Source organism: Mercenaria mercenaria, chromosome 7 (genome assembly GCF_021730395.1).
Source record: "Mercenaria mercenaria strain notata chromosome 7, MADL_Memer_1, whole genome shotgun sequence".
Classification (NCBI taxonomy): Eukaryota; Metazoa; Mollusca; class Bivalvia; order Venerida; family Veneridae; genus Mercenaria; species Mercenaria mercenaria.
The window spans coordinates 63,040,363-63,162,623 of NC_069367.1; the positions used below are offsets into that span (position 1 = coordinate 63,040,363).

Here is a 122,261-nt window from a genome sequence, read left to right on the forward strand (position 1 = left end):
TGACCTTTGAGCTAGGGGTCCGGGATTTGCGCATGACACGTCGTCTCATCATGGGGAACACTTGTGCTAAGTGATATTAAAATCCCTTAATGAATGTCAGAGTTATTGACCGGACACGACACAGACCCTGTTCATGCTATGTTAACATTTGACTGCTTAGTGTGACCTTGACCTTTGAGCTAGGGGTCTGAAAGTTGTGCATGACACATCGTCTTATTATGAGGTACATTTCTGCCAAGTAATATTAAAATCCCTTCATAGATGGGAGAGTTATGGACCGGACAGGAAAAAAGCCTTGTTGACCTTTGACCTCCAATTGTGACCTTGACCTTTAAGCTAGGGGTCCAGGTTTTGCGCATGACACGTCGTCTCCTCATGGGAAACATTTGTGCCAAGTAATATTAAAATCTCTTCATGGATGGGAGAGTTATGGACCGGACAGGAAAAAAGCCCTGTTGACCTTTGACCTCCAATTGTGACATTGACCTTTGAGCTAGGGGTCCGGGATTTGCGCATGACACATCATCTCATCATGGGGAACACTTGTGCCAAGTAATACTAAAATCCCTTCAAGGATGGGAGAGTTGTGCACCGGACAGGAAAAAAGCCCTGTTGACCTTTGACCTCCAATTGTGACCTTGACCTTTGAGCTAGGGGTCCGGGTTTTGCGCATGACACGTCGTCTCATCATGGGGAACATTTGTGCCAAGTAATATTAAAATCCCTTCATGGATGACGGAGTTATGGACCGGACACGAAATTGCGGACGGACGGACGGACGGACGGACGGAATGACGGAAAAGTGCATTCCTATAGTCCCCGAAACTGGTTTTCAACCAGTAGGGGACTAATAAAGAGTTTAATGCCTTTAAGGAAGCATTGCTTAGCACGGAGGACCCATTTCATTGTTTCAAATAACGCAAATCCTCTTTGTACGTTTAAATGTGATAAAGTACAGTATGATTTTGACAGCGATCGTCCTCCATAGCAGCTGACCATACATATGTTTAATTCTGACGCGAGTTTTGCATAGCTTTTTCATGAAGAGCGCATGTTTCAAGCTTATAAGGTCATTTGAAAAGTTTAAAGGGCGTAGATGTCCAGTTAATGTAAAATCATCACAAAACTTAATGTAACCATATTAAAATCTTCATAACTTGACAAATTCTTTCCAAAGTTTTATCAAATATTGTTCCAAAAGTATGTTCATAAGCTATCCTAGATTATTATAAGGAACTTTGTAAATTCGCAATAGGGGACCAGTCCATTTCAATCCACCCTGGATACGCGGACCTCGAGAGCAGCAATCGACGCCTTTCGAATAAACGAACGCTTCGGGCTACACTGACCACACGAACTACAAGTAAACCTTTCAAATTTGTTCACATTCTGTTCTGGTCTGTTCTAAAAAAGAAATTTTGCGAAATAATTCTTACGGTATGTTTCTATCTTTACTGGTATTACTGCAAATTTTCAAATGTTTATCCGAATTTATATCACGTAAACATATGATCTGCCGTTTAGTCTATCGGCGTGCTCCGGATATATCCAGGTAGTTCCGGAAGCCAAACGAATGTCTAACCAGTTGTCATCGGCAAAACGGCATACAATACAAATGTTAAACAAGCAAATTCGATGAATTGGAATCCCCCGCCGAAAGGGTCAGAGTTGAGGAACGGCAAAAAAAATATATCCAGCAAAAAGTTAAGAATGTTACCAAGAAGCAAATAATTTCATTAGTCAAAATCAAATTAAAAGAAAATGAATGGTTTGTTTGGGTGGGGCTGGGGGGGGGGGGGGGGAGGATACAACAGTTTACATGTTGATTATAAATATTGATAGAAAATGAAAAATGAAAAAAAAAAAAAAAAATGGGGGATGGGGGGGGGGGGACCAAGGTAAGGTGGTGACCAGGTGTAGGTACACAACATCACATGTTTATAATAAATGTTCATGGAAAAGAATGAAAGAAGTTTAATGAAATTCTTCCAATTGGTTGGTTTGTTATTGATGAAATTCTACCTGCTAGTTACTGAGAAATGGCTGCAGACGGACATTTTTCATTAAATCAAGGGCAATAACTCTGACGGAAATTGACCTATCAAAAAAAAAACTTGACGGGCATCAGCACAGTATCTTGGTTCATGTCTATTTCAAATTTGATGAAATTCTACCTGTTAGTTACTGAGAAATGGCTGCAGACGGACATTTTTTATTAAATCAAGGGCAATAACTCTGAGGGAAATTGACCAATCAAAAAAAAAAACTTGACGGGCATCATCGCAGTATGTTGGTTCATGTTTATTTCAAGTTTCATGAAATTCTACCAAGTAGTTACTGAGAAATGGCTGCGGACGGACGGACGGACGGACGGACTGACTGACAGACTGACGGACGGACAACGCCATTTCAATACCCCCCTCCCGATTTCATCGGCGGGGGATAAAAAGTAGCCCTTGTCCATTTAATGATCTTAGATCGATTGCGATTTTCGTCGTAGTAAGACAAAACGGAGGGAAACACAAAGCATCTTCATTGCAAAGTACTAAATACGTCCCGTGGCTGAGTGGTAGCTGACAATTCGAAATTTTTATTGGGACGTAGAATTCTTTCATATTTTAGAGGCAATCCAACAGGCTTACGGAAGATCGGTGTTCTATCCGGGTACCTGCCCGTGCCTAGAATAATGCACGGATGGGCACATTGGATCTTCCTCTACCGTCAAAAGCTCGAAAATCGCCATAAGATATCACGTCATGATACGTCACCAAGGCCGAGTGATTAAGGTAGCTGAGTTCGAACCACTTGCACTTCGTCGCAGCGAGTTCGAAATTTCTTTTAGGGTGTAGAATTCTTTCATGTTAGGAAGCAATCCAGCAGGCTTACGGAAGGTCGGTGGGTCTACCCAGGTACCTGTCCGTGCCTAGAATAATGCACGGATGGGTACCTAGAGTCTTCCTCCACCTTTAAAAGCTTGAAAGTCGCCATATGACCTATAAATGTCTCCCAACAAAATTAATTCAGCCGAGTAGGCGGAGCTGATCAGTACCATTTTGAAATACCGTTTGCTTCTAAATGGTCATACAAAGAAAGAGAGCCAAAACTGCCATAGGTCGCTCACCTGAGTAAGATACCATGACAGTGTAAACATGTTTGCCTAGTGATTTCATGAAGACAAATATTCACACCAATTTTCATTAAGATTGGACCATAAATTTGGCTTCTTGAGTGTAAACAAGCATTTTCTTTTGATTTGACTTAGTGACCTAGCTTTTTACCCGACATGACCCAGATTAAAACTTGTGCAAGATTTCATGAAAACAAACATTCTGAAAAACTTTCGGGAGGATTGGAGCAAAAAAGTGGCGTCTATGTAAACAGGCTTTTTCTTTGATTTGACCTGGTTACCTAGTGTTTGATCCGACGTGACCCAGATAAAAATTCACCCGAGATTTCATGGAGACAAACACTCTGACCGAGTTTCTATTGAATACACAAGGTTTTTCTTTTATTTGACCAGATGAATCATTCTGATCAAATTTCACGACTATCCAGTCGAAAATGCAGCCCCCACCTCTACTCTATTGCACAAATGAAGTTTTTCTTTGATCGGTTGTCCTAGTTTTTAATCCCAGATGACCCATATTCAAACTTAACCAAGATTTCATCAAGACAAACATTTCTCATGAATTTCTAACTTAAAATGTGGTCGTTAGAGTGTTAACATGACTGTCCTTTGATCTGACCTACTGACCTAGTTTTTAATCCCACATGACCCAGATTCAAACTTGGCCTAAACATTTTCATGAAGACAGGTTCATAAATGTGGCCTCTGGAGTGTTACACGCCTTACTTTGATTTGAACAAGTGACTTCGTTTTGGACCCCCACATAACCGAGATTCAAACTTGACATACAGGACATCAAGACAAACACTCTTACAAATTTTCAAACTGTGGATTCTAGAGTGTTAACAAAACTTTCTACTGACCTAGGTTTTGACACCACATGACCCAGTTTCAACTTAACCTAAAGACTATCTAGACAAACATTCTCACCAAGTTTCATAAAGATTAGGTTACAACTGTGGCTTCTAGAGCGTTAACAAGACAAGGACGACGCAAGACGTACGTTCTACGACGGACGACGAACAATGACAGGTCACAATAGCTCTCCTTGAGCTTAAAACGAGCTATCAAACTGAATTGATTTATTACAGAATGTAACAAAATAATTAGCCTTTAATTTACCTTTTATATTTTATTAACGCATATTTCAGGATATGTGCAAATATTATGGAATTATTTTAATTATACTGAAACTACATTGTCTCACAAATATAATACATAAATAAATATTTGATATAATTATCTACAATTTCAGAACTATTTTAATGTTCATTTACTCTACAAGACAGACATATGAAAGCAAAAAATAACACAGTCTTGAGGTTTAATGTACACCTGGGCAAATTGTTTCATATTATATGTTTCTGCATCAGGCTACTGATCGTTCATTGAATTAGCTTTAGTTGTGTGTGCCAGGTTCAAAATGTATAGCGAATTTGACTGCTTAATTGATTTACAACATCGTAAAATCGTAGGAAGTCTATACTTGACACCTGATTATGATTTTCACCGTAAGGTACCAAATAGCAAAAGCTGTTTGTAAAGCACATATGTCCCCATGATAGCCTGCGGGGGTATTTGTATGATGTCCTTAAGGTTCTTGTCAAGTCCTTTAAAACCATCCCTCGGGTGAATTTTTGTTTTTAGTTTTTACGCCACATATACATAGGTTTATCATATACAATATACCAAACTATTTATAATAAGTAGAAGAAACTTTCAAGACAGGTAATATTTTATTGAATAACACATTTTGTCCTATATCACATGTACTTTGACTGTTCATGTTCTATTTTGTAGAAGATATCAAGCTTCCTTTTGAAAAGTATTTTGTCATTACTTTTATGATTATTGTGTGTCTAGCATATTTCTGCAGGTAGTCCGGGAGTTGAAAGTGTTACAAATAATGTACATTTTAAAAAATACAAAAGTTGCAAAATGAAAGTGAAAGCAGAGCTGTTGATATGACCAAAAACTGCAATATTTCAAAAATATATCTGTGATTTGTTTTGTTAATCAGTTTTCATTTCCCAGAATACCTAGGTGAATATGTTAGACACACGACAGAAACAAATTTAGAGAATAAAATACATGTATGTTTGAAAAAGAACTTTGATATTTTCTACAAATAGAATGTGGACAATCGAAGTACATGTGTTGTAAGACAAAATACATGTTTTCAAACAAGGTGACCTTTACAGAAAGTATTTTCTACCCATTCTGAACAATTCTGTATATACATGTTACGAATATTACAGTTCTGTCATGTATGATTTCCAAAATGAAAATTTACCCGAGGGGTGGTCTCAAAAGTGTTTACATTATCCTTAATCTTTAAGCAAATACTTCTGAATACAACACGGGTCATCTACTGAGTACAGGCATCCATGTTATGACGGACTTTGGGCATACTGAGCCCACAATTTTAGGTCGGAGACCACCAATTTCAACACGTATCGGTAACTTACTGGGAATAAGGTTAGTGTATACCTGTGAATAAGGTTATATTTGTCCGTTCTGAAAGGTTAGTAATGGAAACAAACCCAGAGTTTTGAAAAACTGAAATTTGTTAATGCATTTACAGTATTTTCTCTACACATTTTGAAAAAAAAAAATACTACATTTTATATGAATTGAAAAAAGTTTTATCAAACGAATTTCTCCAGCCGTGCCAATGATGCAAACAGGGTGTTATCTCATTCACCTGAAAATTACTTAAATAAAGTATCATTATTCATGTGTTTTCATCCGATATTTTGGTGGAACTAAGGTACTTCTTGAAAGAAATGTAATTAGATACACATGTTTCAATTAATGTTGTTATGTAAGTCTATGGGAAAATAATTGGTGGTATCTAACCTACATTGACCACAAGCAATCTTCCTGTGAAGATCGACTGTTGTGAAAATAAGCATTCTATAGTTACTGACAGAGACCCACCGACCAATAGACAATGAACTAAACAATATGCACCCTTTTCTTCGAAGAAGACCATTTCATGCATTTAATTAAAATATGCGCGCTTTAATGTATGTATTCTAAAATATATTACGTTTGAAAAGCGTGTAATTCAGTGTGTCTATTCAAACCTATCAGCAACAAAGAAGAGAAAAATATAATACACTAAGTGCAATTCATAAACAAACTGACAATACAAACTTCAATACATAAATCATTTGCACAAGAAAGATCTGAATAAAATTAACACAACCCTTTTTTGGTGGGGATCTCTCAAGCAGTTTAAAAGAACCCCTTTAAATATTAATCTATTATCATTCGGACTTATACGTATGAACAAAACTGTGAAACACATGTCAAAATTATAAACATGTAAAGTCTAGAAAATAATGATGAACAAGTATCACTTCAAATTGATATCAATATCCCAGAAAAAGAAAAAGTAATAAACGTTGTTAGTCTTTTTCCAACAATAGACTTAAACGAAACTTTGGTGTGCAACTCTTAGATGGCCATAGCAGTCACGGCTACTTGTAAAATGCTTCAGACATTTCCAACAGATATGTGCTCCACACTTGCATTTCATATGATCACAGCCATCTATCTTTTCGATTCCATATCCACATTTTGGACATAATTTCCGATTGTGCGGATCTTCGCTCAACCACTTCACAATAGATCCACCATCTTTTCTTGCGCTTTTATACATGGCACATGTAAGACGATCATGCGACTGTGAATGACAGCTGGTACAGATTTTAGTGCGACAGGCGGGGCAATAAAACAGCTCGCCATTAGTGGTCACTCGATAAACAACTTCACAATCGGGAGTGATGCAGTAGTGAAACTCCTCGCTGTTCTTGACAACTAACGATGCCACAGCGGCGTCTAGAAAAGCTTTTCTCTTAATGTTACATATTTTTATCTGTGTATTGATATCTCTTATGACTAGGGCCTTGTTGCAGTCTTCAACGGCGAATACAACAGGAAGTTGTCGATCGGACACAGCAGCCTGGATCTGTGACGCCAGACAAACTTTGCAGTAGGCATGGCCGCAGTTTTAAATAAGTGCATATTACTACACTAGCTCCAAAAACATGATTGTATAGTCATGAAAATAACTTAACAATAGTATAAGTTCAGATATAACAACCATTCCGAAAAGGAAGAAAACAGTATAAAGACCTGTTACAAGTTTGGGCCTTTTTCAAACAATGTACTTAAACGAAACTGTCATGAGCACGACTTAGATGACCATAGCAACCACCACTACTTGAAAAATACTCTAGACATTTCCAACATATGTGTGCTCCACATTTGCATTCCATATGGTCACATCCAGCTGACTTTTCGATTCCAATCCCACATTTTGGGCATAATTTCCGATTGGTCGGATCTACTCTCAGCCACTTCACGATAGATTCACCATCTCTTTTTGCGCTCTTATACATGGCACATGTAAGACCTTCATGCGACTGTGAATGACAGCTGGTACAGATTTTAGTGCGACAGGCGGGGCAATAAAACAGCTCGCCATTAGTGGTCACTCGATAAACAACTTCACAATCGGGAGTGATGCAGTAGTGAAACTCCTCGCTGTTCTTGACAACTAACGATGCCACAGCGGCGTCTAGAAGAGCTTTTCTCTTAATGTTACCTATCTTTATCTGTGTATTGATATCTCTTATGACTAGGGCCTTGTTGCAGTCTTCAACGGCGCATACAACAGGCAGTTGTCGATCGGACACAGCAGCCTGGATCTGTGACGCCAGACAAACTTTGCAGTACGCGTGGCCGCAGTATTCAAGTCGGCACATGTCTGACTCCTCAACGGGACATAAACATATTGGGCAGTCTGGTAATTCTGCTTCTTGAATTTGTACTTTTTCACGTGCAGTCAATTCTGCCCGTATTTCTTTAATCTTGTCTTGTGCTTTCTTAATATCTTCTTCTTTTCCAGTGAGAGTAATTTCATGGGAACGTAGGTTGAAAAATACTTTTGAAATGCCAGTGTCTTTCTTCAGGTCATCAAAACGCAACCCATATTTTACTAGCAGAGCTTTTAATAGTCCGGGTGGATTTTCTTCGCCTTTTAAACGGACTTCTGATTCCATGGCATTTGCATTTTTTGAAATATAATCGTCAATCATTTGTATGGCTTGAACTCTATCTAAAGCTAGCCCTTGAATAGATATCTTCATTTGCCTCTCGTCAACGAAGATGAGTGTCCGTGTTGCCTTCTCTATACGCTGGGCCTGCTGCCTTCCATCTTTAGTGAAAAAAGACTGCATGTTTTCCTTCTCTCCACATTCAAGCGTATCTCCGCCGACAACTGTCTCAACTTGAACTTTTACTTTTGCTAGTTTCTGTGGTGTTATGGCTTTAATATCCACTGAAAAGTTACCTGACTTTAGATCTCTTATTTTTAAAGTTGTTGACGAGTTCTTGTGGACATATCTGTCAACAAGGCGTTTTACATCCTGTCCGACTATGTTATACAGTTTTCTGTTTACATGTACCGTTGCTTTGCACTCTAAAGTGATATCAATAGGATGTCCATCTATGTCTGTACCATCATCAGTCATTGCATTCGCAGTGTCGTAGCATACCTGAGGGTCCGAAAACGATGCAAATGCTATGCACATGACGGTTTGTTGCTTATATTCTCTAACATGTACACGAAATGAATCTCGTTGTGTATACCTTGACATTATTGTTGCAAGTTCATCCTGAACGTGGAATCTTTGGTCGACACTCCAAGGTGCAATATGTCGAGCAATAATTACACGAAATCTATCTCGGCATTCGTCAAGAGAAAGTCCAATGACACGAGCCAGTCCATCTTTTACTTCATCCTCGGTCACATCTCGAGATAATCCTTTAATGAATAAATCTGACTGTTGTTTCGAAAGCGAAACTTGAACGTACGTTCCGTTTATCATTGGTGGTGTCAGTAAAAGTTGTGACATGTCTTCTGGTCGATCTAAATATACAAAACAATGACCTTTTCCCGGTCGTCTACACCATGTCAGCTTCATAGTGAAACCCTGTTGTGGTGCAGAGGTCTGAGATTCGTGCGAAATTGGTATCAATCTTATCTCACATTCGTCGTCCTTGTTTATATCTTCCACAGCGTCTTCAGCGTCGAGCTTATGTGTGAATGTCACTTTACCCCAGAATGGGCTCTGGCTTTGCTTTTTACCTGTCGTTTGCCATATCTGTTCCACTGGTCCATATTCTTCAAGCATTGTTCGAACGCTTTCTTCGTCAAGATCATACATAGAATTGTCTTTCTGTTTTATGTTCAAAACTCTATAATCATTCGGCATAAGTATATCAACTGCTGAGCCGCCTTCGCGTAGAACAGCACGTACACTACTTTTGTCATTACCGATGGGTTCTTCGCGTGACTCGTTGAGTAATTGTTGTGGCGCTGCCTCCAATATCGAGCGAAGCATAGCAGATGCCTGATCTTCATGTTCGACTGTGCAAAATACACTAATTTCTCCACGTTGTTTATCTGCTTCTACAATAATTAAGGAACCATCACATGCCATTCTAATGTCTTCCTCTACTTTTCGTCTGTTCTTATGCATCGGTCCAACAAATTTCCAAAACACATGCTTGCCTACTGGCATTTTTAGGACACGTTTAACTTTCAGACTCATAAGTAACTCCATGTCAATACAAACTTTCCCTTTCTGGATTGCATCTTCGACCACATCGTCTAGCACAGGTGTTACTTCAGTCATAAAATCTGCGGAAGTTTTCAAGACTCTGTTAAAAACGACCCAGCTTGGTTCGAAGCCTAGAGATAATACTGCTGAAGACGGGTGTAACTGGACTCTTTGAAGCCTATTCACAATAAGATATCCTGCGCTTTCGTGTCCAAGGTAGTAACCTAGTTTCGATGTCATGCATTCAAATATGAGATTTTGTACGCGACTATCTGCTTCTTGTGGATCTTTAAACTCATGTTTTATCTTTAATTCCAACTCCTTCTTCAGCACAGTGATCATCTCATTCATCATGTCCCTGACACCCTTCATTGCTTTTCCGTTTATACTATTCGTCTGACACCATTTTCCTTTTGCTCTCTCTTGTACCTTATCCCATTCTCTATATACATTCAACATTGTGAGTAAATCTCCACCTAGATGACAAAACTTCATCTTTCTTGCATCTGCTTCCTTTTTCTCTTCCTGTGTCCCAACTCGGAAAAATATTCCGCTTTGATTGCAACATGATGCCACTACAAGAGCTTCTGTAGTGATTTCCATCTCTACGCCCTTCTTTATAAAAGCTCCAAGTTTTGGTTCAACCGGCAATTTAGCAATCCATTTGCCAAGTTCAGATATACCGGCATCGTCGACTGCACCGATCTCTTTCAGTTCATCTAAAGCTGATATCATGGCCGCCTGAGATGGGGATTGAACGTAATCAAAACTTATTGGATCTACTCCAAGCTCCATTAATTTAAGCATGGCTTGTGAAACCTGTATCCGAAGAATTTCTGGGCTTGCCGCCCTATCCATTCTTTTGTAGTCTTCTAATGTATAAAGCCTGTAGCAAATTCCTGACGAAGTCCTCCCTGCACGTCCTTTGCGCTGATTAGCAGAGCTTTGGCTGACTGATACCACATCCAGAGAATTCATGTTTTTCTTCGGATCAAACCTCATTTCTTTTACAACACCAGTATCTACAACAAACTTAATACCTGGAATGGTAATTGACGTCTCAGCGCTATTGGTAGCAAAAACAATTTTTCGCTTCCCCCTCGGCGTTTTCTCAAAAACCAGCTGTTGTTCTTCCGTTTTAAGCCTACCGTGTAGCTGCAAGCATTGAACATCTGCTTCTCCAATCATTTTCTTAAGTTTTTCTGTGCACCTATCTGTCTCAACAGCAGCTGTTAAAAATACTAGTATGTCACCTTCGGTCTTCTCAGATTGGTGGATTTCAATTGCTTTGTTTAGCGCCTTTCTTTCATAATCTTCGGGAAATGGGGTATCAAAATAGTCATCTTGTTCCCAGAATACATCTACAGGAAATGTTCTCCCAGAAACCTTCAGTACAGGACAATGATCATAGCCGCCAAAATAATCCACAAAGATATCTGGGTCAATCGTTGCCGAAGTTATTACAACCCTAAGATCTGGTCTACTGTTTAAGGCTTCCTTCAGCATACCAAGAAGCAAGTCGGTATGAATACTTCGCTCATGTGCTTCGTCTATAAGAATGCATGAGTACTGTGTTAACATTCGATCCTTTAAACACTCATTTAGTAATATATGATCAGTCATAAACACTACTTTCGTTACCGCTGTCATCTTTGTCTGCATTCCAACTTTGTAACCAACGACCTGACCAACACTTGAGGCAAGTTCTGAGGATACATGTATCGCAAGACTGACAGCAGCAATCTTTCTGGGTTGAGTACACGCAATAAGTCCGTCAGCTTAAACAAAAACAGATAAAAAGAAAATAATTTGAACTTCTAACAACTTTTGAACATCGTTTTTAAACAGGAACTGTAGTATAAACTAGAGGATGCTTTTGTAGAAACTAGAGCTATCACTGAAGGTGATGAATGTACCCCAAGCATGCACTGACACAGTACATTGCAATTTGACGCAATTACGTGAACTTTCTATATATAGACTCTATGTATATAGTATAGTAACAAAAAACAAAGTCCCATAACTCTACAGAATATTTTTCTGAAAGAACCTAACATGCACCATGCACAAGTAAGGTTGGTACTGATCACTTGTGTGAAGTTTCATTAAAGTGTGTGCAAATGTTCGGGAGATTAGGCGCGCACAAGACTGCATATGCAGACTCTATGTATATAGTAAAGTAACAAAAAAACAAAGTCCCATAACACTGCAGAATATTTATCTAAAAGAACGCAACATGCACCATGCACAACTAGGGTTGGTACTGATCACTTGTGTGAAGTTTCATTAAATTGTGTGCAAGGGTTCGGGAGATTAGGCGTGCACAAGTTTGCATATGCAGACTGTATGCATAATTATAGTATATTAACAAAAAACAATGTCCCATAACTGTGCAGAATTGTTTTCTGAAAGAACCTAACTTGCACCATGCACAACTAGGGTTACTACTGATCACTTGTGTTAAATTTCATTCAATTATGTACATGCGAAGTCCCGTAACTCTGCAATTTGTTTTTCTGCAAGAACCTAACATGCACCATGCACAACTACTGTTGTTACTGATCACTTGTGTGAAGTTTCATTAAATTGTGTCAAGGGGATGAGGAGAGTTGGTGCGCACAAGATTGTGTCTACAGACAGACGGACAGACAGCAGACAGACAGACACCAGTATACCCCGCACCCCCCTTACAAGGAGAGGGTGGGGGTAAAACACGCGCATGTCTCCCCCAAAGCATAGTAGTAAAAGGCAAGACGTCAATAGGAGAGAGGAATGAAAATCAAAGAGACACTGATGGTTGGCTTAGAGACTGAAATGCAATAGGGATCAACATGAAACAGGAAGTTTCAACATTCTGGGTCAAGTGGTTCTCAAGTTATTGATCGGAAACGGTTTTCCATGCTCAGGCCCCTGTGACCTTGACCTTTGATGGAATGACCCAAAATCTATAAGGGTCATCTACTCTGCATGTTCAATCATCCTATGAAGATTCAACATTCTGAGTCAAGTGGTTCTCAAGTTATTGATCGTAAACTTTTTTTTCCATGTTCAGGCCCCTGTGACCTTGACCTTTGATCAAATGACCCCAAAACCAATAGAGGTCATCTGCTCTGCATGTCCAATCATCCTATGAAATTTCCCGTGTTCAGACCCTGTGTCCTTGATGGAATGACCCCAAAAACAAGAGTGCCAGAATGTCACAATATACGCCCGTCAAATTTCTTTACACTAGCACCTGTATTTGCAAATGGAATTTTGATTTTGTGGTTGTTTAGTAATTATTGTAATTCTTTTGTTTTTCTAAGTCCACAAAAAACTCCTTACCAGGTAGAGATACCTTAAAATACACCTAAAATTTGAAAGTAACATCTATGTTGTACCACAGAAAAGTGGTCTTGGTTTTTCTCTACGGTCAATTATAAATAAGTTACAATATAAGTTATTTATAGTAACAACTAAGGGAAGTTAATCTTAAAAAAGAAAACAATCCAAAAAAAATTGTAAGTCCACACAAAAATCCTTACCAGGTAGAGATAGGTCAAAATACACCTCAAAATTGGATGTAACATGCATGTTGTACTACAGAAAAGTGGTCTCGATTTTTCCCTGCGACTAGTAATGAAAAAGTTACAATATAAGTAATGTTACACATCAAAATGGTAGCAACGCATTTTTGGTAGTCGCTATCAAAATTCGGCCGAGTTTTGGTAGCGACAAAATGCGTTGCAAGGGTACATATGATGTGTTAAGGATCATGAAATGGAACGTATTTTGGTAGTTTTTTTCTACATCAGGGGCTGTGCTCATTTTTACATTACGCACAAAAGAGAGAGATAAAAGGTGAAAATTTCTCCTATACAAGAGGGCCATGATGGCCCTATATCGTTCACCTGAGTTTACTTGCTTGCTAGAACAAATTTCTTTGCTAAAGCTTCAAAAACAAAAAAAAACTAGGTGAGTAGGTCATGGTAAAGATTATTCAAGATAACAATTGAAATCTGTTAAAAAATTATACAAGTGGGCCAAATCTCTTTACTGTAGCTTCAAAAACAAGAAAGTAGGTCAGGGTTTAGAATATTGGAGAGGAATATTGAAATTTGTATCAAACATTATACACACGGTCCAAATTTCAATGCTGTAGCTTCAAAACAAGAAACCCGCCCGCTTAGCTCAGTAGGTAGAGCGTCGGTCTACGGATCGCGGGGTCGCGAGTTCGATCTTCGGGCGGGGCGTGTGTTCTCCGTGACTATTTGATAAACGACATTGTGTCTGAAATCATTAGTCCTCCACCTCTGATTCATGTGGGGAAGTTGGCAGTTACTTGCGGAGAACAGGTTTGTACTGGTACAGAATCCAGGAACACTGGTTAGGTTAACTGCCCGCCGTTACATGACTGAAATACATTTGAAAAAACGGCGTTAAACCCAAAACAAACAAACAAAAAATCAAAACAAGAAAGTATGTCAGTAGGTCAAGATTAAGACTATTCAAGATGAGTGTTGAAATCTGTATCAAAAATTATACATATGGTCCAAATTTCTATGCTGTTACTTCAAAAATGAAAAAGTAGGTCAGTAGGTCAGTGGTTCCCTGGGTCATGTTTGAACAAACTTGATAGCTGACCTCTAGAAAATACTAAATACCAAATATCTAAGGTCTAGGCCTAACGCTTCTGGACAAGAAGAGTTTTAAATATTTTTCCTTTATAAGTCAATGTAAAACAAGGGACCCCCTGGGCGTGGCATATATTGACTCCAGGGTCATGATTTGAACAATCTTGTTTAAGAACCACTAGAGCATGCCAAATACTAAATATCTAAGCTCTGAGCCTTATAGTTTAAGACAAGAACTTTTTTAAAGGGTTTTCCCTATGTAAGTGTATTTAAACCATGTGACCCCCGGGGCGGAGCCATTTTTTACCCCAGGGGGATAATTTGAATAATCTTGGTGAAGGACTTCTATATGATGCTACATACCAAATATCAAAGCCCTAGGCTATGTGGTTTTGTACAAGAAGAGTTTCAAAATTTTCCCTATATAAGTTTATTTAAACCATGTGACTCCCAGGGCGGGCGCATATTTAACCCTAGGGAGATAATTTGAACAATCTTGTTAGCGGACCACTAGATGATGCTACATATCAAATATCAAAGCCCTAGGCCCTGTTGTTTTGGACAAGAAGATTTCCCTATATAAGTCTATGTAAACCATGTGACCCCAGGGCGGGGCCATATTTGACCCTAGGGGGTTAATTTGAAAAGTCTTGGTAGAGGATCACTAGATGATGCTGCATACCAAATATCAAAGCCCTAGAACCTGTGGTTTTGGACAAGAAGATTTTTTAAGTTTTTCCTTTCGGTTGCCATGGCAACCAGAGTTCTGTATGGAATTCAATTCTTTGAATAAATTTTAAAGAGGACCATCCAAGGTACACCCCTGTGAAGTTTCATCAAAATTGGCCTGGTGGTTTAGGAGGAGATGTTGTTTAAAGGGAAGTGTGGACGGACGACGGACGCCGAACGACGGACGGACGGACGACGGACAGACACCGGACGGTGAGCGATCACAATAGCTTACCCTGAGCACTTTGTGCTCAGGTGAGCTAAACAATGGTGGGGTAGGAGGTTCGGAGTTCCCCTCCCGAGATATAGTTTTCGTATAAAAACCAAAATGTAGATTCCTGAGCGTGTGAAGGGACCTCAAACGACGCTTCCTATGCAATAACATTGTATTGTTTGTTGTTTTAATGTGCTAGTGTTGTCGGAGGGATAGTCCACAGAGATTTTTTAAAGCACGAAAATGTTGAATTCTGTTAAACGAAGTATAAGTGTGAGGATGGCACGTGGGTTCTCCACCTAGATATTTTTTAAAACATCCCACATGAACATAAATTGTGAATTCTGTACGTGTTTTAGGGGTCTTATATATCTGGCAAAAAAGCTCTTTAAGTATATCTTTAAAACACAACGTAAAAGAATGGTAAAATGTGGGCGTGGGCTTACTCGAATAATTTTCCAAAACGTTAGATTTAGATTTTTATTTTGGTGTATAAATGCGAGTCAGTGGTATTTTGGGGTCCTCCCCGGACAACGCATGGAAATGGTAGGTTCGTTCTGTGTGTTTCGATGGGTAAGAAATATATCATTTACTCAGAAATGAAGCTTCCTCCGCAATAAGGTATACAATGTCATGTATCTTATTATTTATCTACATATAAAAATGCGAATGATTTTCTCTAAATATTTATCGCAGATTTTGGCTTTTTTTTCATTTGTATATACGACGTATTATGATAACACCTGCGGCGGGCGGGCGGATCCAAAGTTGTTTGCTATCTAATTTTAGCAGTTCTTATCCAATGTTCACCAGTCTTGGTCAGAATGTTAACATCTCGGGCAAGTTCGATGATCAGCCGGATCGTCCCAGTAGTTCTGGAGGTACGCCCCTTTCAAGGTCAAAAGGTCATGGTCGGATGAGCGACTAAGTTCCATCATGACTCTCTTTGAAATAATATTGTCCATTCTTCACAAAATATTCTTTTTGTAAATCATGAGATTATTATTAATACCGTTTTGCGTTGGATGTGTACTTATCCGAGGAATTTGGCACTACATTTTTGTAAACTATCAAATTGCGATGAGAGTAACGCATTTTGGTAGTGACTATCAAAACTCGGCCGAATTTTGGTAGTGACTACCAAAATGCGTTGCTACCATTTTGAGGTGCAACATAAGCTATTCATAGTAACAACAAAGGGAAGTAAGTCTTAAGAAGGGACCTGCGCATGACACTCCGTTTCATGATGGTGTACAATTGTGCCAAGTTACATCAAAATCCCTCGATGCATGAAGAAGAAAATGCTCCGGACAAAGTCATTCTTGTATCTGACCTTTGGCCTCTAAGTGTGACCTTAACCTTAGACCCAGGGACCTGGTTCTTGCGCATGACACTCCGTCTCGTGGTGGTGAACACTTGTGCCAAGTTATATCAAAATCCCTCCATGCATGAAGAAGAAATGCTCGACAAAGTTTCCATTCTTGTATCCTTTGACCTCTAAGTGTGACCTTAACCTCAGACCCCCGTCTCATGATGGTGAATAACTGTGCCAAGTTTCATCAAAATCCCTCCATGCATGAAGAAGATATGCTCCGGACAAAGTCTGTGGACGCCGCCAGCCCGGCCGCCTGCCCACCAGGGGCGTTCCCATAATACGTCCCGTTTTTCAAACGGGCGTATAACAATATGGGTCATCTACTCCGTAAGCCCTATCATCCTATGAAGGTTGAAGGTTCTAGGTCAAATGGTTCTCCAGTTATTGATCGGAAATGACGTGTGACGGATTCTGGCCCCTGTGACCTTGGATGGGGTGACCCCAAATCAAGATGCATCGTCTACTACGCATGTTAAATCATCCTATGAAGTTTAAACATTCTTGATCAAGCGGTTCTCAAGTTATTGACCGGAAACGCCTTTCCATGTTTAGGCACCTGTGACCTTGGCCTTTAATGGAGTGACCCCAAAATAATAGGGGTCATCTATTTCATAAACCCTATTACCCTATGAAGTTTGAAAGTTCTAGGTCAAATGGTTTTACACTTATTATCGGAAATGAAGTGTGACCGACGGACGGAATGACGGGACGGGCGGACGGACAGGGCAAATAAAATATGTTTACCCCCTACTGGGGAAGACATAAGACTATTTCGTAGTTTGTGCAGTAATACTATACATGATTTCCAATTTAGTATTAGGAAACAAGTGTCTTATGTTTTGTAACAACAACAAATGAATAGATCCTATGCTAGTTTGTTTGGGATTTATTGCCGTTTTTCAACAGTATTTCAGTAAATATTTCAACATTATTTCAGTAACGTTAAACAGTTAACCTAATCAGTGTCCCTGGATTCAGTGCTCTCCACGTTAAATAACTTTCAACTTTTTCCCAAGAATAAGAGATGGCGGAGAAATAATTTCAGACACAATGTTTTTTATCGAATCATCACTGAGAATATACAATTCGCCCGGGGATCGATCGCATGACCCCTTGAGTAATTAATGTGCGCTTTGTGAAAAGTGGGCAGGCGGGACGATCAAAACATGAAATTCAATTCATTTATAAATTGGGTTATAGCATTATAAATATGATAAAGGAAGTAATTAAAAATCTAATACTATATGTCAGCTATAACCATATTAAACTGTTTTACACATAAAACATAAATTTGCTTAACAGGAACGATATTCAAGAAATTCAATCAGAGACAGAGAAGGTCGTAATTAATATCGTACGCAAGTATAACCTGGTTGGTTTAGAGCATGTGTTAAAGGCCATCTTTAGTTACTGATCGGAAACCGTTTTTAGCCTCAAGTTCACAGATACCTTGACCTTTGATCTACTGTTTCTAACCACAATAGGGGTCATCTGCTGACCACGGGCAACGGCCCTATGAAATTTGACGACTGTATGCTAAAGCGTCCTCCAGTTTTCTAGCGGAAACCGTTTCCAGAACACAGGTCACTGTGACCTTGACTTACCGACGCCCCCCTCCCACCCAAAAAAGGGGGATCATTTACTGATCTCAGGCAATCAGCCTATGAAGTTTGAAGACAATAGGACTGTAGGCCAAAGCCTTCTTTAATTATTTGGCAAAATCCATTTTCAGTCTCGGTATCATTGTGGCCTCGACCCTTGACCTACAAGTATGAATAATTTCTTGCATACAATAAAAAGAATTGCTAAGTATTCCGCTAAATGATATGAATGTGCCAACTTGTAATTCCTTTAAGAACACCAACTTTACTGAAATCGGCAGGTGATATCATATTACCATCTCTTGTGACCTGCTGATAAGCCTTATAAATTTTGTGTGCTCAAATTCTTTAAATCAAACTTACAAAACAATAAAGGCAATAAAACAGAAAAAAGCCTGTGTGTAGGGTTACATGAAGGACCCTAAACTTGAGCCCTGTCTCAATTTGCTTTTCATCTTGATTATAAACTATAGTGACGGTAACATTTGTTAAAACTTGTTAATAAAAAGTCCACTATTTATTGCTATATTCACTTTTTTGACTCTTTCTCCATTAAATAAAAATTAGAACAGAAATAAGAGCTGTCGCAGGACAGCAACGCTCGGCTTAAAGAATTTTGGCGGCTATGTAGGGATAAATAGATTCCGACCTTCCCTCTGCCGTTCAGTCCGTCCGTCTGTGCTGATAACTTCATACCACTTCATGCAATTAAGAAATAATATATCACAAACAGTGATGTGTCCTTGAATAAAATCATTGTTTGGAAGTAAGATGTGAAGGAATATAATAATACTAAATACAATAAGCTAAATCCTGATCAGCGTGTGGCCATAACAATATATTAACGAAGTTCTTCAATTTCAACCGGTTATAGCAGTTTTACGTCAACTTTTCCAGTTAGTGTTTGACTGTAACATAGTACCATCAATGTGAAGGAAAGCTATTATCTGCCCTACCCTAAAAGACTCAAACTCGGATAAACGTGTGCCTCTTCACTATAGAGGGATTAGCTTACTAGTATGCATTGATGGGAATGTAACTGATCAGTAAACTCTATTCATAACTTTATCATGACATCAGGGTTTCTAACTGACCAATCAGATAGCTTCATTTTCAAGTACCTGCAAGTTTATAGTGACTTTAGAAATAAATTTCACAATATTTCAGATATCAAATAGACTTTTTGACTGCACATGTCCCAAATGATGCTACGAACTACAAATCTTCGAAGTTTCATTGAAATATTATATGGATTTAATACTCTGATTTTAGTTTAAAATTTGAGATTTTACACAAGGAGTCTACGATAAAGTCCGAGTAAAATGTAATCATTAACCAAGTGAAATTAGTATCATTCCGCAATGTTTCGGACATGTTAAAATTATGAATAGCTCATTTTGTAAACAAGAGTGTCCACTTTTCTGGAAAGTTACGGTGTATTAACAGATGAACAAAACGGTTTTAGAGCAAACAGATCATGCGAGGATCACATATTTACTTCAAATAGTATTATCAGGAACAATTAATCGGTCTTTACATCATTTATAGACTTGAAGAAGTGACAGGGATATGTTACTATACAGTCTGTAACTGAACAAAATTGACGGCAAAATATATCAGTCTATCAAAAATATCTACGCACAGTCTAGTGCTTGCATTCGCATCAATGACTATGTTTCAGACTGGTTTTACTGTTCCATTGGCTTACAACAGAGCTGTAATTTGTCGCCAACATTATTCTCAGTTTTCGCCAATGACCTTGTACAAGTAATTAATGGCACTGACCTCGGAATAACCATGGATGATATAAACGTATCCATTTTGTTACACACAGACGATATCGTGCTCATATCCGACTCAGAGCTTCAATCAATGTTTGACATACTACATAGCTGGTGTAAAACATGGCGTGTTCTGATTAACGCAAACAAATTTAAATGTATACACTTTCTTCGAGGTCGTGCAAATCACAATGAATACACTTTTAAATTTGAAGACAATATTTTAGAAACTGTTGAGCATTATAAGTATCTCGGAGTAGTGTTCCAGGAAAAGAACGACTTTACTCTAATTTGCAAAGCTCTAACAAAAAGCACAGGACGTGCAGTTGGTAGCATCATGAACGATGCATTACCTTAAAGACTTTTGAAAAATTCTATACTACTTGCGTTATTACGGTGCGTCAACATGGGACTTTAAACCATTCCTGAATGTTGAAAATGTTCAGAACAGTGCACTTCGATACTTTCTCGGAGTAAATAGATTTGCTCCCATACTAGCGCTACAGGGAGATACCGGCTGGATCCCAAACTTAAACAGAAATCTTCTTGTAATACTTAGGTACTGCATGGAATCACCTAATTAATATGTAGGACAATAGACTAACAAAAAAGGTATTTCTCCATGATTATTACATCAAATCAAACAACTGGAGCAGTGACATAAATACAATTATGACATACATAGGGTTTGAGCAACACTTTCAGGCGAGGACCACTATTAATCTTAATGAAGCTGAAGTTTGTCAGTTTCGATGCGGTATACCGCCAATTAGTAAAGAGACAGGACGTTACGTTAAACGCCAGAGCAACAAAGAACGTACCAGAAATCAAAATGCATGTTTTATTAGAATGTGACTTATTTACTGAAATAAAAAGTTCTATACAGGGAGATATTTGTACAAATGATGAGTTTCAGGATCTGTCAGCGATAGAAAAGTTAAATATTCTTGTAAATATACACCCTAGAAAAACAGCTAAATATATCATGAGATCATATATACATAGAAGAAGTATACTTAATTCATAATGTTAACTGTTTTTAACTTGAATTGATTTTCATTTCTTGCTATTACAAAGACTGATATTGGTTTACATTTATGTCTGCCATTTCATTTCTTGAGCATAATCATGCTATAATTATCTTGTATTGTATTGTATTGTAAATAGTCATCACTTATTTAAGGTGACATATAGGTCCACTGGGCCGGGTGCTTTTATTGTGTAATTTAATTTGTTATAATTATGTCTTTGCACATGTCACTATAAACAATAGTTGTCACAAGAGACAGCTCGCTCGACTATTTCGATGCTGGATAGTGAAATTGCGCACATCTGAGGAAGCTGGAGCTGTCACTGGAGTATTTAATGACTCCATGTAGATGAAGATATTGGACTTTATATTGTTAATATTGCTGATATTGGCTTAAGTCTGTGTCAAAAGTATTAGGTAACTAGAAGATGCTTTTGTAGAAAATCTCCCCCAATGCATAGTAGTAATAGACAAGGTCAATAGGGGACAGGAGCAAAAGTCCAAGAGATACCGATGGTTGGCTGCAATTGGGATCATCTACTCGGCATGTCCAATCATCCCAGGAAGTTTCAACATTCTGGGCCTAGTGGTTCTCAAGTTATGGATTGGAAACGGTTTTCCATGCTCTGGCCCCTGTGACCTTGACCTTTGATCGAGTGACCCCAAAATCAATAGGGGTCATCTACTCTGCATGTCCAATCATCTTATGAAGTTTCAACATTCTGGGCCAAGTGGTTCTTAAGTTATTGATCGGAAAGTGTTTTCCATGTTCAGGCCCCTGTGACCTTGACCTTTGCTGAAGTGACTCCAAAATCAATAGGGTTCATTCAGTCTGTAAATCCTATCACCCTATGAAGTTTGAAGGTTCTAGGTCAAATGGTTCTAAAGTTATTGATCAGAAACGGTTTTCAAATTTCAGACCCTTGTGACCTTGAACTTTGATCAAGTGACCAAAAAATCAATAGGGGTCATCTACTCTACATTTCCAATCATCCTATGAAGTATCAACATTCTGGGTGAAGTTATCTCAAGTTATTGATCAGAAACGGTTGTCCATGTTCAGGCCCCTGTGACATTGACCTCTGATCGAGTAACCCCAAAAATATTAGGGGTCATCTACTTTGAACGCCCTATCACCCAATGAAGTTTAAAGGTTCTTGGTCAAACGGTTCTCCATTTATTGATCGAAAATGAAGTGTGACAGGCAGATGGCCACCGTGACCTTGACCTTTGATGGAGTGACCACAAAATCAATAGGGGTCATTTACTCTGCATGTCCAATCATCTTATGAAGTTTCAACATTCTGGGCCAAGTGGTCCTTAAGTTATTGATCGGAAAGTGTTTTCCATGTTCAAGCCCCTGTGACCTTGACCTTTGCTGAAGTGACTCCAAAATCAATAGGGGTCATTAAATCTGTAAGTCCTATCATCCGATGAAGTTTGAAGGTTCTAGGTCAAATGGTTCTAAATTTATTGATCAGAAACGGTTTTCAAATTTCTGGCCCCTTTGACCTTGAACTTTGATCAAGTGACCAACAATCAATAGGGGTCATCTACTCTACATTTCCAATCATCCTATGAAGTATCAGCATTCTGGGTGAAGTTATTTCAAGTAATTGATCAGAAACGGTTTTCCATGTTCAGGCCCCTGTGACATTGACCTTTGATCGAGTAACCCCAAAAACAATAGGGGTCATCTACTCTGCAAGTCCAATCATCTTATGAAGTTTCAACATTCTGGGTCAAGTGGTTCTTAAGTTATTGACCGGAAATTATTTTCCATGTTCAGGCCCCTGTGACCTTGACCTTTGATCAAATGACCCCAAAAGCAATCGGTGCCGTCTACTCCATAAGCCCTACCATCCTATGAAGTTTGAAGGTTCTAGGTCAAATGGTTCTCCAGTTATTGACCGGAAATGAAGTGTGACGGACAGACGGACAGGGCAAAAACAATATGTCTTCCCCAGTTGGTGGGGGATCAAAACATATAAATAAGTATAAAAGGGACATAATTCATGGAAACCTGCAAGAGTAATGCATCATGTGTCATATCATGTGCCTAATAATATGGAATAACTATTTTAAGTTTGAATTAAATCCGTTCAGTAATATCTGAGATAGACCAAAAGTGCATCACAACTTGAACCTGAAATTCTAAGTAAAAAGAGGGCATAACTCATAACATATTGGCGCCAGCACTGTGGACCTTGTGTCGTATGGTGTAGGTGATGATGTGGAACAACCATTTTAAGTTTAAACCAAATCCATTTAGTAACAACAGAGATATGGCGAATAATCATCAAAATTAAACTGAAATTCTAACCAAAAAGGGGGCATAATTCTTGAAATATTGGTCCAAGAGTTATGGCACTTGTGTCATATGATCCGAGTGATGATGTGGAACAAATATTTTAAGTTTGAATCAAATCCATTTGATAATGATAGAGTTAGAGTGACAGTGCATCAAAACTTGAACCTGAAATTCTAAGTAGAAAAGGGGAATAATTCATGAAATATTGATGCCAGAATTATGGCCCTTGTGGCATAAGATGTGAATGATGATGTGGAACAACTATTTTAAGTTTGAATCAAATCCTTTCTGTAATAACAGAGATATAGTGAAAATGCATCAAAATTAACCCTAAATTCTAAGTAAAAAGGGGGCATAATTCATGAAAAATTGCTGCCCGAGTTATGGACCTTGTGTCACTATTTTAAGTTTGAATCAAATCCAAGATAGAGTGAAAGTGCATCAAAATTTATCCTGAAATTCTAAGTAAAAAAGGGGATAATTCATAAAATATTGGTGCTAGAGTTATGGCCCTTGTGCCAAATGTGGGTGATGAGGAATATTTATTTTAAGTTTGAAACAAATCCATCAAGTAATTACAGAGTTAAAGAGAAAGTACATCAAAACTTTATTCAAGGTGCGGACGCGGAAGGACGCTGACGCCGGGTCGGGTAGGACAGCCCTCCATACTTCGTATGGTCGAGCTAAAAAGAAATTTCTTATCTTATCTTATCTAATACGTATATTAACGACAATGAGGTTATTCAAGAGCAAATCACTGTTTGAGATTATAAGGATCTTACATGTCTGCCTGTGTAAGACGGGGTTTTCCCTACCCGAGGGACAGTGTGGAATGGAAAACCGAGCGTTAGCGAGGTTTTTTATCCAAGCTGTCCCGAGGGTTGGGAAAACAGCTGTCTTATACAGGCAGACATGTTAGATCATTTTTCTTGCCTATCACGTTCAAAACAGATCGTGGAGACAAATAGATTTTGGTATTTCCTGACATTATTTATATAGTTTGTGACGTCACAATAGTGCCAGTACAATCATTGTACTACAATGTGACGTCACCTTAGTGCACGCTATTTTATACAAGGGTTTTCCCTAGGGAAAGACAGAAATATCTATCCCTGGCGCGTGCTCGGACAAATGTATACTTTCCCTGCTAGGTAGGCAAGAAATATTATTTCTATTCTAACACGTAATCAAGGATTATTATGTACATCTTGGCGACATCCATCAAATACTTGTCTGTTTTGTGCGAGTTCTTTTCCAGCGCGCCGCTTTTACGTTTGACGTTATGAATTAATGATTGTGACGTAAATGAACACAATTTTCAGTCTTCTTTGTTTCTTAGAAAAACAAATCGGGTCGTGCTAGAATTTAGAATAACTTAATCCGATGACAAATCGGAGAACATACCTGCAAACCCAGCCTGATATATATACTGGACCATCTGTGTAGACTTTCCCGACCCAGTCTCACCGAGTATCACACACACCTGATTATCTTTGATGATTGTTAATATGTCTTCTCGCCTTGCGTACATCGGTAGTGCAGCCGCCAGCCGCTGACATTCAACACCAAACGCTTTTCTTATCTCTTTCAGTTCATGTTCAAACTTGTCACAGTCAATGAGCGTATTCAGTTTCAACTTCATACTCTGTAAATATCTTGTGAACTCTTTTCTTTGTCCCTCCAACTCTTCCAATTTATCTTCAAATGCAAGCTTTTCATTTGATAATTTCTCAAACTCGTAAAAGGAGACTCCGCGCTTTTTACCAATGCGTTCTTCTACAACAGAAAGACTTGCACGGACATCACGAATTTTATCATTGTGCTTATCTAAACCATTTTTCGCTAATTCCACTATTTTTATAAATGCCCTTTCTAGGTCGTCCTTTTTTTGTTTTGTTGTGTCAACTTCTAGACCTTCCGCTTCTCTCTTGTCAAAGAAGCACTGTATTTTATGTTCAGCATTTTTGTTATTCCTGTTTAGCATATGTCTGGCTACGGACGCTTTGTTAAAACTTTCAAATTTCACTGAAATTATACTACTTTCTGAGTCACTCTTTCTGATCCCACAAGTGTCTGTAACTTCGAAGTCAAGAGCTTTTGGATTTCCCATTCTATGAAGCAAGAAGTTTTTTAAATTGCTTGTGTTGCGGACTTTATCATTGACAACAACATATAAATAGGTTTCTTTTGCCAGGTGTTTATGTGACGCTGACGGGTTCAGCGGCCCTTTAGATTGAAACGTTTTTCCTCCATTCTCAAATCGTTGTTCTGTACCTACTTGGTTATCAACTTTACTCGAAATCTGCTTCTTCTGTACATTTGCATTCTTTCTATCATCTGACTCGACACTTGTCTGAATGTTTGCTTTGGTATTTTTACGTTTGTCTCCTTTTGACCAGTTATCAATATGACCTGCCGTAGTTTTATGCAGCTCACCTTTACTTGAATATGTATCAAAACATTTTTGCTTAACATATCTAGGAGTGTTTTCTTTATTCCTCTGTGATCTGGTATCCTTAAACTTTATCTTCTGCGTTTTATCTTCGCCACTCTTTGCATTTCCTTTATAAGAATCTGCGTGTTTGTCTTTCAAGTCAGTATGAGATTTTTCAACATGCTTTTTGTCATATTTTACATAGACACATTTGTCTCTCTGATATTTGGTTTCATTCTGATTACAGCCTGTTGGCATTCTACTATCAAAAGAACCTTTTCGAGCATACCTTCTGTTATAGTAAGTTCCTGATTTAATTTCTTTTGGTCTCGCTCCAAGACTCTGATCAGTATTTTTATCTCGTTGTGCAGACTCTGCTTCAGACTGATGTCTTCTTCGACTGTAACCTTTACGCTTCTTGTCTTCCTTTTCCGATTCACCTTCGTAACCTCCACAAGCTCCAGCCTCTGCTTTTAAATCAGTGGTAGGTTTCTCTTTCGGTACACTTTTATCTTTCTTAGCACTTGACATATCTTCATTTCGGGATTCTTCGTCCATCTTTTTCTTTAATTGTATCTAGTAACAAGTGGCACTTTTCTATATTACACCCTGAAAATAAATTACAATGTCTGAATATTAGTATTAGGGCAATTAAAGAATTACGTATGGTTCCTGTTAAGAATCTAATATAAAGGTATGGTTTAAGGAGGTAGGTTACCTTCATATTTGTATGTGCGCATGTCCAACCGGAAGCTAACGTGACGATTTACGACGACGTTTACGACAAATTAAATGTGTTTGTATATTCATTCTCCTGAAAACAAATCATGAACCTGCCTCCGATCTGATACTTTATGGTTTAATAATGCAGAAATAATGAATCAATTGCCGCAGAAACGCTTCAAAACAATGTTGCCTTAAAATGACGTCATTGACGTCATGACGTTACGTGTCAGTTACCGCGCAAAATTAAAAGCTTTTATCTTGAAAGTACGTAATTCTGTGCATTTTCTTTATTTTAACTATCTTCAAATAACAAATATTTGCTGAAATATTTGTTATGAATCTTTTGCTCTGAATAATCATCAATATTTTGCTTCTTTTATGTAGTTATATTGAAACGTTATGCGGATTGTAAGAAAATGGATGATGGTAACCAATGTTATTTGGAACATAGTTGGATGAAAGGTTACTTGTAACGGCCATTTTCAAATAAAAAATCTAGCAGTTTGATTTGTAATACCTATTTTTCAGGTTCCGTTGATAATTTGTTACTTATATACTAAAAATAAGATCTAAAACTGTTCAAATTTCAGTAGAAAAATGTGGTTCCTTAAATTCAATTGATGTTACCATGGAAATGAAGCCCGTGACCTATGTATCTAAATGTAAAATTCAAAAGCGTTGACACTGGTCTATTTAAGAAACACAACTTCGGCTTTTTATTTTCATTTCAACAATATCCATTAGAATAATATCAGCATGCTGAACGATTTTTCCATGAAAAATGTCAGGCGAGGGGTACTGCCGTATGTATTCTAAGCTGTGAAATTTGTTTGAATCAATGCAAATAACAAGAAAATATAACTTACGTTAGAAATAATATGATTTAAAGCTACATTAACTAGAAAGATAATCTTATTCAATATTTTTTATAAGAAATTACGACAAAAAGCAAGATATAAGCTATTTTAAACATCTCTGTTGCCATGGTTACTGTAAACTTTAAGAAAAATAGGGTACCATGTAAAGTGCATGGTATTTTGCTTATAATATTTCCCAAATATTCCATGTTAGTCATTAACAGAATGCCACTTAAGCCGTCGAAAACCCCTATTTTTATACATAGTTGTTTAAAAATGAGAGAAAATGCGTTACCATGGAAACACGAGCCCCGCGACATATGCATTTAAAGCTTATATTAGAAAGCTAACGTGCATACTAGTAAAATTATCAATTATGCAGACTTCTACGGATATCAATGAAACTAAAATACACTGAAAAGTGTTAAATATCCGTATTTTCCTTCTTCTTTTAATATGAAATACCTTTAGAGGGTCATGTTCTTCAAACCTAGATAAAAATTGAATTTGAAGGGACAGAGACAAACGAAATTGAGATTGTAGCAGGTAAAACATCATATTACACGAAATACAAACAAATGCTGCGGTTAAACTAACTTGAATTTACCCTTGTAACAAGGTAACCTACCTCCTTAACAGTTCTACACTTAACTATACATATTTTCTTCATTCTTTTGAAAGGCAGATGTAGAAACATGATAATCCTAACTTTCAGAACCTGAGAAATGCATTGATTCTTGAGCTTATTTTGCTATTATTTGGCTCACATTCTTAACAGCATTTTTAACTGTAAATGATTAAACATAAAGAACATAAGACAAACGCATTTGACACAGTTTTGACGTTAAATTCTCGTAAAATTACGACGGCAAGTTATGTTGAGAAACGTAATAGCAAAAAATCTTATGCACTGACCCCCGATTTTTTCCCCGTTTATCATTTTGTTTATAAACAATGTTGCACAAAATGTGGAAATATGAAAAAAATTCACCATTTAAAAACATGCTTCATTTTGCTATTTTATCTGACCGACGAGGCAAAATTTTCCGACGTCAAAACAGGTTTTGCGGTCGGTTGCACCGAATAATCGTTTCAGTGTATAAAAGTTCATTCAAAAATAGATACTGTGATAAAAGAGAATGTCTATATATAGAATAAAATGAACGTTTAACGGATAAAAATTGTCAAAATAATGAGCGTTTAACGCTAAAAAGGCGCAAATTTACTGTTGCCGCTAGGGGGCGCTTCGACGTCAAAACTATATCAGATATTTATTTTATAAATGCACCATTTGAAAAGGGATGCATATCCGTTCAGGACATGTATACCGAAAATTATCACGATCTGAGATGGTGCCGAAATTCGTGAGGAAAGTACCGAGCCACGTTAAGGAAACTACTGAAAACAAGGAATCGGTAAAACCGAATGATGCTCCCCGATGCATGTGCTTGTCGTCCCAATATGGGGAATAACGTACTTTCCCGTCAATGGCCGCTATCATTTTGTGAAGTTTCAATGAAATGCCATTAATACTTTTCAAGTAATGCTCCGGACAAGCCTTATTTTGAATAATGAAGGGAGATAATTCAAAAACTAGGTAAAGTAGAGTTATGGTTCTTCGACATTGCACTTTCCGTCAATGACCTCTATCATTTTGTGAAGTTTCAATGAAATGCCATTAATAATCAAGTAATGCTCCGGACAAGCCTTGTTTTGTATAATAAAGGGAGCTAATTCAAAAACTAGGTAAGGTAGAGTTATGGTTCTTTAAAACTGCACTTTTTGTCAATGGCCTCTATCATTTTATGAAGTTTCAATGAAATGCCTTAATACTATTCAAGTAATGCTCCGGACAAGCCTTATTTTGACAATTGTATAATAAAGGGAGATAATTCAAAAACTAGGTAAGGTAGAGTTATGAGTCTTTGACACTGCACTTTGTCTCAATAGCCTCTATGATTATGTGAAGTTTCAATCAAATGACATTAATACTTTTCAAGTTATACTCGCGACAAAAGTGTGACGGACGGACGAACGGACGGAAGGACGGATAAAGAGACAACTATATGCTCGCCCTTCGGGGAGCATAAAAATCAGCATACATCGAAGGTCGCCATTAAAACATTTAATGAAAGAACAGTTTGAGAGAAAGCCATTTCTCCCCGCTCGTCGTGTTTTGTTTTTTCAAAATGGACATCAATCTGTAATCATTCAAGATAAAGTTATGAATTTTGTACTCTGTACGTCCTTTCATTTCATCTATCAATATTCAAGTTTCATAAACTTCCTTTCAGAAGTTGCACGTATGTCACAGACAAAACTTTGAGAAATATATGTCTGAATTATTATCTTTTGCTCACAACGATAGATATAATCTTCGTTCCTCGACACGTAAAGATCTTTCTTTGCTGAAGCCCCGAACAAACCACTTGAAAAACATTCTCATACAAAGCCACACATTTATGGAATTCAATTCCATCAAACTGCAAGATAATCTATTAACATTTAAACGAAAAATTAAGGATTATTTATTACAAGAACAACGTTACTAATACTGAGATTTTTTTTTTTTAATCTTCATCAATTATCATGCATTTCTGTGACATAGGGTAGCTTTTTTATGATATTAATGGATGAATGTACATGTATGCAAAATGAATTACACTGATTTATTCTCCTGGTAAAATCATTTCAAATCGAGTTGTTTTTTTTCAAAGTGTGTTTGTCGTATAAATTGTGCTACTGTTACTCTTATTGTTGTAGATACTGTGTTTTTACATTTATATAGAAGACCATGTTGGAAATAAATTGTATATATATATATGTATACTATGTACTCTTAATATGTCACCTTCTTAAAATAAAGTTGTTATTATTATTATTATTATTATTATTATTATTATTATAGAAATTAAGAAAAAAGCCATAAAATGATTTTAAAAAGCTGTCAGAAGTACACAAGGAGTCCGGTTGTGGGGTTATGTGTGAAACAGGACATGGAAAGGGGCGGCGGAATGGATACTAAGAAACAATGACGAAAAACAGAAGCTGGATGTAACTTCTTTTTTTTCTTTGTGTACAGTTGTGTGTAATGGGGTATGGGAGATATGCAGAAATGATATTAATTGGGGCCACGAAAAATAAATATTAGATAACATAAGAAAGCGATTTTTCTATTGAGGGAACTGAGCGAACACCATTTTCAGTCTCAAGGTCACGGTTAGCTTGACTTTGACCCATTGACCCCTAAAAAAAATTCTATGAAATTTAACACTTGTATGCGAAATTCTTTGATAGTGAGCTGAAGCCATTTTCAGTCTCAATATCACTGAGGCCTTGACCTTTGACATACTGACCCCAAAACAATAGTGTTCATCAACTAACCATAGGCAATCCTCTTATGAAGTCTGACGAATGTAGGGCCTATAGATGCATTCCTTGGTTATTGAGCGGAAAGCACTTTTAATAACAAGGCCAAATGACCCCAAAAAACCCGAAAATCATCTATTGGCCTCAAGCAATCATCCTCTGGGGTTTGAAGACTGTAGGTCAAAGTGTGTTTAAATTACTGAGCGGAAACAGCTTTCAGTATCAAGGTCACTTTACCTTTAATCTACATACCCATAAAACAAAAGGGTTCATCGACTAACAACAGACAATCATCCTGTCAAGTTTCACGACTTTGGGCCAAGGTGTTCTTTAGTGACAGAGTGGAATCCGTTTTCAGTCTCAATGTCAGAAAGACCGACCTTGACCTACTGACTACTATAGGCCAAAACTTTCTTCAGTTATCGATCAGAAACTGATTTTCAGCTAAAAGGTCATCGTGACCTTGACCTTTCAATGACCACAGGCAATCATTCGACTGTAGGCCTACTTCATACATACATGTGAAAATAACTTCAACCCTTAGCGGCAATATATTTTTGAAGAAACAGAAAATCTTTTGTTTCCCTTCACAGTTGTTACGGCAATCAGAATTCTGCAAAATATATTCTTTGACCCACTTTTTTTGAAGACCATCCAAGAAAAATGCGTGCTAAGTTTTATCAACTTCCACTGAACAGTTTCAGAGATTTTGTTCGAAGAAAAAAGTTCAGAGCGGACGACGGATGGTTGACACAATAACTCATTAAAGCAATTTGTGGAGCTGAAAGCCTACTGTATTATCGTAGGACAGGCGTGTGTGGAGCTAGGACTTATAATACAGAAATAAGCCTGCCTATGGTCGTTAACAAGGTTTGTTTTACCACCCAAGATTCTAGCATTTTCATCGGATAAAAGGTGGTCACGTGGTGATGAAGTCTCCTTGTTCCTGTTGAAAAACTAAATGCTTGTCTACGAACTTATTTGGTTTGTATGATATAAGTAAAATTCGTAATATATCCAGAACGTGTCCAGACATGCTATATATCGTGGTGCTTAATTATTATTTAAGTTAAATATTTTTGCTTCTTAAAGTTGATTTTTATGCCACTCGACACACTAATGTGAACCTGTTTTGCATGTGGAAATGTACAACAAATTCCACTAAGCTCAAGAGAATGTATCCAATAGGTCTACAAGTATAGAACATATTCCGAGAATATTTCACAGTTCACCATATTGAATCTCCATCGTAAATAATTGTTGAATTCTATTCTGTTTGTCCTGCGAGTATAGAAAATCTAAAAGATTAAAAAGAAAACGCCACTGTTTTCAATTCGCAGTCTTGTAGTTACATTAAAAAGATGAAATACGCGTTTGTTCAAACAGTTTGTAAAAATACAGCCTAATTTTTATTATGCCCTTAAACTGCAATAGGATAAAACTGATGATGTCATAATAAGACTGTGTCAAAACTAATACATGTCGCTTTTACCATATTTTCTTATAATTGCTTCTAATAAGAGGGTTATGATCACCCTAGATCGCTTGACCGAGTTCCGTTGCTACAGCAGGTATATAAACAAGAGCTGTGCTCAACTATTTAAAAGCCTTGTCACTAATTAAATGAATGAAAACCAAAAGACAAACAGGGGAACAACTTTGTTTAAAGCAAAACATAGTTGTCTAAACTAAACACTGCATGTCCGATCAACACAGTGGAAGAGTGTGGGAAGTTTAAATCAATTCCCCCTAATTGAGATATCAGTTTACAAACAAAAACTTAACAAACATTGCAAAATCGAAAGAATGGACATAACTTCAAGAAAGGCAAAATATAGATTAGCAATCTGTGCATTGGTATATCAGATCATCATAGTCAAATCGTGTGTGCAGTTGTGCACTTCAATCCATTCCAACAAATGGTTATTAAAGTTATTAAACCTGAACAATGTATGTCGGATCATCTCCATTGCCACTTGTGGGTAATAAGATACCAGCTTACATACAAAAACTTAACCAAATATCGGTAGGTCACAAAAGGGGGTATTACTCGGTAAAAGTGCAAATCAAAGTTATGAAACTTGCACACAAGAAACTTCGGGACGCAGACGCTGACACAGACGGAATGTAGGGTACAATAGCACTACCTATTTTTCAAGAGTCGAGTAGAAATCGAATCACGTAAACAATAGTACTGACTTTGGTATAAACACAATTTGTCTGTGCCTTGACCAAGTTTTGGACCCATGATGTCCAAGTTTCACATCTGACCTAGATCAAAATATCAAGACGCAGTCTGACCAGGTTTCGTGCAAATGAGGTAAAATACTGGCCCCTTGGGTGTTAACAAATTTCTTTATATAGTTAATAGTTTTACATAATGGCCTAGTTTTAAACCAAGATGACCTAATTTTGAAACATACTGAACAAGTTTTATGTTGGTCAGATAGAAAACTGTGAATGAAAACTCTGACCTCTGGATTTTAAAACGATTTTTATCACGATGTGGTCGCACCACAGGATGACCTAGTTTTAAACTGGCCCTTGATTTTGTAATGCCAAACATTCTGGCCAGATTTCAAGTCCATCAGGTATAGAAAATAATGCGTCTAGAATTTTAACTACGTTTTTATTTATTATTTACTGGTCTTGTGTTTGACCCCAGGGGCCAACCTAGATTTCATGAAAACAAATATTTTATCCAAGTTTCATTTATATCATGCAGAAAATATGACCTTTGATGTGTTAGTAATGTTTTCATATCATTTACTTGGTGACATTGTATTTGATCCTAATGAATAAGTTCAAAGTTGGCCTAGATTTCATATTGGTAAACATTCTGACCATATTTCGTGTAGATCAGTTAGAAAATGTAAAATCTATAGATTGCTTAGCACTTTTATCTTAAGAAATGAATTTTTCGGAGTTATGCGAAATGAGCGACAGAAGAGGATCAGCAAGTCCATGATCGCGCTGGCGATTCATGTTTGATTTGCCGATCCTATAAAAGTTGTTGATTTCGTATGAACTCTGAATCTTATATTTACATTGTGTTTCGTTTCCATTCGTAAACAAGGTTTCACTAAAAACTGAACATACATTGTTGTATTAAACACTCAGCTTCCCGGACATTCTGTTCACTTGACAAAACAACTAAGACAATTTAACGAATGTTCTCACTGACTATACGTGGACGTCGTCAAAACAGCGGAACGTAATCACAACTCTGCGTTATCGTAACTTTGGCGCCTTTCCTTTTGCGGTTCATACAAACTGAACAGCATAATTTTCAATAGAACAAATGGGGAGGGTGTAAATATTATGATATGACATAGAGGCTTAGTTTTTACCCGAAATAACCCAGTTTCAAATACGACTACAAACATTAGGCGTATTCAGGTAAAAATGTGACCTCTTGGGTATTGACAATATTTTTCTATGATTTGGCACTGTGATTCGATCTAACTTGTTATTATGACACACCTTCTTAATATAGTCCAAGACTTTCTAAAGACAAACTCTCCGACCAAGTTTCATCAAGATTGGAATAATTGTGACCTGTAGAGTGTTAACAATAAGATTGATCATAATGCCTCATTTTGAGCACTTTGTGATCAGGTGAGCTAATAAAAGGACAACCTTGACCAATTCTTTTACGAATCTAAGAATCAAATCTATAAATTAACCCGTCATTGAAATTTCCTGATGAAAGATACTCTTTAATGTCGAACACTTCTGCTATAGGCATACGACAAATTTGAACGAAAAACCTTCAACTCAAAAAATATCATTGCGGACAAGGTGAATTAACAGTAGGCTGAAATGTTCGATTTTTATCATGGATTTAGAGATTCACCAGTCTGTGATATAGGCCTAGTAGACACTGGTGTTGTGTTTATTTTAACGTCACACACCGACACGATTATAGTCATATTGCGATATTTCTGCTTTTGACTGTCGAGGAAGACCGCTGGTGCTTCTTTGTACATTATCGCCGGCGCAGGCGGGCACTGGGTAGACACATCGACCTTCCGTAAGCCAGCTTAACAACTTCCTCACATGAAAGAATTCTACACGCCAAGCGAGACTTCAAACCCAGAGGTCAGCGTTGAAGGACAACTGATTCAATCAGCGAAATTAACCACTCGGCCATGGATACCTCCAATTTAAACTGATGATTACTTGATAAAAGGAACGCTTTGTTAACATTTAGTTTGAATTTATCGTCCGAAATCGATTTTGCTAAGAGTAGCCTATTTTCAGATTTTTGAACCATAAAATTTCAAAACAGAAACTCCGACTTTAGTGGCTGGTTTCGTTCCCAGAGGAAATAATGGTGAGCAAATCTAACATTTTTCAAGATAGGTCTTAGCTTCAAAAATCAAAGTAAATCCCAGACCTAACCTATGAGACCTTTATCGTGTATATATCTAGATTCTATATACGGAACTTGCAAAACTTTAAAACAAAGAATGAATTGTTATGCAAACAATAATAAAAAGTTACCTCTTGCAAATGAACTCGAAGAAACAGTAGATGATACTGCTTGGCCCGAAGGCATTCATTCAGCCATCAGTAGATCTACTACAACTGGTCAGTTATGTTTGATATGTCCACTGAAAAGAAAATATAACGCACAATTACAGTATTCGAAAAGCGTCTATTTTTGCTGCATGATGACGTCACAGTACTTAAAACAAGAGTGATACAAAACCGCGCCAAAATTCATCATCGCTAAATCGCGGAGGACAGAGAGGTCCAGTGGTAACAGTATTTGACCATGAAACCAAGGGTCGTGAGTTTGAGCCCCCACTCCTCCAACTAAAAATTACTAACATTCGGATATGTTTCCCGTGTTCGGGTGCTTTACCTAGCATGCTAAAGAATCAGGGAAGCTTCTGGAATTGGAACGTCTTCTGCATCTTGCACTGTCCTCCAACAGTCTTCGGAAGAAGTCACCCATATGGATTACTGGTGGTGACTATAAATATGCTTACAAACAAACAAACATCATCGCAAATAGTCAGCCTATACACCGAAACCGTAAGTTATGTACTAACACTAACGAGGGTCTTCGCATATGTATAAAGTTCATACATAGGGTAGGCCTACATCGAACCAGGAACTAGTTCAAATCGAAGTGTTTGTTCGTTTCAGAATCGGCTAGGGCTTTCACATATACGCCGAATATTGATCACATTCTCGTCAGAGAGGAATTTGGAGAATACCATAAGCTTGTTTAGAATTGCTTGAGGATTTTTGCATTATCAAGGATAGAAATCGACAAACTTATCGGTTTTGGTGTATGAATCATACGAAACGGCACATTAGTCATAATGCAAGCTGAGTTAAGCTGGTTAGGAGATCGAATATCGCAGATCGACATTTAGTTTTGACACCTTTCAGGTCGAAGAATCTAGCTCGGTCTACTTTGAAAGTTGATCTACAGCCTGAACATACATTGAATGTTGATCTACGAAGTGTCGATCTACGATCTTGATTGTTTTGAATGTCAATCTACGACCTTGACATTTTTCAAATGGCGATTTACAACCTAGACTTTCTTGAATGTTGGTATTTGATTGCAGACCCGTTTAAATGTTGATAGATCTACGACCCGAATAATTTCGTGTCGATCTACGAGTACAGACCCGGGTCTACATTGAATGTCGATCTACATCCTGCGCAATTTTGAGAACAAAGCATTGATCTACGATTGTCGATCTCAAAGCCAAACCTCATACAATTCATACTGCATTCTGTTTTTTAGGGTTCCGTTTCGATTCGAATTCGGTGTATATTGGAAATGGCCTACATACATGAAACCGAAACGAAAACATGCACAAATTGAATTTCCACTATTTTATCCAATTAAACGTAATATTATATCCAATGCAAGGGACTGTATGTAGTTAATATCAACTGATAATTTTCTATCACACGATATGGAAGTTCTCTATCAACTGATTATTTTCTATCACACGATACGGAAGTTCTCTATCAACTGTTTATTTTCTATCACACGATACGGAAGTGCTCTTGAGGTCTTTTTACTTCTTGTATTTTCAACATTCATTCTTATCTGCCACATGAAAATCATTTTATCTAACCGATTACCACTGTATTTTCTCTATCTAAACATTTTTGTAATCTAAAAGTATACACGTACAAGAACTAAGACTTCCGGGTCGATCTACATGTAAAATTGCCTTTTTAGTCGTAAAACACACTTATGCTCCTGATGTATTCACAAGCAACATTACAAATATATATAATCTGTAATTGGTTAAAATATGGCAAATCTCACTGAAACCTTTAAACATTATTTATCACATTTATAAGTTGTGAATGTCAATTATCTTGTATAGATAGATAACATTACATGTGCATATTTTATATTTAAACTTTGAATGCCTTTGTATTGATTTTAAAGTGAATATAATAGCTGTTAAAAATATGTACTAGTGGGGCGTAGCTTTGAAACATGTAGTCGCTGGGAAAACCACACGCCAACGACGCAAGGAGGCCTGATAATTGTTTCCCGAGCAAAACGAGAAAATCTTATCTTCACAAAGAGCATTTAAAAAATAATTGCTGTAACTCTTTCAAATCTGAATGCAAAAAACACCGGCGTACAGGAATACACCTAGCTGTATCACTGATAACACATTGGCGTACACGAGTAACTGATAACACACGGGCGTACACGAGTACACCTAGCTATATCACTGATAACACATGGGCGTAAACAAGTTACTGATAACGCACGGGCGTACATGAGTAACTGATAACGCACGGGCGTACACGAGTACAACTAGCTATATCATTGATAACACATGGGCGTACACGATTAGCTTATAACACACAGGCGTACACGAGTACACCTAGCCATATCACTGTAAACACACGGGCGTACACGAGTAACTGATTACACACGGGCGTTCACGAGTACACCCGGCTATATCACTGATAATACACGGGCGTACACGAGTAACTAATAACACACAAGCGTACACGAATACACCTAGCTATATCACTGATAACACACGGGCGTACAGGAGAATACCTAGCTATATCACTGAAAACACACAGTTGTACAGGGGTACACCTAGTTATATCACTGATAACACACGGGCGTAAGGTAGTATACCTAGCTATATCACTGATAACACATAAGCGCACAGGAGTACACCTAGCTATATCACTGATAACAAACGGGCGTACAGGAGTATACCTGGCTAAATCAATGATAACAAACGCGCGTACAGTAGACCTAGCTATATCTCTGATAAACTCGAGTACACCTAGCTATATCACTGATAACACACGGGCGTAAGGTAGAATACCTAGCTTCACCACTGAAAAAAACGGGCGTACAGGAGTACACCTAGCCATATCACTGATAACACACTAACGTAAGGTAAAATACCGGGCTTCACCACTGACAACAAACGGGCGTACAGGAGTACACCTACCTATATCACTCAGACACTGATAACTAACGCGCGAACAATAAACCTAGCTATATCTCTGATAAAACTATCTTTATCACTGATAAGACACGGGCGTACAGTAGACCTAGCTTTATCTCTGATAAAACACGGACGTACAGGAGTACACCTATCTATATCACTAATAACGCACGGGCGTAAGGTAGTATACCAGCTTCACCACTAATAACAAACAGGCGTTCAAGAGTATACCTAGCTATATCACTGATAACAAACAGGCGTACAGGAATACACCAGGCTATATCACTGATAACACACGGGCGTACTGTAGACCTAGCTATATCTCTGATAAAACACGGACATACAGGAGTACACCTGTTTATATCACTAATAACACACGTGCGTAAGGTAGTATACCAAGCTTCACCACTAATTACAAACGGGCGTTCAGGAGTATACCTAGCTATATCACTGATAACAAACAGGCGTACAGCAGACCTAGCTATATCTCTGATTAAACACGGGTGTACAGGAGTACACCTAGCTATATCACCGATAACACACAGGAGTACAAGAGTATACCTAGCTATATCACTGATAACACACGGGCGTACAGGAGTACACCTAGCTATATAACTGATAACACACGGGCGTATAGGAGTACACCTAGCTATATCACTGATAACACACGGGCGTAAGGTAGTATACCTAGCATCACGACTGATAACACACGAGCGTACAGTAGACCTAGCTATATCTCTGATAAAACACGGGCGTACAGGAGTACACCTAGCTATATCTCTGATAACACACAGGCGTAAGGTAGTATACCTAGCTTCACCACTGATAACACACGGGTGTACAGCAGACCTAGCTATATCTCTGATAAAACACGGGCGTACAGGAGTACACCTAGCTATATCACTGATAACACACGGGGGTACAGGAGTACACCTAGCTATATCACTGATAACACACAGGCGTATAGGAGTACACCTAGCTATATAACTGATAACACACGGGCGTAAGGCAGTATACCTAGCTTCACCACTGATAACACACGAGCGTACAGTAGACCTAGCTATATCTCTGATAAAACACGGGCGTACAGGAGTACATCTAGCTTCACCACTGATAACACACGGGCGTACAGCAGACCTAGCTATATCTCTGATAAAACACGGGCGTACAGGAGTACACCTAGCTATATCACTGATAACACACGGGGATACAGGAGTACACCTAGCGATACCACTGATAGCGCACGGGCGTACAGCAGACCTAGCTATATCACTGATAACACACGGGCAGACAGGAGTACACCTAGCTACATCTCTGATAAAACAAGGGCTAACAGGAGTACACCTAGCTATATCACTGATAACACACGGGCGTACAGGAGTACATCTAGCTATATCACTGATAACACACAGGCGCACAGGAGTACACCTATCTATATAATTGATAACACACCTGCTATATCATTGATAACACACCTGCGTACAGCTATATCACTGATAACACACGGGCGTAAGGTAGTATACCTAACTTCACCACTGATAACACACGGGCGTACAGTAGTATACAATCCTATCTACGCCACTACTAACACATAAGCGTATAGGAGTACATCTAGCTTCATCAATGATAACAAACGAGCGTACAGTACTATACCACAGTATCAACACGTGCGTAAAGGGGTATACCTAATTGCACCATTGATAGCACACGTTACAGTACTATACCATACCACAAGAGGTAGTGGAGTATACCTGGCAACGCCACTGCTAGCACATGGGCATATAGAAGTACACCTTTTACCTAGCTACACCAGTGATAACAAATGGGCGTACAGTACTATATGATAGTACCAATGCCACTGATAAAACACGGGGTACAGAAGTATACATAGCTACCTCACTGATAACATACGGGTACTGCTCGTTTAATGGGTCAACAGTGTTGTTGTACTTATAAAATAGACTGGCTCGGTTTATAGGTTGGTCAGGGCTACGGATATGCGATATGTATTTAGTTTGTCATTTTTTTTGAGCATGGATCCCCTTCAGTTAGGAACCTAGTTACGTATTATGAGGTTATTTGCCGAGTCCATATATGGGTTATTACTGCTGTGTATGAGTCAAAATGAATTCAGTATTGTATTCAACACTGTTAAAGAACCTCTTTATTTCGCACCATAAAATGAAATAACGGCGGGGGGGGGGGGGGGGGGACACATCTAAACTGACAAACAATAACACACATTAATAAATTATAAAAGATCTACAAAAAATGACACTTACTTCCATTGGCAAAAATATCGGAAAAAACTTTTCTTGAATTTTTTAAACAAAACCATAATCATCAGATAGCAAATGTTCTAACTAAGAAGCTGAGTGCTCACACTTCCATGTTTCGTTCAAAAATAAGAAAGTTATCACATTTTTTACTGCAGCTGCTATATACAGGGGAAGTAATTCCAAATGACTATTCATAAGAAATGGGAATAGTTGTCCCGTCAAATATGAACAAAAATATGGAGTCTAATATAAAAAATAGGGAGTTTGTGGACTGTACATTTCGGATATTGCTATATAAAATACTTATGAAAATGTGGATCCATTTTAAATTACCCAATACAATACTGGTTTCTATTGAATTGTCACGTGATAGAAGAACGAGGTGTTAAAGTCGGATGGGTAGACCAAAAATGTTCTGTCTGACACCACATAATTCACAGGGAAGGTTCTTACTGACACCAACTTTTGAAGATTAGATGTTCTGTCTGACACCAGCATTTGATCATACTTTTTTTGCCTTTATTTCGCTCGGTTTGCAGTATTTTATCGAATTTACGCATGTTTTCGGGTATAACGGGTCGTTAAATTCATTTTTCTAATAAGGGTTTAGGTTATAGTGTAGAATTCACCGTAATTCGGTCGAAAATGTGCCTTCGTGGTGTTGTTGAAAGTAGTATACATAAAAAAATACTTACCTTTTTACTTTTGGCAATTTTGCGTGTAAAATGGGGGCTTATTTCATTCGCAGAATGTATTTTCAGTAAAATAAGACGCGTTTCAGGTTAAATATCGCGTGTATATGGCAAATGATGAGAGAAAACGAAAGATGGGTCGTTTACTGCGCGACGCCGTCAACAACGCGATTCGAGAAAGGGTCAGTGGCTTCAATCTGGCGGCGTTCCACCACAAATCTGTCTACACCACCTTTTCTTTTCATAGTTTGACGGCTGATTATTTGTAGTTTACTATATATATATGGGTTTCTATGGGTTGAAGTTCTAAAAAGTATAGTACATGGATCTAAACTATGGCGAATTTACACTAGAACCCTGGTATAAAACCTTTACAGTTCAAGACGACATTCAGCACGATTTTAGGTGTCATGACAATAAATGTGTAGAGAAAGTAAAATCCCGAATGATTTAACGGCTGTGCACCTCGGAGTGGGGTAGGAGGAGTCATATTTTTATAGGATTGTCAGAGTCAATATTCAACAAGCTCTGAAAGACCTATTCATATATTGTTGACCTATTCATATTCTGTCAATGTTTTAGTATCTAGATATATATGATATATGAACACCATGAGAAAACCAACATAATGGCTTTGCGACCAGCATGGATCCAGACCAGCCTGCGCATCCGCGCAGTCTTGTCAGAATCCATGCTGTTCGCTAACAGTTTCTCTAATTGCAATAGGCTTTGAAAGCGAACAACATGGATCCTAACAAGACTGCGCGTTTGCGCATGCTGGTCTGGATTCATGCTGGTCGCAAAGCCACTTATAATGTTTGTTTTCTCATGGCGCGGCTCATATAGAAGTAGAACATATATTTTGAGGGGGTCTCATGCGTCATTTTGATTCATTGTGCTGTTGGTGGAATCCAGACATTTGAATTGAAAAGACTGGCTGGCAGATAGGTTGCTATTTACAGTAATGGGGACCCAATATTTAAAAAATCTTATAGTCCAAAGGTCGTGTACAGAAAATTTAAAGACATTCTCTCCTCCAGAACTTACTCTTTGGTACGCTTTCAAAAAATCGAAAATGAATGTACTATCGTATTGCATACATGTCCTTGATACATTAAAACAACTTGCTTGAATTGAAGCTGGCAATATTCATATAGACACCTTAGTTAAAATGTTAAGTTATTGCCAATTTTTAATATTACAAATCATCTGCAGGCCCGTCGGAAGTATTGTAAAGTTGCGGGTGCTAATTATATAGCGGTCGATATGCTAATTCAACCGTTTTCGTATAATTTCTGTATATATCTATATATTTCACACATTAATAGCAATTAACATTTCAGGTTAAGGGAAGAATAATGGACAACAGACGGAAGTACAGGTGTTATTATTGTGATGAAAGCTTTGATGTATTCAAAGTTACAATAGATCATTTAGTGCAAAATCACCCATCATACTGTATCAGATATCGAGAAATTGAACTGAATCCTGAAAATGGTTGAAATTAAAAGGTTTTATACCAGTATAAATTGAAACTATTGATCCTTTCTCGAATCGCGTTGTCGGCGGCGTCGCGCAGTAAACGACCCATCTTTCGTTTTCTTTCATCATTTGCCATATACACGCGATATTTAACCTGAAACGCGTCTTATTTTACTGAAAATACATTCTACGAATGAAATAAGCCCCCATTTTACACGCAAAAGTGCCAAAAATAAAAAAGTATTTTTTTATGTATACTACTTTCAACAACACCACGAAGGCACATTTTCGACCGAATTACGGTGAATTTCTACACTATAACCTAAACCCTTATTAGAAAAATGAATTTAACGACCCGTTATACCCGAAAACATGCGTAAATTCGATAAAATACTTCAAACCGAGCGAAATAAAGGCAAAAAAAGTATGATCAAATGCTGGTGTCAGACAGAACAGCTAATCTTCAAAAGTTGGTGTCAGTAAGAACCTTCCCTGTGAATTATGTGGTGTCAGACAGAACATTTTTGGTCTACCCATCCGACTTTAACACCTCGTATTTTCGAAAGTAATGGAGATTTCGCCGGGATATTTGGCAGACAAAGAGAGAGAATGTTTGGCTTTCTATTGAGGGTAATGCCAAGCTTGTTGCTTCAGAAATGAGAAAAATTCCTCGGTTCAATATCCAAAACAATGAAATTCTGGCCGTGGATTAGCCATCTGTATGATTATTTGGTGGTCTTTTTAATTCAGAAAACATTCCTTTAGATGCCTCTTTCTATCCTTGAAACCTGGTAAGAGTCTGCTTTTCATTGATTCACATTGTGTAAAGAAAAAATTGAAAATACTTACTTCTAATCGACAACAAACTCCGCAGAGTGTCGCGTTATCCGATCTGGTGTCATGTTATCTGGTGGTGTCGCGCTATCACGTTATAGGGTGTGGTTACACGGGCGTACAGGGTTATACGTAGCTAGCTAGTTACGCGGGCGTACAGGATTATACGTAGCTACACCACAAAATATACACGGACATATCGAGGGTTTAGCGCAAGACTATCGTATCTTGTTATCTATTTATATACAGTTACAATAGTCTTGCGCTAAGCCCTCGATATAGTGTTAACGCAAATGATAACATACGCGAGTATACATAGCTACGCTACTGATAAACGTTAAGTAAACGCCGGGAACAAGTGTAGATCGTACACAAATATACCTAGCTACGCCACTGAGCCTAACACTCACTATTTATTGATATTGTATGAAAAGATGATAGTATTTTATGGGGCGCCACGTAGCGTATTACATAATCAATGCCATTTATTGATAAGTAATCTGAACCGATTTTTACTTTTTAGTATGCAAATAATATTGGTGGATTACGGGTTTTGAGTTTGAACACAATTAGATATCTAAAATATATTTTCATGAATAGTTCCAAGTTGATTTCACATCAGTCGTGATCAGGGCATATAATATGCATGTGATGACAACACTGATACACATATATTGAACAAGTGTAAAGACACTGCTCAGTGAACAAAACAATGCAGCATACTGCTCACCTAAAAATAGTAGATCTACTATATATCATTACATGTTACTACTTCATGAAGTTACACATGTTCATCCAACTATGAGATCAGTGTATTTTATGGAGAATGAAATTATGTCAACTGAGACAAAATAATGCTAGTCTAATAAGTTTTGCCTTAGTTTTGCAATTCATAAGATTATCTAGTTTGAATGAACTAGGATGGTTAAAATAATATTTTAAAGTCACATTCAATAGATAAATGAACCGTCCGTGTCACAACTATGCACCGTTTTTTTAGGTTGGTGGAGACTACCCGCCGTGATTTACCGATATATAACCTACATATTATAAACACCAAATAAACAACAAAATTTGATTTTAACGCTTTCTTTAAATATTCAGAATTTCTGTCAAATAGTAATGAAAGAACATTCGATTTTAAATACTTCTTTAAAATACCCAGACTTTGCCGATTTAATAGAATATGTCTATTATTGTCCCGTTATTCGGCAAATTGTGAACAACATACATTGTAGAATTCTACTTCCTTGTGTAAAAACATATTGATAAACTGAAAAAATATGAAAACTACATACCTGTCATAATGTGTTTATTGTGTCTCTGACGTGGTCACGATAATTTCGGGAAATTGATAGGCCTATCGCGTTTCTTGTAAAATGTCAATATTTCCACTTTCGTTTTCGCCGTGCAATATACACTCTGTATAATTTACAGCATTTATCGGTTATACACCCTGGTAGCCGTGATTATATAACCTCAATAATGGACCAGTTTCAGCAGAGACGGAGAGATAGAGGGGTGAGAGAGACGGGGGTATTACATAGGTCGAAGAAAAATAATGCAGCACGTGCAGCATACAGGCCAATACTGTTTGTAAAATAACACTGTTTGAAGAAAACACGCAGCTTCGATAGAAATTTCAAAAGACGGTATTTTTTTAAGTATAAACAAAGGCGATTAATACGCTAAGATTCCGCTTTGATACAAGGATAGAAACTGTTGCAATAAAATTATGACCTTTGACGTCGTCTGGAAGTGGTAAACAATTGATTATGATTTTACGAAATTAATTCTAGTGGAATAAAAGATATGGAAATGACATGAATTTGTTCTATTTGATGTTTGACTCCTATATGTGACATTGACACGGGTAAGTTGTAAGGGTCATATACTCCGCGCGTCGTCTTGATGAGGTAAACGATTGACCCTAGTTTTATATATATATATAAACTTTCATATCGAACGGACTCAAGCTATTTTAACTTTAACCTGCAGTTGTAACTCTGACCTTGAACCTAGTAACATGGGTTGTGCGCTCTACACGTCGTCCTGATGATATTCAATTTACCGATCCTGTTCTGTCGTTTATTTCGCATGAACTCTAAAAGAAAACAACATTTTTATATCTAAATTAGATCTATATTAAATTTCCTTTCCAACATTATAAATTGCACACCTTTTGAGCATTAAAATCAGCTTCCCGGTCATTCTGTTCACTAGACGGAACAACTGCGACGTCGTCGCCAAACTGATAAAGTATATTTGAGCCGTACCATGAGAAAACCAACATAGTGCATTTGCGACCAGCATGAATCTAGAATCCAGGATCCAAACTGTTCACTTTCAAACCCTATTCCAATTAGAGAAACTGTTAGCGAATAGTATGGATCCTGACCAGACTGCGCGGATGCGCAGGCTGGTCTGGATCCATGCTAGTCGCAAATGCACTATGTTGGTTTTCTGATGGTGAGGCTCAATTTTGATCTCACTGCTTGATATTTCTAAGTAGACATAACTGATAGAATTTTATTTTTCTGTGATTGCATTATGTGATGTTTACTGTGATTGAATTCTGTGATGTTTAAATTACAAGACTTATTTCTTTTGTTTCTTTTTTAAGTTTTTTATTGTATATAGATCTTTCACTGTAAAATGGACATGTTTGCCAAATAAAACTATAGTATAGTATAGTATAGTATAGTATAGTATAGTATAGTATAGTATAGTATAACTATAGTATAGTATAGTATAGTATAGTATAGTATAGTATAGTATAGTATAGTATAGTATAGTATAGTGCAGTGCAGTGCAGGGTAGGGTAGGGTAGGGTAGGGTAGAGTAGAGTAGAGTAGAGTAGAGTATATAGTATAGTAGAGTAGAGTAGAGTAGAGTATATTCTAACATGACTCGATTTGATTTCCAGTTAAACAAAGAAAGAAATCAAGCTCTGTATATTCTGCGATAAACATGTCAGAATGAAAACAATCAAGCCCTTCTTCTGATTTATCGTCTAATTTACCACGGTTCATCGTTCAGATGCTTCAGTATTTAACCACTCGGGCTAACGCCCTCGTGGTTCAATTCCTACGCATCTGAACTCTGAACCATGATAAATTAGACGATAAACCACTCGAAGGCCTTGATTATTTGTTAAGTATAGTATAGTATAGTATAGTATAACGTTCTCCTTGACTATACGCGGACGTCGTCAAACAAGGGCATAATTATACTATACTATAACGTTCTCCTTGACTATACGCGGACGTCATCAAACAGTCAAAAAAATTTAATGGAAAAAAAACAGGGCGAATGTAAATATTTAAGAAATATTCTAATATGCTTGTCTCTGTTAAAACACTCTTACGCTAGAATGACGTCACGTTAACCCAATGGATTGGTTGGTGCTCGAGCTCGTAGGGCGAGGGTACCAGCGTATGCCGAGGGACTCTGAAGGTGTTATAACACGAAATGAACATGCGCTAACGCTTTTATAGCATAAAGCTCGAAAAAAAAACATTAAATGAATACATTCTCCGTCAACGTCATTAATTTCCATGAAATGTGCGGGAATATCTGAGTTGTTTTTTCACGTTGACTTCATTAAGTTCTTTTCTATTTGAATTGTCCGTTTTGGGGCCGTAATACGTTTACGCTTTGCCACGGAACGCGCATACATAAAAAGGTGTTTTAACAGCACTTGAGCGCAAGAATCTCTCTGTTAACACACGTTTTCTCCCTTGTTAAAACACCCCCGAAAAGTGACAAAACAGCAGTTTTATGCTAGAATCTAAAATGACGTCACATTAATGTGCGATGACGTCGATGTTTTTGTTGCGACCAAGACAGAGCGCTACTATATTTTATCTACTGTTTTAGATAAAGGACATATTATTAGAATCGAAATAATTAAAATCGTATTTTACTTAAATTAATGCACTCAAAATCGGTTAGACGTCGCCGAGCTACGCCCGCGTGAAATTATTCTGGGGACGTAAAACCTCTTCGTGTATTAATAACTTTAAAACACGGTTTTCCTATCCATTATTTCTCAAATGATAATACACTACTGTAATAAAGCTTTGACGTCGACGTTGTTCATAGTATACGAGACGTTGGTCAAATTGACTTGTTTATAATATTCTAGCATAAAACTGCTGTTCTTGTCACTTTTCGGGGGTGCTTTAACAGGAGAGAAAACGTGTGTTAACAGAGAGATTCTCGCGCTCGCGTGCTGTTTTTAAAACACCTTTTTATATATGCGCGTTCCGTTGCAAAGCGTAAACGTCATTCGACACTAGAACGGATAATTCAAAACGAAATGACGTCAACGTAAAAGACAACTCCCGCGCATTTCGTGGAAATTTAATGACGTTGAGTGACATTGTATTCATTTATCAGTTTTTACGCGTTTTATACTAGTAGAATAGCGTTAGCGCATGTTTATTTCGTGTTATAACATCTGCAGAGTCCCTCGGGATACGTTGGTACGCTGGCCCTAACGGGCTCGGGTACCAACCAATCCCTCGGGATTCTGCAGATGTTATAACACGAAAAAACAAGCGTTATCCCTACAGTAAAGAAAGTAGAATGTTTTATGTCTCAGCAGGAAATGCTAACATGCGATAAAAAGAATATTACATTTGTGACTTTTCACATTGAATTTATTAAACTCGTTGAATGAAATTGATATAATGCTCGGCAGAGTCTCGCATTTTGTTAAAGTCGTTTGATAAATTCAATAAGAAAAGACAGTTAACTCATTAATATCCTCTATTTAAAAGTATTTTTCAATGCACTGGTCGTGACCCAATGACCTATTAAGGTCTATTTAGGACAATGTTGATTAAAAGGTTTCATGACAAGAATAGTTCGACCTGTTCAGCTATTCCTAGAACCTGAGCTGACAAAAACTAAGATGCGTGTCATAAGACTGAACTGAGGGTATGTTAGTCGTCACTTATACTCTAATAATCGTTTATTTTCAGTTCAGCCATTTCCAGACAACGAAGGTTTAAGTTCCAAAATCAAATTCTTTAATCATATTTGGTTCCTTCTTACGGAATTAAAAAAAACCTGTAATATGAATAATTCAAAATGACAGATTGTTTATTTATTAATTTATTTTGTTATGTATTTATTTTTGAGTGGGGTTGGGAGGGCGGTTTTGGATTAATTGAAAAAAGTCTATTTTACATCTCCTATGTTTTGTAAAACGTTGTTCACTATCAAATGTCCTATTTCCGAAGGTTTGTTTTACTGCATTGTGTACTATTTGCTCCAACCAAAATCGAACGTTTCACTGGCTGTTTTATACAGTTACACGTGTTAAATTGCACATTTCTTCTGTTGGACATATCACACTTTAATAATATAGAAAAGAGGATATAGTTCAATGTAGGATTAAAGAATTAATAGAAAAGGGGTAACGTTACTAAATTACTAATAACTAACGAGAGGTAATGGTAAGCAGTTTTGGAGACTAACCAATATGTGAAGTGCGAGGCAAATACTTCCTAACCGCGTTTTCCGGAATACCTGAGATGTTTCGAGGACGAATCAAACGGTATGTACCATATAGTCTCATTTTTTTTTTTTTTTTTTTTTTGCAAAATGCCACATAGACCTCTTTAAGAGTAATGCGACGCCATGTCTATTAAAGATCTGTACTTAGGAAGCTTTGTAAAAAAAAAAAGAAAAAACCTGGACTGACGATGTTTTATTTTTTCCAGGATACAAATTTATTTGGCAAAAAATGACCCAAAGTGCACACATGGTGACAATCTCTTCTGTTATCTGCAACGACTTGAACTAAAACGTATGTATATATTTAAAGCCAGATGAGAAACGTGTCTCATAACATTTTACTTTTTTCGCTAATTTAAGCTCGACGACCGTTTTCGCTTTGAATGGCTCATCAGTATATGTGGCTCACAATGTAACGAATCTATGTTCACGCGACATTGGCTCAAATGTATTTAAAATCTCCTCTTGCAGCTGTTTTGAGAAAAAAGAAAAACAAATGAAAATGAACCGAGTTCTCCAAATGTTATACCCATGTTTTAGTTTGAATAGTTAATTTTTATTCACATAATTTTTTTAATTGCACGATAACTTCTCCACAACACTCCAGTTATTTAAGCGTATTAACAATCAACAACAACAACAACATTTATTCAGAGTGTTACATCGCCCTTGACTGACAACATAACTATACATGATTCAAGACAGAAACCATTTCGAATCAACAATTTGATTTTTTTATGCCTTTCACTACCCGCAGCTAATCTGTTTAAAAGAATGTGTATAACTGTAGTGAAAATGCATGCCGTTTTTTTTAGATAAATATTTATTTTAGACGGAAACCATTTGGAATTGGCAATTTGATTTTGTATATGTTTTTCACCCCACACAGTTAATCTGTTTAAAAGAACTCGGGAGTAGATATTTGATACAATGTTATTTAATGTTATACCACGGTAAGAGTCTTGCTTCCTTTGGATCCCCGCCTCAAGTTGAATATGAAAAGATTTGGAGACGGTCTGAAATACGGACGGGAAGCATAAAAATTAGAGAAATGTGAACCGACCCGATATGTTAGTTGGTAAAACAATTACGGTATTATGGTCAGGTCACTGGTGTATCCAAAACATTTCAAAATGGTACGATATAAAAACAAAAGTGCTGATATAGTAAAAACAAATTGATTTGGGTCCAAGTTTTCCCAATATTTTCCCCTCGGGAAAAAATAAACGAATGTAAACTATCTTACATCAAAAGCATATGTAATATGAATTAAGGCACTGCCTCAATCGGGAATCGATCAGACTTCAACTCATCCCTTTAACATTAAAAAAAACTGTCTACTAGGGTGTTTAATAACAGGCAAATTGTTGAGAAGCACAATGACAGACTTAAGGTGATCACAACAGCTCACACTGTGCTCAGGTGAGCTAAACATCATACAAACTTAAAAGTTACTAGATTGCAACTCACTGTTAACAAGACTTAACAGACACACATTAACAATCTATTTGCACCACGGCAGGTTAAGAGCTCAGTCTAGGGAGACATATTAGCCTTCTTGTGCAGGCTTGGTTTTTTCTATTTGTGTTACTTGTAATTCTGAAATTACTCGTAAAACAAATCCCAATTTTGCTTTTATATACACATCACAAAGACTTGCATTACACTTTAATTTATTGAATAAACTGTTCACATTTTTAAGTTTTATCTGTATAAAACATTTATAATGATCACAGATCACATAATTGTTTTATCCATACATGAAATATAGCTGAATGTGAATACAACTTTTAATAACAGTACTGGATGGCTTTTGTCGGCTTTGAAAAAAAGTATTGTCAAAAAAAAGGGAAAATGTGACTTGCTGTAATCTGTATTCTAAAATGTAAAATTTCTCTTACAACAAGAACAAATAAACAAGAGGGCCATGATGGCCCTGTATCGCTCACCTGGCATATTGACATAAGATCATCAAGATCAACATTCTGACCAAGTTACAATAAGATATGATCATAAATGTAGCCTCTAAAGAGTTAACTAGCTTTTCCTTTGATTTGACTTGGTGACTAGTTTTGCCCCCACATGCCCCAGATTCAAACTTGACTGAAAGATCATAAAGTTTTACATTCTGATTAAGTTTCATGAAGATGCAGTCATAAATGTGGCCTCTGGAGTTGTTAACAAGCTGTTCCTTTGATTTGACCTAGCGACCTAGTCTTTAATCCCACCTGACCTAGATTTAACTTGGCCTATAGATCATCAAGATTAAAATTCTGAAAAAAGTTTCATTAAGATATGGTCATAAATGGGGGCCACTACAGTGTTAACAAGCTTTTCCTTTGATTTGACCTGGTTACATGCACCTAGTTTTTGACCTAGACGCCCCAAATATCAAAATTGTCCAATATTTTATTGAGGGTAACTTTTTGACCAAGTTTCTTTAAAGATTGGGCCAAAATTGTGCCCTCTAGAGTGTTAACAAGCTTTTCCTTGATTTGACCTGGTGACCTATTTTTTGACCCACTTGACCCAGATTTGAATTGATCTATGGATCATTAATATTAACATTCTGACCAAGTTTCATGAAGATATAGTCTTAATGTGACCTCTACAGTGTTAACAAGTTTTTCCTTTTATTTGACTTGGTGATCTAGTTTTTGATTCAAGATGACCCAACATCAAATGTGTCCAAGATTTTATTGAGGGTAACACTCTGACCAAGTTTCATAAAGACTAAGTCAAAATTGTGACCTCTAGAGTGTTAACAGTCAAATTGTTGACGACGAACGGACACAGGGCGATCACAAAAGCTCACCTTGAGCATTTGTGCCCCCCCTTGCTAGGTGAGCTAAATCTGAGTTGTCAAGGAGTGACGATTATACCCCACAATATGGCCTTTATCAAAGAACTAAGCCAATAACAAAAGCAGCATTTTCTTGAGCCTATTCCTAATGACCTTCTAATTCAATCTCCATGTTTCATGACCTCCCCCCGCCCCCCCCCAAGTGTTCTCAAGTTGTTGTAGGGAAAAAGGTTTAAATGTTGGGTCACCCTGACCTTTGGAACTCTAAATAAATTTACAGGTAATCTGTGGTCAAGACCAAACCTTTTTACAAAATTTTGTGTTTCTCATCCCAAGCATCCTGAAGTTATTGTCCAACAAGAGTGCCAGAATGTCACAATATACGCCCGTCACAGTAAATTTCTTTACTCTAGCACCTGTATTTGCAAATGGAATTTTTATTTTGTGGTTGTTTAGTAATCATTGTAAGTCATTTGTTTTTCTAAGTCCACAAAAAAACTCCTTACCAGGTAGAGATACATTAAAATACACCTAAAATTTGAAAGTAACATCTATGTTGTACCACAGAAAAGTGGTTTGTTTTTTCCCTACGGTAAATTTATAAAAAAGTTACAATATAAGTTATTTATAGTAAAAACTAAGGAAAGATAATCTTAAAAAAAAAAAAAAAAAAAATCCATAAAAAAAATTGTAAGTCCACACAAAAATCTTTCCCAGGTAGAGATTGGTCAAATATACCTCATAATTGGATGTAGCATGCATGTTGTACTACAGAAAAATGGTCTCGATTTTTTCCCTACGACTAGTAATGAAAAAGTTACAATATAAGCTATTTTAGTAAAAATAAAGGGAAGTAATTCTAAAGAAAGGAACTGCGCATGACACCTATCTCATGATGGTGTATAATTGTGCAGATTTTACATCAAAATCCCTCCATGCATGAAGAAGAAATGCTTCGGACAAAGTCATTCTTGTATCTGACCTTTGGTCTCTAAGTGTGACCTTGACCTTTGACCTAGGGACCCGGTTCTTGTGCATGACACTCCGCCTCATGGTGGTGAACATTTGTGCAAAGTTATATCAAAATCTCTCTATGCATGAAGAAGAAATGCTCCGGACAAGGTTTTCATTCTTGTATCCTTTGACCTCTAAGTGTGACCTTGACCTTTGACCTAGGGACCTGGTTCTTGCGCATGACACTCTGCCTCGTGGTGGTGAACATTTGTGTCAACTTATATCAAAATCCCTCCATGCATGAAGAAGATATGCTCTGGACAAAGTTTTCTTTCTTGTATCCTTTGATCCCTAAGTGTGACCTTGACCATAGACCTAGGGACCTGGTTCTTGCGCATGACACTCCGTCTCATGATGATGAACAATTGTGCCAACTTTCATCAAAATCCCTCCATGCATGAAGAAGATATGCTCCGGACAAAGTCATTCTTGAATTTGACCTTTGACCTCTAAGTGTGACCTCGACCTCAGACCTAGGGACCTGGTTTTTGCGCATGACACTCCGTCTTATGATGGTGAACAACTGTGCCAAGTTTCATCAAAATCCCTTCATGCATGTAGAAGATATGCTCCGGACAAAGTCTGTGGATGCCGCCCGCCCGCCCACCAGGGGCGTTCCCATAATACGTCCCGTTTTTCAAACGGGCGTATAAAAACCGTTTTAAAAAACCGTTATTTATTTTGTTGAATTTAATATCACACCGACACAGGATAGGTCATATGGCGACTTTCCAGTTTTAATGGTGGAGGAAGACCCCAGGTGCCCCTCCGTGCATCATTTTAAAGAACTGGCTCAGTGTGCCCTTGACCTGTGACCTATGACCTCAACATCATTAGGGGTCACCTGCTGGTCATAATCAACCCCCCTAACAATTTCATGATCCTAGGCTAAAGCATTCTCAAGTTATAATCTGAAAAACATTTCACTGTTTTGCCTTATTGTGACCTTGACCTACTGACCTCAAAGTAAACCTTGACCTGTATTTCATGATGTGACACCTATGTACCAAACTTTATCATCCTAGGCTAAAGGTCTCAAGTATCATTCGGAAACCCGTTCAACTGTTCAAAATCACTGTGACCTTGCCCTTTGATCTATTGACCTCAAATTCAAACAACCTGTATTTTTATATGTTACACCTGTGAAACAAAAGCTATGATCCCAGGCCAAAGCGTTTGCAAGTTATCTTGACCTTTGACCTACTGACCCCAAAGTCGAACTTGACCTGTAATATGTACCAAAAAAATATTTAAATCGGTCAGCTTTTCATGAGTTATCATCTGGAAGCCATAAAAAACTACTGCCTGAAAGACAGACAAGCTTATACATGGGGGTATAACGAACATTCTCTTTAAATCTCATGAAAAATATGAGAATTTGATGCCCACGAGCAATATGTCAAGCCCACCAGCTGTCAAAAGGCTGGGAGTTGTGCAGGGACACTTCTTGCCTCATTGAGGCAAACATTTATGCCAAATAAAAGAGATTGAAAAAAGTTCTAATATAAGTTATTTACAGTAAAACAAAGGAACGCAAAATTAAAAAAAAAAAATAATTTAAAAAAAATTCACACAAAAATCCGCACCAGCGAGATAAGTCAAATACCCCTGAAAATTGGATGTAACATGCATTGTTGTACTACAGAAAAGTGGTCTTGATTTTTCCTACGACCAGTAATAACAAGTTACAAATGTAAGCTATTTATAGTAACAACAAGGGAAGTAATTCTAGGATCTTATGCAAAAAACACTCCGTCGCATGATGAGAACAATTGTGCCAAGTTACATCAAATCCCTCTATGCATCAAAAAAAAATGCCCCAGAAAAAGTCATTCTTGTATCTGACTTTTGACCTCTAAGTGTGACCTTGCCCTTAGCCCTGGTTCTTCCGCATGACACCTCGTCTCATGGTGGTGAACAATTGTGCAAGTTACTCAAAGTCCCTCCATGCGTGAAGAAGAAATGCCCCAGACAAAGTTGTCATTCTTGTTCCTTTGACCTCTAAGTGTGCCCTTGACTTAGACCTAGGGACCTGCTTCTTGCGCATGACACTCCATCTTATGATGGTGAACAATTGTGCCAAGTTACATCAAAATCCCTCCATGCATGAAGAAGAAAATGCTCCGGACAAAGTCATTTTGAATTTGACCTTTGCCCTGTAAGTGTGATTTTGACCTTTGAGATAGGAACCGGGGGCTTGCGCATGCACTCGTCTCACTGAGGTTAACATTCATACCATATATAAATAAGATTGCTCCATGCATGCCCAAATTATGGCCCCGACAAAAACAAAGCCGGACGACAACGAGACATACACCGAATAGACATTTGGAACTATGTCTTCGTTCCGCAAGGGGCGACAATAAAAATTAATAATTTTCTTAATTTAAAATTTTCTAAAATTTTTTTAATAAACTATCCCCAAAATTTTTTTATTAAAGTCCCTTTCTCGTATTTTAATTTTGGTGTTCTTTCTGCTTTTCAAGCTTTGGATTGTAACTTCCCTTTTGTACTTTCTCGAAAGTAACCTTTGAAACAGGTCAAAAAATTTAAATTTAATAAAAACCAACCAACCTTCAAAAAAGCCCACGGGGAAAAATGTTTACCTTATGTAGTGGTTTTACCAAGCAAAATGTTTGGACCGACGGGCCAAAAGGAAGAAGACGAGCGGATGGCCGCGCTATCACAAAAGCTCACCTTGTCACTTTGTGACAGGTGAGCTAAAAAATTTAATATCTGAGAACCGCTTCCTGCGGTAACACTAAAATGTAAATAAAATTAAACCATTTGTTGATGTGATTTTTGGGAAATGTTACCTTGCATTTTGGGATGGTTGGGGAAAAAAAAGCAATATTTTTGGATCGGGGAAGTGGCCCAATGTAGGCCTCTGTCATATAAGGATGAAAAAAAAAAACCCTGCCGGCTAACAATTCTGACAAGAAATCATTTTCAAAGTTTTCTTTTTTGGTGAGTTCTATATGGAATTAAATACTTTGGGTAATTTTGAAAGAGGACCACCCCATGATCATTTGTGAAGTTTGGTGTAAATCTGCCCCGTGGTTCTGGGAAAAATTTTTACAAATTACTGGACATGACAGACATCAGCTCATGTTGTCACCCTGTGACAGGTGATCGAGCTAATAATTGTTTAAATTTGCATACATGTATTAAAATTTTTGGTTTTGTCCAGAAATGCTTTATCATCAAAGAAAATGAAATGGAGTCTTTACTAAGGTCTAAAAAAATTTTTTTTCGGTAAAAATGCTAAAAAAATTAGGGTAGGTAGGTCGGAAAAATTTTTCTTTGGATTTTTTAAAAATTTTTTTAGGGAGACTTTTTGGAAATTATTTTTGTGTCAAAAATGAATTTCAAATAGGGGGGTTATGCCTCTAGAGCATCAGTAAGTTGATTTATAAAATCACTGTCCATGTTTAAAGCATTAAAAGTGCAGTTTTGCAACTTTTTTTCAAAAGTTGAAAAAAAATGTTCTCAAAGACAAAGGCGGAGGGACTGTCCATTTAGGGTCGGGGCAAAAATTTATGGTAGGTCAGGATACAGGAAACAGACAATATTTTTTTAGCCTAATGTTCCTTGGTATTTGATTCTATGCATGATTCAATCGCAAAAATTGTTCACAAAAAATTACTAATTTGTAATACATATTCTTGCCTTTGAATGATGAAACTGCCTCCATGGTGCACAGCTGCAACTATATAATAAAGAAACAGAAGATAGAAAATACCTTATGAGCCGCAAGCAAGTGGTTTCAGTCTTTCAACAAGCACTTTGGAGCGTACAACAATACTCTGTATAATAGACCAAGATGCCTGAAATAGTGAAAGGTGAGCAAAATTAAAAAAAACATGGCAACCAGCTGTTTTGAAATTTCAAAGGTCTAAGAGCCAACATCCTTTTTGCAGTTTATTTAATTTTCATGCCAATAAGATGACCCCAATTACTCATTGGCATGGCGGGAGAAATTTGTTAAATAAAACTTTTTTTAATGAAAATAAAAAAAGTAGCAAATTTTGTCAAAATGTATAATGAAACGAAGTAAATGCGGTTAAAATTTCAGTTTTTTAAAAAAGAAAAGTCATGTATGAGTAGGTTTGTTTACACGACTGACAGCCGGGAAAAGCCAAACATTCATAGCTGTCAAGGGTCCACAAAGGCCACGAGTGTGATCGGAGTTCGAAGGGAAGGTTTCCTCGTGTAGGGGCTGGAGGGCGATGATCCTTAAAAGCGGAAACGCCTCACATAGAAAATTTAGACTTTTAACACACAATAGATCGGGTTTTTAATTAGCTCCTCCATTGTTTATCTTTTGTGATGTTTATTCATGCGGTAGAAATCACATGTTGCACCAGTGAATGTTTAAAAGCTAAATTATACGGTATAAAAAAAACTGTGTCAAAGTCACCTTGCATGTTTGATTCAATAATTTTCTACGAAAAAAACAATTGATTGCTTTATTTCTTTTAAAATGGGTGTGACCTTGAATAGTAGGCGGTGTGAAAGTGATCTAAGGGCCGAAAAAGCGTGTGGCACACGCGCAATGCGTGTTGTCTTGACAGGTATGAACATTTTCTTTAAACCCCCTGAATTCCAGGTACCTTTTTGACTTGGTGGTCTATGACCTTCACTTTGCTCGGTTCATGAAAAGGCAAAAAAAAGATGGTAAAGCAGCTAGAAGAATCTGTTCTGTCTTCTCAGTTTAGTATGAACACAGGAGCCGACAATGCTACAATTGTTTATTGGTATCTGACAGTCATGATTCATAAAACGTTATAACTTTAAACGTATTTGAGTATGTGTGCAGTGTACAAAATTCAGATTTCAACTAACCATGCTGGAAAACCCCCTAGAAAATTTTCCAAGCCCGGGCACCAATTTCACATGCCGAACTTTTAAAACCGAATTTTGAACCATAAAACAACTGGTCTGCTCATACCCTCAAAATACTTCATCATATTGTTTTGGGGACATGCTCGATTTGGGATTCCTAGGAGAACAGGAAAATGAAAGCATCGGACCAAAAAGTAAGTGAGCGGCTTCAGTTTGCATTTGCAGAGCTCAAAATTTAACTTTTTTGACCAACATACTGCAAATTTTAGCATGTAGCTTTTTTTCTTGTTGCTTAATTGAAATCTACTTTCAAATTTTTGACTTTCAATTAAGAATGTTAGAATATCCTTAAAAAATCATGCTAGAACTTCAATATTGTTTGCACGGTTTTCCTTGGTGTACAATTTTGTGCGTTATAACTCAAAATGACCTTCAAAGTAATTTTGGAATGTATCATTGATGGCGTAACTTAAACTGGCTGAAACTACGGCAAAGGCCAAATTTTCGTACCCAATATTATAAATAGCGATTCAACTGATACATGTACGAATTAGTAAGATAGCCCGCGTTCTAGATTTAATTATAGATAGACCTCTACATTTCTTTTATAATCAGTAATCCATTTAACAAAAAATGGCTAACCAAAAAAGATGTTATCCTCAATGAAAGCGAATCACAAACATTAACAAAAACCGCCCAAAAATTTTGACTATTATTTGTATTTACAAAATAAATTGTGTGAAATTTTTATCTTAAATTTTCATTCCATGAAATTGATTGCATTTAGCGAGTCCAAAATTTGAGCCCCGTGATTTGTGAAAGTAATTACATCTTCTGCATGATTATGGTTCTGACTAACTCTTAAACTCTTGCATTTATGAACAGTTTGAATTCAAATTTCCCTTTATAATTCTGGACCAACTAATCGAGCATGCTTCAGAACTCCAGATAAAGGCTGTATTTTTGTAATTAGAACTTGTTAGGGATCAGATATGACTTATTTTAAAATGGGGGATGTATTTAATAAACCCAAATTTTTTTTAAAATGTGGTTGTATCAGTTTCGAGTGTAAACAGGGATTACATATTTTTCCAAAAAAAGATCGAGCGGAATTGCATGTCTGCGCCAAGTTGCGCTTATCAAACGCTATCTCGACTGTGACAATTTGCACGGTGTCAAATGAGTTTTGGAAAATTTCGAAACAAACACCCAAAAGCATAATGTAATGGCATTAACACATAATTTTTTGAACTTCAAAAAATTTTGCATCATAAAATCTGAAAAAGGGAAATAATTCTACCAAACTGAAGGCAACCCGTTATTTTTATTTTAATTTGTGTCATATGAACAGATGAACCAAGTTTGGGAAAGAAATATCTTTACTATTTTTCAAAAATGTTGTTAGTTTTTATGTCGAAAGCCCGGATCGGGCAATGTTACCAGCCCGTTTTTTAAAAACTATATTTTTTCTATAAGCCGATCCGAATTCCTATAAATTATAATGTATATTAGGCCCAGCACAGCTTATCGGCAGAATCACAAGCTCAACTTAATTACTGTTTTATACATGCAGTGAGCTTAAGAAATTAATAATCTAAAAGGCCCATTTCAAATTGATTTAATAAATAAAAATGTAAAAAATAAGGAATTTCTATGTTTTTTATGGGTGGGGTGTTTGTTTACATTATTATTATACAATGGAAAGTTAGTAAAATCACGTTTCTAAAAATGTCAACAGGTCCAACCATGCACATGCTGTAATGGAAATGCCGTCCATATTCTATATAAAAGTAAAATAATTCATTAATCAGTCATGCCCGCAAATAAAATCACGGATTTCTTAATTTTAAAAATTCAATATAGGCTTAGTAAATAAAAAGTTCAAAGAACTAAAGTACCGGAAAGGAATTAAATACGATCTGAAAAGCGACACAAAGGTGATCTATTCTCTCATTCCCGAGCTGAAGAACTCGTTGGAGAATGTTTTTTTATTCCTCAAATTTTCTAAATGTCGGCGCCCGTGTAACTTACTCTCACTCTAAATATAAAATGTTCAAATGTCGCCGTTTAAAAATGCTATCAGTATTGAATAAAACATGTTTGTATCACAAATTTTTATCAGTGTAGGGCACGTTACCGGCTGATTAGCTTCTGACGCAATAAAAATTTAAAAGCTTACTTTGAAAATTCTTTCGAGTCGCAGACATTTTATTGTGCGGATATTGCGTTTCGCCTACTGATCTGACGGACGCTTATTAACATTAACGAAGACCGTGATATCCCGAATTTCATCGGGGTCGTCGCACGCCCATGGTCCAAACCGGAACTCCATATTTTTTTATTTGGATAGCATTCTATACATAGAGCGTGACGTCACACATTCCGTCTAACCTCTATACTAGGAACTGATAACTAGCCGATTTTGGATAATTGTACATACACTAAAACATAGTCCCGCGGAGGACGGTAAATGTTCAGAATCTACTTATTTTTTGCATGTTATTACTAGAAATATGCGTAATTGTGATTACTTAAACTTTTTAAACCGTTATCGTTCTCTGACTCGTGTCATAGAATTATTTTTTGACAAAAAGGAAAATCTACTTTCACTTTCCTATACTATAGTATTGCAACGCAATTATAGTATATTCAATTTTGATCTGGAGACTTAAATACCATAAGATCAATGTCCTAAACGTCTAAATGATGCACAAATAGAGTGCTTAAGTCATGTCATCAAGAAGGAATACTGTGTGGCCTGATATACCAGCTGGCACCCCATGTCAATGTACATGTATATCATAATTCATATTCTGTTCAAAGTGTTAATAACCAAACACTTACTCAAAGTTTACATATTGCAATTCTGATAGTCTAGTCCTTCCCTTGGTGCACCACTGACAGACAAAAGAGAGAATAATTTCTCTGCTATTACTAACTGGAAATGCTAAAAAGTACTTATCGTTAACGTATGAATCATGGACAATGTAATACTGACAGAATTTCAGTTTTCAACATCACTATCATGAGTGAAAAACAACCACCTTTGTAAATTCCAGTTTTATTTGTACATATATTAAAGTTCATACACATTATTATTTTGCAGTCTATTTTTTTATTAATTAACAGGCCTTTTAAACATGGGGAACATATCAAACAAATACACTTCAGGTAAACATATAAAATCCTTAATTATTAATGGAAGTATTTGCTGATCAATAGTAAAAAAGGGCTAAGTCATGAATACTGACTGGCAAGCCATTCAATAAGTGGTATATAACATGACTTTAGACATTAATATTAACTATTATTCTCAAATATTAGACAAGTCATAAAACACAAACTATGGACCAGATATTTATGTAAGAAGTCATGCAATATTACTAATGATTATTAATATTATTACTGGTACACACATTAAAACATTTTATCAAATCAGTAAGAGGTAAAAGGGTAATACACTCATAACTTAAATGAAAATAATAACTAAAATGTTAACAATGTGTATATAATATACAGTCAATAAAAGATGTTTAAAATGTTTCTAGATTCTGTTCAATGTTTTAATTTGATAGTATTTCACACAAAAATTCTATTTCCCAGGCTAGTTGTAAAATATTTGGTTCATTCTTCTCTCAGAAAGTAGGTTTAATTTCCAATATTTGACCAAGATTCTCTCCATCTTTTTTTACATCTTCCAACCAAAACTTTTAGTAATATTATTGTCAACCATACCATTTAAAACACAAAGCAATATGTTTAAATCAAGTCCCTTTCTTCTGAAATGGATTTTATTCATAATTTATTCAGATACGAAAATAAGAATGTCACTTAGTTTCAAAAGATTCCATTATTTTCTATCACTACACCTTTCTGACAGTTCATGCAGCAGATTAAGAAATATGCAAGGATTTTTTATAGTGACCTTTACAAATATGTAAGTAATATACTGTTACTAGTATCTTGGTCAGAAATTCATCTAGTCAATTTTTACTAAATAAAACAAAAATGTGCTAGTTTGTATTACCTATTGACCTGCAGTTATAAAACATGGGACATGCCTGTTTCTCAGTTGAAAAAATGTAAATGTTACATTTGTATATACCTACCATTTCATGTATCTAAACTGTAACATTATATCAAAGTTAATAGGATATTGTATTCAACAACAAAATTTACAACAATAAATTAAAGCATCAGTCTCATAAGTTTTCCATGGCAAAATTCTTGAAACACTTTCTAAATGTGCTGTGTTATGAAAAATATCATAAGATCAAATGTACATACATCAAGAATTGAAGATTTATGTGTTAAAATTTGGAAGTGTATATTGACATAATTGGTGGTAATAAGGTGGACAAGTGCCAGGTCAGGATTCGAACCTGAGACCTCCCCATGACATTGTACTTCTATGTCTGGGGTGCTCTAACCAACTGAGCTACCTGTCACTGACTGTCCTCACCGGGAAATTAATTCTGAGATTTTTTACAATTTTGAAGCAAGCTGAGAAATCTTTATTGAATAACTTAAGATTTTTACTATTCCGATATCATATAAACTCGTACTAATTATCAACTGTTTATTCAAATTTGTATAGAAAAAATATCAATTAACAAAACAAGAATACAATACAAGAAAACAAAGTGTGCATCTGGTAATTAGCCTTTTAAGTCTGGACCATTTCTGACTAGACTGTACATTTAGCCTTACTGAACTACATCGAACTGGAAATTAGTCCTGCAAAAAATAAAAAAAATGTATGATTGACATTATTTCAATTTATAGTTATACTGAATTCGAAAATGGTACGTTCAATACTTTTGTACATTCGTACAATGAATGATGTACATGTACAGCTCAGTAGGTAGCACGTAGATCTACGGATCGTGAGTTCGATCCTCGGGCGGGGCTAATGTTCTTTGCGGCTATTTGATAAACAATATTTGTGTTTGAAAAAATTTGTCCTCCACCTCCGATTCATGTGAGAAGTTTGCAGTTACTTGTAGAGAACAGGTTTGTACTGGTACAGAAATCAGGAACACTGGTTAGGTTAACTCCCGGACGTAACATGACTGAAATACTGTTGAAAACGGCTTTAAACCCCAAAACAAACAATCAAAAAGCTGTACAGAAATATACATGTACAACTATTTTGCAGGTAAACAAGCTAAACGATGTCGTTTTCATGTATGAATCGATTTGCACAACTGCAGATAATTTAAATTCATCATTTCAAATGATACTAAAATGGATACACTAGAATTAATCATACTCTGGAAACAACAATGGTGAATATTCAACTAAAAATGCAAAGCACACTTTCACTTCCTTGTTTACGACTCCATGTTGAAAATAGTTCTTACCCATAATGCCCCGAGCGAAAGTACACAGGTCAGTGCGACAGTATGAAAGCGCTACCGTAGTGTACACAATGATTTGGATAGTATGTGTTGTTTGGATACCCTCGTATGTTACCGTAGTGGGATTCGATCCCGATTTTCGTCGCTTCGCGACGAAAATCGGTAAGATCGATTCCCTAATATACTGCAAATATAATTTGAATCTTAAGCAATCAATTAGCCGGTTACTTTATCAGAAAAAAAAAAAATCTGAGTAAGATCATTATGATACGCTATAAATATAAAAAAATCAATACACTATTTTTTTGAAAAAAAAGATGGTATTTTTTCGTCAGTTACACTAGTAAAACATAACCAACCTCTCGGGACAGCTGCACGTCAAAATACAAGATGAAATGAATTAAAGGGATTCGCCCGGTTGTTTAAATTAAATTTTTTTGGGCATACGTGCAACCCTCTGTAGAGCAACCCCTTTGGGGAGTATTTATTGACTTTTAGTAGGGGTTGTTGTTCGGGAAGGTAAAATTGTAAATTTAAATTCTTTGTCTGCGATATTCATCTTTACTGACAATAACATTAGCAATTTTCATCACATAATTTGTTGAAATAATTATATAAATCTTCATGTTAACATAAACATGACATGTTTTTGTGTGGAAAAACAGTATTAAAAGGGTGTGTTAAATGAAGGGCAAATCATGCAAGTTTAATCGTTTATTAAAGTCTACTTTTAACTTTTACATTAAAATAAAAATAAAAAAAAACCACACATAACCAGATTGTGACCTGCCCGTACAGATATTAATTACAAAAATACCGTTCCTTCAAATACCGACAGTTTGAAAAACAGTTAAGAAACCCTGACCTTGTTAAAAAATTTATAAGACTGATCAAAGGGGATGATTCATGTGCTGTTTGGGTAAATAAATAAAGATATGTATGTTGAAGTCTATACTGGTGATTTCCCAAATTTTTTTATAGAAGGCGTGCAGTGTGTTAATATTATTTCTAAAAGCGTGTAAAGTGAAAAGGGTTGTATTTTCGTGAAAAACCCTACATTATAATGTATCTTTTATTATGTGTGCAGCGTTATCGTTAAGGATAAAATCATACAAAAGTTATTGAAACACATTTACCCCAGCTATTAAACCATAAACCCGAAGAAATATTCGACAATAATCTACTTCTGCGGTAAAGATGCATAACCGTGCCACTTACTGATTGTTATACAACAGCATTTGACTCCCCTTATTTGAGTTTTGAGATGGCTTTACTAATTAAAAGTCATTAACAGAAACAGTTTCACATCGACCAAAAGATGCCACTCAACAAATTTACTGAAAGCGGATCTAAAACGATTCAAAATAGTCTTCCGTTTGAAAGTAAGAGCGGATCTGGGCATACTGCTGTTCAATTCAGATCTCCATTCTACTTCACCCTTGAATTTGGTTGAGAAACGCCTTTAAAAACTAGCAATCAACTTTCTAAATTAATTGCAAACAGTATAAAAACCAAATTTTACATAAGGAACTTTCTTTAGATTTTGCCAACATTGCTACGTGTTTGTTGAATCTAGGTAATTCGTTGTTGATATTCTAACATAGAAAATGTTACGAGATGCATGTTTAAATGTGTACTGTATGTGATGAAACTAAAAACATAGAGGCTATTAAAACACTCCATAACATGAATTAAGTAATAAAAAGACTCTAACTATATATGAAATATTTACATACATTAACAGTTTATAAAACATAATGCGACTACATATACAAAATAAAGACTAATTATATAATGAATGTGCTTATTTCGATACATTTTAAATGTTATCATATTTCTCAACCATTATGTCAAATGATCTTTAAAATGGCATAATGCGCATCTTACCGCACGTAGTGTGTGTTTGATGAATGTTTTATAAGAGCAATTTTCGGTTGCTGTGCATTTAAATGTGTTAGATTAACGATAACGCCGCAAAAGTATTTTAAGTTAATGCTTTAGAAATAAAGAAATCGGACTAATAAAATAATAGTTCTTTTCTTCAGTCTTCTACGCAGTGATCTCCCTTACCTATAGGTGGAGACTTTTTTTCTGAAGTTGAAAGGGAAGCAACTCCTGCATGATGTTTTACCTATCTTAAAATGACTGCCCAAGTCAAAATAAGAAAAGTCGTATTTGGAAAGTTATTATTTCATACTGGTAACAGGAAGAGTTTGGTATATTGGGTTAAATGTTATAATTTCCTCCATCCTTTTTACACACACATCTATTCCTGCTGGAATTTTGCTTGAAAAATGCGCATAAGTCCAATTTAATTGGAATATATAATTATCTTAATCAAATATAAGAAGGCGTAATATGAAGGACTCATTGAAATGTTGACCTTAAATACACTGAAAAGTAAAAGGAAACAAAGTTGAAATTAAAAGAAATAAATGTAAATACAAAAAACAATAGATCTGAAACACGTTGAAATGATTTTAACATGATGTACAAACATAAATACTGTCAATATTAAAGCCACCGGTATTTCTTATATTTGTGAACCATATTTGAAATCCCGAATGTGCAGGCCTCCGAACACCCAGATATTGTCCCGCTTAAAATTTGCCCCTGGTAATGCTTTGTCTAGTTCATTATGCATTTAGTCTGGATAAAATGTAACAATGTTTCAGTTCTATAGAAATGTGACGAATTGCAATAAGGTTCAGTCTCGTTTCTCTATTATTCTACTGGAGTATGTACAGAAATGCTTATCGAATCTACTAAATATAGGTAATTAACACCTAATAGTATATTCCCTGCAATTAATGTCTAAATGTCCAAGCGAATATAATTCTAATAAGACAGATCACCGGAAAGGCATTGAATAATGATCGAACGTAACTTTACCATCTGCGACATACCATTCAAAATTATGGAAAACAAAAACAGATGAGACCGTAAAAAGACATTCATGTAAAAAAACAAGAGAACGTTCCTATACGTACGTGCAATAAGATAAATATGGTCAATATTAATCAATGTTGAGAATGAAACTCACAAAATATACATTACAAAGCGCTATTAAAGAAAAATGTCAGAAGTTGTGCACTTTAGATGGTTTATAATCAATAACGGACTACGGCAATCCTCAACTTTCTGTGTTTCTGCTGGTCGTGGGTTTCTTTTTGGAATAGTTTAGTAACTTCTAGGGAAGACGAAGACACAAATAATGGTACAAAGGGTTACTGGATGCCCCTTATTACCGATAAGAAAATATAATATATACTGGTTAGATTGTCTGACAGCAGCGTTGGACAAAACGAGGTAAGTATGTCCAATGATTCCTATAGATTAGTCACTGTTCAGAAGAGATTGCTTAAATCTGGAGTTAAAAACAACACGCTCCTCCAACAAGCAAAACGTACAAGGGTTCATTTTCAAACGATTAAGCCATGGGTCTGTACTAAATGTCCGTAACAGTCAGCACCGTTCGAAAAGTATTTCAAGCATTTCCAACAGATGTGTGCTTTACATATTGTACATTGCATGTGATCGCAGCCGCCCTTCTTTTCGATTCCAAAATCACATTTTGGGCACTGTTTCCGGTTGAATGGGTCTTTCTTCAGCCATTTTTTTACTAAGTCGACGTCATTCCCTGCCCTTTTGTACACGAAGCATGTCAGACCATCGTGATACGGTGCATGACAGGCGGTACATATTCTTGCTCGGCACATTGGGCATACAAATAAGCCTCCCTTTGAAGTCGACCGATAGACAATATTACAATCTGGTGTAATGCAAAAATGAAACCTTTTGCTCTTTTTATTCACCAAACATGTCACAGCCGCATCTGTAAGCGCTTTCTTTTTTAGATTACCGATTTTTATCTGGAACTGTATGTCTCTGATCACAAGTGGTGTATTGCAATTCTCTGAGGCACATACAACGGGGAGCTGTCGATTAGATACTGCATTTTGCACTTGGGACGCGATACAAACTTGACAGTACGCATGCCCGCAGTATTCCAGTCGGTAGTATTCGTTTTCTTCAATGGGACACAGGCAGATTGGACAGTCCGGTAACTCACTTTGAAAGGTGTTTACATCAGCCTGATTTTTCATTTCGTCCCTCATTCTTTTTATTATTTCTAAAGTTTTGATAATAGCTTCTTCCTTTCCTGATATAGTTATTTCGTGTGAACGCGGCTCAAGGTAAATCCCAGTCACACCAGTTTCCTCTTTAAGATTTTCAAAACTTACTCCATATTTAACTAAAAGCGCTTTCATAAGGCCTGGTGGATTGTCTTCCCCTTTAAGACGAATGTCCTTTTCTAAAGATGTTGCATGTTTTGAAATGTAATCTTCTATCATTTCTACAGCACGAATTCTGTTCTGTGCAAGTCCCTGAACCTTTATTTTCATTTGCCTCTCATCCAGTGATATTACTGTGTTTGTTGTCTTCTCCATCTCCTGTACCTTTTGCCTGCCGTCCTTTCGAAATATCACACGGAGATTATCCTTATTCTCGCAATTAAACTCTTCACCACCTATTATACGATCAGCTCTAACTTTCGCTTTGGCAAGCTTTTGAAGATTTTCTGCCTTAAGATCTAAAGCTACATCTCCCGATTTTAAGGTTCTTACTTCCAAAGTTGTACTTGAATTCCTTTCTACGTACCAATTAATCAGTTGATCTATGTCTTCTTTAACGATCTGATACAAACTGTTATTGACATGTATCGTTGAATTACACTCTATACTGACATGTATTGGCTGTCTGTCGATTCTATGATAATTTTCTGTTAGTCTGTTTCCAGTATCGTAGCATATTTGCATATCTGAAAACGTTACAAACGCTGTGCACATGACCGTTTTCGGTTTGTATTGCTTTACATGAACACGAAAAGAATCACTCTTCGCATACATAGAAATTATTCTCGAAAGTTCGTCTTGCTTACGGAGCCATTCATTTACGGCCAAAGTTGCGTTTAAACGCGGGATTATCACTTTAAATCTATCGCGATTGTTATCCAAGGAAATACCAAGTACTTCTGATAAAGCTTCTTTCACTTGATATTCCGTAATTTCCGGCCCCAAACCGATAATGTGCAAATCAGACTGTTCCTTGCTGCGTGAAACGTCAAGTACCTTTCCGTCAATCTCCAGCGACGCATCTAAAAGAAGCGGAACATCTTCCTTTTGCTCCACGTAAACAAAGCAATGACCCCTTGATGGCCTTCTACACCAGGTTATTTTCATTCTGAATCCTTGTTGAGCAGCTATCGTTCCATGATTGAATGTCAGTGGTTCTGCAGTAATTTCTATATCTTCGTCATTGTTTATGTTGTGAACAGCAGCAAAAGCATGGCTCTGATGGGTAAACGTCACTTTGCCCCAAAGTAGCTCTTTTCCTCGTTTCTTTCTTGACGGTCTTTTTATTTGCTCGACCGGACCAAAGAATTCAAAAACTTTACGGGCGCTTTCCTCGGAAATATCATAGTCAATAGTGTCCCTTTTCTGCCAGATGTTCATAGACCGATATTCGTGTGGCATCAGTACATCAACAGCCGTACCGCCTCCACGGACTACAGCGCGAATACCACTGTTTTCATTTCCGATAGATATTTCTTCTGACTCGAAGAGTAAATCCTGTGGTAATATTTTCAAGACTGACCGCAACATATTAACTGCTTTGTCTTCGTACTCTGGTAGGCAAAATAAACTTATCTTACCATGTTTTCTGTTGGTTTCTACAATTACTAATGAATCGGCACAAGTCTTACTTATTTTCTCTTCTAACTCTTGTCGTTTTCTATGCATTGGACCGACGAATTTCCAATAAATATGTTTTCCTACTAAAATATGTCGAACTAAAGTAATTCGCTGACTTTCCAAGAATTTCAAATCGAAGGACACTTTTCCCTGCTCGACTGCTTCGGTTATAACTTCCTCGGACACATTTGTAATACCAGTAATAAAGTCTGCAGAAGTTTTCAAGACTTTGCAAAAGACAATCCATGTCGGATAATAGCCTAGTGACAGTATTGCTGAAGACGGATGGATCTGTACCCTTTGTAAACTGTTAATTATAACATATCCGGCTTGTTCGTGTCCAAGATAATAACCAAGCTTTGAGGTCATACTTTCAAATAAAAGCTTTTGCACTAGTGGATCTGCAATATCTGGACTTTTAAACTGGTACTTGATCGTTACCTTTACCTCTTTTCTCAATGTAGACAAAATTTCGTTGATTATTTCCCTGACCTCTTTCATTACTTTTCCATTTATACAGTTTTGTTCACACCATTTCCCTTTTCCTTTTTCATGAACCTTATCCCATTCTCTGTAAACAGTTAACATTGTAAGTAAATCTCCATTTTCGTGACAAAATTTGGTTTTGTTTTTGTCCGACTGCTTTTTCTCATCTTGTGTTCCAACTCGGAAAAACATTCCTGTTTGGTTACAACTAGAAGCTACTACTACAGCTTCCGTGGGGATCTCCATATCAATACCTTTCCTTATTAAGAAACCGAGTCTGGGTTCAATAGGCAGCTTTGCAACCCACTTTCCAAGGTTGGATAAACCAGAGTCTTCAACAGCACCAATATCTTTAAGCTCCATCATCGCAGATTGCATGGCTTCATTTGAAGGTGACTGAACGTAGTCAAACTTCATTGGATCAACATCAAGTTCCATAAGCTTAAGTATAGCTTGAGATACTTGTAGCCTTAGAATTTCCGGGCTTGCGATCTTTTCCATTCGTTTGTAGTCCTCTTCAGTGTACAGCCTATAGCAAATTCCTGATGTTGTTCTACCAGCACGTCCACTTCTTTGGTTTGCTGAACTTTGACTGACTGGAATCACGTCAAGTGAATTCATGTTTTTCTTCGGATCAAACCTCATTTCTTTCACAACGCCTGTGTCTACAACAAACTTGATACCTTGAATCGTTATTGACGTCTCAGCACTATTGGTTGCAAAAACGACCTTTCGTTTTCCCACAGGTGTTCTCTCAAAAACCAGTTGTTGTTCTTCTGCTCTTAGTTTGCCATGTAACTGTAAACACAGAATATCTTTTTCCCCTAACCTTTTCTTCAAGTTTTCGACACATCTTTCTGTTTCGGCTGGGGATGTAACAAATATGAGAATGTCCCCCTCTTCAATCGTTGTAGACTGGTGAATTTCAATCACCTTTTTGATCGCTTTGCTCTCGTAATCTTCGGGAAATGGGTTGTCAAAAGAATCATTCTGTTCCCAGGATATATCTACAGGAAATGTTCTTCCAGACACCCTCAGGACAGGACATTGATCCCTACCACCAAAATATTTTATAAATACATCAGGATCTATTGTCGCCGATGTTACAATAACCTTAAGATTTGGTCTTTTATCCAGGGTCTCTTTCAGCATGCCGAGAAGTAAATCGGTATGAATACTTCTCTCGTGTGCTTCGTCTATTAGAATGCAGAAGTATTTTGTTAAAAGTCGATCCTGTAAACATTCATTCAGTAATATATGGTCAGTCATGAAGAGTACTTTTGTTACGGCTGACATCTTTGTCTGCATTCCAACTTTATAGCCAATAATCTGACCAACACTGGAGGCAAGCTCTGAAGCAACATGTGTCGCAAGACTGACAGCAGCTATCTTTCGTGGCTGCGTACAAGCAATTCGGCCTGTATCTGAAACGAAAACTAAAGTGTACAATTCATATTTCTGCTTGTGAATTCATAATATAACAGTTATCATAAAGGAAGTAGTCAGCTGAAAATGTACTGATAAAATCATGAAATTCCTGTTACAGAGTACTCGTGCCTTTTGAACATTTAAAATGGTCAGACTGACAGATTGTGATCGAAATAAACTTTATAAATATTCACAGAGTTTAAATGAATTTGACAATGTGAAATAAAGTAACCTTATAAGACAGACTGGACAACTTCACTAATGTTTAAACTGTTTGATAATGTATCTAGGTGTTTCTAATGAGAATGGCCAATAGTTTTTACTGTTAATTTATTTATTACCATAAAGCTTAACATATTTTATGTTTGATGACATATTCTTTTTATCTCAAATGTGTTGTCAAATTCATTATCAAACCCAATTACCGTAAGACCACAATATAAGAAATTGCGGGGTTGCTTGGGTTCCATTCCCGTTCGAGACAATGTTATCCGTGGCGATTTTACAGACAATATGACGTCCTCGACATTATTTACTTGGGGGTTACGAAAACATGTTATGACTAGTAGTAACACAAAATAAAAATAAATGGCCACTTTTCCATAACTCAGACTAGTGTTACAATATGCTACTAAATGTATGGCAAACAGATAAATCGGTCATGGTACAACTTCTTATAAGATCTAAGGAATTTTGATGAAAACCTGGCTAAGAATCCAACAAGAGGATTAATCTAAATTGTACACTTCTCGTACATTGGCTTTAGTTACACTGCGTTAGGAAATCATAGTCACGTTTTCGTTTAGGCACTATTTGTGTTTGTTTTGGCATATAGTATACTAGAATGTAACAAGATTTTTCGTAATTGATATATTTGTCAATAAATGAATGTGAAAGATGATATGTTAACATTAGCTACTCATTCAATGCAAAAACGAGTCCTTCGCAAAAACTATATAATTCTATGATCGGTTTTTGGATGATCGTAATTTAACAAGATGAGAGAGATCCTACCTGCAAAACCTGCCTGGGAAAGATACTGTACTATCTGCGTTGATTTGCCAGACCCGGTCTCACCGAGAATCACGCACACCTGGTTTTCCCTGACTGTTGTCAGTATATCGGCTCGCCTTGCGTATATCGGTAGTGCCGCTGCAAGCCGTCGACATTCAACACCGAAAGCTTTCCTAACCTCTTTCATTTTCTGGTCAAACTTATCATATGTTAGAAGTTTTTTAAGTTCTTTTTTCATGCAGGAGACTTGTTTTGTGAATTCTTTCTTTTGCCCTTCTAATTCTTGTAATTTATCTTTGAATGCATACTTTTCGCTACTAAGCTTGTCAAATGTCAATAGGGGAACACCACGCTTTTTTCCAAGTTCTTTCTTGACAGTTGAAAGACGTTTACTCACTTCGTTAATTTTTGCTTGATGTTTACTTACTGCTTTTTCAGTTAACTGGTCAATTTCTTTGCATGTCTTTTTAAGTTTTGCTTCACGTTCTCTTGTGTTATCTACTTTTTCTCCTTGTGCTTCCGTTATGCTAAAGAAACAACGTACTTTACTTGAAACATTTCTGTTACTTGCATGCAGCAAGTACCTAGCTGCAGAGGCTTTTCTGTAACTTTCAAACTTAACTGTAATTATGTTATTGTTACATGCATCATTTATCGCACCAGAAGTATTTACAACTTCAAGTGTAAGAGCGCTTGGATTTCCCATTCTGTGAAGCAAAAATTGTTTCAGATTGCTAGTTTTATAAATATTATCGCCGATAACAACGTACAGAAAAGTTGGTTTAGCTTGAGGTTGCTTTCCTATAAAGTTCCTCTCACATCGTTTATTTCTATGTTTTAATTTTGATCCTTTACTATATTCCTTTACTTTTTTTAAATTCTTCATTTCTTGATCGTCGGAATCTATTTCACTCTCATAATCAATGTTTTTACTTCCTTTTGACATCTCTGAAAGGTCAATAGATTCAGGCGTTGGCTTTTGTGTACCATTACGGCAAGGTTGTGAGTCTGACTTGATACTTTTAGAATCATCTCTAAACCGTGAACAATTTTTCATTTTGAACGTTCGATCAAACTTTAACCTTTTGGTTTCTTCATGTGCCCGAATTCTCTCTCCAGATCTATTATTTAATCTAGGCATTTCGTACCGAGTGGAACCTTTTCTACCATACCGATTGCTACAGTTTATCTCCTTCGGCCTTGCACCAAAACTTCGATTATATCTTTCAGCACTGCTTCTCCCGCTTTCCCGCACAGATGATCGTTTGTCAAGCTCTTGTCTTGGTCGGCTATCTATAGTTTTGTGTACAGAGTCTTTTTCAGACTGAGGCCTTACCGAGCTAAGTTCGATTCCTTTGCATTGCATTTTTCTGCTTTCGTTATCTGTACGTACTTCTCCCGCTTCTTCTTTGACCTCCCTTGACCCTCTGAGAGCATGCTGGTCATCACTTGGCTCAAGCCTGAACATTTTACCATCACGGTGTCTTTGTCCAGTTATTGTTGTTTTTATTTTTTTTTTTTTTTTGTTGGTCGTGTCAGTTCCACCACTTTATATATTCATTCTTCGCATGTCTATAAATAAAAGAAAAACGGATATTTACTTGATTCTTTCTATATTGCAACAATAATGCCAACAGCAACTCAATCTAAAGACAAAGCATGCAGAAACACTTGTGATTTCATTCCTGATGCAATGTCATTTTCACAAATATTAAAATATCCTGAGGGAAATAAAAGAACTGTGTTTTCCATTGCATTGCGGTTTAAAAATAACATGTACATTCTTGTGGTACAAATACAGAGCTTATTGTAAAAAATGCAAAGTTACGTTCCGTTCGGGTTCTGATTTATCTACAGTTTAATCTTATTTTGATGATAACTAATACCGCTATTTTCATTTCTACCAGACATAAGGGATACTCGTCGTTGTCAATATAACAATGTACATTCTGATGACTTACCATTTGCTTGTAGTCGCTTTGCCACATTTGGAATCACTAAATTAACAACTGTAAAAAACCATTCGCATACTGCATGTTGGTATCTGAAAATAAATAAGATAGCGATGTTCCAAACCAGAGCAGTCTATCAGAGATACATAGTCGAGAATTGTTTGAAGATGAATACAGAGCCCAAAACACCGACAGCTCTATTATTTCTATAAGTTATAAGGTGACAAAGATAAAATGACTGGGGCAGACTATTTTTTGCAGTACATAGCTATATATATATATAGTGCAGTCACCAAGCGTCAACAATCAATAATGTTTTGAAAATGAAATAATGAAAAATATATTAACAGTAATAAAGAAGTGTTACTATACTGATTTGTTGCGTTAACGGTGCGGCACATATTTAAATGTGCGAATTGTTAGTTTTTTTCAATTAGAAACGAACATCTAAAATGCATTCGTACCTCAACAGACAAAAGCTTACATTTATTGAGATCATGAAACTGAATATTTCCATGGGGTACATCATTTGTAACCTGCTTACATATTGAATTCCAACACAGAATGCATCATGCATCTTTTCAAAGCGCTAAATTTGAATACATGTTCAGACATTAGAAAGCATGTACTGCTCTTTTAGCAGACGGCAAATCGAAAAGCCTGTAGTGGGAATCAACATTCACTGGAATAATGAAAAATGTATTAACAGTAATAAAGAAGTGTTACTATACTGATTTGTTGCGTTAACGGTGCGGCACATATTTAAATGTGCGAATTGTTAGTTTTTTTTTTTCAATTAGAAACGAACATCTAAAATGCATAATGTTATTGATTGCTAAAAGATTCTTTCACTGGTTGTAGGTGCAGATGGGGATTTCCGGCTTCGAGGGTAACTGTTTAGCCGAGAGCCGGATATTCCCATCTGCACCTATAACCAGTGACAGAATCTTTTTCTTGTATACCGACATCAAGAAATAATAATAATAATAAAATCAATCGAATGGCTTCTTTATAGAACTATTTCTTATAGCAGCGTAATTAAACAAAGCGCAGGAAAGCAACGTCCGTAAACAGGAAAGATGTCATGACGTTTCATAGACAAATAACAATGTTTAGTTCCGATTTTGTTTTATCAGTTGCAGCGTAACGTTATGAATTTTTGATAAAATAACGTCCTTTGAATCGAGAAATATATTATCAGGAACCAAGAGGAACTGTCAAGGTATTGGATTTTTATTTCGTTTTTGAAAGAAAATAAAACTACATGAATCATCTCTATATATGTAGTTCGTAATACGTCATTTAAAAAGCACGAGAGTCATCTTACACCCTGGGGTGTAAGATGATTTTTCCAGCACCGGTAAAAATACCGGAAATCCCGGTCTGGTATGCAAGAATTACATTTTCTGCTTATTTCGTTTGGACAAAAAATAAAAATAACACATAATCGTACGAGAAAAAAACAACTGTATTTATGTTATATATAATGTTAATTTAATCTGACTTGTCTCCATTGATGATAATGTTTTTCTCATACCCTGTCTTTGTCTTGATTTTTCCTAACATACCGTATTCTGCTAAAGGTTTGTTTAACCTTCATTCTATGTCATCTTTCAGTGTGTGCCCCATGTACCAGATTAGTTCTAATAAAATAAAAATACGGGATAGTGCATATACGGGAAAAATCTGGCCAACGTATATTTTAACAATACTGTTCCGTGTATTTCCCGTATACGAAAAGCAAATTCAGTCTGTATGTGACACAAATACGGGATCTGTATCCTACGTATATCTTGCATATACAGGAAAAACCCTGGCCCGTATATCAACAAAATACAGTTCCGTATATCCCCGTATATCAGATGCAAATAAATTCAATATATGTCACATGTACGGGATCCGTATATTACGTATACCTTGCATATAAGGTGTCACCCCGGTATAGAAGTACTTCCGGGTCGTTGTATCCTAGAAAGTAGTTCTTCGAAATTTTGAAGTTCCCAATTTAACGCTATCCCTACTTTGACATGTTATATTCCAAATGTATTTATTGATACTGTGTACATTTTTTGTCATTTCTGATGTCTTTAACAGTTGTTTTATGTGTGTTTTTCAGGATTACATTTCTGTGCGGAAGGATTAAAAAACTACACCAGACTGGTGGTCATGACAGATGTCAGTGGGAAATTTAAACATGGACTAGATACTTTGATGTGTAGCAAAAAAGTTCATCGTTGATGGTGGTGTTTTTCTGTGATATATTGACTGGGATAGTATTACTCTTCAGAAATACAGAGCTGTCAATGCTGCAATTTTGCTGTGAAATTCACAATCCATGTCCAAAAGTGCTTGTTTTACTATACAGCAAAGAAGGAGAAATTGTACCGGGCCGACACCTATATGGCAAATTCAGAAAGTGGAATATCTCAGCAACCATAGGGTTTACAGTCATGAAACTTCACACACTAGTAACTGATAACAATAGAAATCAGTGGCTAAAAGGATATTTCCAAGGTTTGTGAAATTTTAATTTTATTCAAATTTTAAAAATTCAGTAGTTGAATTTTCTTTGAAATTTGAGTAATAGTTGTCTCCTCTTGATTTGTCAGTCTTCTACTATAGTGCAAAGACACTGAACAAGCAGGAAGCTTTAAAAAGGCTATATAAAAAGAAGACACCTAGTTTTTCACTTTAATTTTAAGAAAAAAATATAAATTTAAATTTCTTAAATTTTTAAAAAAAAAATTCTATTTCGCATAGCGTCTCTTTTCCGAAGAATTTATAAGTATATATATGTGAACATGTTATATAGTGCCGCAGTAGACCGTGGATGAACAGTGTCGTATGTGTGGAAGCTGTACATTTTGGACCGGATGGGTTTATAAATGAGGTTATAGTCGGTTTCGTAACAGGAGTTGGAGAGACTGATTGCTTGTCGGGCCTGGATCTCGAACCGGTCACGGTGTTATTACACTGATGTTAAAGCCAGTCAGCAGGCGTCTCATATATGATATAAAGAAATTGCGTGAATGTTCGTTCCCTTGCGTATGAGACGCATAACTAATATTACACGAAATAATTATTTTTCTCATTTCAGTCAAATCCAGTGTGCTACCAGCATTTTGGCATTGAAGGACATTGCTTACCGGTGTGCCGAGTGCATTTGTCGGCATTATTAATGTATAACAAGTTTTCTTTACACTGACAGGACATTGGTTGTATTACACAGGGAATTACATGGAGGTTGCTTCAGTGTGATAAAATAGTTGTTGTTGTTGTTGTTGTTGTTTGTGTATTATTTTATTTATTCATTTGTTGTTTCAGTTTAGAACATATTCTGAGCTTTCAGCTTCAGCCCACATCAGGCCGTCGTCAGATACATTCTGCCTTGAATGGGATGCTTCTATTCTGATTTGCTTTTCAGGTTTACAACGCAGGTCTGTGTTACTAAGAAAATATTTAACGGGGCTGATTTCCTGGGTCGGCCTCGTGCAGTTTCCTTAATATGTATTTGTTCTGGTACCGACTGGAAACACAACTTGACGGTATTTGTATTTCAGTTTTGCTCGATTCATTCTACTTCATTCTTTAGATAGGACTTTTCCTGTTTGGACTTTTATTCATGTTTTTCTGTATGTTGTTTTTTCATAGCATTTATGTGTTTCAATTCTTTTAAATGTGCATTTCAGGTACTTTGTTGTCTGTGCTGAAAGAGGTTGTCTGGTAATAGTTATTTTAATATTCTTTTCACTGTTTTAAGCTAACATATATGTAGAAAATTATTCAGTTGCAGTGTTTTAATGACAGACTTCCTGTAAAGTTCCTGAACCAGTTGATATCAGAATGATAAAGAAATGATAGATGGTACCAATCTGTGAATATTATGTCACTTTTTTCTATAGGTGTTCCTGATCACACTTAGAACTATACACACACACTCAGCTGTTTCTCAAGAAAGGCCGACACCGGTTCACAATCTTTCTTTTGTCATTTGCAGGCGATGAATTCCATATGTCAGAAGGAAATTTAGAATCGTACAACCAGTCAGCAGCTACCCATAAACCAGACCAACCTATTAAGTCGAGCGGGCAGAAGCTGTGATTTCCAGTGTAATACCGCAGAATGACGGCTAGTTTTCGGTAAGCGATTTACATGTTCCACCGGTGCATTGCCCTCTGGTCCTAATGTCTTTAGTCAGAACTGTAGCCTAAAATGTCAGTAACTGCTTGACAGTTTCAGGGGTACCCTGAGCTGTGTCTGGCTCCAGTTGGAGTTCTTGACCTTCCGCACTTGCCTGCTTCCAAGATGGTGCGGATTGGCTTTGCATTTGGCGTTTCAGGCATTGTTCGGCTTAGCCGAAGAAATAATTCATTTTAAGATAGGGTGTGATGTATTGATCTGTTTTACTTTCAGTAATTGTCATAAATATAATCACATATTGGTCTTTGCTTGTGGGTTTTGGTCTTTCAATCATTAAAAGTTTCATTTTTCTGCAATTGTAGTGGGTAAATTATGCATTTTTTACTAAAAATTGCATATTTTTAAAGTAAATACTCATTTTGATACATCATTTTTCAAAATAAATAAGCTTAAAGTTACATTAAACATACTATAAGCATTAACTAGTGATATCACAGTTGATTTCATGAAAATCTGATTGAAATTTTCAGAAGGAAGGCAAATTTTGTAATGTGCCTTTTTTCTTCAAAATTCCGGTTTCCGAGCCAATTTCTCCGCAAAGTAGGTCTAATGTGTGAAATGTTTCTGCGGGACAGCATTTTCTTTGCGATGACAATGTCTTGTGTAACTTTTCTCGCAAAACCCTAAGTTACAAGATTTTATGGGAAAAATTTGGCTAAATTAAAAATTTGATAAGATTTAGGTGTCACCCCGGTATAGAAGTACTTCCGGATCGTTGTATCCTAGAAAGTAGTTCTTTGAAATTTTGAAGTTCCCAATTTAACGCTATCCCTACTTTGACATGTTATATTCCAAATGTATTTATTGATACTGTGTACATTTTTTGTCATTTCTGATGTCTTTAACAGTTGTTTTATGTGTGTTTTTCAGGATTACATTTCTGTGCGGAAGGATTAAAAAACTACACCAGACTGGTGGTCATGACAGATGTCAGTGGGAAATTTAAACATGGACTAGATACTTTGATGTGTAGCAAAAAAGTTCATCGTTGATGGTGGTGTTTTTCTGTGATATATTGACTGGGATAGTATTACTCTTCAGAAATACAGAGCTGTCAATGCTGCAATTTTGTTGTGAAATTCACAATCCATGTCCAAAAGTGCTTGTTTTACTATACAGCAAAGAAGGAGAAATTGTACCGGGCCGACACCATACGGGACAAGTCCCTAGCCCGTATATCAAAAAATACAGTTCCGTATATGCCCCGTATATGTCAAAAGTACGGGATCCGTATACTTAGTCAAAAGTACGGGATCCGTATACTTAGTATATCATGCGTATACGGAAAAAAATCCGATGCCCGTATGTTTGAAAATACAGGTCCGTATATGTCCCGTATATTAGATGCAGTTGCAGTCCGTATATGTCAAAAATACGGGTCCCGTATACTACGTATATCCGGAATATACAGGCTCGTATACGTGTTCCGTATATTCTAAAATACGACAAGTATACGGGATGAATTTCAAAGACCCTTCTAATACATGGAAATAAAATCTATGTTAAAGCAGAACACTAATAAACACCATTTCTAATTGATTTTTTTATTTTTTGAAAACTCGTATATTTAATATATACGGGAAATATACATGTATGTATATTCGGCGTATACGGGATCCCGTATATGCATGACAAATATACGGACTTCCCGTATACTAGATGTTCCGGATACGGGATTGTATACTAGGTCCGTATATTTGTAATATACACCCCGTATACTCCCGTATTTTCGAAATATACGGGACCGTACACTCCCGTATATTGACCCTTTTTTCGCAGTGTAGTGCAGTCACCAAGCGTCAACAATCAATAATGTTTTGAAAAATTTACACGTCATGAATCATCATCGCATTTTCTTCACGAAAAGGTACGCCTCGTTTAAATGGGTCAACAGTGTTGTTGTATAGACTAGACTAGCCCGGTTCATGGGTTGGTCAGGGCATGTATTGTATTTTGTCATTATTTTTGAGCATGGATCCACTTTAGTTTGAAACCGTCCATGGTTACAAACACGTTTGTTTATTTTATGAGGAGTAGTGCTTGACGGAATCAAACTATCCACATGGACGTTCTCGATTCTATATGCATACTTCAAAAGTAAACGCTTTACCTTAGGCCACTCATTTAAATACATTTTCGGAAAGTAACAGTATCTTTAGCTTATTTTTACCTCATAGTACGTGTACCGATTTCTGAAAATTTGAAAACGAAAGTAGAAATGAGGACCACAACTTTGTTTATATATTAAGTGTTACAAATCTTAGTACAGTTAAAGGTATAGAGACAAACTGTGAATAGATGTCGGAAGTAATAACCGAATTCGAGTTAAAATTTGAAGACTGAAAATAAAAGTTTATAAGTTTATAATATTGACAAAATAATGAATAGCGCGTTTAAAAAAGGGCAATTATAACTTCAATTTAAAATTTAATTAATAAAGACGAAAGCAGTTACCTGAGCAAATATGTTTATGATGTAAATAAAATCTGTCAAAAAATCCCGTCTTCTTCCAGTGAACTAAAACTTCCGTGTAAAATTTCTCATTCCCATGAAGATCGGTCGTATATCGATAAGATACTTTTGATAAATGATTTGGTAACAATCCAATTCTAAAAGGCCAACCAAATGTTCTTTTTGATTATCTGTCTCAGCATAAGATATTGTTAATATTGAGATTCGCATATGGATTGAAGATATGCAGCTTTGTGTTTATATCTTTCTGTGGATTAACAATATCTTGCGTAACGGAAATTTTGCCAAGTTTATTTTATGAATATATTATAGAGTATTAATCAGTTATTGGCAAAGACAAATATCTTTATCACAGTGTAATGGTTCTACAATTGACATGCAAGAATCAGGGAAGCTTTTGAGACTTAAGCACTTTCACCAAATATCTGAAAAATCTAAAATAAACTCAGACTTATCAGTTGACCTGAAGTTTTAAGACAAAAACTGTTGCCCTTACTATAAATATTCTATCAGAAATATGTAAACAATATTATTTCTATGTTTTAGGTTCTAAACGAAATCCATCACTTCACTTCAGTTGTGTCACTTTCACAGACAGACAAACAGAATACAGATGTATTAATCTTGCTGTTTATGGCTGAAAAAGTTGTGTTATTATGTATATGCACAAGGCAATCATAAACAGCGGATCTTACGTTGGTGTCTTTTCATACTATTAAACGTGTCAAAAACAAAGCTAAAACTCGAGACTAAGCAGATCTTTTTATCATTTTATTCAAAAGAATCAAATGAAATTAATGTGGAAAATCAGAATTGTGGAATTCCTGTTATCTCATATCACTTTGTTCTTCTGAAACATCAATATATCTTCTTTCATTACCTGCTCTAGACAAATGCTAACATTTCTCTATTTGTCTTCGATTCAAACAAAGAAGGATGTCAATATTTGTATATTCTACGATAAACAACGTTTGATGCGCGGACCGGTGCGAGAGCATCATGATGTGCGGTTCATTGTTACTCGAATAAACAAAGTATACTCATCATAATTTTACATTTGTCAAAATGTTTCAATAAGCATATAGGAATGTAAGCAATCAAGACATTATTGAGCTTTCTCGTCTAATTTACCACGGTTCATCGAACGATGTTTAGATATTTAACCACTCAGACTAACGACCTCGTGATTCAATTCCTACGCAGCTGAACTCTGAACCACGATAAATCAGGCTGCAAACCACTCGAAGGCTTTAATTATTTGATAAATATCGAATGGCGTTACTTCACTCTCGCGATGTTGAACGTGTGGTAATGTGTGTTAACTAGAAAAGTATTATGAAGAAGAATTTTATCCAAAAACTGACCCTGTCTTTAATTAAATTGGTGGCGGAAGGTGAAATATTGGCCTTCACACCAAAGTTAGAAATTAAATTCTACGTATTGTGGGCGCACGACTGAGAAATTAGATTTCTGGCTTTGAAAAGTTAAATTTTCGTTTAGCTCTGTCATTATTAATCAAGCACCTATGTCAATGAATCTATATGAATATCCAAGTGCCGAGTGCTCCGCATGCTATTTCTACCAAGTTGTTGTTATCTGTATATTTAGTGTTCTAAAGGGTAAGTCTACCTTTAAGTTAACTGCTGCAGACGAATACCAGTCCAGACTGCTGCTAGCAGTTGCATTTCAAACATATTTATTTTTTATAGAAACTTAAGTTTTGTTAGATTTATTGCAGATGTTATGAGTCACACAAGCCAAGAATACTTTACAAGTATTATATGTTATGATCTCACTATATTGTAATGGTCTTTGGTAAAAACGTTTTGATGAATTTTCTACACGGTTACACTACAGTAACTGGCGAAGTTATACGAGGATAATGCCGGCAATATTTTTACTCACCTTTGTCAATACTGGATTATCTGAGCCAGTATCAGATTCCTTTAATTAGATTGGCAAATAAACTCGGCCAATATCAGGATTCTTTTTGTTGTTCACATCACAATATAATAATGAAAGGCCAAAAAGCTTAAAATATATATCATGAAATTAATTAACTAGATGCCCACGGACAAAATGTCGAGCCTGCCAGCGGTTAAAGTGACTTAACATTTATGATACTATTTGGCGGCGACAGAACGGACTGCCGCAAACATTTCTGCCAAGTTATTTAAGAAGTCCTCAATCCATGGCCGAGTTACAGCCCGAACAAGAAAAACTGCGCCAAGTTTTGACCTTTCACCTGTAAGTATGACCTTGACCTTTAAGCTATCAATCTAGTTGTTGCACATGACACTTCTTTTTATCGGGGAGAACAATTGTGCCAAAGTATTTAGGAATCTCTCAATCCACGGCTGAGTTACATACCTTTCAAGCAAAACAGCAACGAGTTTTGACCTCAAAGTATGACCCTAACCTTCAATCTAGTTCTTGCACGCATACGCCGTGTCATTGAGGCAAACATATGTGCCAAGTTATTTAAGAATCTCTAGAATCCATGGATAATTTACAGCCCGGACAAACTAGGACGCACGCACGCACGTACATACACCAAACCGCCAATGTGACAACTATGTCGAACATCTAGATTTATGCCCAACGATTATGATATGATTGAACTGTTAGATGGTGGCCGTCTTTTTTAAAAATCCAGACTAATCTGAACAATTTTGGTAGAGCGTCATACAAGGACTATTATGTCAAATTATTCTAAAATTGGACCAGTAATTTCATACTAGAAGATATGTTTATAGTGGAAACTTTGAAAATCGTCTTGCTGGCCCGATTTTAAAATATTTCCACAAAAAAATGGTCCTTTTGTGACCCTCGACCGTAATTATTCAAATTATTTCGATTCCGAAAGGATAACCGTAAACTTATTATCTTTCTGTCTTACTGTTATTATAAATTATTCACGTAATGACATGGACAAATAAAATATGTTTAAATTGATTATTCAGACTCGTCAAAAGGCATTGTCACTTTTCCCATTATACATACACAAGGACCATTTGTGTGAAATAACTTTTTAATCGGGCTAGCAGTTTCTGACAAGTTTCCACAATATACATACATGGAAAAGTGACAACGCCCCCAGGTGGTCATGTCTTTTTGACGAATCGGAAGAATCGGAACAAATTTTGTAGAGAGACTCACAAAGACTATTTGTAAGAAATTATTTTAAAATCTGACGAGTGGTTAAGATGTCGTTTTAGGATTTTTCTGTTCTAGCTCTGGTGCCCCCTATGTTCAACCAAGCAGAACCGTTTGAGCAACTTTTGAAGAAGACCATGCAAGGAACATCCAGGCAAAGTATCATCAGAATGGAGCAACTAATCAGCTAACCCACCATTTACTTTACTTAAACAAATAAAGCTCGATTTCAGAATAATACGTCACTGATAAAATTCCAAAATTTCCGCAAAATCAAACTGTGTCATCATAACAATTTATTAATTTTACGACTTCATCCCATTTATGTAAGGTCATAAAAATAAGTACAAAGGGTATAGAATTTACAAACTAGCGAAACACGTTTTGTGGAAAGAAATTGATTGAAACAAACCAAGTTCATTGTTGTACCTTCATTAACATTCCTTTTCTACAAACACATTTTATAATGTGTGTCACTGTGTGACTTTTAAAGAACTGGATTGGGGCAGAAAAATGAGTGAAAGTATTTTTTTGCGTAGTTAATGCAAACATGTTAACAAAATTTACTTCTAGAGGAATGCTAAATTACAAAACTTCCACCCTATTGGCAAAATAGTGAATGTCGGGTGAACAGTTTGTTCAGTAAGCTGATCACTATAGAATGTAAGCCTAGTCAAAGGTGGTCCAAATATAATATAACCTTTCTCTATACTAGACACATAGTTCTGATGTGAACATAAGTCTTCGAAAATCTGATATTATGGAAAATGTCGAAATATTGTTATCGAGTGAGAGGATCTTATATGAAATAAACGTTTTTGCTTTGTTTTGTTTTGTTTTTGTCTTTCTATACAAACACATAGTGAATTTAAATACCCACTATTAGACATTTACGGATTAAGTCTACGTGGACTGTGGACACCTAAGGCGATAGATTTTACAAGGGGACCGTCTCAACATAGTTTAATTATATTATGCGCGATATGAAAAAGAGTTTATAACGGCAATAGGGTTTGAGTTATTATATCATCACTATGCGGTTGGTGATATAACATTTGGATGTGCCTGTTTTTAGCTCGACTTTTCGAAGAAAACGTAGAGCTATTGCATTCGCTCCGGCGTCGGCGTCGGCGTCTCCGTTGGTTAAATTTTTTGATAAAGTCAAATATCTCTGTTACTGTCAAAGCTATTGACTTGAAACTTAAAATACTTATTTACTATCAAAGTCTACACAAGGAAGAACAATCCCCATAACTCTGATTGAATTTTTACAGAATTATGCCCCTTTCTAATTTAGCATTTATGGTTATAGTTTTTGATAAAGTCAAATATCTCTGTTACTATCAAAGCTATTGACTTGAAACTTATAACAGTTATTTACTATCGAAGTCTACACCAGGAAAAATAATCCCCATAACTCTGATTGAATTTTGATAGAATTATGCCCCTTTTAACTTAGAATTTATGGTTAAAGTTTTTGATAAAGTCAAATATCTCTGTTACTATCAAAGCTATTGACTTGATACTTAAAATAATTATTTACTATCGAAGTACACACCAGGAAAAACAATCTGCGTTACTCTGATTTGAATTTTGATAGAATTATGCCCCTTTTTAACTTAGAATTTTTGGTTAAAATGTTTGATAAAGTCAAATATCTCTGTTACTATCAAAGCTATTGACTTGAAACTTAAAATACTTATTTACTATAAACGTCTACACCAGATGAAATAATCCCTATAACTCTGATTTGAATTTTGACAGAATTATGCCCCTTTTTAACTTAGAATATTTGGTTAAAGTTATTGATAAAGTCAAATATATCTGTTACTACCAAAGCTATTGACCTGAAACTTAAAATACTTATTTACTATCAAAATCTACACCGGGAGAAACAATCCCTATAACTCTGATTTGAATTTTGACAAAATAATGCCCCCTTTTAAATTAGAATTTTTGGTTAAAGTTTTTGATAAAGTCAAATGTCTCTGTTACTATCAAAGCTAAGCTGTTGACTTTAAACTTAAAATAGTTATTTACTATCGAAGTCTTCACCAGGAAAAACAATCCTCATAACTGTGATTTGAATTTTGACAGAGTTTTGTCCCTTTTTAACTTAGAATTTTTGGTAAAAGTTTTTGATATTTTTTTTTTATTTAACGTCGCACCGACACATGATAGGTCATATGGCGACTTTCCAGCTTTAATGGTGGAGGAAGACCCCATGTGTCCCTCCGTGCATTATTTCATCACGAGCGGGCACCTGGGTAGAACCATCAACCTTCCGTAAGCCAGCTGGATGGCTTCCTCACATGAAGAATTCAACGCCCCGAGTGAGGCTCGAACCCACATCGATGAGGGGCAAGTGATTTGAAGTCAGCAACCTTAACCACTCGGCCACGGAGGCCCCCAAAGATTTTGATAAAGTCAAATATCAGAGGATGGGAGCAAAATTTAAAGAACTTTACTGTTGAAGTCCTAAGGAGAATGACAACAAACGGTAGAAATTCCCCGAAAAACTCTTAGTCCACTAAAATTTCTAACAGGTACAGATGTGTCAAAATACACCTTAACTTTGCAGGTACCATCCATGTTGTACCAAAGATAAGTGGTCTCGGTTTTTACCTACGGCTAACAATAAAAAAGTTACAAAATAACCTATTTCTAGTAACATAAAAGGGAAGTAATTCAATAAAAAATATTGTAAGTGAACAAAAAAAAGAATCTGCCAAATAAAAACAAGAGCACCGCAATGCAAAGCAACATAGACACAAAACAAAGTCATGTGACCTTTAACCTCTAAGTGTGACCTTTACCTTGAAGCGAGCTATGTGCTCTGCACGTTGTCTCAATGTGGTGAACATTTGTGCCAAGTTTTTTTAAATCCTTCAAGCAGTTTAAGAGTTACACATCGCACTCGAAACAAAGTTATATGACCTTTGACCCCTAAGACGGACACACAGACATACAGACGGTCAGACGAACACCAAAATACGTTCCTTCGGGCGTATAATAACAACAAAGGAATGGAGACGCAAGATATTACGTTTTCTACAGTGTTCACAATGTTTTACCTGCTGACCTACATTTTGATCCCAGCTAACCCAGTTAAGATTTATTTTCATTTCGGACGACGACGACGATGGAAATCGGATACATTGCGAACAGATAAGCTCATCTTTTCAACTTTGTCGCAGATGCGCAACTTATAATATTGAAGAACCTTTCGGGAAAGTGTTATGACGATAGATCAAATACTTTTTGCGATATGCATAACAAAACACCTCTCTGGCGAACAGACAGACGGACAGACAAATCCAAATCTTATCCTGTGCGGTAACATAATAAGCCAGACCTTACCATCATTATTGGAATGTTTTCCTACCACACATAGATTAAAATTATCATGTTGAGACGGTCCCCTTGAAAAATCGATCGTCTTAGGTGTTCACAGTCCACATAGACTTAATTCGTAAATGTCTATTATAACATTGAGTCAAATCAGAATTATATCATGAAATACCATTGTGGCATGCTTACATACTTAGAAATACATAGAAAGGAGATATATAAATAATATTCTTTCAAATAAGAACAAAACTAAAGCTCAAACGACAAAATTTATTTATTTATTTATTTGGGTTTTACGGCGAACCAACACAGTATAGGTTATATGGCGCCAAACAGGACTACACATTTTGGTTCCACATCTCATTTACATCGAAATAAAAACATGAGGTATGGAATCAAAATTTGCATACCTGCTGGAATCACAGAATTACTGCAAAACCAATGACAGAACGAAGAGGAGAAAGGTATGATTAAAATTTCTAACATTTATTAACAGTACATATGGTACACCTGCAACAAAATATTTAAAAACATATCATGCGTTTATGGGCATAAGTTATACTATATATAACACACCATCTAAAGACATGAAGTTTACTGTATTTATATTGATATGAGCATAATCTACAAATCAGTTTAGATTATTGAAAAGAATTAATAGCTTTCAAGATCGTCTATAAAATAAAGGTCCTTACATAATATTAAATGTAAATTAAACTTTACAGATTGAAACACATTATTAGGAACAAGCTTATATATTAAGAATAACTACATAATGTATATATATATATATATATATATATATATATATATATATATATATATATATATATATATATATATATATAAATAATTGCACGAGACCCAAATGGGACTCAGTTGCTCATCGTAGGACAGAGACCTTTGGATCTAACTTCTGAACATCCACCATGGGCCCTCATTTAAACATATTTGGAAGATGACCTTACAATGATACAACAGACCAAGTTGGGAGAGGATCCATTAAGCGTTAAATGAGAAGTTGTTAACAGAGTTTTCTATTTTTAGTTTTTATGGTCCCTAAATTGGACCAAGTGTACCCATTTGAAATAAACTGGGATCGGACATTATAATAGAGCTACGGACCAAGTACGATGAAATCTGGAATGCGGTTCAGGAGAGGAAGTCGTTAAAATGTATTCCTATTTAAGCCCTAATGGACCCTACAGGGGGCCGAGTGCACCCGTGTGAACATAATAGGGAAAGGCTCTTATAATGATGCTTCAAACCAAGTTCAATAAAGATCCATAAAACAGTTTATAAAATGAAGTTGTTAACAGGTTTCTTAGCTTTTGTGTCCAATTTAAACAAATTTGGAAGATGACCTTAAAATGGTGCTTAAGCCCACGTTTGAAGAATAATACAATCTGTATGTAGATTCTTTGGAAGCACAGAATGCAACCAAGTAGAATAACAGCACTTGATTGAGTTTGTTCATGAGAGGTAATGGAAAGTGCAACACCTCTCACGCCCCCTAGCAAGCCAAGCAGTTCATGACAAGTAATTGTTTAAAGGTCTACTATTGTAAGCTATGACAGCCCCTAAACTGGACCAAGTGCACTCCCTCTCTCCACCCCGCAACACCCATCTGAACAAAATTGGGAACAATGATGTTACAGACTAAATTTGATGAAGATCCATCAAGTCATTATTGAGGAGAATTCGTTCAAATGATTTTCTACTTTTTAGCTCCAGTGGCCTGCCACGTGCCCCGACTTTAACGAACCTTGACAAGAATAAGTGTGCCTATCTAAAGTCAATTTAGAGAGGACCTGAAATGCAACAAACCAAGTCAGTCTGATGAAGATTCATCAAGCGAGTAATTATAAGGTATTTCTATTTTAGCTCTAGCGGCCCTTAAAGCGGACCGATTGACCCCATCTGGACAAATTTAGGAGTGGAACTTATAATGATGCTACAGATAAAGTTTGATGAAAATCCATTAAGCAGTTTGTATAAAGTATTACGATTTCAAAGGCCGTGAAGCTGAAGCAGTTTATGAGAAAAAGTTGTTTGGGAGAGGAAATTATAATATAATGATAATACAGATCAACTTTAATGACAATCCGGCAATCTGTTCATGACAAGAAGTCGTTTAAAAAGTACTTCTATTTTAGCTCTAGCGGTACCTAAAAGGGGCAAAGCTGAACCATTTGATAAAGGGCCGAGCAATGCTACTGACCCAAGTTTGCTGTAATTCCGATCAGAATTTTCACAGGAGAAGATGGTTACGGAAAAAAGCCAACGTAGGACCCAGTACGATGTACGAAGGACGCCAGAACATCCATTTTTACTAATAGCTCAACCTGAGCAATTTAGATAAGTTAACAACGCGATCTGAACACACTTACTCAAGTATGCTGAAAAAAGTGTATTAACTGCACTAGTTTATGAAATGCTTATATATGTACACATTTACTGCATTGTCCATTGTTTCCTGAACACAAAGTTTTTCTCATTATAATCACATGATATGATTAATAAACAACTAAATTATGTGATCTATTTAACAAAACGATAAAACAATATCTAGCTGACAACAAAGCAAACAATAAGAAGATAAACTATAGCTTTGCACATCTATCACACTGGTACCAGATAAGGGAGAAAATGTCATTGTACATGTTTTATCCTACCCCTATGTAAACTGTGATAACCATGATTATAAACGGGAAAATATACAAGCCCTTTTCAATCGCGTATGTTCTCACAAAAAAACGCGCAGTCTGGCAAACGTTACAAATTAAGAAAATGTGACTAGTGGACGACACAAAATGAATCATAATTTTGTTCATTATGCATAGAACCCATTTTGCCGAACTGCGCGTTTAAGCTGCAAAATGAGCGAATGAAAGTGACTATATATTTTACCGCTCACGACCATGGTTAACATCGTATATATCGCGGTAGTCTATTGACATGTAAAATGTCATTTTCTTTCAAGGCTGGTACCAGTGGTTTATCACAGTAAGGCGATTTTTCGGTTAAACAATGCATGTGCTTAACATTGTACAGACCGAACATTGTCATTTATACATTTGATAGTGCTTATTAATAAATACAATTGCACACAACAAATAAACGAAATTTTCACATCTATAAATACTAGAGTGGGTCTCCCTATTAATTATATGAACAATTATGCCATAAATGATGCTTGTCTGAAGCGGTTATATACGACGCTAAGCTGGTGACTTCACAATGAAATAGCAATATAGGTTATTCGGTACTCACAGAAGTCAATATGAGTTATCATTTATACAAACAAATACTGCTGTACTAATTCGAAAACAGTTGTATATACGATTTATAATTAGAAATTAAATACGTTATGGAATTTTGAGGTTAATTCATAAATCTAAAAATTACGCATGATGTTTCCTTTAATGTCATTTATCAGAATGTAGCCGACTTATGGTATCTTCAAAATTAAAAGATTCACTTGAAGCCCTTTATAATAATGTGTACCTTTTATCTTCTTTTCAATTTAAGATAAATTCACGACATTTCATATCGAGTATGATTAAAAATATTTCAATACTTATCATTTCATTAAGTAAGGATTACATGCAATCATGACTTGCAAAATCAGATATTAATTATGTACTGAAAATGTTTATGTTAATGTGATAATAGAAACATACATGATAAATACCATACATTTTGAAGTGCTCACAAAAACAGCGTGGAAGATAATCAAGTAAACCAGTTGACCATCAAAAAGCTTGCCAAGACCTCTGCTTTCTTCATATTAAACAAATGAATGATGAGCTGTAGCCATATGTCCATAACATTCCCTCATTACAGGAAAGTACGCCATACATTTCCAACAAATGTTTGCTTTGCACAACGTGCACTCCATGTGGTCGCAGCCTCCCGTTTTCTCGATTCCAAACCCACAATTTGGACACATTCTCCGGTGAAGTGGATCTTCTTTATGCCATTCGAGTACAGAATCGCCTTCCTTCTTTGCCATTTTGTACATGGCACATGTCAGCCCCTCATGATACAAGGCATGACAAGACGTGCAGATTTTCATGCGACACATCGGGCAAACAAACATGCCCCCGTTAGAAGTGGCCCTGTATATGATTACACAGTCTGGTGTGAGACAAAAATGAAAATTCCTGTTATTTTTGCTGACAAAACATGCAACAGCCGAATCAACAACAGCCTTCCTCTTGACAGTCCCCATTTTAATCTGTGTATTGATATCTCTAATGACGAGAGGCTTGACACAGCCCTCAGCAGCGCAGATGACCGGAAGCTGTCGATCAAATACTGCATTTTGAATCAGTGACGTCACACAAACTTTACAATACGCATGTCCGCAGTACTCAAGTCGGTACATGTCAGATTCTTCAACGGGACACAGACATATTGGACAGTCTGGTAAGTCGTTACCTAAAACTGTAGCTTTGTATCTTTTAATTATCTCTTCCCTCATTTCTTTGATGGCATTCAAAGCTTTCTTTACAGCATCTTCTTTTCCTGTAATAGTCATTTCATGTAAACGTAAATTCAGTTGTATTCCAGTTACATCAGTTTCCTTCTTTAAGGTTTCAAATGTTATCCCATACTTAGTTATCAACGCTTTCATCAGACCTGGAGGATTATTTCCGCCTTTCATACGAGTTTCTACTTCTACTATAGTCTTTTGGTTCGCAATGTAATCATCTAGCAGTTCCGCAGCCCGGGTCCTATTGGAAATACCTCCTTGTATTGTAACTGTCATTTCTCTCTCATCTATGAATACCAACGTCTTTGTTTCCGTTTCAATCTCCTGTGCTTTCTGCCTTCCGTTCTTACAGAACATAACCTGTATGTTTTTCTTGCTCTCATATCCAAAAGTAGCTCCGCCAACTATATGATCAACTCTGACTTTCGCTTTAGCAAGCTCTAATGGAGTGTCTGCTTTAATGTCTAGTGATATGTGTCCCGATTTCAAAGTTCTTGCCTCAAGAGAAGTATTGGAATTATCATCAGCATAACCATTTATCGACCGTTGTACATCTTCTTTCACAATCTGATACAATTTCTTGTTGACATGGACAGACGACTTGCACTCTAGACTGGCGTAAATTTTATTTCCGTCAATTTTCCATTGCCCTTGAATAAACTCTTTCGCAGTGTCATTGCATATCTGTGCATCAGAGAAAGTTACAAAAGCTGTACACATGACCGTCTGTTGTTTACATTCCTTGATATGGATCCGGAATGAGTCCTTTTGGGCATACATTAAGACTAATTTTGATAGCTCCTCTTGTTTACGAACTCGCTGATCGGCGCTCCAGATGACGTTCATGCGCGGAATAACAACACGAAATCTGTCTCTACAACTGTTAAATGAGAGACCAAGTACTTCTGCTAAAGATCTTTTGACGTTATCATCGGTGACATCTGATGGCAAACCTTTTATGAAAAGGTCAGATTGTCGTTTACAAAGCGATACAGTGACGAGATTCCCGTTTACTCTCGGTGATGACATCAGAAGGAGTGGAAGGTCTTCAGGCCGCTCAACAGAGACAAAACAATGACCCTTGGATGGTCGTCGACACCACGTTACTTTCATAGTGAAACCTTCTTGAGAAGACTGTTGTTCAAATGTGATCGGTTCTAATCTTATTTGTGAATTTGTGTCATTATTTATGTCCTGATTGGCAACAACTGCATCTTTTTGGTGGGTAAAAGTCACCTTTCCCCAAAATGCATTTTCATGTTGTTTTCTCCCTGTTGGTCTCCAGATTTGCTCAACTGGTCCGTATGATCTGAAAACTTCTCGAATACTATCTTCAGCAATGTCTGTCCCATACATACATTTTTTCTGCCATATTTTAAGTGATCGGTATTCATAAGGCATCAGCACCTCAACTACACCACCGCCCTCTCGCAAAACTGCACGAATGCCACTTCTTTCGTTACCGATAGATTCTTCTCTCGATTCATTTATTACTTGCTCTTGAATTGGCTCAATTATTGATCGAAGTAAATAAGAAGCTTTATCTTCATACTGTGGTAAACAGAAAAGACTTATTTCTCCGCGTTTTTTATTTGCATCTATGACAACTAATGATTCATCACATTTTATCCCAATATCTTCTTCTACTTTCCTCCGATTCTTGTGCATCGGACCAACGAACTTCCAAATAACATGTTTTCCAACGGGTATTTTCAGAGCAAGATTTACTCTTTGATTCGCAAGTGTTTCCAAATCAGCACCAACTTTTTTCTTCTCTACCGCATCATTAACAACTTCGCTTGAGACTGGTGTTACTTCTGTAATGAAATCTTCAGAGGTTTTCAGTACTTTGTTAAAAACCACCCAACTTGGCTGGAGACCCAATGCCAAAATTGCAGAGGATGGATGAAGCTTCACTCTTTGAAAACGATTTATTATGAGATAGCCTGCACATTCATGTCCTAAGTAGTACCCCAGGTTCGAAGCCATACATTCAAAGATTAGACTCTGCACCAGTCTGTCTGCTTCTTCTGGACTTTTAAACTCATGTTTTATCTTCAGGCCTAAATCTTTTTTCAGTATTGAAGTTATTTCGTTCGTCATGTCTCGAACGCCTTTCATTGCCTTTCCGTTTATGCTATTGTTGTCGCACCAGCTTCCTTTCTCTCTCTCTTTCACTTTATCCCATTCCCTGTATACATTCAGCATTGTAAGTAAATCGCCACCATGATGGCAAAACTTCATTTTTTTCAAATCAGCGGCTTTTTTCTCTTCAAGTGTCCCAACTCGAAAAAATATTCCACTTTGATTACAACAAGAAGCTACGATTAGAGTTTCAGTTACGGTTTCCATATCAATACCCTTCTTTATGAGTACGCCGAACCTTGGTTCAACAGGCAGTTTCGCAATCCATCTACCAAGTTCCGATATTCCTGACGCATTTACTGCTCCTATGGATTTCAGTTCAACCATTGCAGACTCCATGGATTCTAGTGACGGTGACTGGACATAATCAAACTTCATCGGATCTACACCAAGTTCCATCAGCTTAAGTAAAGCCTGTGCTACTTGTATTCTAAGAATCTCGGGACTCGAAGCCTTCTCCATCATCATGTAGTCTTCCTCTGTGTACAATCTGTAGCAAATTCCTGACGCCGTTCTTCCTGCACGTCCTTTGCGTTGGTTAGCTGAGCTTTGGCTGACTGATACCACATTAAGCGAATTCATGTTTTTCTTCGGATCAAATCTCATTTCTTTTGCGACACCAGTGTCTACAACAAACTTAATACCAGGAATCGTTATTGACGTCTCGGCACTATTAGTTGCGAAAACAATTTTTCGTTTTCCCCTTGGCGTTTTCTCAAACACCAGTTGCTGTTCTTCTGGTTTAAGCCTACCGTGTAACTGCAAGCACTGGACATCTGCATCCCCGATTTGTTCCGTTAATTTCTCGGTACATCTCTCTATTTCTGCTACTGCAGTTAGAAATACAAGAATGTCTCCTTCGCCAATTTCTGTTGATCTGTGAATTTCAATCGCTTTGTTAAGAGCCTTTGTTTCATAATATTCAGGAAAAGCCCTATCAGAATAAATATCCTGTTCCCAGAATACGTCCACTGGAAATGCCCTTCCAGAAACCTTCAATACGGGACAGCGATCCCTTCCACCAAAATATTTGACAAATATATCGGGGTCTATTGTGGCCGATGTTATAATAACCTTTAGGTCTGGTCTTTTATCAAGGGCCTCCTTTAGCATACCAAGTAGCAAGTCGGTATGAATGCTTCGTTCGTGTGCTTCATCTATAAGAATGCATGAATACCTTTTCAACAGCCGATCAAGTAAACATTCATTCAGCAGGATGTGATCAGTCAGAAACAGTACCTTTGTCACTGCAGTCATTTTCTTCTGCATTCCTACCTTATAGCCAACTACCTGACCAACACTTGAGGCAAGCTCTGAAGAAACATGTGTCGCAAGACTGACAGCAGCTATCTTTCGCGGTTGAGTACAAGCGATAATGCCGTTACCTGCAAAATAAACAAGCATGTCTTCATGATGGACTTATTGCTACGTCGTATATCTTTTTGTATATTTTATCACATTTTCGTAATTGCATTCGTCTTTAAATTTGAGATATTTCTTTTTCAGTGTTAAAAATATGTGTCTTACATAAAGAATACCGGACGACTTAATCGACATTAATGACAGAAAATTAGAACAAAAATAACCATGAAAATGATGTTATTGATACTAGATATCATTTCAAAATGCAAAATACAATTTAATCGTTGAAAGTTCTCATGTATATTTTCTTTAACGGAAATGGTTTCAGAAAGTTTTACCGAATTCGTCTCTTTAAGCGCTTTTCGAAAACTGTACCAACAAATTATGCAGGACCCTTTCACTAAATTATATCTGTTGTTTTATTGTTTATAATCTGACACAAAATGTACCTGCAAACCCGGCCTGGTAAAGATACTGTACCATCTGCGTCGACTTGCCAGATCCGGTCTCACCGAGAATCACACACACTTGATTTTCCCCGATTGTCGTCAGTATATCTTCACGTCTTGCGTACATCGGTAATGCTGCTGAAAACCGACGACACTCAACCCCAAACGCTTTCCTGACTTCTTGTATTTCCTTTTCAAACTTGTCGCAGTTTATGAGCGCTTCCAGTTTTTCTTTCAAACAATTCATATACCTGTTGAATTCTTTTCTTTGTCTTCCCAATTCTTCTAACTTATCTTCAAATGCCAGCTTTTCATTGCATAGCTTATCGTACTCAAATAGCGAAACCCCGTGTTTATTACCGATTTGTTTATCAACATCGGAAAGTCTCTCTCGAACGTCATTGATTTTTGCATCATGCATTCTTATCATATCTTCAGCTCTTTCAGCTATCTCCCGCTGAGCCTTTGCAATCTTTTCTTGTCTCTGTTTGGTTGTGTCAACTACTTGTCCCTCTGCTTCTGCAGCGTCCAAGAAGCACATCACCTTATTTGGAGCATTCCTGTTACTTTTATGGAGCAAATGTTTCCCTAGAGAAGCTTTGTTGAAGCTTTCAAACTGTAAGGAAATTACACTTTTATTCCTATCGTCCTTTTTTGAAGACACACTTGTAACTGCAAAGTCTAGGTCTTTTGGGTGTCCCATTCTATAAAGCAAAAAGCCTTTTAAGTTACGACTTTGAGTGACCTTTTCAGAGACAACAACATATAAAGTTGTTCTTTTGGCTTGAAGTTTCTTTGTGGTATTGCTTCTTTGGTCATAGGCTGCGTTATGTCCGTCCTTTCTCTGTGCACCTCGCAATTCCTCTTTGAAATTTCTTCTACCAAAATTATGTTTTCCTTTCATTGCGTTTGGTCGAAGACTTATGTCATCGAAGTTCCTGTCTGTTTCCATGTTTTTTACTCTATTCGGTGAATCTTTTGTCATTTCAGATAGTTTCTTAGCGTCATTTGTTTCCGTGTTTTTGTCTGGTTCCTTTCTGGTATCCATGTTTCATGCAGTCTAGTTTATTCTGTAAATATATTTAACGTGATAGTCTAATTTGGAAAGACAAAAAAACATTATATATTTAAATACGAATACAGAGTAAACTACAACACGTGCTGTCGGGTGCCAGCAACGCTCAACTATTCAAAAGCTTTGTCACTAAAAGTAACGAAATGAATACAAATAAATGGAAAAAAGGCATATGAAACAACAAACAAAGTAACAGAACATGTGCAATGCGTGTCAGATTATTACACTGAAGGTGTTTGAAATTTAAATCCATTCCAGTGCCATTTGAGGTAACTGAGATACCAGCTTAAATTTATAAAAAAAATTAAGCAAAACATTGCTAAGTCGGAAAGGGAGTGTAAAATTGAAAAACAGAATTATGCAACCTGTACAGTGTATGTCTAATCATCGCGGTGAACTAGGGTGTGAGATTCCAATCCAGACCTACTAGTAGCTACTGAGATAACAGCTAAACTTGAACATATCGGGATGCGGAAGAGTGCAATAGCTCTACCTATTCTTGAGAGAGTCGAACTAAATATGAACCATATCTTCAACAGGGCTATGTTGTCTAGAAAGTTAACATAATGTTTTTCAAAGTCCAAAAATTAGTTTCAACTTATTTAGTACAGACAGTTCTAATATCTTTACACCGTACAATGTTGGAAGACAGCTTCCTGGAAGTGGGCAAGTACTTTTGCCTGATTAAAGTACACAAATTCCGCCCTTATGGGCATTCGAAGCCACTTTGGCTTACAAGGCATGCACGATAGTCACTGTAACTTCCAAAGTGAGTTAATTTTACGGTAAAAGAGAGATCTGTTCTCGGTAGCCTAGTTTTAGAGCGCCCGCTTCGAATGAGGTAGGTTGTGGTTTCGATCCCCGGCCACATCATGCCAAAAACGTAAAAATGGTACTAGTAGTTTCCTCGCTTGGCGCTCAGCATTAAGAGGATAGTGCTAGGACTGGTATGTCAGGTGTCAGTATAATGTGACTGGGTGGGGTATAATGTCACGTGTCTACGGCGTGATATTCCAGTCATCCCCAGCTTTTATTATATTTGACGGGCTTATTATATTAGGTTGTCCCCCTTGAAAATTATCCGATAATCAATATTGGTTTCCCTATTGATATTAATTTGAGCAATAGATTATACAGGAAATTTATTTTTAATGATTAATTTCAAATATGTCTTTTGGTTTGTGAATATTTTACCAGATATGACAGTAAACTTCAATTTCTTCTCTTCAATTTGATGTGAAAATATTTATTCTAACTGAACATCTTCTTGCTTCCAATTTTGTTTTAAAAGTATCACCGTCGCTTATATTGAACATGTAGTGAAAAACGGTAAACTTTTCAATTTCTTTTACTTTAGAGGCAAATAAATAATATTTTCCAAAGCATGACAATTTATTATCACATATGTAGGTATTCTTGACTTTATAAATAATACATTAATATAATTTTAAGTGTAATAGGGTAAAGGCTTCTTGCTTCCATTTTACTTCAAAGTGTATCAAGAAATAAAAAAAAAACTTGTGTATTTCTTAAAATTCTGATGTAACTTAAACCGTGTTGATTTACGGAACTGCATATACCAACAACTGACGTACGATTCAATATAGTCTTTTGAAATAATAACGTTCATAATTGTCTAATTAGTCAAAAAAAATAGGAAAAAAAATAATGAAAAGAACAGAGCTTTGATTTTTCAACAAACTGTTTATGAGAACAATACGAATCAACATAAATTACATAATTTCCAACTGAAAGGTAAATATCTTTGGAATATTGAAACGTTCGACGACAGGAGAAAAACTACTTCAAAGAATAGTTTTCTAATGAAATAGTGTAATTTGCAAGTTAGGCGCTCATTGAAAGCTGGTGAGAGGGGGGAGAGAATGTGTACTTGTATTTAAACAAAAGACACAGCATGGTTTCCACGATGTGCAAAGAAAGGGTGAAATTAACAGACGCGCAATATCATGTCTATTTTAGAAATAAAATCCAAGCTTGAAAAAAATTGGCATGCTTTCCATGAGTTTGCACGATAGGATTATCTCTTTAGTACGATCTACATTTTTTGTCACGGTTTTGTTCGTGGAAAGCATGAAAAACAGCCACCTTTACAGCTAAAGACTTTAGTTTACAAGATAAATTTGATTTCATGACTGAATTGTATATACAGTATGTACAAACACATATCTGAATGGCATATTTGATTTATGTATAATCAAGTAACTTAGACACTATCAATAAGTAGACAGAATGAATCAGAGCTAATTGTGTAAAAATGAGTTAGGATCTCTATGATACACATACATCGATGCTGATCAGAAAAAAATCAGAAACTTGATTCATAATTCAATAAATTCTTTCTTTCTTTGATTTCTATGGAAAACCTTGGATCAAGACCAGTTATTAAAACGTGAGTGATGTGTGTGCGTGTTTTAGTAACATGTATGTTTTTTTTAAGTTTGTTAAATTGCTCGGGTTTTTCTTTGCCATTGCCTGTCAAATACAGTATTGCTTAGTTTATTACTTTATTTGATCATGTTTTAAAGAGTAAACTTCTAAGCATGAAAGTTAAACAAAAGTACCGTTATATGGACAAGAACAATCAGTCAAAATGGGAATACATGTATCTTCACACAAGTTCCGTTTTTCTCGAGGAAAACTATTATGTATACATGTGTTTGTGGGAAAGCTCGTTTATCAAATGATTTTCGGATTTCAATGTTTCAAAAGAAAAGGAATTTATTTAAATGTTTTCATTTTCTGTTACATGACAACACGAATTTACACGAATAATACTTCTTTATGAATCTATAAAACAACATGATTTATATCAAAAAATGGCTACATGTTTTGTTGACTTAGGTCATGAATGACACGACTTTTAGCTAATGTAAGCCAATCCAATTTGCAGGGAATTGCTTTAACACAGTCAGTAATTAAGGGAGAGAATTCTTGCAAATTCTCGTTAAAAGCTGACCATGGAGGCAGCAGTATAAAGTTGGTTATTGTTCTAACAGCTACAAGCAGACACCGTCGTTTATATGACTGAAAAATTGTTGAAAAAGACGTTAAACCCGAACACACAGACACGCGCACGTACGCACACACATATACACACAGACACTTCTGTAAGGTTAATGTAAACTAACTATATGCACAAAGTTATTTTATTTGTTCCAGAAGGATTTTTAATGTAAATTAATTTGAATAGTATCGACTTTTTATACCATTTGATATTTCTAAAATGATGTTCTTCTGCAGGAATGTTGTTTATCAAATCAAAACATTTCACCAGTGAACAAAATTACTTACGTTTTTTCAACCAGCGTTATGCGGAGCACGAAGTCTTTAGACGTCATAGACCCTTTCTTTATTTTCTAACATCATACCAAAATGCACAATTTTTTTTTTGTAATTATTCCTACTATAAGGTTAAAGCTACTCGATCAAATGTAAAGCGAACTTCATTTTACCAGTGCTATATGAACGAGCCGCTTTAAATCCGAAGAAAAAACTCAAGGGCAATAATTCAAAACTAAGTTTAAATATCCTGTAAAAGTTGCATATGAGTTACTGTGTTATGTAGAAATTTATGATATTTCTAAAACAATTAGAGGGTAATAACTCTACAATTATTGAAGCGATCCTGATGGGCTGCGCGTGATCTATATTTATAGTCAGTTTGTAAAAAATATTTCATGTAGATCCATCAATGGTAAGTCAGATCCTATTTTTACCAAATCAAGGGGAAAACCTCTGCTTCTACTGGATCAAGGAAAATAAAACTATATTTGATTAAAGATCATTTGCTTTTTAATAATTATGTCAGGTTTGGTGATTTTAACTAAAACGCATTTTAAAATATGAGCCTTTTCAATTTCAGACGAACACGCCCACGGATGTACGGGCAAACAGTCGGACGGACAACGCCACATCTATATCTCTTCGCCTTAGGCGCGGACATGAAAGATCCGACAATACGCGCATGCTCACTCCATGTTGATGATGTATACCAAGTTTCATTTAAATTGAACTGAACTGAACCTGTAACATAGATCCAAAAGAGAAGCAGAACTCAAAGAGAATAAATGGATACGAAAGTCTCGAAATATGCGTATGTCCACTTCTTTGTGATGATGTACACAATGTCTCATTATATTCAAACTATAGGAGTTGAGTACACAAGAAATCGTGACAGACTGACAGTTCAAACACTATATGCCTCCCGGGCCGTCGACACTATGGAAACAAAGAACAAGATTCGCTGGATCGAATTACATTTAGATATGATTGAACACAATAGTACGAAAGAAGAAAATGTAAAGGATTAATTGACACTAACCTGTTGTTTCAACGGTACAAAATATTCTTTAAACAAACAGCTACTGTGTTCCAGTCATTGAAAGTAAACCATACAAAAAGTCGTTGGAATATATATTCATCTGTTGTAGATCCTAGCAAATGATATGCGATGTAGACACTAATTCTGAAATGAAGAAAGATTATATTGCTAGAGTACTTAGTTTATGTTAACAAGATATAAATGAATCTTTGTATTGAACAAACAAAAACAACAATAAGAGCTGCGCTTGATTATTCGAATAGAAATGAAAATAACAGAAAACAAAGAAAACAAAGAAAATGAAAGCCTAAATGGGACTGATCACGACGGAACGGCAACTATACTATCATTTAATAAATATTCATGTATTTTATGCAATGTTCAGCACTTCGGGTCAGAATCAGTTCATTTCATCTAGCTCGATAGTACTTCGTTTTGTCTAGGGAAGCTTAAAACATAAAATTTTGACTGTTTTTAGAAAAAATAGTATAAAGTCAATAGTGCAATCCCAACAGTTTAAACACTGTATTTGGGCGTCCAAGGTCGCTGAATTCTAATCACTTGCCCCTCACCGATGTGGGTTCGAGCCTCACGGGCGGTTAAATTCTTCATGTGAGGAGCCACCCAGTTGGCTTACGGAAGGTAGGTGGTTCTACCCGCCCCTGACAAAATAATAATGCGCGAAGGGTCTTCCTCCACCATCAAAGTTTGCCCTTTAATTGTGTCGATGCGACGTTGAACCCAACAAAAACAAAACAAAACATACACTGTAATACAATGTACTTTTATCAAATATACCCATAAATATAATCTATGTGACTAATCCATTCGGTATTTTACAAGAGATCACAAAGTGATCTTGGCGCCCACCATTGAGTCATTTTTGAATGTTCCAATTTCAAGACTAGCTCAAGGTCAAAATCAAGGTTAAATTTAATTTCGGTACACAACACTGTGCATGTGGTCCATGCATGTGGTCCAAATTTGAAAGCTGTAGCTTGAGAAATGTGAAAGTAGGTCACAAGATCAATTTCAAAGTCAAAGTTCATTTCAGTATACAAATCTATGCATGAGCTTCAAATCTGGAGGCTGCAGCTTGAGAAATTTGAAAGTAGATACTAGATAAAAATCAACGTCAAATTTCAATTCAGAACACAAAAAATATGCATGTGGTCCCAATTTGAAGCCTGTAGCTTCAGAAATTTGAAAGTAGGTTACTAAGTCATTCTCAAGATCAAAGTTCATTTCGGTACACAAAACTATGCACGTGGTCCAAATTTGAAGGCTGTAGCTTGAGAAATGTGGAAGTAGGTCACTAGGTCAAAATCAAGGTCAAATTTCATTTCGAAACACAAAACTATGCATGTGGTCCAAATTTGAAGCCTGTACCTTCACAAAAGTGAAAGTAGGTCACTAGGTCAATGTCAAGGTCAATTTTTTTCCGGTGCACAAAACTATGCACGTGGTCCAAATTTGAAAACTGTAGCTTCTGAAATGTGAAAGTAGGTCACTAGGTCAAAATCAAGGTCAAATTTCAATTCAGAGAACAAAAATATGCATGTGGTCCAAATTTGAAGCCTATAGCTTCAGAAATGTGAAAGTAGGTCACAAGGTCATTCTCAAAATTAAAGTTCATTTCGGTACACAAAACTATGCATGTGGTCCAAATTTGAAGGCCGTAGCTTGAGAAATGTGAAAGTAGGTCACTAGGTCAAAATCAAGGTCAAATTTCATTTCGAAACACAAAACTATGCATGTGGTCCAAATTTGAAGCCTGTATCTTCAAAAATGTTAAAGTAGGTCAATAGGTCAATGTCAAGGTCAAAGTTATTTTCGGTACACAAAACTATGCATGTGGTCAAAATTTGAAGGCTGTAGTTTGAGAAATGTGAAAGTAGGTCACTAGGTCAAAATCAAGGTCAAATTTCATTTCGATCACGAAACTATGCATGTGGTCAAAATTTGAAGCCTTTACCTTCAAAAATGTGAAAGTAAGTCGTAGGTCAATGTCAACGTCAAAGTTTTTTCTGGTGCACAAAAATATGCATGTGGTCCAAATTTGAAAGCTTTAGCTTGAGAAATATGAAAGTAGGTCACTAGGTCAAAATCAAGGTCAAATTTTATTTCGAAACACAAAACTATGCATGTGGTCCAAATTTGAAGCCTGTACCTTCAAAAATGTTTAAGTAGGTTACTAGGTCAATGTCAAGGTCAAAGATTTTTTCGGTACACAAAACTATGCATGTGGTCCAAATTTGAAGGCTGTAGCTTGAGAAATGTGAAAGTAGGTCACTAGGTCAAAATCAAGGTCAAATTTCATTTCGGAACACGAAACTATGCATGTGGTCAAAATTTGAAGACTGTACCTTCAAAAATGTGAAAGTAGGTCACTAGGTCAACGTCAAGGTCAAAGTTTTTTCCGATGCACAAAACTATGCATGCGGTCCAAATTTGAAGGATGTAGCTACAGAAATGTGAAAGTAGGTCACTAGGTCAAAATCAAGGTCAACTCATGTCAAGGTTCATCTTGCCACTCAAAACTATACATGTGGTCCAAATCTGAATGCTGTAGGTTATTGACAAGAAGATTTTAAAAGCTTTTCCCTATATAAGTCTATATGAACCATGTGACCCCCAGGGCAAACTTGGTAGAGAACCACTAGATGATGCTACATTACAAATATCAAAGCCCTAGGCTTTGTGGTTTGGACAAGAAGATTTTCAAAGCTTTTCCCTATATAAGTCTATGTAAACCATATGACCCCCAGGGCGGGGCCATATTTGACCCTAGGGGGATATTTTGAACAATCTTAGCAGAAGACCACTAGATGATGTCACATACAAAATATCAAAGCCCTAGATCCTGTGGGTTTGGACAAGAGGTTTTTCGAAGTTTTTCCCTATATAAGTCTATATAAACCATGTGACCCCTGGGGCGGGGCCATATTTGACCCCAGGGAAATAATTTGAATTATCTTTGTAGAGGACTACTAGATGATGCTTCATACCAAATATCAAAGCCCTAGGCTCTGTGGTTTTGGACAAGAAGATTGTCAAAGTTTTTCCCTATATAAATCTATGTAAATTATAGAAATAAACAAAGGGCTTTCAGGGGGACATAACTAGGGTACCAATATAGCATTCTGACAAAGTTTGGTCAAAATCCCCCCAGTAGTTTCTGAGGGGATGCGATAACGAGAAATTGTTAACGGACGGACGGACGCAGAGTGATTTGAATAGCCCACCATCTGATGATGGCGGGCTAATAAAAGGTAAATGAATGGTAGTGTGTCTTCATTTAAGAACATCAGGGGAAAGCTTTACTAGTACAGTTATTGAGTGATGATTCAGTATAACATGACCTTTACATCTGAAAAAATGCACTTCAAATTGCAATCCTATAGCGGCCCGCAAAATATATAGACAGACGGGTGGCCGTGGTGACTGAAATTAAGGGGATTGGTGTGTATTTAGATATGAAAAACAATTGTAGGACTAGAAGTATATCATCACTCGAAAGGTTCAAAATTAAATGAAATGATCCAAAGAGTAATATAGTAAACAAACTTTATAACTTGACAGAAACAGTGCATAGAAAACTGAGCAGGCAGGGGGCGTGTAATCTCAACATTAAACGTTGGTATGCCAACATACTACTTCCCCTCACAGACTGTTTACCCAAACATCGTTGTTTCTACGGATAACAAAACCTAGTCAATACAGATATGTAGTATATTTTAAAGAGCAAAAAGATACAATGGTAAGTTTATCTTTATATTCAAAAGTAAATTGATAGAAGATCTTTATTCATGGCAAGAATGTACTAGGAAAGAAGAACGTTTTTTTTTTTTTCCTTTTTTTTTTTTTTTGGTTTTTTTTTTTTTTTTGTAGCTTTTATTTATTTTTTTTTTTTTGTAGCTTTTATTTTTTTTGGGGTGGGGGTGTTGTTTTCTTCTAACTGTTGTCAGGAAAATATGGATAGGTGTGTCATAAGTGCCTACGTCATAACTAGTATAATATATGTGTGTGTTCATTTTGTTGGGTTTAAAGTCACAGCGGCACACTGTTCATATGACGACTTTCTAGCTTTTAAAGGTGAAGGAAGACCCCGGGTGCTACTCATGTCTTTATTTTAGGAATGGACGGGCATCTGCGTAGAATCACCGACCTTCCGTAAACCAATTGAATGGCTTAATCACATGAAAGGATTCTACGTCCCAAGCGAGGGTTCGGACCCGCAGCGCCGAGGGGCACCCCTTTGATATCATGTGTACAAATAATAACATTCACACACCCGTTTACTAAATTAATCTAAGATATAGCGGTCATTAAGGACTGTTTCGAGTAAATCTGTTTAGCTAACTAACTGTATGATATTCCTGTCCTCTGTGTAATATACAAAAGTGGTATCTAAGGGTAAATAAGAACGATTTACATACTGTCAAGCCGTCACTGGCAAAAAAATAGACTGATGTAATATCTGATGTAGTTTTTTTTTTCTTTATTTGAGGGTGGTCATTATTCACAAGTTGAAATGCGCTACATGTGTTTACATGGGAAATGAAACATAGTGTTTTTCAAATGTGAACTATAGCACAGGTCTGAATGTAGATCTATGTAGGTAAGACACACATGGATGTAACTTTTTTTTCTTTTAGCTGAATGCACTCCATGTCTTAGTTGACCACATTTATCATGAAAGCATTTGTTCCACTGAAGTTGAGTCCCTTTTTTACTCTATTTTTTGATAGTCACATTGAGCACGCGATGCGATTCAATTTGATTTGATTCTGAATTTAAAGATCAGTTCTATTATGTACCAAAGTCCATAGGCCCGAGACCCGGACTATACTGAAAATGGTCAATCGTTCAATCCCAAGAAATCCAGTTTCAGCACACTGGCTTAGTTCATTTATTATTAATAATATCTTGATGTGGGATAAACTTCCCTATCATGCTACTGGCTATTGGTACAATTCCTGTCACAACATAGTTTGATGTCGGCGTATTTTGAACGTACATGTTTGTGTTGTTTACGTACTGCTTTTTTCTATACATGAGGTCGAGAATATATCAAACCTACATCGTCAGAAATAAGCAAAAAATAACAACTCTTAAAAATTAAAAAGCAAAAAATCGTTAATGATATTTTCCAAACAGACTACAATGTAATGCATCAGAATGAATGAATGAGTTGGGTTTTACGGCGAATCGACACATCAGAAAACAATCAATAGATACATAGATGAAGTATACAGGTACTGGTACTGTAACTACACGGAATCACTACCTCGGTGGTTTTTATCAAATTGCATCTTTGATAGATAAAAACGCTATTTGTTTTGTTGTTGTTGTTCTTTTCGTTGCAAAAACAAAACATTTTTTCTGAAGAAGCTTTAAATGCAGCGTTTTGTCTTGTACTGTTGTAGAATTTCTTAAAATTCTCGCGGATGACCTCCGAACTTGTCCTTATAACATACTCGATATAGACCACCGTGACCGTCACCACCCGACCTCCACCGAAAATCCTACCTGCATTTTCTCATGTACGACTCGTAAAGTTACGGCACGCTTAACACTTGTTTTAAAATCAAAGCTCTAAAAATTTAATGACTGGTCATCATATATCAATATATTAATTAATTTTTGTTTAAACTTAAAGAAAAACTTACTTACCATTATTTAATTTTGCTCCATGTCTCTGCACCACAGGGGAATTCCAGTTATATCATCGGGAATTTCTGAAATGTATATCACCTGGAATTTCCGATAGAATACTCATCGCATTTTCCAAAAATGAGCCCACTTTCGTTTTAGTATACAATATATCACAAGTGTTTTCCTACTTTCGTTTTGAAAAAGTTATCGGCCAGCAGGCGCGTAGCGTGGCATACTCAAACTTTGAAATCAAAGTAAACAAGAAATGTCTTAATGTTTGTGGCATAAAAAAGTCAGAATTAAAAAGAAAAGATTTCAACAAAGCAGCACATTTAAATGATCAAGTGATATAAGCTAAGAAGGTTAAAATGATTTTACGTCCTTGGCTGATTCTAAAATAAGTAACGCCGAAAAAACAAAACAAGCTGATTTTTAAGGCTAAGGGGGCAACACTATTAGTATTTGTGACTTTTATTAGAAACATTAATTAAAGGTGTATATATACAAGTTTATACATCCACTCCAAGAAACGCTGTTTGTAATCGTAATTCAATCATAATTTATATATTCCTGCATGTACTTAGTATCCTAATGAACAGTACTTACTATCTATATGCCGCGAAATTCAAAAACACAATTTGTCAAACGCCAACAACCCTCCGTACCTAGATCTTTTTGAACCCAGAGTTGAAAAGGACGATGAAGTAAAGATGAATATATGTTAAAATTGACAACAAAATGACAATCTACACACAATTACACATTCCCCAGCATGATAAGATAAGACAAGATTTTATTCATGCAATGTGTCTAACTGCAGTTTGTAGCACATTTTAACAATCTATTACAGACAAATAACTATACTAGTCAAATAAATGATACTGACAATTTATACCACAACTTCACATTAAGAATATCACAATAATGCTATAATATCACAGTCAAAGTTTAATAACATTATGTCTGCACAGGATAACCCGATAGAGTCCGAAGACTTATTTCCATCGGGGTCCATGCTCTTATATTATTCTAAAAACCAAAAATCACATAGCTTAAGTCTTAAGATGTACTAAAGAAGTAAGATACAAAAACTGATTTTTGTAGTAGTAGATATAACACTGGCAAGATGTTGGTAGCCATAGTGAAAAAATGCTCATAAATATGCAATTACAACCAAGCACGAACAGCTATACATAACTTAAACATAATAATATACAGAATGTTTGTTACAACTAAAACGTTTTTTAAAAACATGCAGCTTAAAAGTACACATATTCTGAATTCTCATGAATTACCATACTGTTTAACAGCACGCTTAAAAGCTACTTTAGACTTTAAAAGTTTGATATTTTTAGGAAGATCATTCCAATCATGAATGCACCTATAATAAAAAGTACTTTGTGTAAGTATTTTTGTTTCCATAACTATGCATGTCACTTGTTTTCATAAAGTTCTCTTTTGAATAACTTGGACACTCATTGAGGAATATTTTATGAGCATGGTTAAGTCTCATCTACCGGCAACTTTCTTCAATATTCAAAAATTCCAATTCTTTAAAATCAACAGCTCTTACAGATGGTTCCCTTCGGGTATAACTCGTCTGGGAGCTGTATTCGGAGAGCATATCAGCTCCTCGATCTCGTTATACAACATAGACCTCGTAGAACTTTGCTTATTCATTACAGATATCGAGATTAATTTCTAAAAAGCGAAATATAGAGTAGTCCGGATACGCAATCTACTTTCAGTAATGTGTGTGAAGTTGGCTCTTGGATTGGTTATCGGCAATCACATTTATATAGTGAAAAAAACAAACGAATGCCGAGGAGCTGCAATGCGGCTTCCGATTTTATACAAAAAGTATGGAGCTTGAATGCCGAGCCCGGTAATCGACGTTTAATCTTCATAGTAAAAATGAATGCTAAGCTAGAAAGCAGAGGTCGGCTACCGGCATTTGATTGTCTAACCTGTCGGTCGTACTCAATCTGCCACGACATAATTTGTTCGCATTTACACAGACTGACAGTGCAAATTATCGTTGAAATATCGCGTCGTCGTTTATGCATAATAGTTCTGCAGTTCCTTCACAGAAGGAAGCCGCATCATTCCTGTGCAAACACACAACCATGCTGTTTCTTTAGGGCTTCAACACATACAAAAGTAGAACTTTGTCAATAGGATACAGATCTCTCCCCACTTTACCTCTTTTAACAAAACAAAATGTCTATTGAGACTACGTGAAATTTGTTTCAAATTTGGTGATTATAGTTTTATAAATGTTTAGTGTACCTCTTTCAATAACGGCCATGTGCTTTTTATACAACATCAAGTAAACTATGAGTTAGCGAATTTTAGTTTAGGGGCCTCCGTGGTCAGCGACTTCAAATCACTTGCCTCTCACTGATGTAAGTTGGAACCCTCGCTTGGGTTTTTTATGTTGCATTCTTTCCAAAACATAAGGGTAATAATAATGAGTAGGAACTCTAACATATTATTATAACTAAAATGTAAAAGCTGATATATGTTGTGTAAAAGAATTATTCTTCCGGTATATGTGCATTTTCTCTCGAATGGTTTTTAAGTAAAACATGTTAGTAGAGCTTAAACTTCAGTTTTGCTGTAAAAGAATTCCGCTTACGCTGGTGCTAACGGGGCAAGAGTGGTGTTGCACTTTTCATTACCTCTGACATGTTGAAAAATACACACATGGCATAGTTGACGTACATAGGTGCAAGTGTGCCTTCAGGTCTTTTACAAGGCGCAGAAGTACATCTTGGCAAGTCTTCTGAAAAGTAAATGTGTGTGTGTGATTTTTGTTGTCGTTGTTGTTGGAGTTTTTTTTATTTGATGTTCTTGTTTGGGGGGGGGGGGGGTTTTTGTTGGGGTTTTTTTTATTGTTGCCTTTTTTTTTCTTTTTTTTGTTTTGTTATCAAAGCCAAACGATGAAACCGTGCTGGACTATATAGTCCGCTATAAAGTAGGTTTCTTTGAAAGTATGTTCTGGAAAAAAAGAAGGTGGAGGCCGGAGGGGGCCATTTTCTACGGTTTTGCATGTGCTTCAGACTTTATTGCATGGCATACATTATTTTTAGCAAGAAAGTTTCTGGAAGCCAGGAAGACCTTTGTAATAGCAATTTCTGTGATAAACTCTTTTCAAGCTGGGGCTAGTGGGTTAATGAAACTCCCATATATGATATAGGAATTTCTAAACCCATATAAATTGCTACTAGCTGAGGTTTATGTATTCGCTGTGGAGGATAGTGGCACTCCGAAAATTGTCCTACAAGACTTCAAACGACATTATTTACGGAATAGGGTGTATTCTAGCTGTGTACGGGGAAAATATGATTAAGGCACGATACCTTCAGGTGTTTAATTTGTTATTGTAATAGTTGGGTGCACATGTACGTTCCCAAGGAAAGTCGTCTAAAGCATTCCGCGGCCGAGTGGGTAAGGTCGCTTGCTTCTAATCACTTACCCAAGAGTGTATGATACTTTCATGCGGGGAAGCCATACAGCAGACTTACAGAAGGCCAGTGGCTCTATCCAGCTTTCCCACCATTAAATCTGGGATATAATTTTGTCTGTGTGACGTTACGTTTACCCTCATTCACACCTCGCAAAAGAAACAACAAATAACTTGACATAGCAGTATGGATACAACCAAGGTAAAGACATCTGTTGTGGGCTAGGCACATACACTATTACCCAATGTGCTTAACCGTTTAACGTCCGATATAAACAGATTAATGTACTATATCGGTCAGAATTTATTCTATAGTTTATCTATTAGGCATTCGCATAAATTTACGTCATAAATGACCTTACATGGAAGACAAAAGTTTAAAACTAACACTACTCAAGGTGCATTATTTCGTGTGTTGTGGGTAAATTGCCAAGATGTGGATTGTCGTGGATGCAGATGTCTACAGTAGTGTTGTAGCGACCTAGCTTGCTAACCCTAAGATATTCTGTTGACGAAAAATAAAAGTTAATCATTCCATCTTTATTGTGTAAACAAAGTATTTCGTACCTGATAAGAATAGGCAGTTAAAATGTTTAGTACGTTATATGATAACAAGAATAATAAGTGAGTGAACATTCCCTATAATGGCATATTGGTGTTTAAAAAAACACACACAAATACCCAGTGCATCAGTTTTCTCTGTTTAATAAGCGTTTAACTGAGTTTCTTAAGTAGTATGAAGCAGAGTTCCAGAGAATGTGCTCCATCTGTAAGAGTTGTGATGAATAACATTGCCTGATTCGTTATAAGTCACTTGGATCCCAACCCTCTGACCAGCAGTGAGGACTTCCACAGTAACAGCTGAGTGGCAAACACTGTGGGCTGAATTCCGGAACACTACAGGTGCCGTCTTCGTGTCATCCACCATGATATCAATATGCAAACTCTTTCCAGAGGACACACAAAAGATAACATTAAACATGTATGTTCCATTAACAGGTGCGGTGAATATACCACTTCCTGAGTCATAGGCGTCACCCTCGTTCAACACTGTTGTAGGGAAAACAATGTAAACTCCCCTAGTAACAGACATGTGTGAATTAATACGTGCCTTAAACACTATCTTCGGTATTGTTGATGCTTCTGAAAAGAAGATTATGATTACTTTAAGCAAACTACATTGATATCTATTTTCTAAACTTTATGTATAATGGATAACATTGACGGACATAAATCAATTTTCAAAAGTATCTTAGACATCTTTGTTTCTTTCATGGGTTAATTTACCTATTTTCACTTACCAGTCATTTCATACAATAGTAAAAACTTAAATAATACCTCTAATTGGTAATCCTAGCAAATATGCCAATTATACAAAGAAAATTACAAATTATATGACGTCTTCATCATATGATCAAGTCGCTTTAACTTTAACCCGGACTTAGTATTGTTATATAATTTTGGTTCATTTTGGGATCTGTTATCTGTTATCTCCGGGTCTTCACCGCCTTTATAGACGAACCACTTTTCGTGTCAGAATCGTCCCACAACCACGAATTAATATAAACAAAATATGTCCAGCTGTCTATTTTGATTGAAAAATCGTCTTACATTAGATGACTAGGCTGATGCAGTTTTGTACCCATTATCATGACTAAGGCTTTCTGCCAGATTAATGACTGTTTTTAAATATCTATAACGTTCATTATGAAGATTGAACAACACACGTCTACATTGGAGTTCTAGATCTGAGAGCTTTTCAAAATGGTTTTTATGCTTCCACGTTCTACATATGTGTGTACAGTCTATAATAACGTTAATTTTGTCATAATCGGTAGATTCTTCCCAGTTATAATAATCAAGCTGCAATAGTTCGTACTTTATCTCACTAATGATGGGTTTACGCGCCGCAGATAGGGCACCACAGTGGAGAATGAAATGTTCGAGTGACTCTGAGGCATCTAAGCACAGGCGACAAATGTCATTTATTTTATTTTGATTAAAAACTGCACGATTTGTCTGTAAGATATATACTCCACACATTACTTTCAGTTTTACTGGAATTCTGTTTGCATCGTATGCCGATTTCGTTAGTATTTGTACTAGTGGATGTGGTTTATTTGGCACCATTTCTCCATAATTCATATGTTTAAAAGTTTTTGTTGATTTTGCTACTTCTTGAATTTCATGTGCCCAGACTTTATTTACTTTAGTATTAACAGTTCTTTTCCATTTTGACTTCTTAACCGGATTGTTCAATAATTCTTCTGGGTCCCCCAGGTCGTATTTCCAAAATATTTTCTTTACCTCAATAAACCAACTCGCACTCTTGACTGATTTAACTCTGAGCTGACGCCTAGCTAAACACTTTTCAACCGACTCCTCACTTTGTCTACATACGCCATTAAACAAAATTAATGCCTTTTTGTGGATTTGCGCTTCTACAGGGAGGTAGCCGCTCAAGATGTAAACTGCTGCATCTGACGTGTTTGTTGGTAGGGTGAGAAGTTGTTTAATTAGTCTCTTTTGGAATACTTCAAGTTTTTCAGTAAGACCTTTTCCAGGTAATACGATTTCAAGACCATATAATAATATCGGCGTAACGTACACTTTAAGTATGTGTAGAGCAGATTGAATATCTAGTCCACTTGTTCCGTGAAGTCCTGCAGACATAAAACTATATACCGTCTTTCTTGCTTTCTGAATGTTATGAGACACATTTTCTTCAGCAGTACGATTGACTGTTGCTGACCTTTTAATACCAAGATGGGTGCTGGTCTCTACGTTAGATATTGGGTTTCCGTAAATACTATAAATGTTTGGAGAATTGTCCTCTGTCCTACTCTTATTTGGAACTACCTTCAGGGCTTCTGGTTTTTTTTTTTTGGGTTGTAAGACATATCTTTCGCTATTTGAAAAATCTTCAGCCATACTAATTAAAATTTCAGTATCAGCAGCATTTTTAGAGTTCAGCGTGATATCATCAGCGCAAGCACTAGCGTTACATCTTATCTCTCCTATGGTGCAGCCATAACTGGACTCCTCAAGACGTCTTAATAACGGATTGACATAAAGTTTGTAGAGGTCTGTACTCAGCACCCCTCCTTGGCGGACCCCTTGCTGTATGTCAAATGGCTTGGATACGCTATCGGACCACTTTACAACACTTCTGGCGCCGTCATGTATACTTTGGAGTACAGCCCAGTGCTTGTCAGTAATGCCTGCGTGGTACACCCGTCTGAGTAAGTGTTCATGGTTAACTACATCAAACGCCGCTTTTGCATCAAGAAAGATGATGTCGATACTTTCGCTCCTGTCTTTTGCATCACGTGTTACCTCTTCTACACTTAACGCTGCATGCAGGGGGGAGGTGTCTGCCGTGAAGCCACGCTGAAAGCAATTCTGTGTTTTCTGGATGTGATGTGTCACACGATTTTTGGTGACAGTTTCCAAGACCTTTTCTATAACTGGGAGTACCGTAATTCCTCTAAAGTTAGTTGCCTCGGACTTTTCACCCTTGTTTTTGAAGACTGGTGTTAAAATACCCATTTTTAAACATTGCGGCACTTCACCAAAATCAAGAATACAGTTTATAACCCTCAGCAGGGCCACCCGAGATTCATCGCCCCCCAACACTAAACTTTCAATAGTCAACCCATAGAAATCTGCAGCCTTTCCCTTGTTTATATTTGCCACTGCTGTTTCTAATTCTTCAAGTGAAACGTAGTCTATCTGTTTGTCTTTTACTAGGTCCCTAATATGTTTAATTTCACATTTCACTGTTTTGTTATAGTCACTATGAAATCTGTCGTTTTTTGATTCTCGCGCTAATGATTCAAAATGGTGTCTAAACCCCTTAACGATCTCATCAGAACCAGAGTACATCTTTCCATTCACATTTAAATCTTCTATAAAGCACCCTTTTTGCTTTCTCTGTTTATTAACTAGCTTATAAAATAGTTTTGGATCTCTTGTACGATTATTTATGATGTTCTCTTTGTCATTTGTAGCGCGCCTAGCCTGTCCACATCTACATTCACTGCGAAACTTTTTCTTACAGTCTTTTAATGATATAAATAATGGCTCATCCAGATCGCGTGGTTTCCCTTGCTGTGCCCACAATTTGTACGCCAGTCTTAGCTGTTTCAGTGCACCAGATATTTCCTCGTTCCACACCTTTAACTTTGGCCTGTTTTTCGTTACTTTTACTGTGTGCGAGAAACTATAAACAGTATCTTTCACTATGCCCATAAATTTCAGAGTGTAACTTTCAAGCTCTTCAATTGAGTTCAAGTTAGTCGGATCAAGCTTTAATAGTTCTTGACATAAGGTATGCTTGTAGAATTCCTGGTCGACTTTTCCCCATTTAATCTTCAGTTTACCAGCAGCACTTTTCTTTGAATCACATTTCACTACAGAGAGTTCGCAAGTAAAAGAAATCTGTATTGGATAATGGTCGGAAACATTCGTAATAATGTCTTTTAAGATACACTTATTTCTGAATAAGTCATATTATTTGGCTCTTATCAAGAAATAGTCAATTTCGGTACAGTCTTCACCTTTAGAATTAACAAAAGTTTTTCCCACATTGGTAAATTTCAAGCTATATTCACATATTAAATTGTTTAGATAGGCTATACGTTCAGACAATGGACGCTGGGTGGAAAGATCTGTGTTCAAGTCGCCTCCAAATAAGATTTCATGTGTACCTTGGTATTTCAAGATAATTTCTTCAAGCTGGTCTATACATTCACAGAATTCTTTTTCAGCCTCTGCGCTGCCCCTTGAAGGTAGGTATACTGATACCAGAAGGAATAACTTACGAGAGTTTTCAATTCGATCCCTTGAATTCTTTCGTTTCCATCTGGTATTGTAGTTACGAGATGTTCAAGATCCTTCTTCCATAGGACAGCGACGCCTCCGTAGCCCCTAGGTAGTTGTATTGGTGGGATCGGATTGTAGAGATCAACTCCTTTTCCTGCATAACATACATTATTTACAATTTCGCCTAATAAATGGAGATTACATTGGAACAGCCATGTTTCTTGCAACAAAACAATCTGAGATTTTTCAAATAAGTCATTAATGGCCTGCACACTGGTCCTAACATGAGTTTATTCAGTATTCCTGGTTGGGGGCGTTGCACATTCCATCACCTCTCATAAATAGGCTCAATCTTATCGAGTCTGCGAGTCTGCTATTGGTTGTGAGCATTTTCTTATAGATTTAATTTTTTTTAAATGACGTAATCAAAATACATTTTAGTGTTGTATATATTGACAAATGGGTCAAAAGTTTTAATAGTTCAATAAGCATTCTATAACGGCTTTGTTTTTGTCTGCAGTTACTTTATATCTAAATTCTAGCTTTCCTGTACTTATATGATTTTAAATATACCGTGAATATTGTGATATTTTCCCGGCCACAGAAATAGTCAAAGAAACTGCTTTAGAAGTAACCGTAACAACTTAAAATAATACCTGCAATATTTTCCACCCTTTTCAACATTTTTCCAATAGTATCTGTCATTTTCTGCTCAAACGCGGTGGACTTTTCGTCAAGTTTGCTTTTAATGTCAGCCACACTTTGGTCCTGTGTTTCTAGAGCAGTGGCCACCTCAGTTTTAATTTTTGCCATGCTCTCATCTCTTTCAAGTCCTTCAATTTTCATTCTTTCCATTTGGTATTCCATTCGAACTAATTTTTCCAAGATCTTTTCTTCAAAATCATATTTTAAGCATTGCGGTTCTTCCGCTATTACAGTCAGAAACATTACACACAACACAACGTAAGAAATCGTAACTAAGCTTTCACGTTAAAGTCTCCAAGTACAGCTGCCACAAAGAAATGTTTGAGTTTGTTTAACATTTGGTTAAAAGCTAAAAAAATGAAAGGGTCCGTTCGAAAAGTATTCTATTTCATCTATTACAATAGTAGGCATACTCTCCCTGTCAAAAGCTAGTTCATAATCTATTTGTTCACTGGTGAGTTTGCAGTATTTCATGCTGGAGAAAAATGGCATTATGTTAGACAGTGAAAGGGACGCCGATAGAATCACCATCATTCTATAAAGGTAACAAAGGTAATAATGTTATAGTCGTTGTTGTATAAGTGATATGTATGGCTTTCTAACGTCGGCATCGAGATAGGAGATAGTGATTCAAAGTTAGCGACGCCACCTCGGCATGCATACATTTTCCTTAAGTACTTTCATCTAACAAATTTAACTACATTATCTATTTTGCAATCGTATCATCATTGTAAACTGGATTGTAATCAATGGTAATTACAGTAGACACTCGTTCTTGTGCAGTGTACACGTATTTACCCCCAACTGTGACGTCATAACACTTTGACCTCAAAATAATGTGACGTCGTACGTAAAGGTCCAGTTACTGCAGTGTACCAAATTATCTTCAAGATGTTGGATTTAATTAAATTTAATGAATAATTGTTTCCTTTTAGATTTGGTCGATTTAAGTCATTATCGACCTGAAAAAAAGGTGATATTGGCCTCATTTAAAGGCAATTATTGTATAATTTTGATTGATAAATGAAGGCTCCAAACATTTTTGAATAGCCCTCATGAAATGCATTGGTCGTAGAAAAACCAAAAACTACGCTTGCAAGTAAATACTTCAAGATTTTCTCACGTGAAAATTTGAAGCTGAAAGGATTGTGTGTCTGTTATATATAAATAAATTATGTTTCATTAAAAACAGGTTTTCTCAGAATTTATTTTATGTTATTTTCGAAAAAAAAACAGTGATTGCTGACTTGCTGAAGAAAAAAATATTGTGGTACAGAGTTTCAGTAAAAACATATGCGAATATCATGTTTAAAATATTGTGGAATAATATATTTTTCTAGCAATGTAATTTTAATTATATTGTCATTTGTATATTGTATTAAACATGCCCAGATAAGAAAGAATTTTGGTGAGTACTTTTAATCTTTCAGGCAAGTCATTTACATATGGGCCTTAATTTCGATTGCCGGGGAACTTTGTCGCGTGAACCAATTAAAACGCTAATTGTAGGTTAGCTTTATGCACAGCAAAATAACTTCACTTTGGATTTACGGCACATGCTGCAAACAGTTCCTCGCACGCTATCTTTTAAAACATTTTTACGTTGAATATTATATAGGAAAACAACTTTTACTTCTTAAATGCCTTGGTGCTAATTGAAACATGTTAGATAGATTGAACCTCATGAAAAGATATACCTCCTTAACCATACAGAAAGTGATACATAAATGAAACAACTCGTATTTTCGAAACCTCTCAAGCAGAGAATAGTGTAAAAAAGACAACAAACAGTTAGGTATAGTTGGTTACAATGCCAGTTTGTACATATCACAGTTGATGGATACTTTCATCAAGCATATTCACATCCATTAAGTTAAAATAGTTTAATTTACTAAAAACGATATTTTTTTGTAATTTATATTTTATTTCTAGAGACTTCACTTTACAGATTCACATATATCATGATTAAATCATAAAAATAAATATCATCAGTAAAGCGTTAACAGCATGATTTGTTAAATAGCAAATAGACAATTGTACATATTACATGGTGACCACAGTCAATGAATAACAATAATATTATTCGTATATTCTATTGCCAGCAAACATTTTAAGGTAGATAAAAGCTGTAACTAATATTACGGACTTTCTAGATGAGTTGTTTCCCGTTGTAAACGAGAAAAGGCAAGATATTTAAATGGAGATAAAAAGCTGTAGCTAATGATACTTACTAGATCATAATATGAGGAGTTACTTTTCAAATACCTTCTAAACCATGAACATTTCATGGTCATTATAAACTATTCAACGTCAATTACTCTTAATCCTCCCCCTTACTGTATCTTGTTTTACTTTATCTGGGCTATTATTCCACTAAACCTTAGAGAACATATCCGCTATTTTCTTTATTATTTCACGTGACTGGGTAGGAAGACTAGCAAAAAGATGATTCATTTTTGGTAGGGCTAATGTTTTCAAAACAACATTTTTTCCAATAGGAGTTAAAATCCTTTTAGACCAAATTGTCAAGAGAGTTTTAATTTCTTCAATTTTTGGGACAACATTTAGTTGTACAATATCTTCTAAGTCTGTTGTAAAATTTACTCCCACTGAAGAGGCAAATCTGGACAAATACAGTGATTACTGTTCCTTAAAGCACCAATCCAAGCTGCTTTAGTTTTATCCACATTTACACGGAGACCTGAAATTTCTGCATAGAACTTTAACATGTTTATAGTATTTTTCAGTGACTATACCATCTAGCAAAACTGTGGTATCGTCTGCAAATTGTGACAGTAAAAAAACTGATTGAATATTTTAATACCTTTTATGTTCTTATTTTGTTTTATCCATTTTTGCTGAGATATTGGTTTGTGTTTCGTTACAATAAGTGTATCGTACATAAACCTACATTCCTGTTTTTGTTTCAGAATAATTTTAAACAAAAGAGGTTGTAATGGGATGTTTTCCTTCTTTGCTTTATGTGAAACATGTAAGGTTTGTAAATAAATAGAGAATAATAGGTTAGTGCCGTAGATGAGAAAGTTTATCTGGCGAGGTGGAGGAGGTTATCGGGTGAGCCGAAGGCGAACCTGATAACGTCCGGAGCCGAGCCAGATAAACTTTCTCCATCTTAGGCACTAACCTATTATTCTATTTATCTTGTCATTACTTCATTTTCCGATATTTTGCAATTTATTTTACAAAAATAAGTGTGCGACAACCGTTTTAATGACGTCGTATTCGTAATGACGTCACTTATATAATGACGTAGTCACCGACACAGTAATGTGGTTACAATCAAAAATCGCAATAACTTCTTCCTTTTTGAATAAAAACTCATCATTTGACCACTCATTTTCTTAGTTCGGACATTTCCAACACAATGGTGATGGTTTCAATGCAAAATTTCTTATGACAACAATATCGATCATAAGGTCACATGATCAACTGACCGTTTATCACCGGTCACGTGTCAACTGACGGTATATCAAGAAAGATATACGGCACCCTGATATCGGGACGAAAATACTGCAAGTGACAGGATAAGCTCAGATAGCAGCAACAATATTATTATAAAGCAAAAGATTATTTCCTTCTATTTTATATATTTCTTGAAACACGTCAAAGGATAGCAGATTTCCATTGTTGAAAAACGTAGGTTCGGGGGTGAGGGCTTCTACTCCATTGATGAAATAACACTTTAATTCCAGTTTTCTATGTTAGTTTATTATGTGGTGGATATATAGTCCAAGTGATGGAAATATAGACATCAAAATTATAATTCTCTCATTCCTCTGGTCAAAAGTCATTTATAATTATAACTGTAAAATATTTCATTTCTTGTTTCTAGATCCTATGATTTGTAATTTTCAAAGTCCGAGCCAAAATTAAAAAAATCCCTCCCAAGTTCTGACCTAGGTTTATATACAAAAGCATGTACCCTCCCATATTTGGAGTGTATCATAGTAATGAAAGACAAAGATTACCTCTAATATTTATGAGGATAACCGTTGACTGATGGTACCATCCCAAATATGGAGCCACCTCTAACTCTAACAAACCAGACATGTTTACGATGGTACATGATGACAAGGTATCCTGATAAAATGATACACACTCCAGTCCCAAGCAATTTATGAGGGTAACTGGTGAATGACAACTCAAGTAGCAGAGGCCAAAGTTTCTCATCAGTAGAATCAATTAATAAATCAGCTTTAATAAGACTGCTAAATTTACAACACCATCTTTGCTCATAAAACCATTTACTAAAAAAACACCTTAACCAGCCAAACTGTTATCACTTGTATCAATAATAAGAAAGATTATTATAAAGGGAAATTAAAATTTTAAAAGAATGATAATAACTAAATATGTTTTATATAAATATTTAGCATATCATCTTTGAATATGGTAATGCTTTTTCTTGTGATCTAAAGCAGTCTTACAAAAGGAAACAACTCAGCCAAAAAGTCTGTATAAAAATGAAATTTTAGAACACATAACACGAAATTGATTAGAAGACAGGATTAAGCTAAATACCATTCGGATCGCAATGCCAGTGAGGAGATTACTTCAATGGGCATAACCAGGGTTACTAAACAGAGTCTGCTAAAGACGTATGAAATATCTTACATGATGTTCTATTGTTGTTGCATTTTTTTTTTTTTGTTTCTTTTTGTTGTTGTTTTTTAGCTCACCTGAACACAAAGTGCGTGCATCCGTGCGTCCGTCAAGTCGTCCGTCGGCAACAATTGTGTTTAAACGACATGTAATGGTCACTCATTCATGAAATGTAGCTCCTCCCTCCTGCACCGCACTAGCGTATAGCGTGCCGGTTCTAAGAACGTATACATATTTGTATTATACTGTAAATCAGTTATCTTGTATTAGCTGTAGTGAATAAACGTAGTGTTAAACAATACGTCTTGGGTCAGTCATTTATAATACAAATCCCTTCAAGGGTCCAAAATGTTCATATATATAATCAGAACATTACACGACATCTCCTCCAAAATCACTGAATGGATTTTGATGAAACTTGGCCTTGATGTTTCTTGGATCGTTCTCTACCAAAGTTGCTCAAACAGTTTCACTTTGTTGCACATAGGGGCCGCTAGAGCCAAAAATAGAAAAATCTGCAAACGACATCTCCTCCTAAACCGTTGGTCCAATTTTGAAATAATTTCAAACAGAAATCCTTTATAATTGTCACCTTCCCAAATAATTGCTTTTATGATTGCAAAAATGGTTACGGGTCACTCTTTCAATTGTAATGTTCGTAAAATTTAAAAATAGTCTTATGTGAAAACTGCTTAGCTTCGATTTAAATAATTTTTTCTCAAAATTGGCATGTTGTTGACCTCTACCAAGATTGTCAAATTATTTGCAATAGTCAAAAACTGGCCGCCTGTGTGTTAACATTTTACTATAGATTTATAATGTTGAAACTTTGAAAAATTTTTCTTGTTCATAACACTGAACCTGATTTTATATATCAGTTGTACACTAATGGTGTTGTTCATTATTCCTATCAAAATGTTACAATATTTAGATTTGCGAAAAACTCTGCTTGCCAGGAGGCGGGGTCACTTTTTTATTTGTATATATAGAAATTTAGAAAATTTTCTTGTACAAAACTGCCCGATTGTAAAATAATTTCACTCAAATTGACCTTGTGTGACCTTCCACAAATAGTGTTAAAATTTTTCTGATTCGTGAAAAAACATGGCCGCCAGCGGGGCGTGGTCACTTTTGATCAACAATTTTTTTTAAACAACATCTTCCCCAAAAGCACTGAATTGCTTTTGATGAAACTTTACACAAATGATTACTGGGTAGCCCTCTTTCAAAGTTGTTCAAATGGTTCCGGTTCATTGAACATAGGGTCTTTCTGGTTAAAAATTAGTTTTCAGCTATCAGACTTTAAAAATCTTTTTCTCTAGAGCTTTGATATTTGGCATGTGATATAAGGGTTTGACTTTCTACCATAATTGTCCAGATTATTGCCCAAAGGTCAAAAATGGCCTCGCCCCTGTGTTTAACATGTGCTTACTATAGACTTCTATACAATGTATAAGAAACTTTGAAAATCTTCTTCTCTGATTCCATAACAGCTTGAACCTTGATATTTGGCGGGTGATATCAGAGTTGTACAGTCTATCGTAGTTGTTCACTTTATTGCCCTAGGTTCAAAAATGTGTGTGACATGTATATAATATAGGATAACATTGAAGAAACTCTGCTTTGTACACAAGTGAGCGCTTTAGGGTCAATGACCCTCTTGTTTTGTTTGTTTATTTGTTTGTTTTTGAGCGGCCATACTGGACAGATCCAAACACATGGCTACCGTTGAAGTTACCATACAGTGATTAACTGCACTTCGAAAAAATGATCGTGTTCTTCTATTTTGCGTTACCTCGCAATAAAATAGATTAGTATGTATCATAGTTTTAAGATGTCACACTCCTTAGACATGCATATTTAATCATTCAACACTAAACAATAGTTATCTACATTTAGTATTATCTTACAGTTGGTTGTTAAGACAAAAGGTAAGGGTAGATTTCTCGGAAGCACAGAGCACTAAAAACACAGCCCCGGAGCCACTCATTTGCATAGTAGGTCCACAACAAAAAGAAGCTGTAATGGAAAAATATTTCAGACGGGTTGCTTCAAACATCCAATAAGTACATATTAATTTATGCTAAATATAGATGGCGGGGAAGGAAATGGCAAGGGGCAAAATGGGGCCGGTGGGAGGAACCCGAAGGGGAAAGTTGAACAAGGACGAATATACAAGGGAATGCCATG

At 36.4% G+C, this 122,261-nt stretch overlaps 5 protein-coding genes across 6 annotated transcripts; 1 reads left to right on the forward strand and 4 right to left on the reverse strand.

The window, feature by feature from the left end:
- Window positions 1–6,808: 6,808 nt before the first annotated feature.
- Window positions 6,809–44,973, reverse strand: LOC123554061 (uncharacterized). Of its 2 annotated transcripts, none has more exons than XM_045343934.2 (4): window positions 44,860–44,973; window positions 35,309–35,418; window positions 24,821–26,459; window positions 6,809–11,540 (listed from the first exon to the last, which is right to left on the reverse strand). In XM_045343934.2, exons 3-4 carry the CDS (start codon window positions 26,406–26,408, stop codon window positions 7,306–7,308), a joined length of 5,823 nt encoding a protein of 1,940 aa, XP_045199869.2. In that variant the 5' UTR covers window positions 26,409–26,459; window positions 35,309–35,418; window positions 44,860–44,973; the 3' UTR covers window positions 6,809–7,305. The 2 variants fall into 2 exon arrangements, with proteins under 2 accessions (XP_045199869.2, XP_045199870.2); XM_045343935.2 differs by lacking the exon at window positions 44,860–44,973 and adding an exon at window positions 36,972–37,129.
- A 20,599-nt stretch (window positions 44,974–65,572) lies between these two features.
- On the reverse strand, window positions 65,573–80,601 carry LOC123554059 (uncharacterized). Its single transcript, XM_053548522.1, has 4 exons — window positions 80,400–80,601; window positions 73,755–73,837; window positions 71,794–73,365; window positions 65,573–70,775 (listed from the first exon to the last, which is right to left on the reverse strand). The coding sequence occupies exons 3-4, from the start codon at window positions 73,259–73,261 to the stop codon at window positions 66,532–66,534; spliced, it is 5,712 nt and encodes a 1,903-aa protein (XP_053404497.1). The 5' UTR covers window positions 73,262–73,365; window positions 73,755–73,837; window positions 80,400–80,601; the 3' UTR covers window positions 65,573–66,531.
- Window positions 75,221–78,845, forward strand: LOC128558635 (uncharacterized). Its single transcript, XM_053548523.1, has 2 exons — window positions 75,221–76,259; window positions 77,743–78,845. The coding sequence occupies exons 1-2, from the start codon at window positions 75,983–75,985 to the stop codon at window positions 77,844–77,846; spliced, it is 381 nt and encodes a 126-aa protein (XP_053404498.1). The 5' UTR covers window positions 75,221–75,982; the 3' UTR covers window positions 77,847–78,845.
- A 6,579-nt stretch (window positions 80,602–87,180) lies between the features above and the next one.
- Window positions 87,181–106,622, reverse strand: LOC123554058 (uncharacterized). Its single transcript, XM_045343933.2, has 4 exons — window positions 106,472–106,622; window positions 100,796–100,939; window positions 95,379–96,448; window positions 87,181–94,952 (listed from the first exon to the last, which is right to left on the reverse strand). Exons 3-4 carry the CDS (start codon window positions 96,424–96,426, stop codon window positions 90,715–90,717), a joined length of 5,286 nt encoding a protein of 1,761 aa, XP_045199868.2. The 5' UTR covers window positions 96,427–96,448; window positions 100,796–100,939; window positions 106,472–106,622; the 3' UTR covers window positions 87,181–90,714.
- Window positions 106,623–110,449: 3,827 nt separating this feature from the next.
- On the reverse strand, window positions 110,450–115,741 carry LOC123555356 (C1q-related factor-like). The gene is made up of 2 exons (XM_045346003.2): window positions 115,400–115,741; window positions 110,450–111,062 (listed from the first exon to the last, which is right to left on the reverse strand). The coding sequence occupies exons 1-2, from the start codon at window positions 115,689–115,691 to the stop codon at window positions 110,647–110,649; spliced, it is 708 nt and encodes a 235-aa protein (XP_045201938.2). The 5' UTR covers window positions 115,692–115,741; the 3' UTR covers window positions 110,450–110,646.
- Between the last annotated feature and the right edge of the window lie 6,520 nt (window positions 115,742–122,261).

What these genes read in the sequence shown, in the direction of transcription:
- LOC123555356 (XM_045346003.2), bottom strand. Translation starts at nt 115,691, where the DNA reads ATGTTTCTGACTGTAATAGCGGAAGAACCGCAATGCTTAAAATATGAT. An exon ending in AAGGGTGGAAAATATTGCAG is followed by an intron (nt 111,063 to 115,399) that starts GTATTATTTTAA and finishes TCTTCTTTTCAG; the next exon opens with AAGCATCAACAATACCGAAG.
- LOC123554061 (XM_045343934.2), bottom strand. Translation starts at nt 26,408, where the DNA reads ATGGACGAAGAATCCCGAAATGAAGATATGTCAAGTGCTAAGAAAGAT. An exon ending in ATATCAGGCTGGGTTTGCAG is followed by an intron (nt 11,541 to 24,820) that starts GTATGTTCTCCG and finishes TTTTTGTTTAAG; the next exon opens with CTGACGGACTTATTGCGTGT.
- LOC123554058 (XM_045343933.2), bottom strand. Translation starts at nt 96,426, where the DNA reads ATGGATACCAGAAAGGAACCAGACAAAAACACGGAAACAAATGACGCT. An exon ending in TTACCAGGCCGGGTTTGCAG is followed by an intron (nt 94,953 to 95,378) that starts GTACATTTTGTG and finishes TTTATTTTGCAG; the next exon opens with GTAACGGCATTATCGCTTGT.
- LOC123554059 (XM_053548522.1), bottom strand. Translation starts at nt 73,261, where the DNA reads ATGTTCAGGCTTGAGCCAAGTGATGACCAGCATGCTCTCAGAGGGTCA. An exon ending in TTCCCAGGCAGGTTTTGCAG is followed by an intron (nt 70,776 to 71,793) that starts GTAGGATCTCTC and finishes TTTTCGTTTCAG; the next exon opens with ATACAGGCCGAATTGCTTGT.
- LOC128558635 (XM_053548523.1), top strand. Translation starts at nt 75,983, where the DNA reads ATGGTGGTGTTTTTCTGTGATATATTGACTGGGATAGTATTACTCTTC. An exon ending in GCTAAAAGGATATTTCCAAG is followed by an intron (nt 76,260 to 77,742) that starts GTTTGTGAAATT and finishes TGTCATTTGCAG; the next exon opens with GCGATGAATTCCATATGTCA.